This window comes from Populus alba, chromosome 19 (genome assembly GCF_005239225.2).
Source record: "Populus alba chromosome 19, ASM523922v2, whole genome shotgun sequence".
In the NCBI taxonomy this organism is placed as follows: Eukaryota; Viridiplantae; Streptophyta; class Magnoliopsida; order Malpighiales; family Salicaceae; genus Populus; species Populus alba.
Window position 1 is genome coordinate 10,814,784 of NC_133302.1, and position 137,928 is coordinate 10,952,711.

The 137,928-nt window shown below is 31.7% G+C and overlaps 10 protein-coding genes and 1 long non-coding RNA gene across 19 annotated transcripts; 5 read left to right on the top strand and 6 right to left on the bottom strand.

The window, feature by feature from the left end:
- The first annotated feature begins 23,489 nt into the window (after positions 1-23,489).
- On the top strand, positions 23,490-25,203 carry LOC118027798 (protein CDI-like). 3 transcript variants are annotated; one of them, XM_035031292.2, is made up of 2 exons: positions 23,490-23,725; positions 24,156-25,203. In XM_035031292.2, exon 2 carries the CDS (start codon positions 24,178-24,180, stop codon positions 24,937-24,939), a length of 762 nt encoding a protein of 253 aa, XP_034887183.1. In that variant the 5' UTR covers positions 23,490-23,725; positions 24,156-24,177; the 3' UTR covers positions 24,940-25,203. The 3 variants fall into 3 exon arrangements, with proteins under 3 accessions (XP_034887183.1, XP_034887184.1, XP_073262589.1); XM_035031293.2 differs by having other exon boundaries at positions 23,723-23,862; XM_073406488.1 differs by lacking the exon at positions 23,490-23,725 and having other exon boundaries at positions 23,732-25,203.
- Positions 25,204-25,332: 129 nt separating this feature from the next.
- Positions 25,333-28,355, bottom strand: LOC118027799 (uncharacterized). Its single transcript, XR_012168744.1, has 2 exons — positions 27,812-28,355; positions 25,333-26,830 (listed from the first exon to the last, which is right to left on the bottom strand). It is a non-coding gene; the product is annotated as an uncharacterized lncRNA (long non-coding RNA).
- Positions 28,356-30,228: 1,873 nt separating this feature from the next.
- Positions 30,229-33,018, bottom strand: LOC118027796 (uncharacterized). Of its 2 annotated transcripts, XM_035031290.2 has the most exons (7): positions 32,756-33,018; positions 32,438-32,653; positions 32,187-32,353; positions 31,514-31,566; positions 31,017-31,147; positions 30,823-30,891; positions 30,229-30,618 (listed from the first exon to the last, which is right to left on the bottom strand). In XM_035031290.2, the coding sequence occupies exons 1-7, from the start codon at positions 32,876-32,878 to the stop codon at positions 30,448-30,450; spliced, it is 930 nt and encodes a 309-aa protein (XP_034887181.1). In that variant the 5' UTR covers positions 32,879-33,018; the 3' UTR covers positions 30,229-30,447. The 2 variants fall into 2 exon arrangements, with proteins under 2 accessions (XP_034887181.1, XP_034887182.1); XM_035031291.2 differs by lacking the exon at positions 31,514-31,566 and having other exon boundaries at positions 31,017-31,098; positions 32,756-32,997.
- An 8,911-nt stretch (positions 33,019-41,929) lies between these two features.
- LOC118027795 (uncharacterized) lies at positions 41,930-46,074 on the top strand. Of its 2 annotated transcripts, none has more exons than XM_035031288.2 (4): positions 41,930-42,105; positions 43,672-43,906; positions 43,985-44,089; positions 45,192-46,074. In XM_035031288.2, exons 2-4 carry the CDS (start codon positions 43,723-43,725, stop codon positions 45,929-45,931), a joined length of 1,029 nt encoding a protein of 342 aa, XP_034887179.1. In that variant the 5' UTR covers positions 41,930-42,105; positions 43,672-43,722; the 3' UTR covers positions 45,932-46,074. The 2 variants fall into 2 exon arrangements, with proteins under 2 accessions (XP_034887179.1, XP_034887180.1); XM_035031289.2 differs by lacking the exon at positions 41,930-42,105 and adding an exon at positions 42,121-42,591.
- Positions 46,075-48,838: 2,764 nt separating this feature from the next.
- On the bottom strand, positions 48,839-52,665 carry LOC118027794 (uncharacterized). Its single transcript, XM_035031287.2, has 2 exons — positions 51,877-52,665; positions 48,839-49,805 (listed from the first exon to the last, which is right to left on the bottom strand). Exons 1-2 carry the CDS (start codon positions 52,452-52,454, stop codon positions 49,169-49,171), a joined length of 1,215 nt encoding a protein of 404 aa, XP_034887178.1. The 5' UTR covers positions 52,455-52,665; the 3' UTR covers positions 48,839-49,168.
- A 2,351-nt stretch (positions 52,666-55,016) lies between these two features.
- On the top strand, positions 55,017-56,014 carry LOC118027793 (uncharacterized). The gene is made up of 2 exons (XM_035031286.1): positions 55,017-55,263; positions 55,645-56,014. Exons 1-2 carry the CDS (start codon positions 55,092-55,094, stop codon positions 55,836-55,838), a joined length of 366 nt encoding a protein of 121 aa, XP_034887177.1. The 5' UTR covers positions 55,017-55,091; the 3' UTR covers positions 55,839-56,014.
- A 4,977-nt stretch (positions 56,015-60,991) lies between these two features.
- Positions 60,992-63,747, bottom strand: LOC118027792 (probable folate-biopterin transporter 7). The gene is made up of 2 exons (XM_035031285.2): positions 63,427-63,747; positions 60,992-62,427 (listed from the first exon to the last, which is right to left on the bottom strand). The coding sequence occupies exons 1-2, from the start codon at positions 63,701-63,703 to the stop codon at positions 61,367-61,369; spliced, it is 1,338 nt and encodes a 445-aa protein (XP_034887176.1). The 5' UTR covers positions 63,704-63,747; the 3' UTR covers positions 60,992-61,366.
- Positions 63,748-72,847: 9,100 nt separating this feature from the next.
- LOC118027791 (uncharacterized) lies at positions 72,848-77,883 on the top strand. Of its 4 annotated transcripts, none has more exons than XM_073406453.1 (3): positions 72,848-76,264; positions 76,881-77,186; positions 77,328-77,883. In XM_073406453.1, the coding sequence occupies exon 1, from the start codon at positions 73,047-73,049 to the stop codon at positions 76,119-76,121; it is 3,075 nt and encodes a 1,024-aa protein (XP_073262554.1). In that variant the 5' UTR covers positions 72,848-73,046; the 3' UTR covers positions 76,122-76,264; positions 76,881-77,186; positions 77,328-77,883. The 4 variants fall into 4 exon arrangements, with proteins under 4 accessions (XP_073262554.1, XP_034887174.1, XP_034887175.1 ...); XM_035031283.2 differs by lacking the exon at positions 77,328-77,883 and having other exon boundaries at positions 72,848-74,922; positions 74,995-76,264; positions 76,881-77,312; XM_035031284.2 differs by lacking the exon at positions 77,328-77,883 and having other exon boundaries at positions 72,848-73,364; positions 73,859-76,264; positions 76,881-77,312.
- Positions 77,884-85,579: 7,696 nt separating this feature from the next.
- On the bottom strand, positions 85,580-90,033 carry LOC118027790 (RNA polymerase sigma factor sigA). The gene is made up of 10 exons (XM_035031280.2): positions 89,816-90,033; positions 88,040-88,924; positions 87,479-87,677; positions 87,298-87,390; positions 86,826-86,954; positions 86,559-86,612; positions 86,403-86,480; positions 86,237-86,299; positions 86,044-86,156; positions 85,580-85,875 (listed from the first exon to the last, which is right to left on the bottom strand). Exons 2-10 carry the CDS (start codon positions 88,741-88,743, stop codon positions 85,767-85,769), a joined length of 1,542 nt encoding a protein of 513 aa, XP_034887171.1. The 5' UTR covers positions 88,744-88,924; positions 89,816-90,033; the 3' UTR covers positions 85,580-85,766.
- Positions 90,034-93,253: 3,220 nt separating this feature from the next.
- Positions 93,254-108,346, bottom strand: LOC118027787 (dual specificity protein kinase YAK1 homolog). Of its 2 annotated transcripts, XM_035031276.2 has the most exons (19): positions 107,925-108,346; positions 107,613-107,813; positions 102,469-102,668; positions 101,273-101,426; positions 101,070-101,179; positions 100,844-100,913; positions 100,675-100,757; positions 100,507-100,585; positions 100,381-100,421; positions 100,140-100,262; positions 98,391-98,541; positions 98,074-98,188; positions 97,892-97,974; positions 97,720-97,794; positions 97,090-97,164; positions 96,073-96,884; positions 94,729-94,881; positions 94,040-94,326; positions 93,254-93,956 (listed from the first exon to the last, which is right to left on the bottom strand). In XM_035031276.2, exons 2-19 carry the CDS (start codon positions 107,757-107,759, stop codon positions 93,886-93,888), a joined length of 2,829 nt encoding a protein of 942 aa, XP_034887167.1. In that variant the 5' UTR covers positions 107,760-107,813; positions 107,925-108,346; the 3' UTR covers positions 93,254-93,885. The 2 variants fall into 2 exon arrangements, with proteins under 2 accessions (XP_034887167.1, XP_034887169.1); XM_035031278.2 differs by having other exon boundaries at positions 96,073-96,836; positions 107,613-108,346.
- An 18,815-nt stretch (positions 108,347-127,161) lies between these two features.
- On the top strand, positions 127,162-128,918 carry LOC118027786 (benzyl alcohol O-benzoyltransferase). Its single transcript, XM_035031275.2, has 2 exons — positions 127,162-127,660; positions 127,802-128,918. Exons 1-2 carry the CDS (start codon positions 127,214-127,216, stop codon positions 128,735-128,737), a joined length of 1,383 nt encoding a protein of 460 aa, XP_034887166.1. The 5' UTR covers positions 127,162-127,213; the 3' UTR covers positions 128,738-128,918.
- The last annotated feature ends 9,010 nt before the right edge of the window (positions 128,919-137,928 follow it).

Sequence of the window (137,928 nt, forward strand, 5' to 3'; positions counted from 1 at the left end):
CTCGCCAAGAAGTTGTGTTAGTTAATATAATTATCTTTATTTATATTATTCTCATTATATTTCAATAAAAAGGATATTGACTTTCAGAGATAAATAATTTAAATTTAAATATTTTTCATTAAAATGGATGTTCATGTTAGTTTACAAATATTTTGACTAAGATTAATTCACGAGCCCTGAAATTAATAGCCATGTAAATCTTTAATGGTCCTGATAGAACTTCAACTCGTGATCATTGAAAAGTAAACTCAAAATTTATCTAATTAAATTATCTTTTATGGTTTAAAACTGATTATTATACATTACATAAAGTGGGTGGGTATTGATTATAAATTTTAAAAAAGAATTTCAAAATGGAATAACAAAAACAAAAGAGGAAGGAGAAACATAAAATAAAGTCTCACCAAACAAAATCCACCATCTCGATCTCATCATTTTTTCTCGCTAAAATCAAGAGTACTCCCAGAGAGGTCATATCTTTTTTTTTTCTTAAAGAGAAATTATATATAAATATAAGTAAAAGATTCCTCGAAACCCTTTATTATTTGTCCCCTCACCCACCTACTGCCACCCCTTTAATTAGCTGACAGCACCCTCACTTGATGGGCTGGATTGGAACTGGGTCCTTCGGGCCCAAGAAAAAGAATAAGAAGACAACCTGCCTGATGAGAAAACCTCTAATTCCTGGTGAACCACCCAGAAACGTACTGGATGTTTGCCGGAATGCAGGTGACATTCGCCATAAGGCCCCGATCGAATATTGGCAAACAAAAAGCTCATAAGGAGCTATGGGGTACATCAACTTTTCCTTTTTTTTTTTTTTTTAATGATTGTTTTATGAAATATTCTTTGTTTATTTTACACATAAAACTATAAAAATAATTTCAATAATTTTTTATTTAACTAATCAATTTAATAATTTTTTTCCTATAGAATCAATTTTAAATTTTAAAAATAGAATTTAATATCATAATTGTGATTTTCCATTTGAAAATTTTAGTTTCAAAAAAAAAAAAAAAAAAACAAAGAAGAGATTCTAAGGCTACTAGTGTTTTTTTCTCTTAAATAAAAAGGAGGAGTATGTTATTAGAATTTTTTTTTTGTTAACAATAAAGAGTTTCCGTCTTCAACCAACAATCAATGTTTTCACCTAGCTAAGATAGGCCATGATATCGTGTATTAAAATAGGGCGCGCAACACAAATTGATTGTTGTAATAATCTAATTTTAAACCCATCATATATATATCTTTTCAATAAATATAATTAATTTTAATACCTTTTTTATTTTCATCACTTTCATTTTGTTTTCGTGTCAAGTTAAATTAGAAATAATCAAAAGTAAATAAAAAAATAAATACAAATAATTAATTTTAACAAGTCGAGGATTAAGTTGAAAAAGGTAAAAAAATTTAAGAATGGAATTAGGGACTCAATTAAAAAAAATTGGTTTTAATTAAAAGAAGAATGCAATTAGGGACTCAATTGAAAAGAACTTTGGATTTAATTATAAGAACTGAAGGACCAGGAACTAAACTGGACAAGAAAGCCAAATCTAGGGGTCCAATCAATCTGTTTAGGGATTAAATTGACTGAAATGAAAGAAACTTTTAGCCTCTCCCAAAAAAAAAAAAAAAAAAAACAGCGTCGTTTTCAAAACTGAAACCTAAAAAGGGGGAGAAGAAGTAGACGGCGTCGTTTGCTAGGCTCTCTCAGAATTCTGGTTTAGAAAACGCGAAAAAATGGCTGGTGTGCTGGGATTTTTGGCTTCAATTTCCAGCCATGGTGGTTGCTTTTAAATATCTCAGCTGCAATTGTAACGTGTAACCTCGTGTTTTTCTGTCACAATTTAATCCCTAAAATCATGAAACCAGCAAAGAACATCAATCTGCAGCAGCCTTCTTGATTGATCTCCCAGCAAAGCAAAAACACATGGATTTTTTTATATTCACAGTACAATAACGTGTCGGTCTCTAGAAAAATTGTGAAACACGTGCGTTAACTTTGCTTTCTGAAAGATTGTAAGCAATTCCAATTACAGTATATCAATAACATTGTAATCTAAACTTCATTCCTTACATGCTTTCTACTTATATTTGATCATAGATTAATGTTTTTAATATTGTGAATAAGATCAGTTTCTATATATAACAAATTAAGCTTGTTAACTTTTATTTAACAAAATAAAAATGAAAAATAAGTTAAAAATAATACTATGTGATGAGCTTAATTGATCAGGTTTTGAATTTGTTTCCTAGAAGATTATTAGTTCGAGTCCCATAAATTTTAGGTTATTAGAGGTTTACATAGTTCATTAATTTCAAAACCTATAAAATTAATTGAGGTACGTACAAACTGATTCAAATATTTACATTAATTAAAATAATAATAATAATAATCTCAATCCATCATTGAGACTTTAAAAACACCTACTTGATTATGTGTGAGTTAAATTTCTCAAACCACTCTAAAATAATAATAATAATAATAACAACGCCTGCCTAAACTTCTTATGCATCTTTCTAGATGCAACCGCCTGCAATTCATATAATAAATTATCTGTCGGACAGTTATTGATAAATCAAACCCAACAAAAAAAAAAAAAGTTCATAAACAGTAAACAGTCTCTAGAGTATACCAAGTACACCGCCCGAAGGCAGCTGTCCAAGTCAAGGGGCTCCTGACAATGGCGAGGGCTTAGAAAATGACTCTGGAGCATTTTGGTAGAAGCGTCAGCAATATCATAAAGATGAGGTAACTAACGTTTTGAATTCAGATTTCCTGTCATAAAGATGGTCCATGCTAGAGATTTATACTCTAACAAATGGATTTAATTAGAAAATACAATCGTCTTGGCTAGCTATTAGAGTAGCCATATCGATGAATTGCCTCGATCGAACGTTATGTTTTTCCTTAACTGTTGTTGAACTGACTTCCCATATTCAAGATCATATCTCACAGAGCATCCAGTTTGCTAATGATAAATCTCTAATCGCTAAAAGTTTTCAAGTTTGGGAAAGCAAGAGGGGTACGTAGTCTGCTTAGATGGAGTAAAACTGCTAAAGCATTACGATTTTCAATGTGTAGATTTCATCGTTCATAACCAGAAGAAAAATCAGGAGGATATTATCAATAGAATTGCAGATGGATCATTGAAACTGTTGCTAGATAAGACGGTGCTTTTAGGTTCTTTTAAGCTGTTCTAGCCTTGAGCACCCGAACCATTCACCTAGAGGCCGCGCTTAATGCATATAACCTATTTGTCAATCGGTTGATTTCTTAGGGAAATTGCCAGACTCATTTCCCATTAGACGTCTATTTTTCTGAACTGAATTTAGGGCTTAGGCTAATAACTAACTAAGTTATCTTCTCATGATCCCCTGTTCTAGGTTGTAGAAAATCTCATATCATCTTCCCAATTCACTTAGAAAACGCAAAGAGATCTTATCATATAGGAGGAGACTGGTGTATGAGAAGGCCCGGAAAAGTATAATGTGACCCCTGAGAGGAGAAAATGCCTTTCCCCCATCTAGATGCTTAGCAACCTGCTCTATACCATATGATCTGAAAAACGTTGCGGGCTATATATTTATCACTGCCAAATGGAAAACCTAGATGAGTCGAATGCCACTCTCACTTGGCATGCCTTGCAAGAGAAGCAAAATTGGAAGAGCACAGCAGACTCTTAGCGAGGACCTGCAACCAAACGTTTGAGCATATTTTTTCGTTTCTCACGAATACCTTCTAATAAGTCTAACAAATATGACGCCCATGGGAATCTACCTTTGTGTACTGGGCTACTCTTGCCAGTTTCGCATTGCCTTTCCTAGGCCTGTGCTTCCTGTGGTAGGTGTATATGGTCAGATGCAGGCCTAGCTCCAGCTTAATATACTTTCACTTTTTTTTATCAGACATCTTTTTAATCTTAGGTTCTTGTGGGTTGTTTTGGTTTTTGTCTGACCTTGTGAGTGTAGTAAGTCCTCTCATGCATGACCTAAGTGCGCCTGGGCCTCTACAAAATCAAATGCCATAGCAAGAATTTAAAAGTTGGAAGAAAAATTCTAAGTTGTGAGGATTTATTTTCATAATCGTCAAAACCCATGATATCCTTTTGTTTTAGGGCGTTGGACATCTAGAGTAATGTTGTGATGATCCCTTGCAACCTCACCTGAAAGTTAAACTGCTTTTCTTCTGGATTGTTTGGATCAATTCTTTTTACATGTGTCGTATAATTCTGAAGTTTGAATTCAATCAGGGATCTTCCAGCAGTGCAGCTACATAAGCTGCTTAAGGATTGGGAAAAATATACACGCCGAATGACCCTCAGGTATGGTTACAATTTCGAAAAAGACATCACAAAATCCAAGGATTTCTTTAAAGCATTCATCTCATATATAATGACTCTTGTCTTGATTGTCATTGAGTAATGCGGAAAAAATCAGTTTCTGTTGCTTTGTTATAAAGCTTTTAGCATCTGGTAGAAACATGAGATTTTGGTTTGAACAGCCACCTTAATAAGCTTCTCGGAAACAAGTCCTCTGGAAGTGTTTTGGAGCATGTAAATACACATTTTATCTTGTAATAATATTAGGGCATGCACATTAATATCTTAGTGATTTCTGATAAAATATCCTCCGGTAGTTTAGAGGTTTTAAATATTAAGAATTGAAATAAAAATAGTTTGATAGTTAAGGTGTTTAGTAAAAGGAAGAATTAGTTTACCGTCTCGCTTGTGGAGTAGGTCAAAGTCATCGAGCTACATAAATTTCTTGTTTGTTTTTGTGTGATTAATTATACTTGTTTTTTATATATATTTTTCTACTTACTAATTGGTTTGATATTTTAAGATTGTTTCCGCTACAAACTAATATCAGAGCTTACCTAAATATCAATTGGTTTTCAAGTGACAATAAAATTAACATCGGCGGTAAAGTTTGATGTATAGAAATTTAATGGCAGGAAATGACTTTAATTTATGACGTATTAAGATGCTCACCTTGTTAGTTCAACAAGGTTTATTTAAGACACTAAAAGGTATAAATAGTTTGCCTATGGGGATGGATGATGAGGAGAAAGAAGATCTCATGGAATGGACACATAGTTCTATTCAGATTTGTTTGTCTAATGAGTTTCTAAGAGAGGTTGTTAAGGAGACTACAATTGCTAGATTGTGGATAAAGTTAGAAACTCTTTATATGACCAAATATATGATGAATTGATTGTGTCTGAAGCTTCAATTATATACTTTTCAAATGAAAAAAAAAAAAGGTAGGTCAATTAAAGACCATCTTGATGAATTCAATATAGTAATTTTAGATTTGTGAAATGTTGATGTTAAGGTTGAATATGAGGACTATTCTTAGATTTTATTGTGTTTGTTACCTTCATCTTATGATCATTTTATTGATACTTCGTTGTATAAAAAGGATAATCTTATTTCAAAAGATGTCAAATCTTTTTTACACTAAAGGGAGTTGAAAAAGCAAATGTCAAAAAGTGATAATAATGATCATATAGAGGGCTTGATAGTGAGAGGTTGAATAAATAATAAGGTTTTAGGCAGTGGAGGCTAGTCTAAATCAAAATTGAAGTCTAGAAAAATCAAATGTTGAATGTCATGAAGTATGGCACTTTAGGAAGAACTATCCTAAGCGGAAAGATAAAGGAAATCATTGATGTTGCAAGTGTTACTAGTGAAAGGAAAATTTCTAATGATGCTAAAAGTGTTATGGGTGTGTTTGTTGGTAACTCAGATGATTGGTGGATTCTTGCTTTGGTTTGCACATTTCATATTTGTTGTTGGTGTGAGTATAATTCAAATTAGAATCCACTACCAGAAATTCTCTTAAAACCAACAAAATCACCGACGGAATATTTCTGTCGGTATTTTTTCGGTCGTAATTACCGACCGAATTATGGACGGAAAGTTCAAAATTAATGAAAAAAGGGCGGGTAGCTGACGTGGAGGTTTTGGAGGGTGATTTTTCCGACAGAATCACCGACGGAATCAAAATGGGTGACCCGTACGTGTGATGGGACCGGTTCACCGTTCAAAATATGGACGGAATTGAAATGGCAGATCCGTACAAGGTGACGTGACCGGTGCACCGTCAAAAATACCGACGGAATCACCGAGGGATTTGAAAAGCAGGTCCGTGCGGTGACGTGTCAATTTCCCGTCAACATTACCGACGGAGTCGCCCGACGGTTTTATTCCGTCGGTAAGGCCGTCGGAAAAAGTAAATATATGGCCACTCTGCCGACACTCTCCTCCCCCATATCTCCTTCTTCTTCCTAATCCTAACTCTCCCCTTCTGCAAATAACTAGCCCCCCCGGCCCCCAAATAAAAATCTTGCTCATCTTAGCACAACAAGTTGTATTTATTGAAGTTTTGTGGTGACAGCATCCGTGTTCTGATTTACCAATGGATTTTATCAATTTTTGTAAGTAATTCTATCTATTTAAATTTTAACATTTAAATGTCAATTTTATTTTTTTTTAGTATATGTATTTTTGTTAGTAAATGTACGTGTTTTATTGTTATTTCTCAAACAAACTTGTAGTATATGAATGTATAATTTTATACCTGTTATGGTTTGTTTTAGATTTTATAAGATTGTATTTGTTTGTAAATTGTTAAAACTTTATGGAATTACCGAATTACATGTTTTGTTTTGAAATAATTAATAGCTTGCTTAATGAGTCATTTTTAAGTTTTATCAATGGTATTGCAGAGTGGTAATTTTTGTTAATTTATAAATATTAATTTGTATGGACGTTGATAAATGATAATGAATATTTAATATTTATGAGAAGTTGTGATTGATTTGTTGGATAATCTCGAGGTAAAGTAATATTTTTGCAAGTTTATTTACCTAACTTAGTTAATTAATACATGATGCCATCATAATTTTATAGAGGTTCGATAGAAGTCATGAATGATCGTTCATGGATGTATCTAGATTCACCCCAAGGATTGCGGAGGATGGATTATTGTAATGGGGTTTAAGGTTTTATTAATTTCGCAACATCTATTCCCAGAAATTTTACTAGAGGCGGTATTAAGTGTCCATGCAGGAAGTGTCAAAATAAAAAGTATCTGCATCTAGATGTTGTAATGATGCATCTTTTACACAAAGGATTTATGGAGGATTACCAGTGTTGGTATGCACATAGAGAGGTATTTGTTAGTAATAGGAGAATGGGAGAAACGGTGGTTGGGTCAACTTCTAGTGCTAGCAACGTGCATGAAGCAGCAAATGACAACACTAATCCTTACAGAAATATGGTTATGGATGCAATGAGAATGAATCAAGGTAATGTCAATCAATGTCCAATCGTAGAAGAAGAACCTAATACAGAGGCAACTAGGTTTTTTTATTTGTTGAAAGATTTTGACGAACCATTATGGGATGGCTGCACAAACCACAGTAAATTGTTGGGTTTCATCAATGGACTTCACATAGAAGTTCTTTTTCAGCTTGTTCCCTTCAGGTATAAAATGCTTCTTGCCCAATCAATAATTTTGTCATACCCGGCCTCACTTAGCGAAAAAGAATCTGACTTGATGGTGAACACCTGTGTCACGGTGGTTTAGGATACCAGAAAATTGACATGTGCCCTAACTTCTGCATGTTATACTACCTTGAAAATGCTGAGATGACTGAGTGCATGACATGCGGGCATTCTCGTTACAAACCCAGAACTGGCAAGGGAAAGACTCTAGTGGTGTACAAAAAACTTAGATATTTCCCGATCACACCTAGACTGCAGAGGTTATTCATGTCACGAAGGACTACTGAGCACATGACATGGCACCAAACACATGATGTTGTTGATGGTGTGATGGTGCATGCTTCTGACGGCGAAGCATGGAAACGCTTTAACAGTGTACATCCTGAATTTTCAGCTGAATCAAGGAATGTCCGTCTTGGGTTGTGTACAGATGGATTCAACCCATTTAGGTCATTTTTTGCTCTCTATTCTTGTTGGCTGGTCATACTCACATTTTATAACTTGCCACCGGGAATGTGTATGAGGCCGGAGTTCATGTTTTTATCTACTGTCATACCCGGTCCAAGCAACCCGGGGCGGAATATAGATGTTTGTCTTCGACCGTTGATTGATGAGTTGGCGCAGTTGTGGTCCTCCGGAGCTCTGACTTATGATATATTGAGGAAACAAAATTTCCTTATGAGGGCGCCTTTGATGTGGACTATCAATGATTTTCCAGCTTATGAAATGCTTTCTAGTTGAAGCACACATGGGAAACTCGCATGTCCATAATGCATGGAAAACAACAAGGCATTCACGCTAGCAAACAGAGGTAAAGCTTCTTTTTCTTACTGTCACTGTCGCTTCTTGCCACTTAATCACAGGTTCAGAAAGAACAGAAAAGATTTCTTTGTTGGCAGAGTTGAAAAAGATGTTGCATCCCCGCATCTTTCTGTTGGAAATACTTAATCACAAGTATTTTATATGTTTTTCTTAATTGGAAATACTTGAATTGTAATTCAATACAGGTACTTATTTAATCTCAAGAAAAAGGTTAAGAACAAGGCGCATGTAGAGGCTTTGATATCTGAGGCCTATATTGTTGAAGAGATCTCAACATTTATCTCGTACTATTTCGAACCTCATCTGAGAACAAGAATCAATCACATTCCACGGCATGATGATGGCGGTGAAGTGTCTTCTAGTGGGAACTTGTCAATATTCTCCAATACTGGACGATCCACACCTAAAAATGTCGTAAGAGGAAGATATTTGTCGAAAATAGAATTCAAACAAGCACACAACTATGTTCTATTTAACTGTGATGAGCTGAGACCATTTATTCAGTAAGTTTATATATGTGTAATACTAATTAAACTTTGTTAGTAAAATATTGGTAATTATATATTGTGAAATCATACACTCATTATCATTTGCAGGCAACATCGACAATATTTTCTCTCGAACAACTCGCAGTTGACCGACTCGCAGATCTTTCAATTATAAGATGAACAATTTGCCACATGGTTCAAAACACATGTAAGCACTTTCACAAACTCATTCTAACTTTTAAAATTATTGTACGTATGCATGCCATTACGAGATTCTCGTTCATTTACCGTTTATTAATGTACATTACATGTATACAAGGTTTATCAAATGGGAAGAAGTGCATCTAAGTCATTGTCTTCACTAAGCCTCGGGCCTAAAAGAAAAGTTAAGTGCTACAACGGGTATTTTGTCAATTGATATGTTTTCCATACTGAAGAATACGGGCAAGGAAGAAAGACATACAACTGCGGTGTTTGTGTTAAAGGATCCACAAGTAGTGAGTTAGAAGTTGATTACTATGGTAGATTAGAAGAGGTTGTCGAACTACAATATCATAACGAGCAAAATACAATGTTTTTATTCAAATGCTATTGGTATGACACGATGGACAGAGGAATCAGAGTTAATACGCACCATAGTCTGGTCGAAATCAACTCAAAAGCTAGACTCCGCAATATAAACGATGTCTTTGTTTTCGCAAAGCAATGTCAATAAGTTTATTACACATACACCCCTTCATTTAGAAAGGATTGATCAAGAGTTGATTGGTTGTCCGTTTTAAAAACGAAACCACGGGGTCATGTCGAGGTTGTTCAGGATGAGAATGAAGAAACAAATGTGCGGGATGAAGTCTTTTAAGTTAGTGAGATGGTTGAACCATATCGAGTTGCTCATTCAATTGAATTGGAAGACAATTCAAATTTTCGTGTTTCCGATGATAGTCTTGTTGATGTTGACGTAGAGGAGTTGAACGTTGTTTTGAGCTCTAGCGGACAAGCAAATGTCGATTAAGAAGATGATATCCATATTGAAGATTGCGATGAAGGTGATGAATATTCAATTGATGACGAAGAAGAAGATAATTCTGAGTAACTATCAAAATGAAGCCTTGTGTAAAACCCTTTTCTTCATGTAATTTACATTATGGATGATATATTTTGTAACATGAAATATATATTTATTGTTTAAGCACTGTTGCTATTGTTTTGTGCGATGGCCAGTTTATCATTGAATTTTTTGCAGGAAGATAAATAGAAAATACAAACACAACACCTCTTATACATTGAACAATCACTGACGTCCATACCGACGGATAGCCGTTCGTCGGCATCTCACAGAGAGTTCGAAAATAATTACACCGAAGTGCCACAATCACCGACGTTCATACCGATGACTTTATCGGAACGAAATGCCACATCACCGACGATCGGACAGCCTTCCGTCAGCATCTCACAGAGAGTTCGAAAATAATTACACTGAAGTGCCACAATCACTGACGTCCATACCGACAAACAGCCGTCCGTCGCCATCTCAAAGAGAGTTCGACAATAATTACACCAAAATGCCACAATCACCGTCGTCCATACTGATGATATTACCGAAAAAATGATATTACATCTAGTTCGACATAAATATTGATGGAATAGGTCCGTCGGTAAGTTGTCGGTGGCAAATTTTACCGAAAAAAATATCGACGGAATGTGCGAATTTCAAAGTGTGTGAATTGAATGCACCTCTGACCGTGTCAGATTACTGACGAAATCACCGATGGACCGCGAAAAATTTGGAGGGTAATTAAAAAATTCGGTGTGAAATTCAAAAATTACCGATGAATTTTTAGCACGTTACCGACAGATTTAATTTTAATAATAATAATTTTATATGTCCGTCGGTGAATCCATCGGTAAAACTGCAGTGTAAGTTCTTGCGGCCGCCCCTTCAGTTGATTTTTCTCCTCCTCCGTTTCTGTTCATTTTTCTTCCCCTCCGTTTCTAACGTTTCTCACCTTAGAATTTTGATTTTTTTTTCCTCTCAAATCTTCAAGCTTTGTTGAATCTCTAGCAAGCTTGGTTGTGAATCTTCATCACATTAAAATATATGTGTTTTTTTCTATTTCATTTTATTTTATTTTATTTTATTTTATTTTATTTTATTTATAGTTATTTTTATGCTTTTTATGGTTTTTGTTTTGTTGTATTTTTTTGTAATGTAAATAAATTTTTTGTTTCAACACATTATTAAGGTATGCATATTTCTTTCCCTAAAGTCTATAGTTTTTTTTTTTAATTTATTGAATATTTTTTATTGTTGTATTGGCATAATTGTTATTAGTTAATTTGTTGAATACTTGTTACTCTATTATTGCATGATTTGTGTTTATTTATTTTTATTGTTTTTAATTTTTAGTTTATAATTTTTTTTTAATTTATTGAATATATTTTATTGTTGTATTGGCATAATTATTGAATAATTTGTTGAATTATAATTGTTAATGTTGAATTTGCCTTAGAATTAGTAATTGGATATGTTGGAAATAATTAGTATAGATTGGGTCAATTGGTTGTGGCTATTGTTAATATTTGCAGGTTTGTGGATTTGGGTAGTATCCAAGTATAGGGGAGGTGCTGCCAAATTTTTTTTAACATTTGAATTGAATTATATAATTATTTATAAAAAATTGGTTAGATGCAGAGAATGAAAACCAGAGCTTCACGTACGGTAGCATCAAGTTCGTCTAGCAGCGACGAAGATATTTCCTTAGGTGCCTCTCAAGAAGAGGCACCTACACCACTTATGCCGTCAGCTGATGTTGCCTCTTTCAGCGATATTTCACATCGTAGAAGCGGCGTGCCTTCGCAGCGGAATCGATGGACCCACAAGTACGAGGCACAATGGAAGGACGATCATTCAATGTAAGTTTGTTAAGGTTTTAGTTTTTTTTTTTAAAAAAAAAACAAATTTAAAACAAATTTATGAAGTCACTATTTAATTAATTTCAATTCTTTTCAGGTTCACAAACATTGAGGCTGCCCGAGTAATATCATTGGCGTTTAAAGCGTCGATAGAGATTTCATTGTTTCAATGGAGTCAGATATCTAGGCATCCTGAATGGATGCCTCAAATCAATGCATGGTTTTCCAGATTTGAGGTTCGTGTTAATATATAATTTTCAGCTTATTTCTAATAAATTCTTAATATAATTGTAAATAAATTATTAACATTTTAAAAAATTATTTTTTATACACAGAATCGATTCTGCTGGAACGAGGAACATAACACTGTTGTGAGGAGGGTGTGGAAAAATCACGCGGCAATTAGGTAATATCGAAAACAATATAACTTTTTTTACAAAAAAGTTTATTTTTCGAAATGTAATTTTTGCTTGCGTTAAGTAGATTGCGTGATTTTTGGCACGAAACCCAAAAAAAGGCAAAAAAAACTGCGAGGGATAGGGGGTTCCAAGGCTGGAACGATGTTGCGATTTGAAGGGATTTCAAACTGATATACATCCCGGAGGATATATGGCCGCACTATCTTAAGCACGTGACGTCTGATCTGTTCACACGACGCTCACAGTCTGGTGCTGGCAACCGGAATCAGCCAATTCATAGCTCGGTGACAACGCACACCGGCGGCTCCGTTCCGTTTGCTGCACATGCGAAACGGATGGTAAGATTAATTTAAATGAAATATATCGTTCAATTAATTTGTTGTTAATAAATTTTTTTCTTTATAGGCTACGTCTCTTGGACGTGAGCCAAGCCCTATGGAGCTGTTTGTGGAGACGCACGTGCGGAGTCAAGATCGCCAAAAGGGGGTGTAACAGTTTGTTGACAGCCGTGCTCAACATTTTATGGTATGTTTGTTCAACTATTTTATTTTGTAAGTTATTATTATGTTTATTGAATTGAATATGATGATTACTTTTTTTTATTTTCAGAAGACCTATAATAATCGGTTGAGGGAGACATACGGGGACGATCTTTCGACCCATCCAGAATTCGATCCGGATTTGTGGATGGAGGCTGGATCGTTAGGTGGACCCAATAAAAATCGGGTTTACGGGTTCTCCACTATGGCCGACAACTTGCGGACGACCCGTACTGCTTCAACCGTTTGGAGCTCCCAATTAGTATCGAGCTCCCAATCTAAAGAGTTCGTGGCCTTGCAGCAAAAGTGCGACCACCTATCAGAGGTGTACACACAACTCAAAGAACAATACAGAGCAGATTCTGAACAACAAAGAGCGGCCTATGAAGAGCTTCATCAAATGGTCATAACATGGCACAGGTGGAACATGTGCACCCAATTCTTTTTAGCCGCATAACAGCCAGCCTCCTCCTCCTCCTCCTCCTTTATATTAATTTTTAATAAACATTATTTACATTTAAAATTTCATTTAATGTTTTTTTAAAACATTTTATTTTGTAATGAACATTATTTATCTTTCAGTTTTTGTTTTTAGATGCTTAATATAAATTTTATTTGCATAATTGGTTTTTATTACCATTAATTTATATCATTTTAAATTATGTATTCCAAATAATTATAAAAAAAAAAAATTACAAAGGGATTTACCGACGGAATAAATCCGTTGGCATTAGACAGTAGTCGCGACCATTACTGACAAATTTCCAGATGGATAAATTCGGTCGTTTTTTTCATGACTCACCAACAGATTTACTGACGGAATTATTCCGTCGGTATTATAACTTACCGACGAATTTACAAACGGTATGTTTTGTCGGTATTTCAATTATGCACTGACGGAAGAAAAAATCCATTGGTATGTTTGAAGCGGGAAACTTTTTTTTTGGCACACACATTTCCGTCTGTAAAACTGTCGGTAAATGGTTTTTTTTTTTTTTCCGACCGATATAGCGACGGAATGTGGAATCACCGATGAAAGGTAAGCCGCCAGAAGTATTCTGTCGGTAAGTTAGTCAGTAAATAATTTACCGACATACTCTCAATCACCCACCGACGGAATATTTACGTCGGTAAAACTGTGAATTCTGGTTGTGATCTATAACGATATTGTTAAGACACTAGAGGTTCAACATATTTTAGAGATGAAGAAGAATTTAATTTATTTTATTCTTCTTAATTCCTAAGGTTATGATTATTATATTAAAATTAGAGTTCTGAGGGTTTATAAGGGTGCTTTTGTCATGATAAAAAAGAAAAGCTTGTTAATAGCCTCCACCATCTTCATGGTTCTAGAATTATTGATTCGGTAGTGTATCATATGTTATTGATTCAGATAGTGCTTTTACTTAGTCATGAAAACTACGGTTGAGACATATGACTAAGATGAGGAAGGTACAGAAAAGCAAATGTAATTTGTTATGTGGTCAGAAAACATGTAAATTGGATTTCTTTTAGCATTGTTTTTATGGTAAACAATGTAGGGTTAAACTAGGTATGACTATTCATTATACCAAGGGTACTGTGGGTTATTTTTATTTTGACTGTTGGGATCCTTTTCTAATTATGTCAAAAGGTGGAGCATAATATCTATTGACTGCTCTATGAAGGTTTAGGTGTATTTTCTGAAAACAAAAAATAATGTGTTTGTTACCTTTAAATAGTGGAAAACCTTGATGGAGAAGCAAACTAGTAAAAAATCAAGCACTTAAGAGCTAATAATTATTTAGAATTATGCTAAAGTGAATTTAATGAGTTCTGTAAGAATGAAAGAATTGCTAGACATTGCATTTTCATGACTTGAACATTATGCATAAAAGTGTCTAATTAAAATGATTATGATCTGTAGAGATGATGGAACAGTAGAGTCAGCTAAAGATTAATTTGAATATGAAAGCATGTCAACACTTGAAGATGTTAGTGATATTGAATATGTTGTTAATAGTGAATCCTTGGTTATATAGAGATCTTTGAATGTTTAGGTTAGTAAAAAAGATGTTTAGCAATAAAGAAAGAATATCTTTCATACTAAATACCCTATAAAAAAATAAAATATGTAATATGATTATTAATAAATGTAGTTGTATTAATGTTGCTAACCTAATTTTGGTTAGAACGTTGAACTTGACTACTACTAAGCATTCTGCTAAGCTTCAATGATTAAATGAACATGGAGAAGCTAGGGTGACTAAAACAGTTTTAATTTCATTCTCAATAGGGAGATATAATGATGAAGTTTTGTATGATGTTGTTTCTATGCATGTTGCACACATATTGTTAGGGAAACATTGATAATTTGATAGGAAAGTTAAGCATAATGATTTTAAAAATAGGTATACACTAGAAAAGGATGAGATAACAAACATGCTTGCACCATTATTACTTAAACAAGTGTATGAAGATCAATTGAAGTCGAAGAAAGTAAAAAAAAGCAAACTAGGGTAAAATTTTGTCCATTAAAGAAAAGTTTTAAGGCTTCAACCAAAATAAATAGAAAAAGTAAAGGTTAGGTATGGAGAGAAGGAAGAAAGGGTGAGAAAAGAAGATTGTGTAGGAAAAGAGAAGAAACACTTAATTTTTATGCAAAACAAAATGATCTTACACATGCTTATTTTTCTATCATGCCTATGATCTTACTTTTTTATAAGGATGCATTCTTTAGCACTAATAAACTGGATTCATGTGTTCTTAGTGTTTGTGTTTTTTATTATTGGAATTTAAAGATGTATTTTTTTATGAAATTATAAGTGGATTGTCACATATAAGAGAAATAGTGTAAACCCTCTAAGCGGATGTTACAAATAGAACATCAAATTAACCTAGTAACAAATTGACATATTCCTAATAAACAAGTTTATACAAGTAGTTATGGGGAAACAAAGAAGTTTCAAAGGCAAGAGGAGGAGTTAATGTCAAAAGGGTACATTTGAGAGAGTGTGCGTCCATATGTTGTTTATGTACTTTTAGTACCTAAGAAATATAGTGCTTTAATAATGTGTTTTAATTGTAGAGCAGTCAATAACATAATAGTAAAGTATGATATGCTTGATAAATTGAATTGATCTTGTTTGTTTTTAAAAGTTAATCTTAAAAGTGGATATCATCATATTAGAATGAAAGAAAAATGATGAAAGAAAAGTTGCTTTTAAAACTAAATATATTTTGTGTGAGTGGTTAGTCACGTTTTTTGGACTTGCTAATGCTCCAAGTACTTTTATGAGATTGATGAACCATATATTGTGTACATTCATTGGTATGTTTGCAGTTGTTTATTTTAATGATAAAGTGATTTATTGTTAGGGATTAGATGAGCATATAGATCATTTAAGATAAGTAATTGATGTGTTTAGAAAGAAAAGTTTGTATGCTAAGCTAAAGAAGTGTAGTTGGTCCAATGACAATATTTAGGGTTAAAAGGTTTAGAAAGACTTTCAATAAATATAGGATGAGAGTGATCATGGTGTATAACTTTAGTTGTTCAAGTCAGGTTCTTGTTGGGTCAAGATGTAAAACAAATCAAGTCTAATTTTAGCATATATTAGGAGGTGTCCGATCATAAAATATTAAGGAGCAAAATGGAAAGCAAGAGAGAAAAAAGGAATTAAGATGATAGAAAATCCTACAAAAGAGGAAAAGACAAATAAATAGAAATTCAAATAATATTATAACAAATTGTAAAAGGGATTCTTATTCAAGGAGGAAATCATGTAAAACCATTTTTGTTTTGATTTTTCCTTATAGAAACCCTAACAATATAAATAATGGATATACACAAAGAAAAAAAAAATAAAAAACAAGAAGAATAAATCCCTAAGGAAATAAAATGAGGAGAAAACCTTACAAAACATAACATAATTAATAGGCAAAGAAAAGAAAAGAAAAAGAAAAAGAAACACTCATTGTCATAAAACCTAGTCAATTGTCCTTCTCGTCATCTCCCTTCATCATTAAATGCTATCAAACAACCATAACATTAGTGGTAGCAATAGAAGCCATTAAAACTCTATATCTACCATTTATTTTCTCTTCCTTCATCGACAACCACCATAGCACCTTCAACTTCAAAACTCAACCCCACTACAACCTAACCAACAAACCAAATAGATTGGCAGCCAACAACCTGAAACAACCCAACTATAAATCATATGATGCAAACCCAAATATTCATTTCTAAGAGTGAACTTACTCGAAATCACCACACATAGGCAGTTGAATAACCCCAAAAATCAACCCAAATCAAATTGAAGGTTGATTCTAGATTCTGAATAAATTTATGTTTATTTTTGGAATAATTGGTAACATTATTAATTTTTGTATATTGATGAATATTTGATGTAGTATGGGTTCTTGTTGTTGTGTGGCAACCCCAAGGCATGAGCCATCAGAGATTGATATTGTTTAAGGTGGAATAAGGACAGAAATTAATAACCTATGATGGGGTTGTGAGGATCAAGTTCAAGTTTTGTTAATCTAAGGTTTAATGGTTTGGTATCGGTGCAAAGATTTTATGCATATATGATTATGCTTGTATTTGCATATCAATTGTCTTTTATTTAAAAACTCAACCTAGGATCAGATGACCCATTGTTGGCTCCTATCCTTAAATGTTGACTATCAGATGTAAGAATTGGTTGAGAAACATTTATGTACTTTGTTGTGTCATTTTTATATTATTTTTTAATCCATAATGTGATGTATAAAGTTGTCTTTGATTTGAGAACTAAACATATGAATACCCATTATTAGCTCTTATCCTTGGATTTTAACTATAAGATATTTGAATGGGCAAACATACATGTTTCCATCAAACGTGTATTTTATTTTTATATGTGATGTATTAGTTGTTTTTTTTTATTCGAGAACTCAACTTAGGATTAGATTATCATTTTTTACTCTCATCCTTGGATGTTTACTATCGAGTATTTGAATTGGTGAATATCCATCTATAATCATGTTGATTTATGAAACATCTTCCTCGACACTACAAGTAAGTTAGGTTGGATCAACATGATCTCAATGGATCCATAGAGGCAAGTGGTGGATTTTAAGCCCATTTCAGGTCTAAACCCAAAACCAATCTCTTAATTTAGATAAGAAAAGAATTATAGGTAAGACATGTTTTTAGAAACAATATTTATTATTTTTTATTACTAAAATAACCTAGTAAAAAACTCTCAATTTAAAAATTATTCAACTAAGACATGTAAAAAATAATAATTATTATTATTATAGTTTTAAATCCCTACTTAAAGGATAATGATCTGAGGCAAAGCTCAGGTCATTGGTCAAGGCTCGGGTCACGAGTCAGGTTGACTCGGGTTAACCTAAGTCAGTATAAAAATAAAATTAATTATTATCATAGTTTTAAACTCGATTTAAGGGTTGAGCATTGACTCGAGTCAATATAAGAATAAAAATAGTTATTATCATAGTTTTAAAACTCAATTCGGGAGTTAACCTGGGGTAAGGCTTGAATCTCGTGTTATGAAGGTCAGCTCAGGATGACCTAGATCAATTTAAGAATAAAAAATATTATCATCATAGTTTTAAAACCCGATTCAGTGGTAAATCAAGGCAAGACCTAGGTCATAAGTTAACCTGAGTAATTATATGAGTTAATAGGAGTTAACCTGAGTTAATATATGAGTAAAAATTATTATTATAGTTTTAAAACTTGACTCAGGAGTTGACCCAAGGCAAGATTTAGGTCACTGATCAAGAGAGTTAATCTGGCTGACCCAAAAAAAATTAAAAATAATCAAATCAATTTTGTTTTGACCATTCTTTTTTAAAAAAAGTCAATGTTTTTTTTACCCATGCTTTATACTAAGTTGACCTGGGTTTTTAACCTTATCGAGTCGAGTTCATCCTTTCTCTATTTTTTTTAAAAAAACTTGGATGAGTCTAGTCCCGAATTAACTAGTCAAGTCAATCATAATTTTATAACTAAAGTTATTATAATACTATTAATTTTAACATTTAATATAAACTAAAATAAAAAATATAATATCTAATTATTTTTTAAAATATATAAGTTTGATAACAATATATATTAAATATAAAAAATTTTTTTATATTTTTTTATATCTTATTTATTCAGACCAAATAAAATATAAAAAATTATTATTTTATCTTATATATCATTATTAAATACAATTTTATTTTTATTTCTTTACTTATTTTTCTTGTCTCTAGTATCTGTAATGACTCTGTAACAGTACCTTACATAATTCCTGGCAAGAGATGCCCTGATTATGTGCAGAGGGTGGCCTGGCCTTTGTACTTTAAGTCAGTTGAAGGCCTTTTTCACTTTTAACCTAAAAGTAATATATGCAATGAATGTAATTATATATTTTCGTGTCAGCATACCTAAAGAATAATTTTATTTTATTACTTGTTCGCAATTTGTTTTTCTCTTGTAACCCCACGAAAATGCACAATCGTTGTGATTTTTGTTTCAGTATGCAAACTATTAGATTAAAAAAAAAAACTCACATGCTAATACTTGAGTTTAAAATTGTTTTGCATTAGTACCGTTTTGGTATTTTAGCATTGACCCAGGATAAGATAAATATTGTAGTTTTTATTTGAAAAAAAAACCTTTAATTTGTAACAAAGGGGTGTTTTATTATTTCACTTTCAAAAACACAAAAAAAAAAAACCTTATTATTCTTAAATTTTAAATCTTGATATATGGGGTCAAAAAGCATTTTCTTCATTGCATTATTAGTTTTTTTTTATTTATTTATTATAGGTTTACTTAAAGATAACTTAGCATTTTAATAAATGATTTTTTTTTAAAAAAAAAAATTGATGCATGCATTACATAAAATGGTTGCTCTGCGATATTCGAACGACTCATGTGGCTAATTTTAATGTTCAAAAACATGGTTCTGCGGCAATGTCAAATTTATCTCAATAGTTTCTCCATGAATTAGCGATACGTGTACTCAAAGGACTTTTTTTGACACTGACTACCAATTTATTTTCTTCTTTTCTCTCTCATTCTTTGTTTTTAAACTCTACCCTCCAATTCCTCAAATCAACTCTTCAATTTTTTTTTCCTTTTGATTTAGTCCTTGTTATTTTGATTATTGTTTGTTTTATATGAAATCATTTATAAAACTATTTTTCTTTTCAATTTCATCTTAATTCAATTTTTTTTTCATTTTTTAAATTTTGTCCATCAAATTTTTATTTTGATAAATTTTTTAAATTGATTTTCCCCCCAATTTCATACTTCAATAAAATCGGTTTGGGTTTAAGCTTCTATATTGAGCTCTTATCTAGAATTTCACCAATTTTGTTTTGAAAATTAACTCAGCTTTAAGAGATTCGTTTAGGTTTGTCTAGGTGTTTTTTTAATAATTTTTGTAAGCTAATATTTTTTCAATTACATCATTCAATATTTGTTTAATTGGAGATTGAGTTTTTTTTTTTTTATTTGATTTGTATGTCATTTGTTTTATTATTTTTTTATTTAACTGAGTTATCTTGAGTTTTTTTATTTGTCATTCTTTGTTAAATTTATTTTTTTTTAAAAAATTATTCTTGAATTAAATAGAATTAATTAATTGAATATAGATATGATATGCTCATTTCATGATGTGTTTGTTTTATGTGCTTTCAACGTCATTGCTCTAGTAGCATGTGCAGCTTCCTTTGGTGTTGTTGTGTATTCTTTTGCGGTGAAATTTGAACCATCTTTGTGAACTTTTCTAGTGGTAAGTAATGTCTACAGTGGAGTGACAATGATACCTTAATAAGTTTTTCTTTCTTCTCATTTCAAGTATGATGATGATAGCTTATTTTTTTTATAGTTATTTATTATTCGATGTTTTTTTAAGGATTCATCTATAGTCATTTTTTCATTTTCTTATTTTAACATCGGGTTTGTAGTGAATTGGACCTTTTTATTTATTTCATCTTCTTTTATATAAATCATGGCCTTGAAAAACATCACAATGTTTGGTTAGTGCTCAGTTTTATAATAGTCTATTTTTTCTATCATATTATTAAATAAAAAATTATTCTGAAAAAAATTTATTATAAATTAAGCTTCATGATTTATTTTGATTTACTTTGCAATTTTTGTTATAGTTAACAAAAGCCGAAGAGTCAAGATGCGGTTTTACTACAATTACTTGAAATGAGTTTGGATAACATCTTTTTTTTATTAGATATGACATCAACTATTCCTCAAGCAGCCAATTAGTTAACCATAGATATATTTTAATTAATGGTCATATAATCGATATATCAAATTATCGCTGCAAATCCTGAGATATTATTACAACGAATGATGAACAAAAATCTAGAGTTATGATTCTGAATTCTCTTGATTCATTCCCCTAGGAGGAATTGCCGCGATCTTAGAAAAACACACCAGCATTGAATTGGTGCTTTTTTTTTTGAGCATATGTTTTCTATCATATTATTAAATAAAAAATGATTAAAAAAGAAACATAATTATTTAAAATTAGACTTCATAATTTATTTCAATATGCTTTTATAAGATTATCGTAGTCTCAGAAAAAAGATCCTAGTATTGACTTGGTGCTTGATTTTGCAATTAATTTTATTTCATATAATTTAGGTTAAAAAAATTAAGTTATTAAAATCAGTGAAGTTCATGATTTATATTCACAAGTTTGATAAGTTAATCTAATTTGATCCAAGTTTGATGTACCATCATTTTAGTATTTTTTTTAAAAAAATATTATCTTGAAAATATATTTAAAATAAAAATATATTTTTATTAATATTTGAATTTCTTTTTATTTTTTAAGTTTACATTAGTCACGCTAAACAACTGCGGCGCATTTTAATTTGGAGCTCCAATGAAGATTCTGGATGAGCACGTGGTATAGCACGGAACACCGATCCACTAGATTTTATTATGCTGGATCAGAAACCATCAACTCCACGCATCGTATCTGTGGTGATTATTAATATATATATCATTTAAGAAAACCTCCTCTTTCCTATTTCCTTTGCACCAACAGTCACCATCACAGCTGTCTAAACCATTTATACGAAACGTGTACTGGTGTCGGTGGCCGACACGTGCTTCCCGTTTCCTGTCCTGCAGAAGGCAAGCGCCAGCTTTTAATTAAGGCCGACATCCTCGCTGCGTTGTCCGTTGGTCTTACTTGAGAATCTTCTCCCGTTAAGTGAGGCGCGATAGGCTAGTTTAGTAGTAGACTAGTTAAGTAGTGTACAGGACTAGAAAAAAACTGGAAAAAACAAAGAAAACTGGAAAAAAAAAATAATTAAAAAATTGAAATATAAAAAAATTGATTAAATTAATTGTTTAGATTGGTTTTGGTTTTATAAATTTAAAATAAAAAAAACCGAGCTAAAACAAGCCAAAACAAAGAAAAAAATTAAGCCAAAACCGATTGGTTTGAAACCGGAAAAAACCAAGTCAAAACAAAGCCAAACAAAAAAAACTAAGCCAAAACCGAAAAAACCGAGCTAAAAACCAATTTTTTTCTAAAAAACCAAAACCGAACCGAAACAAAAAAACCAAGCCAAAACAAAGCCAAACAAAAAAAACTAAGCCAAAACCAAAAAAACCGAGCTAAATTGGTTTGAACCAATTTTTTTCTAAAAACCAAACCGAACCGAAACTGTTTCGGTTCGGTTTTGTTTTTTTAGAAAAAAATTGGTTCTGGTTTCGGTTCGGTTTTGGTTTTTTAGAAAAAAATTTGATTTGGTTATTTTTTTAATAAAAACCGAACCGAACCGAAAATGATTATCTCTAATTGTGTTTGACACTGTTTTGAAAAAAAAATATTATTTTTTATTTTAAATTTATATATTTTTGATGTTTTCATATCATTTTGATATGTTAATATCAAAAATAATTTTTAAAAAATAAAAAATATTATTTTTAATATATTTTACTATACAACAAAAGTATGAGACTATGAGCTTATCATTATGCCTCCTTATTAATTTGGTAATGACATTTGTATCTCAAGGAAAAAAATGAATTACCCTTCTAATTAAGCTAAATGTTGTTGTGTGAGGGGAAAATGACAAATTTATATATGAATCCACAGTAAAGTAAATTAAGTGTGAATGCAATAAAAGTGTGATGACTTTTAGTTTTTTTTTTTTTTTTTTTAATGTCCATTACCGGAACGAGAGAATCAAAATGAAAATGAAGGAATTGGTTTGATATTTTTAATTCTAATGTTATGTTTAGAAAATTGATATAAAATTCAAATATTTAACTGCTATTTTTTAGATACAAAAAATAATGATTGTAAAATAATTTTATCAATGATGGTGATAATAAAAAAAATAAAAGTTATTATAATAGTAGTATTGATGGAGGAGAAGTAGATGGTAAAATAATTTTAATAATATCATAATACAAATTATATATTTTAAAAATTTAATGCCACCTCTATAAAAAGTTATGGTTGTAAAAGAAAAGTGAGACGGTGAAGGTAGAGGTAGCAGTAATATATCTATTTTTTTAAAAAAAAATATATCGTGGTTGTAATAGTAGAGATTAAAACAATAATAGTAATAAAAATAATTAATATATAATGAATAACAATAGCATATTATTTAAAAAACAAAACTATTCCTTTGTTAATTGAGAAAAAAAAACTATGTTTAATTTTCATTTTTGTTCCCACTTTTCTTTTCAACCAAACGGAATGGAACTCTCTTTCTCATTCCGTTCACTCGTTATTATTAGCCATAACTTGAGAAGTAAAAGATATAAAGTTAAAGTCAGAAAAGAAAACGAAAATTAAACATTTTCATCTCAAAATTAAATAATATATGCATTTCAGAAAACGGTGGGCTCTCCATAAATCTCCCTGTTTCTTGCTCACAGCCACCGCTTAATCTTAGACAGATTGAATATAAAGGAACTCGATTCCCTCTCACGTCCATTACAAACCCAGATCACGCTTTCTATTTAATTCTCTTCTCTTTTTCAAGATCTCCAGGTACTCTCAAATCTCTTGCTGGCCCAATGTATTTTGTTCTTCTTTCTTGAGACTTGTCTGTTAAACACGTCTCGTTCTGCTTGCTGAGATGATTACTTAATGACCTGGGTTCTCTGTTAATCACTGATTGACAAAATGTGGGTGATACAACTGAGCTCCAACAACTGAATTTTATTCTTGTTTCTATGATTTGATTTGACTTCTTTACCTATGGTTAATCCGGCCACCCTTTTGATAATTATAGACTAAAACCATACTCCTATTCTGTTTGTTTCCGAAGTGTAATCTGAGCAGATGAATTTTATCATGAACTGTTAGATTGGTGTTTTACACAGATCTGTGATTTGCCTGCCTGGTCTAAATAATTGTAATTGCTGCTATAAACTGTTTGCTTGTTTGTTTTGCACGTATCTGCGATCATGATTCACAGTTCAGAGCCAGCTAGAGTGACCATGACCGCGACCAATGGGGAGGTGCATCCAGTGACTTCCAACGGAGGCTTTACGAATGACAAGCCCTTCAAGATATTTGTGGGTTACGATCCATCTGAAGATGTTGCCTATGAGGTTTGTCGCCATTCTATTTTGAAACGATCCTCAATCCCCGTTGACATCACCCCCATTGTGCAATCAGAGCTTAGAACGAAAGGCCTGTATTGGCGTGAGAGAGGCCGGCTTGAGAGCACGGAGTTCTCTTTTACTCGTTTCTTGACCCCGCATTTGGCTAACTATGATGGTTGGGCAATGTTTGTTGATTGTGATTTCCTCTACTTAGCTGACATTAAGGAATTGAGGGATTTGATTGATGATAAGTATGCCATCATGTGTGTGCATCATGACTATGCTCCGAAAGAGACCACAAAAATGGACGGGGCGGTGCAAACTGTGTATCCAAGGAAGAACTGGTCTTCCATGGTGCTGTACAATTGTGGGCATCCGAAGAACAAGGTTCTGACGCCTGAGGTTGTAAGTACCCAAACTGGTGCTTTCCTTCATAGGTTTCAATGGCTTGAGGACGAAGAAATTGGTTCCATCCCATTTGTGTGGAATTTCCTGGAGGGTCATAACAAAGTTGTGGAGGGTGACACAACAACATTTCCTAAAGCAATACATTATACTCGTGGTGGCCCATGGTTCGAGGCTTGGAAGCATTGTGAGTTTGCAGAAATGTGGTTGAAGGAGAAGGATGAGTGCGTGAAGGAAGCAAATAAATAATTCAAAAGTAGATATCATTCATCAGCTGGAGTTGTTTTTTATTTATTTATTTTTAACAAAAATTAATGAGGAGGCCTATCTTCTTGTGCTCTGTTATTCTTACTTCATTTGTAATCTGTATTATCATATGCTACCATGTGTGTATTTCTTGGCAGCAGAGCTGGTACAAGTGCATCATCTGTCCTGAACTCCTCTTATATCAGGAACTGCTTTCCTATGTATTTATGAGCATTTTTTAAGAAAGTTCTAGTTTTTTTTTTCCAACTCTAGGGTTGAAGATCACCGTACACACTAGTTTCAATTCTTGGTGATATTGAACTCTCTGTATAATTTTGATCCATAACCACATTCAGCCATAGCTGGATCTTTGAAGCTCTAGACAAGGCAAAACGAGACATAAACAGTGGCAGTTAGCAATATAACCTTGGACAACAGCTAATGCAAGTACAAACAAAAGCAAACTACTGAAAGTTCCAGCTCTTGCAAAGAGAATCATATTTGGGATTTACATACAATAGCTTCCTGCAGAATTCTTGTTTCCTGAAAATCCAAGTCGAATAAAGCTGGAAATTCTATCAACAACGGGGCAAACAATCTTGTTCCTTTCCTTGCAATCTTGATACATAAAGGAGCACCATGAAGTTCTTAACAGAACAGATAACATCTCTGCCTTGATGATAACCACAGCAACGTGTGCTGCTCCGAATTGATCTTTATAAAACCATCTGCAGGAGGCAGCCATCTAGACAGCCCTTGATTGCAGGAAGCGGAAGTAAATGAGTTGAGCTTCTTGTTAGCTTCCTGGTAATATCAAGAGAGATTTGACACAGCAATCTCAAGAATGTCATTGTTATTTATGCACTTGTCCTGAAACACTCTTTGATTGCAGCAGTACCAGATTGCCCACAGGATTATAGAAATCCTTCCCATCACAGGAACCTCAAGTGAAAGAACTTTCCTTGAAAACAAGCTGAACACATCCATAAAAAGTGATGCAGATAAAAGCAAAGGATAACGGGGTTTGTTCCAAGTCAAAATTCTTAAAGATTAAGAACATTATAATTATGGAGAGACTCTTAAAAAAATCATTTTTTATTTATCTCACTTACCAAAAAGTTATTACAATTTTTTATACAGAAGAAAGTTAAAACCCCAATAATATTAAATAGAAAAAATAAATTAGAAAAACTATTATCTTCAAATAGGAAAAGAAATCAGAAAAGCATAATAATACAAAATAAAAAAAATATTAACAAAGAAAAATATCTATTTTTTTAAAAAACATCATCACACAAATAACTCATGATTTTACTTGAAAAACATTTTTCTTCTCCTTCTAAAGATTAACAATCATTGTGGCTGGCTTAACCTTTTTCATATAAATCCTATCATTACAGTAGGTTTGATTTCAAATCATAACCTCTACCGTTGCGACCGATTAATTTAAAAATCATTTTCCCTCTCCAAATAAATATTCCATTTGATAACATTATTCTATCCCAAATGCATATTTTATATGTATCATTTTCCTGTTCCGAAGATCCATCTTGAAAGCATATTTCATATGGTATTATTTTCACATTCATATAACATATTTGATTTTACTCATTGTTTCCATATTTGCATTATTTATCATTTTCATGCTCATATTTCATTTACTCATTATTTTTCATAATCATTCCTTACATTAACGTCATATTAACTTGCTCATCTTTATTTCTCAATCACTTATTTTCATTGATTTTTTACTTGTTTACTTTTCATCGATTCTTCATTTGTTTACTCACATCGTATTTATATTTTTATAATTAAACAAAAACACTCTTTAAAATAAAAGAAAGAGGGTGACGAATATCTACCTGGTACTCTTGTTGTGCTCCTGTTCGTCACCCTTATAATATTCAAGAAGGTATCTAAATTAGTATCCAAATTTATTCCAACCATTATCTCAACTACTCATTCACATCATTTTTCCACTTTCATAATAAAGTTCATGGATATGCCACTGTTGTTCACAAATTTCATTAATTTTTATTCATTTGATCATTGTTGCTTATCAATTCATTCATTTCCACAATCTCATTTAATGTCTAAGTATGTCAACTTTTTTCCATATTCAAATTCAATGTCCAAACATTTCATCAACTAATTCCATATTTCAATTTAATGTCTAAACATTACATGTAACCATTTTTCATAATATGATTCAATATCTACGCATTACATCAACCATTTACATAATCCTATTCAATATCTAACTATTTTATCAACTAAACCGAATGTTTGAACTTTTCGTCAATGAATTTCATTGTTTAAATATCTAAACTTTTTATCAATGAATTTTAATGTCTAAACTTTGAAAATCCATGTATACCATTTTATCAAACACTTGGGGGGCAATAACTCAACTTATAAAATTCATAGAAATTTCACAACTCATCCCTCCAAAACATATCGCAATGTTTTAGCACATCTCAATTTAATATACAATCATTATAACCAAGATTTTATATATGATTCCTCATTATAACACGTATTTTACACAAATTCATGCTCTAATTAACAATTTTATTATCAATTAATATTCACAAAACAACAACAACACAAAGGCATGCCCCAATTAACAATTTCATGATCAATTTATATTCTTGAAGCAATAACAACACAATACTACATCCTAATTAATAGTTTCTCCTTCGATTTCCAACTAACTTTATCATCCTCTTTTCTATACAACTAATTATAAATTTTAAGGCTTTTATTTTCCTTTACTAATTTAGGAAACAAAGATGAAATTAAAGGATAACTAAGACTTTTACTACATCTAATAAACTCAGTTTAATGGTTAATTGTAATGGAATTAAGAACAAACCTCTTACTTCTCTTTCTTTGAAACTTCCCTCACCAAAACACTCTACACTTTCATTTTCTCTCTAAGCACACACATGTTTGTATAGATTTTTAATATGATTATGAACCTCTCTCTGCCAACTATGCTATGAGTTTGGAAAAAAGAAAGAAAGAACAATCACAAGCTATTCTCCCTCTATTTTCTCTTCTTAAGGCTTAAAGGATAACTAAGCTTCCTATAACATATAATCAACTCAATTTAATGGTTAATTATAATGAAAAAGGTTTAGGAGATTTTTAGCTGGTGATTCGTGTGGATTACCATTAGAGATCAGATATATAGACAACTTGTGGGTTGAAATAACCCAGTTTTGAAGCAAATATTCAAAGTCGAAAAGAACATCTGATCTTTAAGTAATCTTCACATAAACTCTAAATAACTTTAGATCTGTATAACAGGATTTTTGAGACTCCTAAATTTTTTTTATATTTACAATTTTCACTCCATGTATGTGTTTCAAGAAACCTAACAAACTTTGAGAGGACAAAATGGTTGGTGAACTTGACATTGGTTGTGAATCCTTTTGAACCTTAGTACCTAAGTATCGACTCAACACTTTTATTGGTATATGTATATACCTAGTTATAAAAACAAGACCATCCTGGCGAGTCAATTTAGGATTTCGTTAACCTGGAGCTTGGATCGATCTGAGTTTTAAAAAATAAAGAAATGATTTGACCTACCCTAACTCGGTTAAAAATATAGGTTGACTTGATACCTACCGGACTTAGGTAAAAGCCAATCAAGAACCTTTAAAAAAAAAAAAAAACCTATTTAGGTCAAAATGATGTCGTTTTAAATAAAATAAGAGTCAACCTGGTTTGACCCTTTCAATTTATGACCAAAACCTTATCTTGGACCGACCTTTGAGTTAGATTTTAAAATTACGAGTATAAATGAAAATAAGATCAAAATAAAATACATTTGAAACAAACATTGTTAAAACTTCATAGTATTCTTTTGATTATCAAAAACATCTTTTTCCTATCACTTAAACTAGTTAGTTTACCCCGCGCTATATTGTGGATATGATTCCAATCTAATTTGTAATTAAAGACAAGAAGCATTCAAGAATTAAAAAAAATAGTGTTTGTATTTTTTTATAAAATAAATTAAAAAATATATAAACTGATATATCATATAAAAAGTTATTAACACTAGTTAAAGACTAAATTGGGAATTTAATCTTCATTTTAAGAAGCAAAAGATAGATGCTCATGTAAATATTTGTGTATTTTTTTTATTTTATTTATTTATTTGTATGACAGTAAAAATGAATATTCATAAGAAATACAATGACTTCAAATTTAGAGAAAAGCATATTTTTTAGTCAAAATTATCTTTTCTTGTTGTATATTTATATTTTGTTTTAAAAAATATCCTTTTTATTTATTTTATTGAATAAAACAATGAATGTAATTAAAATATAATTTCAAAATAAAATAAAATTATTGACTTGAAATAAGGAATAAAAAATGTATTTTTGTAATCCAAACTTCTTTTTCTTATTCATTGGTTTCCTTTTGTTTTACAAAACATATATTTTTCATTAAAAAATGTTTTTTTCTTAAATTAAACTTATCATAATATTAAAAAACAAAAAATATTTTTTAAAATAGCACAAACAACAAATATTTTTCAATCATTGAAAGTACCTCAAGTTGCTGGAAATTAAAATTCAAGTTCCTAAACTCTAAAAAATCCTAATTTGAACCTTGTTTTGACCCCAAAACATGACAAAAAAAACATCTTATAGACTTTTAAATCACTCATTTCTAACTACAAAACACATTTTAATTGTCCAAAACACTCAAAATCAAACCAAATTAAAAACAAAAATCTTGCTCTACTTGTTGTGAATAAGTGAATACAAAAGCCACCTAAGTTAAGTTTCTCTCTTATATACAACTTCAAAAACGCCAAAATTATTTGTTATTGGTTGCTATACTTTGCCATATGAGAGATTTCTCTCTTTTATCTAGACATTTATGGACTAAAATGCAAGAAAAATCTTAAGAACTAAATCATAAAAATCTTAAAGAACTAGGACCAAATATGAAAAAGTAAAACCCAAGGGACCAAATTGTACATTTTTTCTTGATCATTGATCTTTGATCTTTTATTTTTTGTTTTAGGTACAACCTCAAATTCATTATGTAAAATTGTGGAATATTCGGGCAGATGAGAACATGTAACAATAGATAAAAACATGTCAACATAATTCGCAAGGATATAATTGAAAAGAAATAAAGTTCAATAATCAAAGCAAAAAAGGATAAAAAATTCAAGGATCAATAAGAAAAACATTGGCTTTGCAACAGTGAAATAGAAGAGGAGCTGCAATTGATGAAGTGCATGAATTGTAAACACTGAAACAGTGAAAGGCCAAATATTTAGTTTTTTTTTTTTTTAATTGTAAATTGTAATTTTTACTTGATTTGACAGAAAAAATATATATATCCCAGGACATGAACTCTCTCTGGCAACACAAATACTAATGGCACATCTGATGTTTACGATAAAACAGACTGGACAGTAGAATTTGAGAGAGGAAAAAACAAAAGGAGATAAAATCTGGGTTATAATAAGCAACTGCCTCATTGAAGGCCATAAACAAGCAGTGCACCAACTGCACCAATGCCAGCCACTAGCCCAATGATGACTCCGATAGGAGGCAGTCCGCCACCGACTGCTCTTCCAGTATTCACATCATATCGTGCAAATCTCTTCTTTGGCGCTCTGCATTGTGGGCATACGTATGCTTCCGGCTGCAGAAACAAGAAGAAAAGAACAGATAAATTTGTGTACAAGCATTTATATTGACATGTTCTTATTCGGTCAAAATCTCTTCTTGCCAGAAATCTATTTTCTGCTATCTGTTTTACGCAATGTGCTATTGAATACGAAATTGATGTTTTAGGTGGAAAAAGAAAAATGTAAGATCTTTCTCTAAGCAAAGGGGACAAACGTGCCTGCTCATCAAAAGATTTCTGCAAGGTGTATATGAATCCACAATCAAGGCATATGTGAGTTGCTCTAGCCTGCAAAAAGCTTTACACCATTAGTGTTCATCGACAAGACAGTAAAAAGTAATTTCATACAATCAACACACTAAATTTGAAATGGAGGAATATATGGAATTGCACATAAAGAAAAAGAAGCATGCCTTTTGAGCCTCAGTCAGCTTCCTTCCAAAGCGGGGAGGAGCAGGACGCTTAGGCAGTCGTTTGACATCTACTTCTGCGCCTCTGTTTTGCAATAAAGATTGACCTTCTGTCACTTTTGAAACACATATAACTACAGCAAAATGACTTATGAGCTTATGCATGTTTTATTCCTGCCCTATTCCTATGCAAATAACATGTTTTAATTCTTGGTATTTTTGGAAAGGAGTTAAACAATCTGATCAAAGTTTAGTTTAAGAACTGGGACTTCGTTGCTGGACGTAGATTGCAAATCAGCATGTACCAGCCATATTACCACAATCTATCATTACAAGAGAAATTCTCTTACAGAATTCTCAGACTTACCGCTTGAAATCGATAAAACCTTATGGGAAAAAAGTCAGGGCGGAAAGCTCCCGAGTTGAAGCAAAAAAAAGAGAAGAAAAACACTCTTTATCGAAACTTGCTTTGCTAGTGCTTGGAAGTGGGATAAACATACCCTTAATAACAAAGACGTCGCTGGCTCTCTTCTCTTCACTCAGCCCTTGTATACTATATAGATAGATTAATACAATTATATGAAGAATGCAATCACTGCTTACGAGACAAACATGAGATATTTCATTCAGCACCAATCCAAACATCTAACAAAGACAAGTCTTAATTCTACAAACAGTAATCCCTATATATATTATATATAATTATCTTTCACTTTTTCTATATGCCATTGTCTATATCTACTTGCTTTCAATATTGTAATTGATCCCTCACCTGCTACTAGGAACTTCCTCACACAGAGACTGCAATTAATTTGATCCGTATTTTCTATAATATTTGTTTCATCAAACGTAGTTAATCCATCTTAGCTTACCTGTGCTACCTTTTTTTCTTTTTCCATATCATCAATCCAAACAACACTACCTTCTATGCTATATAATTTTTATGGTTACCAGTCCAGCTAACTGGAGTGAAAAAAAAAAAAAAAAAAAACACTGAAATTAAGGTAAACGAGTGCTTATTTTCTTGATTCCCACAAGTTAATTGATGAATCTTACATAAATTTTCTGTGATTTCTTTCTAAGTGTGAGATGTTTTGTTAGTTTTAAACCATCACTGATATGGAATACATGAATCATGTTAGCAAAAAACGAGGAGGAGTAAGGAAAGAATACCTGCTAACAACAAAATAAATAGAATCTGGCTTTGCTTGGATGGCAGTTTTAGTAAACCCCAGCTTATCAGCAGGCCAAAGTTCATCCCCGAAGAAGCTACTAGTGTAGAGCACCTGGTCCCCTGATTTTAGCCCTGCTTTGGCTGCATTCCCACCCCCCTCTACGCCCTAATTAATAATGTCAATTTCATGAGCAACAAAAAGAAAGACCAGAAACTCAAAAATATAGAATACAATTACAAGGAGACTCACAGTGATGACCACACCACCGCCAGACTTCTGACCCAAAGTGAGACCCAGTGGCTTATCAACCTCAACCTCAATCGTCTTCGCAGCCCCAGCCGTTCTGGCAGTGACCTGAAGCCCTGTTCTCACATTGATCAAAGTACTGCAGCTGCTGTTAGGCATGAAGATATCCGAGCAACCCCTTTTGCCATCTTGAAGTGACAGGCCTTGAAAGTTGCTTTTCTATTGAGAAAGAAAGAGATGAATTGTACTTAATCATCAATATTTTTCACTTACCAGTACAAACAAACACAAATCCAGATAAAAGGTTTGGGCAAAATTAACCTGGTAATGAGAGGAAATGAATGATTTCGTAGAGGTAGGTGTGGTAGTTTTAAGGGAGTGATTCTTGCTGAAGGTGGCAAAGCAAGAAGTGGAGGTGGTTCCTGCAACTACAGCCGCTGACATTGCTGGTGCCTCCTACCCAAAGAGCAAGCAAGAGGAGTACTGGTGTATGTGCAGGAGTCCTAGTTAGTAAAATTGGTTGCTCTTGTTGAAGCTCGTGGATAGAAAATTGCATAAGCTGATAGCCTTCTAGTGGCAGTGGTATTGGCACTTGGCATGTGTGGCCCTGGTGGGAGCTACAGGAGCGCCTTCACGACACGCGCCTATCGTTTATAAACCATGCAGCTTCACCATCACTGCAAGGAAGGGAAAGCACAATCATGTCCCTCATTTATGCCTTCGTATATTTATTTTTCGAGTAAACTATTCAGTTTTCTGCTTAAATCATGAGTTCTCTGATTGAGCTGAAACTTTTAACCAAGATAGTCAAATATATCAATAGACTCTAAGAAAAAAAGATTGAAAGTTCTGTTTTTTATATAAAAATAATCTTATAACTTTTCATAAAAAATCCAAAATTTCTTATTCAATCCCCACATAAATCATGTTAATTATCCTTAAAAAAACCCTTAAAATTTTCACTTTTATTTATTTATTAGGCTTATTACTGTTTCAAGACAACATCACTGATTTTTTTATTAGTGCTTGCACCATCACTCCTGTCTTTTTGTTGCATTATCTTTTCTTATAGTTTATTTTTTTATTACCTCATTTATTTCTTAGAATCATTTTCTCATTTTTTTCTTATTATTTTATTCATTAAAACGTATTACTAATTTTACTGTTATTATGAATTCTAAATTAAAATTCATTTTATGGAAATCATCCCCACCATTATATATCACAATTATTGTCATTATCTTAATTTATCTATTTTTTCTTATCCTGGTTTCTATTACTCTTTGAAATCTTATTATTTTTAGTACTATATTCTCCTCTTATTAAGAAATTTTATCCTTGGAATTTAAATCTTGGTTTATTCTTGGTATCAAGCTAAAGTTGTTTTATATCTATTTCACTCTCACTATTTCCTTTCAACCATGTTTCATATGTGTATCATTTCTTGTACACCCCATTGTCGGCCTTTAAAGTTTCATCTTTGTATTATTGAGAAATAATCCATATTGTACTATTATATGTGTACCTTTCATGATGCATAATTGTGTTACTAGAGATATCCACCATTTATGCACTAGTGTAATGTCATTATAGCCTTTACTCACACATTAATATGTTATCTAGCATAACTTCTATTTATCCATAACTTGTTGACAAAACAACTCATCTCATCTTTCTTTTTAGGGCCCTGGTAATGGAGCTAGCACCTATTAATATGTTATGTTTGGAAACTAGTTACCTAGTAATGGGTTATGTTGTGAAACTAGTATTCGGGTAATGAGGTTAGTGCCCGGTAGTAGTCTATGTTGCGGAAATAATTGCCTGGTAATGGGACTAGTACCCGAAAATAGGCTAGTGGCATCAATTTGTTTGTTGACTGGAATGTGTAAGTTGATTTAAATGGACTTGTGTGGAGTTAATATTGTCTAGATGACCAACTTGTCAGACTATTAATAAAATGTTGGGTGAAACCCAACTATTAAATAGTAGTTGTAAACTATTGAATTAAGTATTGAATTAATAAGAATTTTATAATTAAGTTCATGATATAGATTGTTAAATTGATTAATATATAACCTCTATGAAGGATGAAGACAGAAATTGTATCACTTAGGAGAATGCATGAGAATGTAGATAATTTAGCAAATTCAAATAGTAATAAAAAGGACGACTACTATGATAAGGAAGATGATGTTATCACATCAAAGACAACTTGGAGATAAAAAATGATTAAGTACATGATTGTGTTGGGAAGTCAAATAAAGTATAGAGTAGGGTTGTATTGTATGGATTTTTTTTGTATAGAAAAATTTATGATTAATGTGATAACATAATCAAGTAAATAAAAAAAACTAATTAAAATAACTTGGGGCTATTTAAGGACAATCTTATCTAGTTCTTGAAGAGGGAGGAACCGTTATAAAAATATATGACAAAAAAAAAAAAAAAAAACAAATGGACATAGGTCGCGGAAGAGAAGAAAGTAATGGTTGTTCAAAATTTTTAAAACATGAGTATACAAAGAAATATAAATGCAATGGACAACTAAGCTGAAAGGTGAAATAAATCTTGAATATGTTTTTACTCAATGGGGTGCAAATATGTTAATGATGGGATAATAGTGCTGATATTATATAACAAGTTAAAAAAGATAATAATACAACTGAAAACAAGTCAGCGTTAAATGACCAAGGGTATGAAGAACAAGAATTTTAAATTATTAAGTGTAAAACTTGAATCACAGAAAAATGTATGATATCATTTATGTTTGTAAAGGAATGAGTCTTAAAGGTATTTCTTTTTTATATGGATAATGTTTCTATTAACATGTAGGTAGAAAAAAACTTCTTTATTGGACGACATGCTAGGGATATATAAATATATATCTATATACAAATTTGGCGTGAAGGGTTCAAATAATGGATTGAACATAAATAAAGAAGTTGAGATCAAATTGTAAGGATTAAATCGCAAAAGTCTTGTATTCTGTGGAAAAAACATAATCCTAATTTTTGAATTCAAGGCTCAAGGAAGCTATTTTACGTGTTTAAATCTCTAGGGTGGTACAATTTAAATACCAAAACCAATATAATTTAATCACATTTCCAACTTAATTTTCTAATTATGGTTAGCCACTAAAATTTTTAATTTTTACATGATTGGCCTTCAATTTCTCTAATTGAATCCTTTCATGTAATACACATCATAATTAATCAATAATTAACACAAATTCATTATTCTCCTAACAAATCACATAAACCCTAAAATCCTAAAATTTGGTAATTTTCAATCTTTTAAACAATAACAAGAAAAGAAGTGGATTTAGTTGAAATAGATTACTTTATCGATGCTAATTAATCAAATTTGATAGCCTTTTAGAACAATTTCAACAATTTTCTTCCTTTCTTCCAATTCCAAACTTTCTCTCTCTGTACACCCAAACTTATCATCTCTTTCTATATAAGATTTTTTTATTTTGAGTTAGCTTCCCATAATAGAAATCACTAAAAACCCAATTTTAACACTAAAATTTGTGAGGAATTGAAGGAAAATGAAGAAAGAAGAGCACAATTTCATGCTTTCCTCTCTTTAATGTCGTCAATTTCTACTTGGAAAAATAAGAAGGAAGATTCTTGCTTTATTTATGAAATTGCCACTATTTAATTGTTCAATGTGTTACTCTTATCAAATATCTAATCGTTGGTACTTTTTGCATATTGATTAAATTTTTATTTCATTTAATTTTTAACGCTAACTAACTATTTTGCATATTTTACAAGTAAAGTATAACATTTTCTATATAAAATAACTTTTTTTACGGCTAACATTTTTGTTCCAAGTATTCATTAATCTAATATAAATAAATTAGATAAAAAAAGTATTTTGCATGAAAAAATGTAACCAACCTACAAAGAAATCTTATCATTCATTTTCAAAACTGTTGATTATTTAGGTAAAACTATGGAGAATTTTTAGTTTGTTCATCAAATATCCTGCACCATTTCCCTTAATAATGTTTTCTCTTGTTAATTGATTTTCTTTCTTAGAGAATTACTAAAAATTTATAATTTTTATTTTTCTAAAGATTGCATGTAGTATGTCCACTCATTCAAGGTATGGATGATTATAAGTATGTCTTGTTGTTCATTTTATTTCTAGCTCTATCTCTCTTAAATGTTGGCCTGATTTAGCTTTGTCTATCCATCCCCTTTGTTAATAATCGCTAACAAGGGTTGTTGTATAAGGGTATTAATATTTTCTTATTGTAACATAGATTGTGAGGCATATAATTGTCTAGCTGTAGGTTGTGGAAAAGGATAAAAGTTTTGTACACCTAGGTAATTGACATGTAGTTATCTTTATATTTGAGAAGCGACTGGCATATCAAGGGTTATCATGCCTAAGTTGGATTATGTTTGATATGTTAAAAATTACCTGTTATATATGGCATATTCATTCCAAACACACTTGCTAGAGTGCTTGTGGTTGTATAAATCTTTAAGATACATATCTTAAGTGTACAAGCCTTTGAATTACTAGGCCTATTTTGATGCAACTCTATGTATCTTATTCTACTTATTAAATTATTGATTGTGTGGTTCAATTGACCACTATGATATTATTGTGGTAGGCTATGTTTTTGTTGTGTTCATGATCTTAATGTAGAGTCTTCATATCATTATCAAAGAGATTTTTTAGGAGCAATATTGGCTAGTTGGTTAGAACTTACCATAGCTAGTCGTGACCATTGTACAATACCATTAGATTTATAAAAAAGGATATGCATCTGGTTGCATATGAAGCATGAATAAACCAATGTGCCCATCTATGATTAATGGTGTTGACGCTATTAAAATAAATAAAAATGTGAGGGACTGCATAGGGATATTAAAGGTGTGTCTTAAAGCAATTTTATTTTAAAATGGTGAATTAGATGATAAAGATCCATCTCTAGGAAAGTTGACAACTAGTTAATCCACTAAATTTTCAAGAGATTGTGGATTGCCAAGCTCTTCTTGGCCAAGAAGCTGGCCTCTCTCCATTATTTGTTCTACTTGTTCATCTAGTGCAGTAGTGACGAGTTTACTTTTATTTTTCTTTAAAGGTATAATTTTTGGTTTCTATAACAAAATTTTAATCTTCTCCCACTAAATGTGTTGATTTATGGATCAATTAGATATTCTTTTAATCAATATGCTACTAATTAATGATTTCTACCTTTTAAAAAGGAGAAATTACACAATAGGAACTTAATTTAAAAAAAAAAAAAAGGTAACAAACTAATGTAACTAGGTTTGCATAAATTTGAGATTTTAAATGGTTATATGGGGATTTACCCTAACATACTATATGAATAGCCTCATAGATACTTTTATAGACCGGTGAGACTTGTATAGGTCCAATAAAAGGTCTAGTCGTGCCAGACCATAATAATGACTTAAAATAGAGATAACAAGAGAACTAATCGTTGGATCAGGCTTAAGTTTTTACTGGAGATTCTACAAGGTATTTTCCTACAAAAAAACCACTTTATTGCTTATTCGACCATTAGATTTCCCAAAATTAGGCCTAAATGTTTGTGTGGTCCAATTTTGTTATTTTTCTTAGACATTTTTAGAGTTATTGTTTATTTTAGGATTTTGTGTTAATTTTCTTTATGAGTTAGGATTTTGATTTTGTTTCCTAGTCTAAGTCGATTTTCCTAGCCTCTAAAAGACATTGTAAACCTCTTTAGGAGGCAAACTTAATCAAATTGATATTTCAAAAATAAAATAGATTTTTAAGTTTCAACGTGTTTTTACCTTAATTTTGCCTAATTTCTATCTTTTTGAGCATGATGTTGTCTTATTGTGCTTCTGCTTGCATCACAACCTCATAAAATCAAGTAAAATGTATAGAACTAAGGATTTTAACCTTAAGAAAAAATGATCTGCTGCAAGTTGAACTCCAAAAGAAAAATGACAGACTAATAAAGAAAGAGAGAGGGAGATTGTAGGAATTAAAGTGTATGAACGGTTAATACTTCATAATAAGTTATGGTTCATTGAAAACTAGGATAATGTTTTTAAAATAATAATAGTTCATTGTCAGTTAAAAATGTCGACCAATTTGCAATGACACAACTAATCAGTTAACCAATTTGATCGACTGAATTAGATAGTACCAATTTCACTACTTCTCCTATCGATTAGTCGATTAGATCATTTGATAATCCTAAATTGTTAACCAGTTTATGCAACACATCATATATCAGTTTAGTTTTTTATATATCCACATTCAATTTCAAAATAGTATTAATGCTTAAAATCAACTGGTTATCAACAATCACTTGCACATTTCTTAAACAGTTTCCCAATTCTTGGTCCAATCATCTTAGATAATTTATTTTACCATAACATGATAACCACATGGTTTTCATCATCATCAACTCTTCATAATCAATCCTCTCAATAATCCAAAACAATATCATAATAGGCTATAAAGATATTACTAATAACCATACAAATTAAAAGTGTTTTTACTGATTAAGTACATACATTCAAAATTAAATTATTTAGGCTACATATCATCAAATGATAAGTTAAATTACATCTAATCCAAATTACTTGACGTAACCAATCATATAATGTACAAAGTCCATTACTTAAGGTTAAACAATAGTAATAATACAACTTTAAGCTACTACTTTCATAAAGTTCATGATGAACCTTAAGTCAAACAATAAACATTAAAATATATTTACTTATTAGTATAACATTAAAAGGCATATAATATTCAATTATTGTATAATTCTTTTTTTTTTGTTTTTTTCTAACTAAATCTTAAATTCAACTATTAATCATGTAATCAATGTCTTCAAAGTCAACTTAATCTCGACTGATCCCTTCTCGATATTCTTATTCTAACTTTCTCGAATATGAACCCAACTCGACTATTTGATCATAGATTCATTTATTTTTCAAGAATACCAATGAACCCAACTATCCTATTTAATTGTCTATAGATTCATCTATTTTTCATAAACATCAACTAGTTCAACCACCCTTCACGAATGCCTATAAATCCATCTACCTCATCTTTTTTTACCCTTTATACTATTAATATGAAAATACAATTTCATGTTTAAAGAATTTACAGTTACAAAATTTATGGAATTATTATAACAGTACAAAATACTGAGCACCTTTTTGGAGCTTGTAGATGCTTAGTTACTTTTGACTGCTACCTTTCCATTTTTATAACCTCTCCTGCATTAAGAGGACAATAATTATTATAACTCAATAATTTATTATCATAATTTTATTCATATTTTTACTCGGTTTCACATTATTAATCCAATTAAAAAGGTTTCACATCATTAATGCACTTTTGTAAGGTCTAAACCTTGCACATACTACAATCATGCTTATCTATTTCTATACAATAAGTAACTTTGCTTAAGTACGTAACCCAACATACAAGCCCTCACTTTCATACATCTAGAATCTCTTAATAGTCCAATATCTTTTATTTTTTAATTTCTTAACTTGACATTCTTGAGCTATCAAAATGGCCTTTAATTTTTCATGTATTATTTTCCTCAAATCTACTTAACTTCCATATCATTAGTTGCTGTCACTACATGTTTTTTCCTTTCATGTGCATTACCCATAATGACTTCCATCAAATTATCCTTAGGTTAACTAATACTCCATTAGACCATGTACACTTTTACTATCTATCATTCATCCATATAATGGGGTTTTGATAAACCTAGCCTCTACTCATATGGTTAATTAGATCAAACAATGCCAATCATTAGTTGTCATTGATGCTATTGGTTTCCACACCATGACAGACTAATCAAACAATGTTAGTCATTAGTAACCATTGATGTCATTAGTCTCCACACAATGACAAACTAATCAAACTATGTTTGTCATTAGTAACCATCAATGTTATTAGTCTCTACATAGTGCCAAACTAATCAAACAATGTTGATTATCAGTTACCACTAATACCAATAGTTTCCACACAGTGGAAGACTAATGAAACATCACTCTTAAACCTCTCATATCAAGTTCTCCACACGTTCTTGGTAACATACCCAACAAATCATCCCACTTCAACCAAAATTTTATTCATTATAACAACTTATATATTCTACTAGGTTACCCTAACCCAAAACCTATCATTTTCACCTTATTCTTTATCCAATACCTTTTTATATTTACACTTATATAATTTCTTTGTCTTGAATTCAGACATAAATCACTATATTGCATTTTTATTATCCATTTTGAATGTCATACGTAACCATTCTTCTTTATATACCTACTTTTACAACGAAGTATTGCAATACTACCCGTTCAAAATGCCTAAATTTGATTACCAGGTATGGCATTTTTTTTTTAAAATCTAATGCTTATATTATGAATGCATAATTTCACTTTGTCATGTATGCATGCATTTCAATTCTATGAATCAATACTTTTTTTCAATTCCACTTACATACCTTATCTATACCATTTCAGTTACAACCTTTATCATCATGTTTTGACTTTTCACATTAAAAACCCATGCAAGTATTTCCTTCCAATAACTCGTATCACATCTAACATATACTTTGCATTTCCTAATATTCATTAACTTGTTCTTCTCACAAAACAATTATTTCATTATTCAGAAATAACACTATAATAAATAATAACTACTCAAATGATATTTTAAATTTTTGAGATTTAAGGTGTTGGACACCTACATAAAGCTTAAGTATGTCTCGGTGCTCCAATTTGTTCTTTAACTCTAGCAGCCTCTCAAGTATCAAGATTACAATCCATCATAAGCACATCAATATGACCCAGAAATCTTATTTTCAATCTCATTTAACTCATGTTTATAAATCAATAGCAAAGTAACTCATAGAATTTAATGTTCACCCTTACTTTTCAAATATTATAATCATCTTTAAGGGTCCAAATCTACTATTTACTTAAGGTATGTTCCTTTATTCATATAATAATACATAACCAAAAATTAAAATACATCAGCTAAATATTGATGCACCGAATCCAACTGATTTCTATACTTAACATACCCCTCTTTTCTTAGATATATAAGTTCATTAACCTTATTATTTTTACCCAAGTTATATCACTATGTAACTTTGGTTGTTAACACATTTTTAGTTAGTACGATGATTCCTTATCATTTTTTTTTATCTTGTATTAATAGAAAAAAATTAACATATATGTTTTTAAAGCATTTATTTCAATTTTATCGTTCTAAATTCATTTTAATTGGTTTGAATTCAATTTTTAATACAATTTAAAACAATGAATAGTATGGAAACTCATTTCCCTACTTTTATCCTCATGTGACCTAATCTTGTCAAGTTTCCCCACCTTTGGACTTCCAATTTATTTATAACTTACCAACATTAACACCCTCGTGTACACTTTAACAACATATTTTATTTAACATATTTTAACAATTTTACAATTCCTTTTTTGTCTTTTTTGGTTGTGTGTGCGTTCATGTGAGGTCAGGTATTTTAGTGTTGGCGTTACATTTTAGTGGAGAGGGTAACAAAAAAACAAAAACAGTGTGAAATGGTAAAAGATGTTAAAAAGGGCGGTTTCAACGGATTCTTAAGAGAAATGAGTAAACCCTAATCTGTTTGATTGAATGAGGTTTGTTTTGTTTTGTGTTTTCAGTTTGCGATTATCGATTTTGTAATGTAACGGATTGATTGCCTCTTATTTCTTTTCATTTGTTTTTCTTTTGGGTTTAAGAATGAAGTGTCTACTTGCCTTTGTTATTAATTAAGGTGCTGATGCTCCTAATTTTATTTGGATTGAGATGGGTTTATCGCATATCAAGCCTATTTTTTGAAAATGAAGTTTCCGTCTTTCTTCAGTAATATTTACTATTGCCCTGTGTATGAAGCCGACAGATATGTTGTCTAACTTCTCTCCGTTTAATCATGTCATATTTGTTGGTTTTAATAATTTTTTTTTTTTTTAAGAATGTAATAAAAGTGATAGACTGCTTTTGCATTTGTTGTGTTAGTATTTCGCATCAGAAATCTGATGCTTGGGATGTCAACCTGGGTGCTCAAATGTCAATAGCTCATGGTGCTGTGAATGTCATTTGCTTGTTTTCGTAGCCAGTTAAAGGTAATCCAATCTTATGAATAAGGTCTTAACTCTAATTTTTGAAGTGAATACCAGTAGGGTTTTTAAGAACATCTAGCTGTATGTTAGATTATGTCAATCTTGCATGTCAAGAGCAGATTGCGTGGTACATTAGGAGATGAGGGATGTTTTGGGACAAGTTAGGTTGAGGGATGTTAGGGAATTGGCATTTGAAATATGAAGGAAAAATGTCCTGTTGGAAATAGATAAGATAGACCATAGATGATGCAGATGAATATTTGCAAAGTTTGGAGTGTTGTTAACAATTATGAGGTAAAACATATGCAAGCCTTAGCATGCCATTCCTGTTTTTTTCTTCTTCTATTTTCTCCTCCTCCATTGGCACACAAGAGGCTTTTGTTATGTGCTGCATGGTCTTTTCATGCTGCAAGTGTGAAAATTCTTTGTTCCTGGTGAGGATTGGCTTAAGGTAAGGATGGTCCTATCCAGGTTATACTGTTTTCTAAAACAATGTAAATATGAGTATTCATATGGATTTGGCTTTTGGTAGTTGGAAAATGTTCTAGCTTGTCAGGAACTTGATGTGTTTAATGTGTAGCAATTTGTAAGCAGTAGGTCAGTATGTATGCTCCATTTACTTGTGTATTATTGTGTGTTTGGTACTTTGACAGAAACATGTGTCACAGTTTAAAGCATTAGTTGAGAACTTTCCAGCATGAGATGAAAATAAATAAATAAACAAACATTTAATATGTTTGGAACTGTTTATGTGGTTGGATTTTTGGAGGCCCATGTATGTGGATATGTGCTTTATAGGCTAGTGCTGATGGCATGGCATTTAACATAGCATTGATCGTATTGAACTACTATTAACATTTAATTTATGGACATCTTGTCGTTGTTATATTTGATTTGTGCTTCTCATATTGCTTTAATTGAATTACACATGCACAAGCATGCGCGTTTACATATGTTTTTAATGTTGTATGGCACGTGTATATAGGAAATGCTGAAACCTAGTAATCTTGTTGCTTCTTGATGTGATTTCTCCTATCATGTTTGTTTATTTACCAATGGAATTTTGATGCATTGTTAATGTAGGTTGTATTTGGATGATCCAGCGTGATCTCAAGCTTCTTAGTTGCTCTTAAAATGAAACCACGAGCTAATGGGACTTCTAGAGGTCAGAAGGCACAGAATTTTCAGGGAGAGGGACGAAATTGGATTCTTATTGCAGGTGGTGCCTTGTTAAGTACATTGTCAATTCGCCTTGGTTACAAGCTCAAGCAGACACTGGACTCAAGGCAACAGGCAAATGCTAGCAATAGTCTGAAAGGTGTTGTACTGTTTATAGCATCAGCTAGATTCCTTTAATATGAACTTGGCCATAACTTTTGAAGTTTGAACAATACAGGGAATATGAAATCATCTGACAGGAGGAGGTCACCACATTGCAATATGCATTCAAACATGTATTCCTTCACACAAGATGATGATGGTTGCTACAACTGCATTCCAGGTATGACAATTCTTCTTGTTCAAGCTGCCAAAGGGTTAAAGAGAACGTATATTGATACTTCAATTCAAATGTTTGCTAGTTTTTGTTTGGTTTGCTTGTTTTTGGGATATCTTGTGATGTAGGCACTATTTGTTTTTGCAGTGCAAAAATGCTTTTGAAAAAAATTGAATTTTTTTTTTGCTTCAAGTTAATTTTCTTTGGTGCTCTTAAATCGTTTTGATATGCTGATGTCAAAAATTATATATATAAAAAAAACATTATTTTGTTGCATTTTCAAGCAAAAAACATTTTGAAAAAGTAACCACCACAATATCAAACAGGCTCGTAGATTCTGGTAGTTGGTTAGTTGTAGTTGCATAATGACATTGCATTGCATTACATCTGCATTTCAAATTCCTTCAGCTTCTGGATATATGTTCATTGTTTACTTGCCTTGGACTGTGGAACAGGGGAGGGATTGTGAGATAGTAATGTTGCTATTAGATGAGAGGAAATGATGAACAGTAAACTGTCTGTTTTTGGGCGTGCATCATTGTAGTTCATATCCTATGTGGACATGATGGACATATCCTACCTTCTTCTCTGTTGGACTGACACTTGTTTGTCTAGCATTTCTTTTCCGTTTCCTGTACAAATAGGGATAAGGCGCAAAATATTTGTATCATGGTCAATGCTTCTCTTCCTATAAATTTGACATGTATTCCCCCCTAAATTTGCAATGCTTTCTTGCGACCCATCTTTTGTGATTTTCTTTTTAGTATGAGGGAAAGATGAATAAACATTGTACATCAGTCCTTAGAAAATTGACAGTAGATTGGAATAGGGGATCAAGGCATTTGCAGATATGAAATATCTGCCCAAAAAATATAGATCCATCTTTTTCATGTCACAGATCCAGAGACAAGAAGTGCCTTATGCAGAACAGTGTAAAATAGATCACTTTTCCTTACCCAGCTAGTTTGGGTTTTGAGACATAGTTAAGTTGTTACATTGAGTATTTTTTTTTTTTTGACAATCATATAATATGTTACTGTATAATGGTATTCATGTTATCAGAAGACTTTTTCCCTGGATTTTATATGTGAATTTGGGTTTGGAACAGGGAATGAAGGCATTGCAGATATGAAGCATCAGTCCAATGACCAGATGCTGTCTGGATCCGATGTTGGTCTACCTTTGGTGACAGTTCCTGCTGCAGAATTCACCAAGGAGAATGGTGTTATGTGGGTATCATCTCCTGATCGCCTTGAGTTGCCACCAAAGCCATTCCACAATTCAAACGGCTCTGACTCACCTTGTGTCTCAGAATCTGGTTCTGACATCTTCAGCAAACGAGAAGTTATACAGAAGCTGAGGCAGCAATTGAAGAGGAGAGACGACATGATACTGGAGATGCAGGATCAGATTCTGGAATTACAGAATTCACTCAATGCTCAGCTGACACTTGCTTCAAATTTGCAATCACAGATCAATGCAGCTAACAGGGATTTGTTTGATTCTGAAAGGGAAATCCAGAGGCTGAGGAAGGCAATTGCTGATCACTGTGTGAAACATGTGGGCGTCAATGACAAACCATCAGCAAACACAACATGGCCATCTGAGGCAAGAAATGGCCATGCAAATGGATATCTTGATGGAGACAGCAATTTTGAGTCGTTGGAAAACGGAAGGGGAGATGTCGAGAGGATTGAGAAGCTGAAGAGAGAAGTAGGTGAGTTGAAGGAAGTGATAGAAGGGAAAGAGTACTTGTTGCAGAGCTACAAGGAGCAGAAGTCAGAGCTTTCCATGAAGATTATGGAATTGCAGCACAGATTGGATTCACAGCTCCCTCATATTTTGTAGGCATTGGTAGGATGTGTATTCTTGTTTGTTTCCTCGTTCTTTTCTTTGATTCTACTTCTACATTCTGAATTTTGGGAGAAGCTTCCTTTTTCTCCTTTCTTTCCAGAATTTCTTTCATAACTTAGTTTAGAAGTTTTGATGCATTTTACGTGTTTGTTCAAAAGTGCGCTTGTTGGAGATGAGAGAGAGAGAAAGAGAGAGAGAGAGAGAGAGAGAGAGCTAAGAAAATTTTATGGATATCGTCTAGACAAGACTTTTCTATACAATTCCTTTAGTTTCTCCTCCATGTTGCTCCTATCATTCTAACCAGTTCTTATACTATGTCTCAATCTCCATTACTGGGTGAGTTTTCAATCACTGCAACTGCTCCTCCTCCTTCTCTAGTTACCCCTCAAGTGCCAAAGCTAGAACCCATTATTCATCTTTACATTGATCACTTAAACCTGTGGTTGTTCCTCCTCTAGCTCACGAAGAAGAACCCCTCAGAGTTTGCTAATTGGCCACTAACTATTCTCAAGCCAACCTGTACATGATCCTGGAAGAAATTTTAACTTCATGCTCATCAACTAGTGACTGTAGTAAAGACACGATTATTAAGTAGTGCAGGAAATGGACACCAATGAAACAACCAAAAAAATATATATAGATGAAGCATTGGATCCTCAAGGGAAAATATATTGCAGGAAATAAATGAAAACAATAAAAGAAAGCAATAAAGAACCTTATGAGGGAAAAAGAAAGGTATATAAATGTGTTGAAAATAAATATGTGAGGCAGGCCATAATTTATAGTAGATTTGGCTCTATTTATATTGTTAGAAAGTTTGAATTCTATTTACATATGTAATTCTAATCCTATATATAAATATTGGTATTAAATAGTGAGGTTTATTGAATCTTAGTACAAGCTAAATTCTCTTTTAATGGATACACGTGTGAATTAGTTACTTTTTTAGGACTCTTATATTGAATAAAGATTATATCTCTTTGGCTGTGTGTGCATTCAAACTAGTCAATCATAGACTACCTAGTTTTATTTATAATGTTATTGTGGTAAATTGCTTTATTATATTCTTCATTTCTAACTAGATGACCTTTAAATTAGCATCAAACAAGTTTATATTACTAATAAAATAACATTATTTCAAGAGAAGATATTAGTGGTTGACTAAAGTTTGGCTACACTGGTTGTGACCATTTAACTACACCATTAATCACTAAAAAATGATATGAATGAAGTTATGTTGAAGGTCTAGGAGTGTTATCATACATTCTAAAAAGCTAGTAAAGGCAATGATGTTGAAAATGGTGGAAGAGTCACTAAATATAGAGCCATTCATGACACACTTAATAAAAGCTATTCAATTGGTTCCTATACTGGTGAGTGGTTGTCTGATTCTTCATAGCCATAAGATTAACCTTTATATGCATATTCTAGCTATTACTCAATCATAATAATGACATTTTTATGAGATTGATTTTTATATATGATTACTAAGTTGTTATGGTGCTAACAAATTAATCATATTAGGCATGGAAATCTGTTAATCTAATAAATAATCTTGATGATTAATCACATGTTAATTTGTTGATTAATCATTGATTCATTAACAAATAGCATATTGAATCATTAATCAATATGCTATTTGTTCTTTGCTCCTTCCTTTTAAGCAAGGAAAAACTACTATTAACAACTTAATCTTAAGAGGCATTCAACTTCATAAATTAAATGGAATGTAGGGTTCTTACCATGACTTTAATAGGTTAATAAAAAGAGAAAGGTAATGTTAAGGATCAAACTAGATTAAAACATAAAGAAAATTGAAAGAAAATAAATAAATATATAGAAATTATATATAATTCAAAAATTTACATTATAAATCCTAATATAATCTATATTCCTACCGGTATATTTTTTTTTAGCAGTTATATGAATTCTAATTAATTTGTAAAAGATTTATTAAATTCATGTAATTAAATAAAAAATCAAGTCCTATTCAATCTTATCGTAAATAAGATTTGACTTCATATGATTGACTAGAAGATCAAGTCTTATTCTAAATAAAACTTGGTCTTATAACTGATCATAACGAACTCGTATTTTTATAATCGATTGCTTCATAATCTTTTTAGTAGACTATATTTTTTCTGGGCAATGGTTAATTCTACTAGTTGATGGTTGATTCTAATTTTATTTTTCATGTTTAGTTGAAAATATATAGTGAATAACTATTATTCATATTTAATCGATACATGGATAGCATTTAGAAACATTCAGGAGCAATTATAACTCTTGCAAGCACATATGAAAAAAAAAAACTTTTGAAAAAGTTGATCATTAGAGCCACGAAGAGCTATACTCGTAAGGTCGAGTGTTTCCAACCTCAAAATGTTTTGTGGAGACATCAAATTCATGCCATATGTCATACATGTGTATGATTAAAGATCACAAACAACAGTCAACCTATCACTATTTGGCTGTAAGGTTGAGAGCACAATCAAGTCACTTCTATTATTTAATTTTGTTATCGAGCATTGTTCATATTATTTTAGTGGAATTTTAGCTTTCATCAAGGTTTGTTTTTATATTAATTAATTGTATATTTCTCCTCTCGTCTAGTCTTCAACCTTTTCCTTCTCTCCTTTTCTTTCTCCTTTTCAATTCATTGCTGCCCGGCATCAAACCGATGTCAAAAAGCAACAAAGCGTCCTTTACACTAATCATTCCACACAAGCAGGGAACCACCCGTCTCTGTCTATACATGTTTCATTCAGACACTTTAAAATCAGTCCTGTTTCATCAGAGCACTCTTTAAACTACACTGGAAGTTTTCATATCCCATAATTCCCCTTTAAACGTCGAATGACATATCTGCAATAACCAAGGACAAGAAAAGGAACATGGAAATAAACAGAAACACCAATCTTTTCCATAAGAATCACTGAAATTATTGGGAACGTTTAGAATCAGCCTAGCATGGAAATAGTGTTGCCCCGTAAATATACACGAGGGTACTTCGAGGTGATTCTTACAAGTGCTTTGAACAGGCTTGCCTTACAAGGCCACGGAAGAACATTAGCATTCAGAAATTACAACATTGTATTTTACCCAGCTGCCTTGGAGCTGGATATAGTTTCCAGAAAGAGAATCACAAACCAGGTGTCATGCAGTCATTCTCATCCCATGACGATAGAAACCGACTATCAGCATTCTTTCCAGCCAATACTTCTGCATGGTTCATCTAGTGTTTAGATCAAATTCTCCCACTTCTCTCCACTCACTGTGTACTGCTGTGTTCCCATTTTCAGTTTCTTCATCATTCAAGAAATCTTCAGAAGGCTCTTTCTCATCTCTCGGAGCATTGCCTCCCCACCCATTCATCATCTCATCTGGGTTAACACCATGCTCCTGCTCTCCCATGTCATGACCAATGGGAACACTGTTGCCTTGCGATCCGAGTGCACTTGCCCTTATCGGGGCCCGAGACATCATTTCAGCATGAGCATGTGATTCTGCCTGAGCTTGCTCGGCCTGAAACATAGCCGCCATTCTCAACTGAGCCTCCCGACTGGCCTTCTCCCTGGCATCCATTTCAGCTTTCAAATTGAGCAAAAGTCGCTTCTCCTCTTGGAGGAGAGCCTGTTCAATCATCAATCTCTCTTCAGATCGGAATTCCCCCAAGGAACGCTTGCGAGTTATTATGTTGAAGGCTAAGGCCTGCTTCTCAAATGTGCCTGTGAACTCAGCAACTTTAGCAGCAATGTTATGATCCCACTGCTGCGAACGAGATGGCATCTGACCTGTTGTGTCTAAATCAAGGATTCTATCATCCTCCTCTGCCTCATAGTCTGCTACTACATGGTAAGGCAGTAATCTGCATATGTTGTGCAAGGGGAAAGATGAAATGAATGCAGAAATTTTGAAAGCCATGGTGGTAATTATTCATTCAATTAGTGGTGCTGAACTGTACTACTACAACCCGCAATTAAAGTCAGTGGAGTCTAGGAGAAGTGCCATCTACAAGTAATGGAAGGCTCCCATAACTTCCTTAATTCTTTTCCCTTTTGATTGAAAAAAGAAAACATTAAATTTCATCAATTTGCCAAACAAAAATTTAGAAATCACAATGTTAATCCTTGAATCAGAGTGCTTACTAACTTATCTTTGAGGCTAACACTCAACCGAATCTAATTTCTCACAAGGAAAGATAGAAGTGAAAGACTAGAAGTTTGCAGGTGTACATGTTTCATCAGACAAGGAAACTATTGGCACTCCTTTTCCATTTGTTGACTCAAATAATTTAGAATAACAGAAATTTCACATCATAAAAAAGAGTGCTGGAATAGCATAAATAAGAAGGTTCCAAGGGGGTTAACACCCATATATTGAGTCAAAAAAACTATCTACCAAAAACGCCTAACATGTATTAGGTAAAAAATCATGAAGATCAATATATCAACAAAAACTGGTGTGTATTATGAACTGTCTTCTCCTGCAAATCCCCTCCCCCTCACTTGATTTTAAGTTTTAATGAACTAAACCTGTATATGGTTGGCAGCTCAAGGAGCCAGGGATTGAAGCAATTCAACTAGATACCCCAAGGTAAATACATCAATACAAATATAAAACGCAAAGTTCACTCATGCCAACCACTTAGTATTGCCTTACAAAAAAAATGCTCACGACTTTGTAATGCCAAAAGAGTGCAAAGCAACAGCTGCTATATAAGAGGAAAATCAAAGGATGTAGGTGGATTCCACTAACTACAAATAAAAAAAGATGACCAATTTTTGTTGTAGATAATAAAATATATCCCCTGGTTTGAGAAAAGGTCGTCAAATATATATATAACTACAGGATAGCAGATGTTCTGTGCATAGAACAGGTTGAGGAAGCAACACATCACCATGTGAGATTTCTTATATTGAATTTCTGTAATTTACAGAGTATATGCAAACATACATTTGATGTATTTTGTTTTTGCATTTTTTTTCGTTGTGCATAAATGAAGGTTGGGAGGGAGTGTTAGGAAGCACATCGTTGTGTACTGTTTATAAGTTACTATAAACATACATGAATTATAGAATCATTTAAGAACCTCTAGAGAAAACATAAGATACTAGCAAAAAGAGTTGTTTTATATAATCTAGAGAAACTTTCTTTGGATTCCTACAAGATAAAATTGGAAAATCATTTCTATTTCGACATTTCCCTTGGTTTATTCCCAATCCATCTCATCAAATTCATATCAAATACATGCCATTTGGCAAATACATTAATCCAAACAGCATAAATAACAATTATTCTTATATCTAATTCTATCTTCAAGTTGTTGGGAAATCGTGATGAAGAATTACATCTCTTTCTATGCCACATGTAATGAAATGTGAATGCGCAAATAGCATCCCTGATCATCAGGATGAAAGCGCCACATGGCAACTCCCATCAATTTGTTCCGTCTATGCATATAAAGTCTATCAATTTCTAAGCAATCGTATAATCAAGTACTGATCTCCGACAAAAACATTTGTATCTTTGAACAATCAAACCAAATAACAATTCTCACATTACCACACAAAATGGTAATCTAGGCGATCATGGTCAAATAATGCAGGTTCTCTACTGCATCATGCCACATAAAATGTGATCAAACTCTAATGCTTTCAACTTAACTATTTGCAGTGCAGCAAAATCCAACCCAAAAATCAACTGCACCATTACTGCATATTAAAATGTTATCAATCCCAATCTCAATCTCATTACACGTCACAATTACGCAAAAAAGTCACAGTATCACCAAAAAGCGCATAAATAAATAAATTCCCACATTCCACAACAGCCAGACAGAAAATGAAATACCCACATGCAAAACACACACATAAATGAAAATTTGAGTTGTATACAAAACAAAAAACGAGAGAGGGAATACAAAAAGAAAGAAAAACCTCTCGCAGGCATCTTCAAGAGAAGCGAATGGCCTCTTGAAATCTGGATGACAAACACGCCAAGCATCCTGGTAAGCCATTTGGATCTCCACCTGGTTCACCTGAGGCCGAATCCCCTTTTGCTGCTGCTGCTGCTGCTGCTGCGGCTGCGGCTGCGGCTGCGGCTGCGGCTGCTGCTGCTGTTGCGGCTTCTGTGAATGCTGCGCATTTTGCCCCAAATTGGAACCTTGCTGCTGATGCTGCTGCAAATTAGGGTTGGGGTTGGGGTTGGGGTTGGGGTTAGGGTTAGGGTTAGGGTTTTGTTGTTGAAGAGTGTGTGGGCGATGAATAGATGGTGGACGCAAGTGGGCATCAATATTCGATGGGAATCGAGAAATAGCAGCAGCTTGTTGTTGTTGTTGGGCTTGTTTTGTTAATTGCTGTAACAAGAGGAATTGTTGTTGTTGTTGATGTTGCTGCTGCTGCTGCTGCTGCTGCTGATGGTGTTGTTGCTGCTGCTGCTGCTGTTGTAAAAGCAATTGTTGTTGCTGCTGTTGCTGCTGCTGCTGCTGCTGTTGCTGATGATGATGATGATCCATTTCTGTTTCTTTCTTTTTTTTTCTGTCTCTCTAGAGCTGGAGTTCCGTTACTTTGCTTGTCTTTTTTTTATATCTTATTAACGACTACTGAGTCGATAGAGATGGAGGGGAGGGGAGGGGTATAGATTTCCTCATCTAGTGTTTTTAGATTATGAACATGGCCAATACTCTTGCAAAATGTTAATCTAACCAAAACTCTTTCATTTTTTTTTTATATTTTTTTAAATCTCCACCATTGGATTTCTCTGAATCCACTTCTGCTTTCCACTCATTCAATAAATATTCTTGATTTTGATTTCTTGTAGACTTTATTTTGTTTTATCTTTTATTGAAAACTAAAAAAATTTATAAATATTGCCACATCTAGACATCGCAGCGACCGATTAAAAATTATTACTTGATTAAAAAAAAATATTATCTTGTTTTTTTAGGAAAAAATATCTTATTTAAAAAGTCGACATCTAGTATTATGGTCACTAGAAACCATGACTGATCAACAGAGATTCTATGGTACGGGACTGGTTAAGCAAAAAGAAAAATATTATCACCTCTTAAACATCATGCCTGAGACAGGCTGCATTGTTGATTTTATCATAAATTACTAACATTTTGTTGGTTTATGTTATGATGGTTTGCGTGTAATATTTATAACTCTAGCACCAGTAAATATTCAACTATGAATACTTCCAACTATAGTGTTGGTAAATATTACATAGTTATAAAAAAGAAAAATCAAATCAATATTTTTTATTTTTGGCTCTGCATCATTGAACAAACAAATACAAAATAAATTTATTTTTACGCATACACATTTTTTTTATGTAACTAAATAAGATACAATAAAATTAATCTGAATTAGTATTATTATTCCTAACTCTATGTCAATAAATAAAAAAAATAAAATTATATTTATATTTTTTTTATTTATACCTGCATAAATTTTTATTATTTTTTTGGATTAGGCCCAACTCAATTTATATAAACTGAACTTAACCTAGCCTAGCCCAATTACTGATCCAATCCAGTGACCTGCCTGAGCAAACTAACACCCTTGCGCTAATCCACGCATGTTACTATACTGTACAAGAGAATTAATATTCACTTGCACAATGTGCTGCTGATTAACTGAAACCAAGCAAAAGGCAGCGAAAGAAGCTTACCTGGTTGGCCGGAGGCGACGAAGACGATGGCAAAGGTCCTTCTGTGTAATTGAACCATGCTTGGTGTCTGTTGGCCTTATTCCGTCTGTTGCTAATGACTCGGAGCAGAAACTGATCTGCCGGAGGCGATAAAGACGACAGCGAAGTTGATGTTGGTGTCTGTGTTTTCTGCTTGCGTTTTCCTTTCTTTATGCTCACTTTTCTCTTATTTTGTTTTCTTAATTCTTGAGATGAACGAACTAAGAAGGTAATGTTTTCTCAGTAGATTATCGTCAATAATGTTTTTTTTTTTTTTCTTTCCCTTGATATTCATGTTGACCATTTAAAATTTTAAAATAGTCCACTTAATTGCTCGTATTTAATGTCAATTCTCATTTTTTTTTTTTATTTTTAGTTCCTTTTATAATTATTGTTTTTAATTTTATTCTTTAATCTAAGTTTTTTTTATTTTTTATTTCTTTAATTTTCATCCTAATTCTTTTTATTTCTTAATTGTTTTCTTGCCTCTTTTGTAAACTTTCAATTGTTTTTAATTTTCATTTTTTGATAAAAATAATAATTAATATGTTGTTTTCTTAATTTAGTCCTCATTATTTTGATGATTTTTTCTTTTAAATATCTTTTGAATTTAAGTTTTTTTTTTAATGTAACCCTTCAATCCAAAATTATTCATCTTCTTATTTGTTTTTTCTTTAAAGTTAATCCTAATTCTTTTTATTGCTATATTTTTTGGTCTTTTGTATAATTAGTTTTTTTTAAATTTCATCATTTATCATTTGATTTATTAAAAATTAGGTTTTATTATTTTTTTTAAGTTTGGTGTTTTTGATTTAATGGTTCCAAGTTACAAGTTTTATAAGCTAACATAGGTTGATTTTTTTTTACTTATTTTCTTTTTCAATCTCAAAATTGATTCTTTTACATAATAGGTTTAATGGTTTTATTTGTATTTTTTTTTATTGGATTATCTAGATGTTTATAATCTGACTTATGAGTTTAACAAGTTAACTCGGGTGAAGCTCACTTTCAATATAAATTTATTTGGTTCATTTTTTTTTTAAAAAATTTAATTTTTTTTAACTTTCTATATTTGGTTCATTATAATTAAACTTTTTAATTTATTTTGATGTAGTTTTCATGGTTTTATCACAATCCTACACTTTAGATCACTAATTTCATAAGTTAACAATTATTATTTCAGATAGATTTAATATGTAATTATCTCAATATTTTAAAAAAAAATATTATTCAATATATCACTATTTAAATATTTAAAAAATATTTTAATCATTACATATCAAAAATTTATTTTTTTAATATCTTTATATTTTTTTAAGCTGAAAAAATAAATAAATGGACCCGCACCGTTGCGTAGCTAGTTTTGATAAATAAAATTTAATTAACTCTCCTCTCCTCTCTCTCTCTCTCTCATTAGAAACAGAAACAGAAAGTCGAAATTTGATATTTTGGGAGAGAGATGGCAACATCATCAAGCAACATGAAGGGTTTCTACAGGCAAAAGAAGAACAAGAGTGGTATCAGAAAACCCACATCTACCAATAAATCGTCCCTTATTCACGCGGCCACTCTTGGCTCTGATATTACCCAACCAACAGCCTTGGTTTCCCATGACTCTCCTGATCTCAAAGGTTTCTGTTTCTTGTATCCTCTCCTTTTTTGTTCCTTTTCTTTTTTTACTTGTAATTTGCTAGTGTTTGTTCGATAGTTGACGCTTCTGGGATTTTTTTTCTCCCTTTACTGTCTGTTTTTCTTTAAAGAATAAAAATACTGGAAAATTTCTTCATCGCATGACAAGAAACATAAGTCTTTGCTGTTTTAATTACTTATTCTTCTTTTATTGTACTCAAATTGGAAAATTGTATCTGGGTCTATTCTTCAGTGTGGTAAAATTCATTGTAAAATATCGGCATTGGTTAATTGAAACTGTGTTACCTGTGTATGTATATGTATATTCTGTGTATTTATAAGCTGTAACTTATTGTGTTTTCTTGGTGTTTTGTGTTTAACAGATGATTATGACAAACATGAGGATGTGTTGAGGCAATTTGACATGAACATGGCATATGGACCGTGCCTTGGGATGTCTCGGCTTGCACGTTGGGAGCGTGCTCAACGTTTAGGTCTAAACCCACCGAAAGAAATCGAAGGACTGTTGAAAGGCGAAAAGGTTCGATCAGAATGCTTGTGGGATGGTTGCATTTAGAAGTTACTAATACTAATATTATGCTTTGGTTGTATCATCGTAAGCTAATTTGTGACTTTTAAGTTGTGCTTTTTAACTTACTGTGTTCTGTTCAGCCTCTGGCTGTGCTGTCAGTCTCTGTTAATATTCACTTGTGAGCTTTGCTCATCTTAATCAAAAACTTTTATGGACGTAAATGTTGTGTCGCTGAAATTTGAGCTGCAGCCATGTGTGGAGTATTATGGCTTCTGGCGGGTGAGCGAACATGGAGTGTTTTTTAATCATAACTATGTGGTTGATTATTCTGCTCTAGCATATCGAAGAGTGCATTCTGATTTGAATTTAATAAAAAACTGGATATTTTTCTATATTTCTTTTTGTTTTAATTTGGAATATCATGGTTGAATTCTGTTGTTTTTATATAGGAAGAGACCTTAGGGACTTGTCAGCGTGCTCCTAACTTGTTGGAAGTTGAAACAGTTTAGCCAGTACGACAAATGATCAGGTTTTCCTTTTGATTGTTGAATGGATTATTTGCAAGCAATGTTTTGCAATTATGTAATTGTTGATGAGATATTTCAGCATTTTCAGAGTGTTTTCACACACACACACACACACACAAGTATAGATCTTAGTGTATGATGGATTTTGTCTATTGACATGCTAGCAGTGGTAAAACTGGGTTCTCAAGATGTTCATGAGTTGTTGATATCTGAAGAACTGACATGCTTAAGATCAATTATCTATAAGCGATAATCTTGGCTATTGGTTCCAATCGTGTGACAATAGATAGAATTCACAGGCATAAGAGAACATCTTGTGGGATTAGGACAAGATATCCCCAGTTCTTGGCCTCTGTTTTCAGTCTTTTCCCCTTTTCTTGAGAACCGTTTGCCCAGGAAACGATTGTAGTGTAGTTTTAGGAAGCGTTTAGTTTTAGGAAGCGTTTGGGAACGCGGTGCAAACCGTGTTCCTATCAAATTTGTTTTTTTATTTTTTACTAAAATTTAATGCGATTTGTATTTTTTGGATCGTTTTGATATGTTAATATCAAAAATAATTTTAAAAAAATAAAAAAATATCATTGACATGTATTTTAGCACGAAAAATTACTCTGCACATCAGGATATACTTCTTAAGGCCCTTCGATCTGTTCTCGACTTCCCCCATTTCGAACAATCTCTATATTAGAAAATTGCCTTACATTTTCCCCTTATTTAAGTTGTTTGGTTACCGGAGAAAATTGTGCCTGCCTGCCTGACATTGAATGCTCTCTCTATTCGAAACTGAAACAATCCTCTTGATAACCAAAAGATGACGGCTACATTAATTAGATAAAACTAGCTGTTTAGGAATTTTTTTTCTATAAAAAAATTGTATGTGCACACTTTTCAATGTGTATTTTTATATTAAAAATTATAAGTGTAAATGTAGAAGTTTATGTATATATATAATTAAATAAATAAATAATTGTGTGATAAAAAAAATTAAAAATAAAATCATAACAATAAATAAATGAAGATAAAAATAGAAAATTAATAAACATATATCAAGATATTTAATATTGCATTATAGGTTTTTTACTCGGTTATGTTGAATAACTTTGTTTATCAAAATTAAATTTTCATTCAATCAGATGATAATAGACATAGATACACATGAAATTGATTGAATAAAATAAAAAAAAAATTATGTAAGGTTACACATAATACAAATATTATCCAAAAATAAATATTTTATTATTTATATAAAACATAAAAAAATTCATAAATGAATTAGAATAATCTCTTCAAAAATTAAATGCATATAAAATAATTAAAAAATAATCATAATTTAAAAGAGGCTATATAAATAAAATAAAAAAGAGGAGTATTAATTTAATTATAAATAAAAAATAATTTTTAAAAAAAACAGACAAAAAATTCATTAATTTAAAAAAATAGTAAAAAAGATTATATATGAAAAAAAAAATGATCAAACAATGCTGGGCATGGTAAGCTAGGCCAGTCTATTTGGCCCATTTTGTTAGGGCCCCTGTGCTGTCCTTTTTTTTTTTTTTTTTAATTGTTGATAGGATGGATGGCATGATCAATTTAGAAAAAAAAAATATTAATTTAAAAAATAATAAAAATGATTTAGAAAAAAAAAAAAAAAGGATAAGGCAATGTTGGCATGTTGGCCTATTTTATATAACACAAAGAAAAAATCATAAATGATTTAGAATAATTTCTTCAAAAATTAAATACATACAAAATAACTAAAAATTAATCATAAGTTAAAAGAGGTTATATAAACAAAATAAAAAAAGAGAAGTATTAATTTAATTATAAATAAAAAATAATTTTGAAAAAAACAGACAAAAAATTATTAATTTAAAAAAATAGTAAAAAAAAAGGGGTCAAATAATGCTGGGCTTGGTAAGCTAGGTCAATCTATTTGGCCTATTTTGTTAGGGCCCGTGCTTCATCCTTTTTATTATTATTATTGTAGATAGGATGGATGGCATGATCAATTTAGAAGAAAAAAAAAGGCATTAATTTAACAAAATAATAATTTAGAAAAAAAAAAGAAAAAAGATGAGGCAATGTTGGCATGTTGGCTTATTTTATAAAAAACATAAAGAAAAAAATCATGAATGAATTAGAATAATCTCTTCAAAAATTAAATACATACAAAATAACTAAAAATTAATCATAAGTTAAAAGAGGCTATATAAACAAAATAAAAAAGAGGAGTATTAATTTAATTATAAATAAAAAATAATTTTGAAAAAAAATCATTAATTTAAAAATATAGTAATAACACATAATATAGAAGAAAAAAAAAAGGGGTCAAATGATGCTGGGCTTGGTAAGCTAGGCCAGTCTATAGTGGCCCATTTTGTTAGGCCCCCTTGCTTCATTGTTATTTTTTATTTATTTATTATTGTAGATAGGATGGATGGCATGATAAATTTAGAAAAAATAAAAAAAATTAATTTAAAAAATAAAAAAAAATGATTTAGAAAAAAGAAAAAGAAAAAGATGAGGCAATGTTGGCATGTTTTATATAAAACATAAATAAAAAATCATAAATGAATTAGAATAATCTCTTCAAAAATTAAATACATACAAAATAACTTAAAATTAATTGTGAGTTAAAAGAGGCTATATAAATAAAATAAAAAAGAGGAGTATTAATTTAATTATAAATAAAAAAAATTTGAAAAAAACAAACAAAAAAATTATTAATTTAAAAAAAAAAAAAATATAGAAAAAGAAGGTCAGACGATGCTGAGCTTGATAAGCTAGGTTAGTTTATTTGGCCCATTTTGTTAGAGCCCCTTGCTTCATTCTTTTTTTTTTTTTTTGTGAAGGTAGGATGGATGGCATGATCAATTTTGGGGAAAAAAAGCATTAATTTAAAAAATAAAAAAAAATGATTTAGAAAAAGAAAAAGAAAAAGATGAGGCAATGTTGGCATGTTGGCCTATTTTATATAAAACATGAAGAAAAAAATCATAAATGAATTAGAATAATCTCTTCAAAAATTAAATACATACAAAATAACTTAAAATTAATTGTTAGTTAAAAGAGACTATATAAACAAAATAAAAAAGAGGATTATTAATTTAATTATAAATAAAAAATAATTTTGAAAAAAACAAACAAAAAATAATTAATTTAAAAAATAGTAAAAACAATAATATAAAAAAAAGGGTCAAGACGATGCTGGGCTTTGTAAGCTAGGCAATAAATATTTTTGCCCATTTTGTTAGGGCCCCCTGCTTGGTCTTTTTTGTTTTTTTTTTTTTTTTTTTTTGTAGATTAGGATGGATAGCATGATGAATTTAGGGGAAAAAAAAAAGCATTAATTTAAACAAGAATAAAAAATGATTTTAAAAAAAGGAAAATGATGAGGCAATGTTGGCATGTTGGCCTATTCTATAAAAAAACATAAAGAAAAAATCATAAATAGATTAGAATAATCTCTTAAAAATTACATACATACAAAATAACTTAAAATTAATTGTCAATTAAAAGAGATTATATAAAAAAAAATAAAAAAGAGGAGTATTAATTTAATTATAAATAAAAATAATTTAAAAAAAACAGACAAAAAAATCATTAATTTAAAAAATAGTAAAATAAAATAATATAGAAAAAAAAAGATTAAACAATGCTGGGCTTGGTAAGCTAGGGCAGTCTATTTGACTCATTTTATTAGGGCCCGTGCTTCGTCTTTTTTGTTTTTGTAGATAGGATGGATGGCATGATCAATTTAGGAGAAAAAAAAAGCATTAATTTAAAAAAAAAAAATGATTTAGAATAAAAAAAAAAAAGAAAAAGAAAAAGAAAAAGATGAGGCAATGTTGGCATGCTGGCCTATTTTATTAAGTTAGGACACACGGCTTCTCATCTAGCCCAATTTATTTTTTAAAAAAATTAAATTAGACAACTTATCACTCACTGAGGTGAGGATACGTTATCTGATTTTACCCAAATTCTAGTAATTATAGTGCCTAGTAAATTAAATTTGAATGTTTTTTTAACACAAAAACCCATTTTCTAACCCATTTTTTACCAAAAAATATATAAAAAATACCATAGATCTTGATAAACTTATTATCTTGGAATCTACCTTTCATTTAATTATATGATACTAAAAATATATATTCACAAGAAAGAGAAAGAATAAAATTAAAGATACAAAAAAAAATTATTAGATTTAATTTTAAATCTATGATAAAAAAAATTTAAAAAAAAAAAAAAGGCTAGTGGCCAACCTTTAAAAAAAAAATTTAATAACTAAATTGAAAAAAAGAAGTTCAAAAGGGATAAAAAAAAAATAAATCAAAACACGGTTGCGGTCAATAATGTTTTTTAGTGTATCCACAAGGTTTTCATAATGCCTATCAGGTTTTTTCTTAATCATTACAGCTTTTATGATTTTTTTTTTCCTGATTACTGACTTGTTTTTTCAATAAAGCATGATGCTAACAAAAAAAAAAACCATTTTTGTTTTCAAATTACAAAAAAAAAAAAAATTGTTTGACTATTATTTTTCCTCCATAATTTTATTGTTATCTTTCCTGCATATACTTATTTTTATTATTTTATAATTAAATAAAAAAATTAATTTAAAAAAGCAAAATTATTAACTCAAGTCATGATAAAATCACTAGGTGAACCAGGTCACAAAAAGATTAACTCTCATTCAGTTTATTTTGAAACCCGTTCAAGGTTAGAGGAGAAACCTGTTCAAGGTTAGGGGTAGGGTTGACAGCTTACATGTTGATCTGCTGGAGCAGGCCGGTCATAATAACACTAACAAAAACATTCTCCGCAGATGCTCGTGGCTTTCCACCCATGAGAACACGAATGAGCCGCTAATAATTGAATTACATGTATGAGAAGAGATCCATCAACACAGCGTCAGAGCATGTAGCTTTCAAGATATCATACGAAATTCTTGCAAGGCTGCAACGACCACTGCGTATACCAAACATGGTAGGAAATAAGGAATCAAGAACTCTCTAGAAAATCAATTGAATCGTCGAAACTACAATTCTACTCGTTTTTGCTCCTGCTTTCCGGCTTCTTATCACCGGGAATGCAAGATGACCAGTAAATCGGCAAGAGTGTGCAGACTGCCTGTATCAGAAGGGCACAAGGAAATCCTGAAAAATCACTGCCAGTTACTCCAACAAATGATGAGAGTGCAACTCCAAGGTATCCACTCACTATGAATGAAAGGGCAGTAGCAGAAGCCACAAGCGCCATCAGGGATCCTTCACATCCCGAAGGGCAGAGCTGTGCTATTAAAATATTGAATGGCAGCATCTTGAAGAAGAATAGAACCTCCAAGAGGCCAGAGAAGACTATAACATATAACAAATCTGGCACTCCCATGCTCCGATAAACTCCCTTCACAAACAGCACATCAGACAGCATGAATGCTGCCATCACTCCCTGCATGCCCGCAATTAATTTCTTCGATGGAACTGACTTTAAAAAACGATTGTAGATGACACTCCATAGCAGCATTGCTGCCTGGCCAAAAACCTTAGAGATCCCCAATAAAGATGAATTGATGTTCAGATATTGTGTTTGGTAAAAGAACATGGTTCCTGTTAGTGATGGAATTATAGCATTTGATGCTGCCAACCATGTTATTGAGTAAGCAATCTCAGGTTTCTGTAATGCAACTGAGAGCTGTGAAAGCTGTTTTCTGATTCCAACTCTCGATGAACTTTTGGGGAGGTTGAGTGAGCTTTCACGGACAGTTATAATAATAAACAATTGCACAGCAACAGCAAGGCTGAAAAAGAGGAACATAGCTTGGGGACCATAAATGTTAATGGCAATACCACCAAGCAGGTTTCCAAGGACACCACCAGCAGAGGAAGCAATCCAGACAAATGATTGGAGCTCACCTGAGGAATATGACTGGGAATTTTTAGGGGGCGAAGTGGGCTGCTTTCCTATCTCTGCAACAATGGCATCATTTGCAACCTCAGCTATTGAAGCACCAAGATTGCTAAGGAGGAGACATAGGCTCAAGGTGACGATTGAGATGCCTGATGGAGAGAGGATTGCTATGGCTAGCCATGAAACTGCTTGCAAGAAAGCTGCAATAACAGATGTGCAAACTTGTTATGGAGTAATTTTGAGTTATATCACAAAAGAGATAAAAGACCATGCATATTTGTACAGACTACAGAATCATGTCCTCAGTTCACCATGGTACCAAACTTTTTCCTTGCAGGCAACTTAGTACACAAGATTTAAGCTCCAATTCACTATTTCTCTATTTTAAAAGCTATCTTTATCAAACAATATATAACTTGTTCCATGAGCAAAAGTGCAAGGATAACATTATCGTGAAGGAGACAGCTGGGATAATTTTAATAGATAAACATGCTTAGCAGGAATATTACAGGCTAACACAATTTGAAGAAGCAATGAGAGAATTCCCCTGAAAGTCAAAAACAAATTCAAGTAGTATTATCCTACATCACTGTTAGATACTCTACTAATTTAGAACTTCAAGAAACACCAGAAAGGATTGTTTATTGAAACTTAAGAAGCACCTGTTCTCTGCTTGTCTGCCCTTACTGACAAGAAACGTAGTTAAAAGTCATAAGATCAAACCCTCTTTATCAAGGGATATAGAACTTATCCGATGAGTGAAAAACACCGGATAAAATCATCATGACAGCAGTTCCGGGACAAAAAAACAAGAACAAAGAGAACACACACACAAAAAAGAAGAAGAAGTAAATTTGCTCATTAAATTGTAAGAAAAAAACTACTATTGAAACTAATTGTAGAAAAGCAAACTCATAAAACCAACAACATCCCAGATAAATCATAGCATTAAAACTCCGAAAACCTATATTTCCTTTAACATAATAATAAATCCTTCATCGAAAGACTCAAACTCTAATATATCTTTTATCAGATCAAGAAAGGGCTAAAAGAATCATTGCATCCCTGCTGCCTATACTATGATCTCTGGAAATAAATAAAATCAAATCAAACAAGAGAAACAAAACTCAATTAAACTACTCAATGAGCAAGAAAAGAAGAAAAGCTTGAGGTAAGGTAGTTGTGATGATTTCACTTACCACCGATGGCAATATAAGGAATGCGGTGCTGGCCAGAAATGTAAACAGCATCAGAAACGACACCATAGAAAGGTTTACCAACCATGGGAAGATTAGCAGAGTTTTGAAGGAGCTGGAGAGTAGAAGGGTCCACATGAAGCCCATCTTTCAAAAAGAAGTTAACAGCCATCCATGGTAAACACCTGAGCCCTTGTATCCAGAACCCCAACCCCAGTATTCTCCTTGTCGGGTTCGGGTCCGAATTACCTGATGGAGGAGGAGGAGGAGAAGACACCATCTCTCTCTCTCTCTCTCTCTCTGTAGGCTTTGAGTGCTTTCTTTTCTTTTCTTACAATTTTTCCATGGGATTTATAATTTTATATACACGAAGGGGTTTGAGAAACGGACACGTGTGAGGGTGCCTGTCTTTTTAATTACTTTATTTTATTATCTTAACGAATATTAATATAATTTATTATACATGAAAAGAGAAGGGATTGTTTCGAGTATATTAAAATTACATGGCTCATAATTGGATGGTTGAGCCTGGGTTGAGCCTGGGTTTGCTTTCTAATATATACAAGTTTGAATTTTTTTAAAATTATTAAAAATTTATATAATGATTAATTTTAGAATTTATAAAATTAATTAATATATGCGTAAGCTAACCCGTATATTCACATTAATAAAAAAAATTCATTTATGGTCGTGCTTTTCTTATGAATATAACAAAGGTGGAAAATGATCGTCCATGAATTATAGTTTTGAAATCCGGCCCGGCCCAATGGCTAAAACCAGGTTGAGTTGAAAAAAAAAATAGAGGAATGAAGAATCTAGCATGACTCGGCAACCTGATTAACTTGACAAGATTAACTTGACAAGACTTAGTTAATGTGATATGTTGATTTTTTTTTTACTAAAATAATATTATTTTAATTGAAAAAAATAACTCGAGCAATTCGGTTAAAACTCGAGATCCCAGCTTTGGAACGGCCGGCTACTGAGCCCATTCCGAAAACTATGGCATGGATGAAGACACTTGCTTATCTGACAGATTTATTAAGAATTACTTTTTATGACTATGAAATAGATTATGCAAAAGGTGAGATAGAGCAGCACTTTTTTTCTTTTTCTTTTTCTTTTTTCCGGTGCCCTAGCCAAGTTTTTCTTGGCTTCTGTCTTAAGCAATTTAAAGATGCATCGTGGAAGGTTTGGAATTATGTAAAATGATAAGAAAAGAAAAAGGTGAAATTAAACTCCCTTATTAATTATTAAAATTCTCTAGATTAATTAGCATTTCAATCTCCATCCATTAAGCTCATAAGAGGAAATTTCAAATCCAACTTCCTTCCTTTTTATTAATTAAAATTCTCTAGATTAATGATTTGAAGTTATATTTTCTTATTTGTGTATGTATGTATGTATATAACTAGTTGTTTTATAGCTATTGTTATTTTTTTGACAGCTAAAATGATCATTTAGTTTAGATTAGTCAAGTTAATTAATTGACTGGTTCCTGCAAATTTCTAAGTGTTCATCTCTGATGAACAAGCAGTTAACTGGTTCACTTGGTATGACAAAATGATCAACTGATTCAACTTAAAATCCAGTTTTAAGCCTGGTGAATTTTGAACCGACTAAATACATATCAATCCTATAATGCATGCAATGTAAAGTATATGAATTCATTTTAATTCCTACTATCAAGTAAGATATAAATATTTACATAATCAATACTAAAATGAATCATAAAGAACTAAGTCTTCACTTGCTTTGTATTTTATATCTTGTACTTGCTGATTTATTTCCTTATTTAATTCTTAATGGTTGTTGATGATCTTCATATAAACCTATTTAAATTTAACCTCAATCAAACATATCATTAGTCCATTTTTATTTAATTATTATAATCAAAATAAATAAATATTAATATGTAACTCAAAGATTAACGATGTCTCCCTATTTTATGATGACAATTCATGTATATATATATAGATATAAAAAGATTAATCTCCCTTTATATTTTGCAACATAGTCCCTTAAAGACTTTAACAATTAACAATAATCTATACATGTATGTTTCTCCCTTTTAATTATATAATCATGTTTATATTTATTTTCACAAATACTTCAATTATCTCCCTTTTTGTTATTAACAAAAAGTAATAGAGAAGGAAGGATAAACCATAAGCTATGAAATAAAATATAAAAACATGCTATAATTTTCAAAATGTAATATACATTACAATTAGGAAAAAAAATACAAAAATATAAAAACATAAAATCATGAAAATATAAAAATACTTTTGGTACTATCTTATAGGATGATGGATATCAAAAGAGTAGATTTGTCATCATGGTCTTAATATCCTTTAAGTCATCATCCACTCTTGATTAACTATGATTTTTGCTTGAAAGTCTCGAATATGGCTCACATTCATCTCAATTTGAGCTATGTAATCTTCCATCCTAGATCTCCATGAACTAATATCAACATCTTTAAAAGAAAAGGTTGTAGATGGCATCTCAAACATATCAATAAATTTATTATCACCATCGACATTTTGTTATTCTTCCTCATCATGTTTTTTTTCAATATGAGCATCAACTTGGTCATTAGAAACCCATAAAAAATTATTGAATAAAAAAACAAATATTCTAGTGAACAATTAATTCAAATTTGAGCCATAAAAAAATTATGCTTTTTATAACCATGTTTGACTTATGCATGAATATTTTTTACAACTTCGAAGAAACTTATGCTCTGACCAATAACATGGCAGAAGTCGTAACTAGTTATGGACTAATTCAATAAAAATCTTACAACATATCATTTAATTTGTTGGCATTATCAATAAAAAGTAAAGTTGCAAGACTTCTAATTTAGGGTTGGTAACTTAATGAATACCAAAAAATAATAGATGACTTGTAAATAAACTCATAAAAAAATTCAAACAATTAATGGAATGATTAAAATAAATTTAGCAAAAACACATACTTAAAATAACCTTTCCTTAGAAATGATACAATAAAGGTGATTTTTATCCTTCCATGAGCATAATCAACCCCTTAGATCTCTGAAACTATTATATATTTTAGATATTTAGTCTTTTTAAAGAACTAGATGATGACTCCATTTTCTATATTTTCCTTTAAGTTTTTGAGGTTTTATATTTATGTCGGGTGCGATAAAGGATATTAAAATGACAAAATCAAAAAGTCAAACAAACAAATTGCTTACCTAAGGTTTTCTCGATTTTTCAAGAGGAATGAATCTTAGAAGGATGACAAGCTAAAAAAGACAAGATGAATGATGTAATAACATAAATTATAGTTATGAAGAAATGGTAGGCTAAAATCGAGCATGCTTATCTGGAGTTCTTTCGCTAGGCTTTTTACTTGGCTTTCTAGTTAGGCATTTCAAGAGCTTCCTCTTTCTATTTTGGATAGAAGTTTCTTCATTAAAAAATAACTTAGCAACCATCTATTTCAACAAAATGTTGAAGATAATATTAGTCAAATACAATATGAAAAAGCCTAATTAGTGACCAACTAATAGTTTAAAGTCTCTCACCCCACAACAACTTAATCATATATATGCATCATCGTGATAATTAGTTTCCAGATTGAGATCATCGAAATATTGGTGGAAAAATAAATAAATTCTTATTTTTTATTAGTAAAAAAAAAATAAAGTCATCATTTATTATTTTGGTTACTAAAAATCCTAATTGATCTTAAAATTTGGATAAGAAAACTAGTTGTATATAGGGATGACGTATCACTCCTAATATATCTTATCTAAAATAAATTGCACTGTTTATTTGTCTGATACAAAATAAAATACTATTGTGTTTTTCTAACTATTTGTTTATTTAAAGATTAAAGTCGGTTCACACCAATAGAGTGGATCATAGCTTTAAGGGTCAAGTCTAACCATTTAAGAGTTAAAACATAAAAATAAAAAAAAAATTATTTTTTTATTCAATATCAAGAAAACATCTTACATATAAATTTATAATATTGGATATTAAAAGAAAAAAAAATACATTTTTGGCGTTTGTAAAATATAGGTCAAATTCTACTTTAATAAACTAATTATTAAATTCAATTTGCATACAAAATAAAACCTATTTTTCTTGAATTTTTAGTATTTAAAAAAATGCTAAGTTATGCCATATGTGTGTGTTTTGTGTGTGCAAATATGATTTTTATTTTTAGAGACTTGGCCATATGTAAAAATTAAAATATTTAAATGTAGTTTTGAAAGAAGATTTTGTTATTTTTTGTCATATTTAAATAATAAGAAAAAAACTAGTTTTTCTAATACCGGAAAAACGCCTCGTATGTATGTCATAATTTCAAATATTAAATATAAGAGAATAGAAAAATATGAGGGACTAAAAAAATTGCAAAATGACCCTTAATAATAATAATGATGACGATGATGATGATGATAATGCTTTCTCTCCTCTCTCAAATAAATAATTGAAAAAACAAGATAGATGATGTTTTGTACCAAAATTTAATTTTTTGAAAAATTAAAAAACTGAAAAGTTGTCATTTAAAAAGTAAGAGGACCAAAGTGATTTTTCACTCTATTTTTTAGATTATCTCCCATTTACTTTGTTTTTTTAACTTTGAATCTAGCACTTTTTTTTTTTTTAATAAATATGCTTAAATGAAACATTAATTTAAGCCTACAAAGCTATAATTAAAAAAAATGAGGGATAAAAAAAAATAAAGAACTATTAGAATCCACAATACTATATGTTTAGATGAATTGTGAGGTGGTGAACAACATTTTTACCACATTTTTTAAATTAATCTTTTAGAATACAGAGATAGAATGACAAAATTATTCTTGGAGAGAGAGAGAGGGAGCAATATGACTCCTTTTTAGGCCAATTCAATAATAAAATGGAGTGAAATAATTGATGCAAGTAGAGGGACTTCTTTAGCTTTTTAACCCATTTGAAAAAGATTATCTTTCTTGAGAAACCGATGTCCCAACAACGGCTTCTTTCAGGTAGTGTTTGGGGCTGTGTTTCTACCTGTGTTTTGCAAAATTTTAAATTTTTTTTTTTTAGCTAAAATTGAGTGTAGTTTGTACTTTTTGGATCGTTTTGATGTGCTTATGTTAAAAATGCTTTTTAAAAAATGAAAAAACATCATTGGCATATATTTCGGCACGAAAAGCTATTTGAAAAGCAATCGCTACCACACTGCCAAACACGCTCTTAAAATACTTCCAACAGATTTCTATATAAATAGAAAACTTAAACATGTTTTTTTAATCATAGAAAAGAATAAACTCCTTTTTAAATAGATTCTGTATTTAGCCAAGTTAAGAATTAATTTATAATTTAGCATGAGATTTCAATAATTATTTTCTTTTAAATAAAATTTTGAAAAACAAATATGTTCTCCAAATTGGAAGGAAATTCTGGGAACTAGGATTCTTCAAAATGAAATTGAAAAAAATTGGATAGGCTTTTAAGGTTTTTCTTTGTCTACGAACCTCTAATTACCGTAGATGAGTGTTAGGAATTGGAGGTAAGGGTTTTATTTTATTTTTTTTCAAAAAAGATTTAGTGATTATTTTACACTTTAGACATATGCAAGTTATTGCTAGCTAGTTAATTCCAGTTCGGGTCGGATGAAAAGTTTTTTACACAAAATAAAAAAGAACTTTGTAAGTGTTTTCAATGCATTTTGCATCAAAAACTTATGAACTATTAACTGAAAACTTGATGTATTTATTTATTAAAATAAATTAAAAATTATATATATCAATAAATATTAAAAAGAGTTATTGATATTAACTAAATATCAATTTGAGAACCTGAAAAATAATAGATATTTCCTTAAAAAAATTATTTAATTATATGAGAATTAATTGTTTTTTTGTAAGAAAAGTAATTATTTAAATCTCATTGATTTGCTAGTATAATTCTTCCACTTCTATTTTTTTTTTCTACAAGGAAATACAATTCTTTTCTTGTTCATTCTTTATTTAATAAAAATCATAAAGCAATTAGAATAAATATAAATTGTTTTTGATGATTTGAAATACAAGGTATGAAATACATTTCTTTTATCTTATCAACGCATTCCATTTGTTACTTGGCATTTTGTTTTGCTAGAATATTTACTTTTTAGATAAATTATAATAGTTTTGACATAATTGTATTAAAAAATATATAAAAATAATACACGGTCCATGCATTTTTGTCTAAATTGCATTTTTATCTAAATTTTTTTATTGTGTCACCAGCAGAAAGATCTTCTGGCTCAGCCCCTTACTTGGTTTAGATTTCAAATTAAATTAGGTAAAAATTGATTTGATATAAATTAATTAACCTAACAGATCCAAACACGACTTTGTTAAAACCCAACTTGATTTCTAAAGAAAAAAAACATTTAAAACGACATTGTTTTAACCCCCCCAACACACACACACACATATATTTTTTGAAACAACAATTTTTTGGATTGACTTGACTTAACTCATCAATCCTAGGACTTAGACATAAACTAGATCGGGTTTAATAATTTTTTTATTTAATTATATGATAATAAAAATTAATATGCATGGGAAAGACACCAAATAAAATTTTAGGAAACAAAATCATTGTGAAGAACCCTAAAAAAATGCATTTGCTAATGTTTTAAAAGGAATGTTATAAGTTTATTAAAAAACAAACAAAAAAATAATTTCTTAATTTATTATAATGAATTGCAATTAAAATGAAAATAAAAAGGTGGCACCTAGGCTTGGATGGGTCAACATGTTTGGCCCCTAAAAAAAAAAGTCAAATGTGGAGATCTAAAGGCAAGACCCACGTGCCTAGACATCATTTGTTTTCTTTTTATAATGAAAATACTGACATGTTATCTACTTATTTTTTTTTTTTAAAAAAAACAGGTGACATGTTGTTTGCACTTGACACGTCTCCCAGCAGTTCATTTTTGGCCACCTAAAAATTGGGTTCCACCATCTTGGTTTTTTTTTTAAAAAAAACCATTTTCAATTTTTTTACACTTTAAAACACTTATGAAACACTTATAAATCCTAATTAAACTTATTTCGAGCCTTAAAATAACTTTTAATATGTAAAAAACCCAAAATCAACCCTTAATGGAAAAACATTTCAAGTCCTAATCTAGTTTTTTCGATGATATTAGTGGTAATAAAAACTTTTAATATAACTTATTTTGTTAAATGAAACTTATTAATATTAAAATCATTTTTTTTTGTTATTAAAAAGTGGACAACCAGTAATTTTCTCCCTTCTCATTTGTTTTCCAATATAACTTTCTCTTTTCTTTGTTAAACTTGAGGACTAAGAAGCGAATACAATTAAGTTTCGAACCAAAACACAAATGTGTCGAACTAAATGAACCAAAAGTGAAATTTGTAGAACTCTAGAGGCTAAAGTTGCTAAAAAGGCTCCCATGAACAATGATGAAAAAAATACTCTCTATTTTGGTCTCACTGTAAATTTTGGTCCTTTTATTTTTTTTAAACAATAAATTGATTTCTTTCTTGTAAAATCGAGCATCAACTTAATATTAAGATTTTTTTTTGATATCACAATAACCTAATAGAAAATAAATCAAAATAAAATATCAAATTCAATTCCTAATCAACACAATATAAAAAAATAAAATTAAAAAGAAAAAAATCATGACCAAGTAGAAAAAGAATCAAGGGACAAGTAGAAGAAAAAAAAGAAAAGGAAACACTATTACAATACATAATATTTCCCCTCACACGCTACACATCCACAGTAAAAAATGCCACACTAATCGGTTTCTTTTAACAAGATATGAAAATCCACCATACTTTCAATGAATGTTCCAAGTTTGAATCACATAAAATTAAAAATGATTTACTGGAAGATATCCACAAAATCGAAGTGGAAAAATTTTGTTCAGTATTCTAAGTGACCAAATAAATAAATAATCCACGCGAGGACATGCATAACATTTACTTGACTTGATGTTCTCAGTTGAGAGAAGAAATTTAAAGATTGTAACTAGTTAAGTTTTGAATTTGATTTTTAAAAAGTATTAATTTAAATATTATAAATTTTAGGAATTATTAAAAATTTATAAAATTATTATTTTTAAAGTCTCAGAAAATTAGTTGAGGTGGACATAAATTAATCAGAAAACCTATAATTAAAAAAATAAAAAAGTTCGGAGCAGGGATCTCGCAATTGTGTTAGAATTTGCTATCTTCTTTATTGCAATCAACCGTTAGTCTAAGTTGAAAATAATTCATCGGTATCTAAGATAGGATTCAATGGATAAAAATAAATAATAAGATGGAAATGGATACACCGCCAGTCTAAAAAGTTGAAAATAATCCACACAGAGGATTAGAAGAACTGTTGTAGTGGTAGTAGTGGAACACTTTTGAAACTGCTAGGACAGAAATTTGGTTCACCAATAAAAAATTATGAAAAAAATGATTAGCACAGTAAATTAAAAGTTTTTTTAGAATAATAATTCTATTTGAAAAAATTAAAAAAAAACAACATATTTTCACGATATTGTATTTTATAATAATAACATTTTATGTGGAAAAAGTATGATAATTTAATATATAACTTTACTATGCTCAATTGGTCGACTGATTAATCTAGTTATATGAATTAGTTAAATATTTTACATAAAAACAATAATTTTATAATTTTTTTCTTCTAAATATATTTTATGAGTGTCAAAGATATAGTTGAGCTTGCGATAACGAATGATTTTTAAAAGTAAGGTGTGAGTCTTCTATAACTAGATAATGATTTGTCTTATATGAATTACATAAATGACCTAACAAATGCATTTATGGATCAGTGATACAGATTTAGACACAAGAAAATGTTTGGTTGTGTTAGACTAGAATAATAAATAATAATAAAAAAATTTAATCTAATTGTTGGATTGTATTCAAATTTTTAATTTTTACAGAAATTTTCAGAAACTATTTTTTTTTTTCCCCTAAAAGTAACGATTTCAAATTTCTACTTTGATCATCAGATATTTAGATTTGAAAAGTATAACCTTGTTGTTCTAGTTTTGGTTGTTTTGTGATTTTATATTTTTATAATTTTTAAATTAATTGATCAATTTAACTGATTATTATAACTAATTGGCCGGTATTATAAACTAATTGGCCGGTTAGTTTAAGTTTAAATGATATTATAAGTATGAATTATAAACTATGATATTATTTAAAATTTTATTATAATTTATAAAAATAATATTTAATTAATATTACAATTCAGAAATGTAATATTTAATTAAATATTACAGTTAAGAATTTTAATATTTAAAACTCCTCTAATATTTTGCCAATTTTTTTTTTCTAATTCAGTAATTCACTATATATATATATATATATATATTTTTTTTTTTTAAATGCTACTTGCATAATTTATCGAAATTTTTAACGCTGTCGTCTTCGATAACCAGTCCCTCCCTCCCGACTCCATCAAGTTCTTCCTCACAGTCACAGTCAAACTCAAATAGGGAGACATGAAAGCTTTCTGACACAACAACTAAGCAAACACTCAAAGCCTTTCACTTTTCATAAATATCCTCAAAGAAAACGAATACAAGTAGATTGTTCTTCAATTATGATGAACCATCTCAAGTACTATCAAACAAGGGCTTTCCTTTCAAGATCTTTCACTTTCTCATCAACCAAACACCCAAAACCTCTCTCAAAAATCCTTCCTTTTCACCATTTTCACACAAATTCCATCTTACCAACTAAAACCCATCTTTATGCTTCTTTTTTCTGCACTCTTATACACCTTTATTTGACTTGTGGCAGACTTTCCAAAGCAACAGACACTTTCTATGACATGATAAGAACTCACCATATTGTTCCCACTCTACCCTTATGGAACCGCCTTATTTACCAGTTCAATGCCACTGGCTTGGTTTCTCAGGTATGGGACCTTTACTCTGAGATGTTATCTTGTGGGGTTTTGCCTAATATTTTCACTCATAACATATTGGTACATGCTTGGTGCAAAATGGGTCATTTGAGTTTGGCTTTAGATTTGATTAGAAATGTTGATATTGATGTTGATACTGTAACATATAATACTGCTATTTGGGGGTTTTGTCAACAAGGTTTGGCTAATCAGGGTTTTGGGTTTTTGTCAATAATGGTAAAGAAAGATACATTCTTTGATTCTTTCACTTGTAATATATTGGTTAAAGGGTTCTGTAGAATTGGGTCGGTTAAATATGGAGAGTGGGTTATGGATAATTTGGTTAATGGTGGGATTTGTAAGGATGCTGTCGGTTTTAATACATTGATCGATGGATATTGCAAAGTTGGTGAAATAAGTTATGCATTTGAGTTGATGGAAAGAATGAGGAACCAAGGTGTGTTTCCTGATATTGTTACTTATAATACTTTGATCAATGGGTGCAGCAAAAGAGGTGATTTTGACAGAGCCAAGAGTCTGATTGATGAGATTTTGGGGTTTAGGAAGAAAAAAGATTGTGGTTTCAGAAAGATTGATGATATGAACGATGATGATGGTACACCGAATTTGGAACCTAATCTCGTTACATACACCACACTTATAAGTGCTTACAGCAAGCAGCATGGGCTCAGCCAAGCACTTTCTCTGTATGAAGAAATGATTGCGGATGGATTCTTGCCTGATGTTGTTACATATAGTTCCATTATAAATGGCCTTTGCAAACGTGGGATGTTGACAGAAGCAAAGGCGCTTTTGAGGGAGATGGACAAGATGAGTGTGAATCCCAATCATGTTGTTTATGCTATTCTAGTTGATTCATTATTTAAAGCAGGGAGTGCTTGGGAATCTTTTCTCTATCAAAGTCAAATGATAGTCTGTGGAGTTTCCTTTGATTTGGTGGTGTGCACCACATTGATTGATGGGCTTTTTAAGGCTGGTAAATCTGATGAGGCTGAGGCCATGTTTTGCTCACTTGCAAAGCTAAATTGTATTCCAAATAACATTACCTATACAGCAATGATCGATGGATACTGCAAGTTGGGAGACATGGATGGTGCAGAATCTCTGTTGCGAGAAATGGAGAGGAAACAGGTTGTTCCAAATGTCATCACATATTCTTCTATAATAAATGGCTATACAAAGAAAGGAATGCTTGATGTAGCTGTTCGTATTATGAAAAAGATGCTGGACCAAAATATCATGCCAAATGCTTATATATATGCAACATTAATAGATGGCCATTTTAAGGCTGGTAAACAAGATGCTGCTGTTGATCTCTATAATGAAATGAAATTGAATGGATTGGAGGAAAACAGTTTTATAGTTGATGTCTTTGTTAACAACTTGAAAAGGGGCAGAAAGATGGATGAAGCTGAGGGATTATGTAAATATATGATGTCAAAGGGCTTGTTGCTTGACCGAGTTAACTACACATCTCTGATGGATGGTTTCTTCAAGACAGGAAAGGAGTCAGCTGCATTCACCATGGCTGAAAAAATGGCAGAGACAGGTATAAAATTTGATGTTGTTGCATATAATGTGCTAATTAACGGTCTCTTGAGGCTTGGCAAATATGATGCAGAATCTGTTTATTCTGGAATAAGAGAGTTGGGTTTGGCTCCTGATCGTGCTACATATAACACCATGATTAATGCATATTGCAAGCAGGGGAAACTGGAAAATGCCATTAAGCTTTGGAATGAGATGAAGGGTCATTCAGTAATGCCAAATTCAATTACTTGTAATATTCTGGTAGGAGGGCTTTCTAAAGCTGGTGAGACTGAAAGAGCCATAAATGTGTTGAATGAAATGTTGCTCTGGGGAATTCGCCCTACCATAACCATTCATAGAGCTCTACTGAATGCATGCTCAAAATGCGAAAGGGCTGACACAATTTTGCAAATGCATAAGCGACTTGTTGGGATGGGACTTAAAGTTAATCGAGAAGTTTATAACAGCCTTATCACGGTTTTATGTGGGCTAGGGATGACTAAAAGAGCAACTTTAGTATTAAACAACATGACTAAAGAGGGAATTTCAGCAGATACCGTCACTTATAATGCCCTCATACATGGACATTTTAAAAGCAGTCACATCGAGAAGGCTCTTGCCATATACACTCAGATGTTAAATGAAGGAGTTTCTCCTGGTATCAGAACTTACAATCTCCTTTTGGGTGGTCTCTTAGCAGCAGGTTTGATGAGCAAGGCACATGAAATACTTAGTAAAATGAAGGAAAGTGGCCTAGATCCGGATGCTTCTCTATACAATACTCTAATCTCTGGCCATGGTAAGATTGGTAATAAGAAGGAAGCTATAAAATTTTACTGTGAAATGGTTACTAAAGGCCTTGTTCCCAAGACTAGCACCTATAATGTGCTTATTGAAGATTTTGCCAAGGTAGGAAAGATGGATCAGGCTAGAGAACTTCTGAATGAGATGCAAGTGAGAAGGGTGCCCCCTAATTCTTCCACTTACGACATACTAATATGTGGCTGGTGCAATTTATCAAAACAACCAGAACTGGATAGGATATCAAAGAAGACATACAGGACTGAAGCAAGAACCTTATTCACAGAGATGAATGAGAAGGGGTTTGTGCCATGTGAAAATACTCTAGCTTGTATCAGCTCTACCTTTGCTAGACCTGGAATGGTGGTTGATGCTAAGAATATGTTGAAGGACATGTACAAAAGAAAACAAAGTTAGTACAGGGGTGAAACTAAAAGACAGGAAAGGCCATGTTCTGTGATAGCCAGCCTTTGCAATACCACTTAACATATTTAGCACTGCCGCTATTGCAACACTTCATTATGAATTGCTTGCACATAAATCTTCAGATAAAATAACTGGTATTGGCTTCTCATTGTAACTTGTAGCTATTTCAGTTTACATGATTAAAGCCTGCCTTTTGCAACTGGGTTGTGGTAATGACCATGAGCAATAGTCTTTTTACCTTTTCTTTTCTTTTCTGGGTGAAGACCAAAGATGAATAAAAGGTGTTAAGGATCTGATTCTTTTTCTTAATTTTCATAAGTTGACTTGTTTTGCTAATTTGCAAGAACTTTGGATAAATGAATCAAAAGTAAATTATAACAACCATTGCATGAGAAAAGAATGAGCTTTCTTTTATGTGTCTTCCATTCTCAGGACATCATAATTTATTTTGATAGATTGTTAATTCTGGCCTTTTGTGTTTTCTTTTCCCTTCATGCCTACGAAATCAGTTCTTTTTTTAGAATATCTGATACAATGTTCAACAAAATTGTAGTTCTTTATTGATTTTCCACCTTCTCATGCTTTGGCTTCGTGTTTTTACGAAGTCATTAATGGTGGTTCTGATAAATCGTATGCAGTGTAATTTGTCTCTGTCAGTCAATCAATTCTCATGGACACGCTTTTGATAATATATCATTTAAACTATGGCTTGCGCTTTATGATTCAGTGATATTATTCTTGAAATTGCAGAATTGCTATGCTAATCTCTTAGTTCATGGCACCTGAAGACATAGTGCTGACAGAAAGGCATTAACACTACCAGTTTGCACTTGAAAGCAAACAAAGTTCTGAAATGGGGACATACTTGTTCTATGCGAGGGTGATGGATGAGCTACACCATCATGCTATGAATGGACGATGGGTGCTTCGCTAGATGATGAGACCATCTGGGTGGATCTCTCTGTGCAGCTTCCAGCTGACAAAGGATGATTGTATTGTTAAATATTTATATTAGCCAGAGCAGCATGCCTAACTGATAGCATGATGATGTCAAAGGTAAAAAAGAAACAAACATCTGTTGTTCAATTTGGTTTCTGTGTGATTCTGAAAGTGGAATGTGATAGTGCATCTGAGATATGATACTTTAGTGCCATAATCTTATTTAATTATTCTTCTGTACAATCTCTCCTTTTTCAGGCTGATGCTCTTCTTGCTAAAGACTCTTTCTGCAATTTTTTGAGTCATTTGAACGTGAATGTTTAACTTGTAGTTATTTTTAACCTACAAGGATTCATCTGGTAACTAGTAAATAGGATTTATTACATAGGAAGACCTAAAAATATTACTAGACTCCATTTCATATCACTTGCAAAAGTTTAGCCTATGCCTTTAAGGATGCAAAATAATAAAACGCGATTCATTTGTGAAATTAAAGAAAACCTGATTAAAATACACCAACTACAGTCCAGGTTCTGACCCAGATAAACATGATTAAATGATTTGATGCAATAAGGCTAGCTAAAATATTGCTGCCTCTTTGTGGTCATGGCAGTTTTATGCAAGACATGGGAATTGTGCTGTTAACTGCTACTTGTACCCTTCCCTGCTGAGTGAATAGCTGAAAAGAATGATCTGTTTTCATCGGGCACTCGTTGTTGGCTTTGTACATGCAAGATCGCAACATTGGTGAACAAAATGTTACCGGACCTGTTAAGTGATGATACGGGTTCAAAGAGAAGAAGAAGAAGAAAATGATTCACGGTTTGAGCTACGCCCGTGAGCTTGATTTGACCTGGTTAAACCAAGCTAATATTGGGTTTTGCTTGACTTTTTTGGACTTGATTTGACCTCAGATAGATTCTTTTTAGGCTTGGTCTAACCATGGTCAAACCTAACTCAACATGGGGTTTGGTTTGACTTTTTTTATGCTCAGAGCCTCATAGTTTGACCTTGATAAAATTAAATCCAATCTAGCCCACATTGAGCTCTATTTAATTTAATAATTGAATCTTTTTTTTTCTCTTTTCTTTTATTTTTTCTCTAATTTATTATTATTTATATCGACTACTCATAATCAAGGAGGATATATATTATATAAACTACACTTTTATCTACACTTTACTAACACCATTCAATTATTACAGCCTAAAGCATATGCATGAAGAGCTATGTCCATCTCAATTATCTATTGAGCTGTTCTCTAGATATATATATATATATATATATATATATATATATATATATATATATTTTGAAGTAAGCTATATAAACAAGGTAAAAAAAAAAAAATGAATCTTCTAATTCATTACAATATATCTATAATTATTCTCTTTGTATATTTCTTATAAAAATACCCTTTAAACACCACACTGACTTAGCCATCAAAGCATTATTTTGCAAGTAACACCCATGTATTTAGCCTAGTATTATTTGTGAAGGAGTCTAGGTCCCGATAAAATTTTTATGAGCTTCATCAATTATGTTGTCTACGAGAAACTAAACAAAAGAATGTCATGTTGTATAAACTATACCTTTATCTAAACTTCACATATGCCATTCAACTATTATAGCATAAAGCATTTATATGAAGAGCTACGCCTGTCTTAGCTATATATGAGCTATTCTTGATATTTGTTTCCAGAGATAAGCTATATAAACAAGGTAAAATGAAAAGAAATGGATGAATTTTCTCATTTACAACTATATATCTACAATTACTCTTTTTATATATAAAAAACACCCCTTCAAACACCACATTGATTTAGCCATCAAAATAATTTTGCAAGTAACACCCACATATTTAGCCCAATATTATACATGAAGAGAGTCGAGGTCTAAACAAAGTTTTTCTAATCTTCTTCAATGGCACCACATATGAGAAACTGAACAAAAGCTTTTGTTCATTTTATGTGTTGATCTTTCTCATTCACTTGATTCTAAAGATTTTATGGTGGATAACACAGAAGCCTTAAGAGGAAGGGTCATTGACCTCCCAACATCTTCATCATCTTCTTATATGAATTTCCATCGACTTGTTTAACAAATGATGACACTTACTGAGACTGTGTTAGCTACCCAATGATATCATGTCGTGTTTGTCGGCATTAGCTGCTAATGATTTTATTGCACCTGCTGTATAATCATATTTTATTTGCATTTACAAGTTTTGTTTCTTGCAGTGTAATAGATATGTAAATACACAACTAGCTATTACATTTATGAATATGACTATCTCAGTGTATTATTTGTTATACAATGGCCAAGATATCTTGTGGCGAAATCCCTGCAAAAGATAAGTCATAATACTTAGTATCAAACAAATGTTTAAGGAAATGGCCTTACCAGGCTACAAATCTTTAAAAAAGTTCTTAACATCAGAATGTAAATAAATAAAAGTGTAGCAGAAATGCAAATGGAGTACTCATAAAGCCGAGCCCTCTAAATCTGTATGTGGCTTTTGTGGTAATGTATCTTTCATAGTACTTATTGAGGAAAACTCTCTCGTATTCTATGAATCGAAGCTAATAGATGCAGGGAGAAATTAAAAAGGCCATCTTGCATAAAGAGATTTTTGCTGAAATGGTGCGTCGAGAACCAAGCGTAAAAAGGAACAAAAACAAAATGCTGATAGGACAGTGGGACATGCTACGCAACAATCCAATCTTTTTTTTTTCTTGCAACACTTGATTCGCCGTCGACAACATCAATAGGCAAGAAAGTTCCTCATTAATTACTATTTTTATGCTAGCTATTATCCAAATCTTTTTGATGCAAAAAAAGAAAAAAAAGAAAGAAAAGGTCATGATAGCCTTTAGATAGCAAGCATAAACAACCAATAAAATTGGCAGGAGGCACACTGGACAGAAAAACAAATGACAGCAGATGAAGGCCTGCAAAATCAGAGGGTGAAAAAAAGAGAAGATCAAATGAATCTAACTTAAAACAACTAAGTTAGAGGGCATGCATTTTCTCACCGCACAAAATACAATTCATGTTGCTGAGCAAGTTTGTAGCACATCTAAATTTCTTTCATGAAAAAACAAAGAGAGAAAAACCGGGACACGACGGACAAAATACCTCTCTTTTTTTTTTCATTGAACAAAGAAATCATGAACCAAATAAAAAATCATCTCCAAAAAAATCAAATTATGGTGCATGCAAGAGAAAATCCTATGCTCAAACCTCACAATCCATTTCTAAAAGCACTATTTATGTTCAAACCCAAAGCTTAATTATTATTTTTTCCACTTCATTAGGCACAATGTGCAACTACTTGTCTAGCTCTTCATCCATAGACAAAAAAGAAACGAAAAAGAACATGTGCATTTGCAATAGATGAGCCATAAATGAAATCATTTGTAAGCAATTGTCTTAAAGCAACATTACCAAATTTTGTTCAAAATATCTGTTATCCTTTTTTAAGAGTAAAATTCTAATATTTTACAACCAAATTCATATCTTACATCTTATATTATAACCAAATCATGCTTTTCTCGAGGTTAAATTGTACTGGGAGATTTTTTTTCGCTGTTATAGTTTGATTTTCTTCTACCATGTTTATCCTTGGTCATTGTTCCAAATCTCAAGCTGTCAAGTGCCAAGCATTTGGTAGAGCATATCGCCATCTTTTTCTCATCCATCAAAAGATGAAAAAGAAAACACAAAACTAAATCACTTTCTAGGGAGGCTGATAAGTGGTCAAATCTTATATGTAAGGGTAAGACATGCTTCTGTTCAAAACTCTGCCAATTAATTATTAAAAGAATAATGCACAACAAATGGAAGCAGCGACAACGTACGTGCTCTCTAATGGAGACAAAAGCATATAACATTTTTTTTGTATATAAGAAGGGAAAGGCATAAAAAAACAATGAAAGAAAAGTCATGCAACAAATAGGAAGTTCCATGACAAAAAAGTAACAGGAATGGCCAAAAGGTTATGCAAGAGACAAGCATCGTTTCAGCGCAGATTATAACACAGGAATGGCCAAAAGCAACCAATTGAATGCACAAAGGTAAGCAAGTCAAGACATAAACAACAGTATGCAAAGTCAGACCAAAGAAATTCAGGACATAACAGGAAAAAGAGAGAAAAACAGTGCACTAATAGTCCAACATAGCTTATGAGAGCAGTAACACCAAAGCAATTCACAAACCAGTGTGCACAAATGCAACAAATCACAGACAATATATGCATGATACATGGGACGTGTGAGTGTGGGTATAAATAGAAAGGTTTAACAAACAAGAACAACATAGAATCCAAAATCCATAGACTCTAAAAACAAAAATCTCATAAAGCACAAAGACAACTATACAAAATAGGACAAAACCTTTTTCTGGAAACCCCAATAACCCAATCCTATAAAGCATAACAAACCAAGATAAAAGTAAATAAATAATAATAGAATCAATGGAACCCAAACAAAAACTAACGCAACACTGCGACAACAACTAAAGAATTATAACGACCTAGAGAAGCAAGTAATGTCATGCAACAAAAGAGACAGTCAAAATCAAATGCACACTTAAACAACCATCTCGCTCTAATAATATGTTTGGTTTGTGATAGCTTTTGCTGTTGGCAATTTGAAAAAAATGGATTTATAAAAATAACTTTTAGTTGTGGGTTAGTTGGATTAAAATGTGTTTGGTTAAAAATATTGTTGAAATTATGATTGGATAAAAAGCAATTTAGAAATGTTTGATTAAAATTGCAGTGGAAAATGATGTTACTAGTAAAATGACTAAAAAGAACATGTATTAATTTCTTAGTTTACAATTACATTAATATGCATTAAATTATTTATACATCATATATACAATAATGCAACAATACAATTCAATTTTTAGTTGTCCCATTAAAATAGTTGCAATCTCATCACAAGCATAATCCATTCGAGAAGGCCTTTGTTATCCATGATTTTGCAAATGTGGAATATATTAAGAAATATCTTTGTAAATATTAGTAATATCTTTACTTGTCCAAAATTAGTGCAAGTCATATCCCATTAATTTTGGATCATGGTTTCAAAGCCTTATGATAGAAAGTTAAGGCCTGTGTATATATGTTGTACAATTTGACCTTAAGATACAAGAAACCATTCAACCATTTATTTTCTTAAAATGGTATCAGAGCAACACCCTGATATTTACAACATATATACACAACCTTAACTTTCTATCAATCCTACTATTAAGGCTTTGAAACCGTGATCCAAATTAGCGGGATATGACCTGCATAAATAGGGGTATTAAAGTCTTTTTAAGTATTCAAACACAATAAAATGACAACTTCGTCCGCAAAACCAAAAAAATTAAATCATGCTACTACGGTATTTTTGGTTTTTTTACTGTAATATTTTTTGTTATTGTTGATTTCATGAAGGGCAATGTGATTTTTTTGCATAAATTAAATGTTATCTAAATAGAAAAAAAAAAAGTGAAGACGAGCGTGGCATAATTGTTGATGCGTGGGAGGCCCTTGTATACTTCAGGGAATGCTTGCAATGCCTCCTAGCTGCCAAAAATACCCTTCTCGATGGTGCTATGCATATTGATGGTGGTGGGGTAGTTTGTTATTGGTAAAATTGTGTTTTTTTCTTTTCTCTTTTTTCTCTAAAAAATTATAGTTTGACCCTCTTTGTTTAGGGACATTTTCTCCTTCAAATCTCCAATAATTTGCCCATCAAATAAAAATGATCACTAAAGCTGTTGTAGCCATATAAAAACAACTTCGAACTTTGTTACTCCCTCAATGAATGACATATTAGCTAGCTTCATTTATGCACCATCGAGTTCATGTAAAAATCTTTAGTTTCCTGAAGGAATATGATATAATGACATGTAGAAAAATAGGCATAAAAACCATCATACTCCCACCTTGTATAGGATCTACTCTCGCTGGGAAGAGCGTTCTCAAACTGCATGCACAACATATGATTTCTAAAAATCCAGATGTAAGGTATCAGCAAGTCCTAACCATAAAAGTGGCTATCATCATCAGTCTCCCTCTGAATCTAACTCACATACTCTTTAGTGAAAAAGACTCCAAGATGAGATCAAGACAATTAATATTGCTCCTATAATATAGAGATTCTCCACTTTAAAAATGAGTGTTAGAAACTCATCTCTCCATGACTCATCTCTTCATGGATCTTATGTTTATAAAGATGAATTTAGACAATTATGATGGACTTATAAACCCAAAAGAAAACATATAAAACATTCAAAATAATAATGAATATTGCTCTTGTAAAGTGGGTGATTCTTCACTTTGAAAACTGGTATAGAAACACTCATCTCTCCAATGATAACATGTTTATAAAGATTAGCTTAGAAAACTACGATGGACTTATAGGCCTAAAACTTACATATACATAATGTACCCTACAAGATAAAAATAGTATGTTTATATTAGATAGGATAGTCATATCCTTAGCACTCCTTATTATGGCTAAAATAGCTTTTAAGTATATGTTAAAAGGGAAGTTATGGAAAGGAATCCTTAGAAATTTCTCTTCTATGCTATCTAGTTATAATTTAAGGGATGATTGAACAATATTAAATTCATAGAAATAGACAGTTGTTCATACTCGGACTCACTACAAAACTCCACATATATTTTTTTTTTCTCTTTTATCATAAAGGGGTAATCCTCATTCCTCTCTTGGGATTCTCATAATTCCTTGTATATGTGGCCTAGCATGAAAGGTCATAAAAAAACTTTTCTTCCTTTAGCCAAAGCTATTGTCATATTTAAATCAGCCTTAGTTGGCTTCTTAGATCTAAAGCATATCAAAAACCTATATATCCAGTATGAAAGGAAAGCCATATGTTATTTTTAAGAAGGAAAGTTCATTTATTTCTTTTTCCTCTTTATTGAAAGACTATATTAATGGGTATCTAGTGCTAAGTTCTCAAATTGACTCGTTAAATTTGCATGGAGGCACAAAACTCTTCACCTGTTAGGTATAAGTCTTCTATTTAGATAACATTAAAAATATTATGACGTTCTAATTCTTCACCAAAATGCTCCTCGGTTTCATCTAACCAGTGACATATTTGGATTGATTTCTTTCACATATTAAGATTGACATGATCTAAAAGGAAGAGACCATTTTCTTCATTGTTTATTTTCTCTTGGTATGGCCCTAAGCACTTCATAAACATGCCTTTTGGAGATGTAAATAATTGTCCAATTGATATTGGAAATAAAACTTGTGTAATTTTGAAAAAGAAAGAGAAGGGATAATTTTAATTAAGAAGGCTTGTTGAAATTAGAGGTCATTTAAGAAAGTTGAGGATTTTTTTTCTCTAGAAATTTCTAATTTTTTACAAAAGAAAAATTAGGTATTTTGAAAAGTTTTGTAAGGAAAGTATTTAGGGGTTTTATTAAGGATATGAAATAACCAATGAATTGATTATATATTAGCTTTACATTTCTTGTAATAGTCCAAAAGCCAAGAATATTTAGTTTTGAAATGGTTTAAGTGGCTGACATTTCAACATGTTTGACATTACAAGTATTGACACATTATTCGTGGTTGATTTTAATAAAAGGTAAGTCAATCTTCACTCATTTGTTTTAAAATCAAGAAATGTGAGTGGACATTGTTGCACTAAAAAAATCCATGTGTCGACTAAATAAAAAAAATAGATATTAACTACTAAACATGGAAATGAAGGCTGAAATTGATCATTAATAGTAAAATCAAACAGGCTTAGAAAGAGTTCAAATCGATCAAGGATGATATAAAATAATCAATTAAGAAAGATAAGAATAGATCGATCAATAACTAGAAGTCATGACCGACCATGAAAAGACAATCAATCATAGATATAAGAGTTCACTTGTTTGGTTAGAAAACCATGTTATTCTTGATAGAAGCCTTCAATAGACTACATTGGTGGGTATTACAAATTAGTTAGAAAACATGTGATTGTTAAGAAAGTAATGTGCTGATAAAAAAAAAATAATTACCTTAAAATTCATTTATAACCTCTTGATATGCCATAAACAATTTATATATGGTTAGGGATTGTAGTTAAAGTTTTGCTAGTTCCAAAGCATAGACTCTTGTATTAATCTATATATGCTAATGATCTATACATGTGTGTATTATTTTTATTTATTTTGAGTTATATTATTTGAACATCTAAGACAAGCCATCAAGAACTATTTATTTAAGACTATAATAACTGGATTTATATTCATGAAAGACCAACAAATTTGAGTTCATGTTAATAAAGCTTCAAAATGTCATATTTTCTTAAAGACCCCGCAATCCTTCTTAAAGCAAGACAGAAGCAAGCTTCCATGTATTCAAAATCTCTATTTCTCTGTATGTTACACTAAAAAAGGGTAAAAACCATTCAAATATATCTTATATGAGATAAGCTTCAAGCTTCATATCTATTTATAAAGGAAATTCATAAAAGAAAAGAAAGATTGGAATGCTTAGGGCAGCTGTAATTTGATAAAACCTCCTGCTCCAGCTTAGAAGCTCTTGATCAGTACAGAAGTTGAGGGTTATATGCACAACTGTACTTGCGATTTATAAAAAAGTATGAAATGGAAGATAGATTTCTCCTTTCTGTATATATACAAACAATCCATTGAATCACACACAAAACTTAATGTTTGACTAACATGGCCTCCGTATTCCTCTTCCTCGCGGCATGTTTTAGTTTCTCTAATGCAACAAGTCCGACTTGCCTAACTCTTTCTCGAGACAACCCCATGCTGAAAAAGATTGCACAAATCAACAATCTGTAAGTTCAAGGTATATGGACAATAAAATGAAACCAAGAATTTTTTACTCTGCTTCTAATATATATATATATATATAATCACAACATCAGAAAGTATGTATATATAATCATTCTACTGCTTAATATATATTTGACTCACCGCTTGCTAATGTCCTCCCATGTAAGGCATTCCTGATCTAAACCATGGTAAAGACGTATGATCTCCTTTTCTCGTTCTTGAAGAGCAGAATCAATAAGCTTGTTTACTTCCTCCTGTCAGTACATCACTCAACAAATTAATCTTTTTTTGTCTTACATATATACACAAATTCTTGTTTTCTTGTCATCTTTACCTTCAGTGCCCACTCATCCACTCCATGCCACGGGTTGTTCTCAGGGCGATTATCTGCAATGTACTTCAAAAAAACAGAGAGAAAGAAGGAAAATGAGTCATAAAAAGGACACTTGAACTATAATTTACCCAAAGGATTCGCAGAACCAGAGTTGAGCTTCACTTACACTATGGTGTGTTTCTCCTGGAAGACCATTCAAAGAGGGGAATGCTTCCCTGTCAAGCGAGAAGACCTTACTAATAGCCTGCATATGATTACATTGTTGATTAACATAAAGCTAGAGCATTAGGCGATAGAACTGGTGGATTCATAAATCTAGTACCTCGGTAGCATTCCTAACTTTCCTTTGGGACATATTCAAGCTTTCTGCAATTCTCTGAAAATAGCAAAAGCAATAAGAAGATAGTTAAGGGCAATATTGCTGATACATAATGAAACAATAATAAAACAAGAACCATCTCATCATCAAAGGAAAAGAGATTTAAGAATGTTCGTTCGTATATGGTTTACTTAATGGAAACTTGAATCTGAGGATATATCGAGAAACCAGATTGCTGTTATTTCGGACCAGGTAGAACAATGTACTTACATCAATTGATGGAGTTACTCCTTTCTCTTCCAGTCTAATCTTTGCATTCCGGATCAGGCCCAACCTTTCATGTAAATGATTAGGCAATCTTAAGGTTCTTGAATTATCAACTAAAGCTCTTGAGACACCCTGTGTCCCAATAAAGATGAAAAAAACGCATTAGTTTTGTAGTATCTATCACTCTTGACGTCATGGCCTTATAACCATAGCAAGAATAACACACATGGATTTCAGGTAGGAGACCACCCCAAACTCATTTTTCTGTTTAGGGTTGCTTTGGGAAAAAACAGAAGTGCCATGAATGCTAAACTTGACAAGAAGATGTGTTTTCAGATAAAGGTTACTAGAATGTCATGGTGCAGAAGACTTGTGTGGTTATCTGTTGTAGGAAATGCTTAGAACTGCTGGTGGTAATATCTGCTGTTCCAGTATATGAAGTTGTTTACAATCTGAAGGGAAAAATCAGCCTTACCTGACGAATCCACCAATAAACATAAGTTGAGATTTTGAACCCTTTGGAAGAATCAAATTTCTCGATACCTCGCAGTAGTCCAATCAAACCTCCCTGCATGGGAAACATTGCATGTCACAAATCTATCCTTTGATTCATGGATATCAGCCTTTAATACTTGAAATGATGCGAAGAAAGTAACCTGAACAAGGTCAGCCATTTCAGCACCCATGTTATCATATTTTTGAGCAATAGACATAACTAGACGAACATTGCTCATTGCTAGTTTCTCTCTTGCCAGAGAACATTGAATCAATTTTGACTGTAAGTCAGCACGAGAAATCCTCAAGGAATCTGCAATTTGTTCATCTGAGGGCTCACAACCTAATCTCTCCTTTAGCCTGAAATTTCCAAATTCGAATAGATAGATTATACAGCAATCCAATGAAACAAATGCAACATATGGATTACATGCTTTAAAAAGATGTTGAGTGTTTAGCACATTAAAGAAATTAAATCATGATTTCTCTTCACATAAAACTGTCCCAAGTTTTGAGAACATGAAGCAAGGTGGAAGTGAAAAGGAAAGAAAAACTTCTTGCTATCCACACCGTAGCCCTCAATTACATCTGCCTCTGTCACTTTCAAAATCTTACTCGAAAAAAATGCAGTAGAGATACTTATCATAGAATCACCAAGATGCGCAAACAAACAACTTCACTGAACTGCAAGACTTCTCTTATCATTATTAATGTATTCTAACCTGGACTTGTGGTCCTCAAAGGAAAGACCAGCTCTAATTATCCTTGACAAGCGCACAACTTCTGTATGGGGGAGCACCTCATCACTCACTACACCCTTCACATAACCTTTCAAACGATTCTGCAGCAGATCTGGACTAATAACTGATCTTAGAAACTTAAAATCACTACTTTGTGACATAAATTTACTTTGGTTCTGATTTTTTCTCCTGTTATTCACCCTTCGTTGTCTAGCAGACACCCCAGAACAAGTGACAGGTATCTTCTTGTTATTTTTTTTACTTGTCGAGTCACTTGAGTTTGTCCTCTCAAAAGAAAGATTCCATTGCTTTTCTAGCATAGACTTCTGCAGCAAAAGGAGAGCTTCTACCGAATAGTCGAGAGTAGAGCTCTCTTCTTCAAAGTCATCAAATGTCTTGAACCATGTTGCCACATTTGAAGAAGCAGAAGCAGAAGCAGAAGCAGTATCCACATGTTCTTTAAGGGCTTTAATGGAATGTGAATTTCGATTGGATGAAGGGAAGCTGGGACCATAGTTCGATGACTTTTTTGCAACTACTCCATTCTTTGTTGTAGCGGTTGGATAGTAGGTAATCCCATGATCATTGACATTGGAAAGCTTTTCTGTGAGGTCTGAATAGTAAAAGGAGGAACTCAAGAGCCTCTTTCCTGTGCTAAGTCCAATAACTGCAGCTGTGGCCATCATATATATGGATAAATTTCAGAATTGTACAATAATCATCACAAGCTTTCAGAAAATTGATGATATCAAGTCTGCTGCTCTTCAAGCGTACTCAATTCACCAGGCTAGGTGCATGTAGATGTTCTATAGGATAAATCGCCCTAAGCTCAATTTGGTAGCCTTCTGGAATTAAAATCAAGGAAAACTGGAAAAAACAGAAAACAAACATTAGGCTCCTCAATATGTTAAAAACATTAAATATATGTTTGGCAGGATGTCATACAAAGTAATCGAAAGATAATAATGATCCTCACTGCATCATGCTCCATGACAGTTTTTACCAAATTTGTCTAAGTTCATCATATTCAAAGCTAACCAAAACAAACAAACAAATAAAGAAGTTCCAGTTCAAGCAGACCCAGGGAACCAAAAAAAGAAAAGGTGTATTGAGAATTTTATACAACAGATATATACTGCACAGGAGTATCAGGTCACACCCATGAATATGCATAGGATTAGCATCTTGCAACCAAGTGAATACAGCTAGAGAGTTCAACTTTGAATATCTGAAAATATCAATCTACAATCCTAAATGAAATGAAAAAACAGATGAGTTAAGAACATAGATCCCTAACTACGAAACCAAATATGATTGTATTCAAGTCTTAAAACCGTAGTTTAGTCTTCTTTACCACATGAAAAACAGTTGAGCTATTGCCAAGCCTGAAACAGCTACATGTTATAGGCATATACGATGCCTCTTACATTAACTTAGACCAACACTCCAAGTGTTATAGCAGAAGCTAGCCCCATCTTATTTGCGGAGTGAATGATCACAGATGGTGTAAACCATTGCTGTTATTTTTCATGTTCATTATATTTTCCGATCCTGAGTTATGCGAGTTCTACTCTGTATATATTTTGTCTGTGTTATTTGGCCAGAAGAACAAGAACATGAACGATGAGTGAAAAGAATGAAACAAGGAGACAACCTCAAACCGATTTAAGTTGAAAGAAAAACATGAGAAAATTAAGAGAGTTGAGAATTCGGTGACAATAGAGAAATGCTGTGGAGGATTCAAGAGCTGCTGCATACCTGAAGTGGTTAGGAAAGCAAAAGGTGATGGAGAACAAGTGAGGATTCCGAAGTTAGCAATGAACAGGAACTACCTTACTACTTCTACTTTGAATGCATGACATGTTTGTTTATGTTTCTCTTACAAATTTATCTGGTTGTGATAATCTTACCACTGCTACTATTTCAGCAGAGAAAATGGAGGGTTTAGGGTGTAAGGGTAGGAGATATGGGAAGGAGGGTTGCCATTGGCTACAGCAGATATTGGGTCCCATGTTCGAGTGGTGCAGAGACCGCCAGTTTTCTTTTAATCCTCTTGACATAATAATAATAATATAATTGCATTGGGATTTCACACTTGGCAGCCACACACCACCTAAAAAAATAAAATATGACCACAAGAACAATCGACAGTTGTGGGCCAAAGCCCATTGAGCCCATTCTTTACCCTCTCTTATCACGTTGTTACGATTTTTTTATATTTTTTTTTCTGGAATGGTCTGAATTGAGGATTTTTTTTCTTCTTCTTTTTGGTTTCTAGCCATGTCCAAGAGATATCATTTTTTACTTCAAAAAATCAAAAAGATATGTACAGGATTCTAAGAGAATCTTACACAAAATCTTCCAAATAAATAAATATGGAATGTTACTTGTAAAAACAAATACTTACACTTTTTGCAAGTCCATTTCATATGTAATTTATATTCAATTGATAATTTTTATATTTAAAATAAAATACTTAAGTTATAGAATTAAATTTAATTATATTGTTTAAAATACATGTAGAAATGAATTGAATTAATAAACTGGAACTATTTTACCGCTAAATTATTTCTTTTTTCCTTATCAGTAAGGTTGAAATCATCTCTTGCTCACAACCACACATTTTAGAGATGGATTCCTCTTGCATGCCATCAAAATTTCTGCTTGCAGTAGAATATCAATGAGGATGGAGACGTTTTAGAAAGAAATGAGAGTTAGAAAAGGAGAAGGGAAGAGACATGTTGAAAAAAAAACAAAACAAAACAGAGAGATATGTGTTATTAAAGTATTTTTAAAATATTATTTTTAATATAAATACAATAAAATGTCCTTTTGAATTTGTTTTTGGCTATTTTTTAACAATTATATTCAATTTAAAATTTAAATTACTATCCTCCTCCAACTAAACTAGCAAATCAAATGTATAACTTGATCATTCAAAGACACATCCAACCCATCTAACCTTAAAAGATATAGCTTAAATATTCAAATTCTATATTTGTTTTTTAGAAATGATCAGTTCAACATCATAAACTTTAAGGGTATTGAAAACTAAACTGATAACTAACTTTAAGATCTTGAAAAATTCAAGATATATATAAATTAATTTAGATATTCATAATTATATATAAAAAAAAAAAAAAAAAAAATCCCAGCTATGACGCAAGAAACATAGAGTACCCGTGCGGGGCTAATGTCAGAAAGAGTATTATATCACAAGCACTAGAGATCAAGCTAATAGATTACAGTCATCCCTCCATCTACTGTTTTCAATAGAGAACTCCTTACTCTCCGTGCCACTACAAACCCAATAAGAAACTTGTTCTTAATATATATTTTTTTAAAAATAAAATACATTCTCTTTGGGAAAGAAAATGAATTCCTAGATATTACATCGAGTTTTGGTCAAGTAAAACAAAGCCTGGACGTCATCTTATATTAAAAATCCAATATACACCAACAATGGCAAACTGTTTACTGCCAGTGAGCTGGAGATCATAAAATACTCTAATAATAAAAAAAAAAAAAAAAAGAGGTGGGATAATAAGATACCGCGGGTCAATTATTTTTTACATTTAAAAAAAAATTAAAATCTAAAAGTGTTAGATCTTTTTATAAAGTTATACCCAATAATCTTAGGTTTGGTTGCAACGCCTAACCCAAGAGTAATATCTATAATATTAATAATAACATTAAACTTGCATGACTCAAATTTAAGTGGGAATTTGGTTGCAAGATCATGTCATAAAAGTGTGATAATTAAATAGATTAATTTAAAAAAAAAACCAACAGAAAGAAAAAAATTAATGAAGAAAAGGAAAAAAAATATGAATTAACTGAGTTAACCCTTTAAATCAAGTTAACCCGTCAAACCTTAGATTCACATCATAAAAGTTTGATAACTAAATAGGAAAAAACAAATTAATGGGTTAACCTAGAATTAACCGAGCTAACTCGTCAAACCAGGTTAACCCGTCAAACCCGGAATCCGTATCATGAAAGTTTGATAACTAAATAAAAAAAATATTTAATATTAACAATTTAAATTAAAAAAAATTAATTAAATAAAAAAACAAAAAGCATCAGCCTTTTTCACTGTGGACTGCACGGTGCAGTCCATAGTCAAAAGCATTAAAAAAAAAAAAAACTAAAGGCATAAGCTGAAAACTACATAGAAAAAAATTAATATTTATAAACTAAATTAATTAAAAAAAAACCTCTAAGAAGTAACAAAAAAAAAAAAACTAAATAGAAAGAAATTTAACATAACAAACTAAGATTAAATAAAAAAAAATAATTAAAAAGAGAAAAAAACAAAAAAAAAATTTCAGGTCAACTCGTCAAACTAAGGTAACCCATTAAACCGGGATCGTGTCATGAATGTCTAATAACTAAATAAAAAAAAATGAATATTAACAAACTAAACTAAACAAAAAAAATAAATTAAAAAGAAAAAAAAATTAGGTTAACTCGTCAAATCATGTTAACCCGTTTAAATTCAAGATTTGTGTTATGAAAGTTTAATAACTAAATAAAAAATTTAACATTAACAAACTAAATGTTTTAGAAAGAAATGAGTTAGAAAAAGGAAAAGGGAAGAGACATGTTGAAAAAAAAAGAAGAGAGATATATGTTATTAAAATATTTTTGAAATATTATTTTTAACATCAATATCATAAAATGTCCCTTTGAATTTGTTTTTGGGTATTTTTTTAACAATTAAATTCAAATTAATACCCTCTTCCAAGCAAGTCAAAGAAGTACATGTATAACTTGCTCATTGGAAGACGCACATCCAACCCATCTAACTTAAAGGATATAGTTTAAATATTCAGATTTTATATTTGTTTTTTTAAAGATAATCAATAATTACTAACTTCAAGACCTTAAAAAATTAATTAAAATATATACGAACTAATTCAAACACTCATAATTACTAAAAATATAAGAGCAGCTGTGCCGCAAGAAACATAGAGCACCCGTGCGGGGCTAATTACATCACAAGCACCAGAGATCAAGCTAATAGATGACAGTCATCCCTCCATCTACTGTTTTCAATAGATAACAATTTACTCTCCGTGCCACTACAAACCCAATAAGAAACTTGTACTTAATTTTTTTTTTTTTATTATTTTAAATACATACTCTTTGGGAAAGAAAATGAATTCCTAGATATTACATCGAGTTTTGGTCAAGTAAAACAAAGCCTGAGCATCATCTTATATTAAAAATCCAATATACACCAACAATGGCAAACTGTTTACTGCCAGTGAGCTGGAAATCATAAAATACTCTAATAAAAAAAAAAAAAAACAAGAGGTGGGATAAGAAAAAAATGACAAACCACCAACTTCATATTACAACAGCCTACAACAATTCAAGTAAATGAAACTCAATTTACACTTGGAACAAGAACAGTAAATAGGTAACTATGTGACCTATGCAATGCTCCAGTCATCACACTTGACGTCAGACTCCCAGCTGAATTCTGCCTAGAAGCTGAAGTTGAACTTCAATGATAAGTTTAATTCTTCACATACATAAAATGCAATCACAAGTAAAATACGTAAATTTGAAAACCTGAGATAGGGGGGTGTATCATGGCCACGGAATTGTTGGAACCAAGAAAAATAAAGATTGCATGTCTAATGATCAGAGTAGAAAAAACCACAATCATGAATTATATTCTATGCAAGCACAATGAATGAGCATGTCTCGGATGAGGGTTTTCAAAGCAACAGCCCACCAAGCATGTGACCAATTGTGCACAACTTTCTTCCAACGCTCCATGACAAAACAATCGCAGGGAGAGTTTAGGTGATACAGAACTAGGCAATCCTTCCAAGATCTTTTCTTCCTCGGGATGGTGACGGGATGCTATTGAAATTGGCCCTACGCCCTACAAAACATTTCCAATAACAGTTAATACATTTCAATTCATGCAGCTCTAGCGAAGAGCTAAGCATAACAGTCAGGAAGTACCCCATGGCATGCTGTTGCTCAATGAACTACTTCCTGGGGAACGTTGCCCCCCTGAACTGAAGCTGGAAGAGGGGGGCTGGACCTTAATAGGATTCCATTCACTACCCCGAACAGCGAGCCTTCCATGACTGAACCGCTGTCCTAAACGGCTTGGAGAATTTTGTGAGACATGAGGTGTAAAATAAGAAGGCTTTGAAATTGAACGGCCATATCCAGCATGAAAATCATGAGCTGAAGGAGGGCTGCCCACGTCAACATGTGAAAATGCATGAATAGGCCCTTTTTGTCTGACATAATCATAATACAACCACAAAAGAATCAAGAATAAGAAAATATTTAAAATTAAAAAATAACACCCACTAATCCCTCGAAAAACTAAAAGAAAAATGAAAAATAAGACAGAAAACATGAAGCAACAATGTCAACATTCTCATAATCTATGCTAATCAATGAAGTTTCACAGAAACACTCGGTCAGTTGACAGTTTTGATATTTGAATTTGGTTCACTTGAATCGTGAAAGTTCTTGTTGCCCATTTGTTTGCACCATATTTTATTCATGCTAGGTGCCACCAATTGCACAATAGTTAACTAATAATAATGGTAATCATGACTTGAAGTTGGTAATAAAATTCAGGCAGCCATGTGATTTGGGAGAAAGTTTGTGCTTTTTACCAACACAAATCATACCTTTGGTTTAACGAACTTGAGCTCGCATTTGAAGCACGGTTGGATCTTCCAACACCTACCATTGGATCACCAGAACCAAGATGCATGCTATTGCTAAACTCAGAGCTTAAGAAACTCGTATCTGAACCATCCTCTTGCAGAAGAAGTTCATCACTGGAGTATGAATAACAGATGCCATACTAAAAGATTAAGCACGCACATGGTATAAAATACAGGTAGATACTATTTTAAATCGCTACCCCATCCATATTTAGAAAAGAGAAGCAGCCAATGAATGTAAAATTTGCAAAAACAACTACTATCTGACAATTTTTTATGCTTTTTAAATATGCTTATTACTTGACAAAATACAAAATAACCTTCTACTTTTCATATGTAAATTTTATATCAGCATATTGTAATTTAGACATGTTTTATTTCTTCATCTTTTTTTTAATGTTTATTCTTTAACAGCAGATTTTACCCAAAATCTTTTTTGCAACAATTATAGTGATAGACACCAACAAAAGCCAAGTGTACTGTCAAAACAAATTGTAAGCAAGGTATTTATTGAAACGTCAATAACTGATTATGAAAACTAATAATAAGTCAATATGCTTTCAGCTTCATACCATTCAAACCTCAAATTAAGCAAATATAATCACATAATGAAGGAAAAGACAGCTTAAAAAGTCAGCACTGGCTTACTCTTAAACGAGTCTAATTCTGAAATGTGGATGAGAATAAGCCTATCAGAACAGGATGAAGTCAAATATGTGACCTAATCCAAACACAGACAAACAGGCACCAATAGCCAAAACAAAAAACAAAGAATAACCGAGGCGGTTTGCTGCATGGGGCTAATAAAAATTCCGAGGGTGAACTGCTAGTATTAGCTATCTAAGGTTAACAGCTTAAGTAAACCCCAAGGTTCCATTTAATGAGAAGACTTCTAGCTAACAGTAATTATGTTAAAAGAAAAGGAAAGGGAGAACCACAAATTTTGTTTTCATCTAGCAGCTTATGTAGTGTGACTATCTCATAAAACCAACAGCAGAAATCATAGTCACATCTTGCTAAATCACATGATACTGATTGAAATTTTAAGAACATGTCAACACATACAAGTTCTTATTTATCATTTTAACTCAATAAACTCTCTTTTCAAAAAGAAAAAAAAAATTCATAATCATTGGATGGATCAGCTACTCTTTTTTATGCTAAGTTCTATAAAATAATGAAAATATGTTCCTTCCAAAGTTAAATTTGTTTGCAAATATAAGTGAAGGAAAAATGCAAGGTATCAATTTAATCTAAAAGAAAAAATGATACAAATTAACAATATAAAAAATTGTCATTTGTTACCTGTAATTAGGATCCCAATCCCCTGGATCTGGCAATGAAAGGTTAGTCTCGGGCTTATCATGAATAGGCCCTGCACTTTGAGGGCATTTCATATTAGCAACAGGCTTCAACGGGCCTGGAATGCTCTGAATGGCTGAGGGACATGCTGTACTTCCACAGCCTCCTTGTTGCTGCATCCAGTTTGACTGCCAATGTGCGGGTGAACTACCAGGTACTGGAGGATTTCCCTCAGCTTGGTTAGAGCAAGCACCATCAGTTGATTGTCCTTGCCAATTTGACAAAGATGTAGACTCCTGAGATTGAGAACTTCCAGAATACCCCCAACGTTTTCTTCTATTGAACTGTGTAGCTGCAGCCATTTTTCCTAAAGGTGATCCATGACTGCAGCTTCTTGCAGGGGAAGTTGGACCATAATGTCCAGGAGAACCAGCTGAAGCTTGACAGTAGGAACTTGGTGGAGTAAACTGTGAGGGACTGGTTCCAAGGGGCAGTGGAGCAAAATTTCCTGCTGATGGACTCATACCAAGACCATTTCCATGTGAATATTGAATAAACCTCCATCTTGCATCTGGACTATTTCCAAGCATTGACAGACCAGCCTGTGGATGCATGTTCATGCCAGATGGAGCAACTGGTGAATAATATGCAAACATATTACTGCCATCTCCATAGCTTCCATAGCTGCTTCCAAGGCAAATACCATCATTATAGCTACCATGGCTTCCAACACTACCATAACTAGCACCATGACCATATGGAACTGCCTGGAAATGAGGGCTATTATGCAAGGAAACTCTGGTCCTTCCAGGATTCTTCATAAAAAATACCAAAAGTGATGGTCATAATTTTTTCCAATTCTCTTCCTATTACCCATTTTTTCCATGTTTGCAGTGAGGTAAGGTATCCTCTTTCTTTCTTTCTTTCTTTTTTATGTTTCTTGAAGGAGTTGTGGAGGAATGTGTTCAACCCTTACTAGTTTAAAAATAATGGAAAATCCAAAAAGGAAGATGAGCTTACATTAGGAGAGAGACCAGCAGCGAACCAATGCCCTCCACCTGGGTGATGATCTACCTTAATATTTTGGGCAACAGGCTACAACAATAGAGAGATACGAGTATAATTTTAAACGAAAAACACTCATTAAATGTGCCTCAACTCCAAAAGAACATATTAGTCCAACATATCATGCTTTAATTACATATGTTCAATTAAGGCAATATGGACACACATGCAGGCAATAAAATACACATTTTTATGCAGTAATATTTCTTCTTCCTACTGTGTAAAGTAATTTCCTGGCTCATTACATGAGAGATGTTTGTGAACAGGAACCAACTACTTAAAACAGGGAGATAGTTCTCTTGAACTTCATAATTATTTATAAAACAGAAACACAAAAGAGCTCTAAGTAAAAGTATGTTCCAACTATATGGATTGGATGGGGCAAAACCAGGCAATAAATGGACGCTGTAAATTAGTTATACAACTAATCCAGAAGAATGATAAGCTGAAATCAAATATAGATTTTGAAAACTCCTTTGCACGGCCATCCCTGTATTAGAAGATACTCTTTTAAGGAAGATCACAATCTTGCAGTATGACCCTGAATTAAAGCTTGGCTAGCCAATTTAATAAGCTCATACTTACCATACGAGGGGTCTCTGGAGGAGGCTTGAATGGGCACATGAAAGGTTCCCCAGTTACAAAAGGGTGTTTTGACGCCTGCACATAAATGAGTCGTAAATCCATTATCTAAAAGTAAAAATTTATAAGTAATTTTTGACAGAAATTCCTCAAAACAAGGAAAAAGTTAAATTACCTGAAAAGGGGACCATCGTTTTGCAGGATCGAACTCAACAAGTCCCCTCAAGAAATCAATCAAAGCTAATCGAATTTGACTTTCTGTCATGAGGTAAACAACAACAATCAGCAGCTTCTAGAAATGATAGCAACATATTGTCCAAATTTCTTATAACTAGATTCTTGGGATATAAGAATAACCTTTCTTAATATCTTCCTCAGGCAAATTTTTTCTGTAAGGATAGTTTGTTACAATTGCCTCAAGGTTCATATGATGGAAATACTCCTTCCCAATCGATGGTTTTTTCAGCTCTATCTGGAAAGAACAATGAAATCTTCACAATGAGGAAGATAATAAAATGCAGGGAGCAAAAGAGAAGAAAAAAACCCTTGTCCATTGATATTTGATATTAGCACTTCAGGAAAGAATTAAATAGAAGCCTGTTCACTTATGAAGCTCTTTACTTTTTCTTCTATTAATTGATTTTCCACCTCCAAATATACAACAGAACACTTACAGATTCATATTCTTCCACTTTTAATGCTTGGTATGCACTTCTTCCTCCCAAGGAAACTTCGCCATTCTCTAAATTATGAACACTCCCAATGCACTTGAAGAACTTTCTTGCATTCTTTGCCTCTTTTAGAACATAATCAGGGGGTTGTCCTCTACAACATACATCATTTCAACCAGCAATAAGCTATTCTTCAAAACAATAGTGAAAACAATTAATAAACAACAAATTGAAGCATAAAATACCACCCTGCTAGATCCAGTGCTCTTCCAAGCATTAACAAATCACACACAAAATAGATCAATTCCCAATCACATACGAGGCAAACCCCCCCAGCCCACCCCACCCCACCCCCCAATGCATGCTTTTGATCTTTCATGAATTAGTTTAAGATGAGTCATAACTTCAAAAATGCAAGTACAAAACATACATGTGGAAGTATGCTTTTTCGAAATAATGTACCCGTGCACATGTCAATTTTGACTGAGTTGATGATAAAAATGGACCTATACTAATTGCATGAGCCCACTAGTTAACTTGCTCAGGAGTTGTTTATCATACTTACAGATGTTACTATATGTCAAACTCTCATAAAGGTCGGTTTAATCAAATTGCAAATCATAAATTCAACTCCGATAAATGAATTTAAGGAGCTCTCAAAGGACACATGAAAGGGTTCCACTAAAAACTTTAAAACAATAACTAATAGCAGAAGCAGCCAAATTAAAAAATAAAAAGGGCTTAACAAACCAATATATCAGCCATCCAAGGCACAGGCCCTGGAAGAAACAGATAAGCTGGCTCAAGAATGAAAAAAATGTCCAAAACAAGCCTTAAATAACTGATAGCAAACCTTTCCCTTTTTTTCCTTCTCATAGACCCTCTTACATGCTGAATCATTGAGAAATTAATGGAATTTCAAGTTTCATTTTTATGATCCTAGTGGAAGTACATAGAGATGCAGATATTCAGGCCCCCCAAATCCTCTATGCTGTATAGTAGAAATTTTCCTTGGGTTTTTCTACGAGTTCCATTCTATTTTTGCCTTGTGGTAATTATATTCTGTCTGTGCCACTGAAGAGCTAGCTAATTATATTTTAAAAGTTACTGCACTGACTTCTTGACTGAGCCTTAAACTTAATTCAACTGATCATGTCCAACAAATATACCATTAAAGGCCATTCTGAAACAATATTGTCTATAGAGATTGGTCCAGCAAAGCATTTCACATGCTGATAACAACCACAAAACCAAAAGATTGGTGCACCCACAGGAAAGAGTACAACTCGTACCTGCTTAAAACATAAGATGAAAAAGGTTGATAACAACCCACATATGGTCCCACTAAAAAGGAGTTGAGAGTTTGATCGAAGTTAGGTCGGCCAATTATTCATCCCACAAGGAGATCCTAAAGATAGTCCGAAGCTTACCCTTCAATTTGCATGAAGTGGCTGTTATCAAGAGCCAAACATGCACCCTTCTGGTTGTAAGGGTGCCACTGCACCAATCAAAGGTCCCTTACAGCATGAAGAAATATGATTTTTTTTTTTTTTTGTTTATGCTCATATACTGTTATTTGTCCAGTGGACCTATCATAATCATGTTGTTGTTATAGTTTAATGGCTGTTTGTTTTGTATCTCAAGAAAACACAAACAAAACAGAAAGGACATCAAATCCATATTCTTAAACAGCATGCTTGATAAACTTGCAAATATATTTCAGGCCCAATTGCTGATAGAGACCAGACTTACCCGAGTATTTCAATCATTCTCCTCAAGAGATCAAATTCTGAAGCACCAGGAAAAAGTGGCAATCCTAGAAACAGTTCTGCAACTATGCACCCGAAGGACCACATGTCAATAGCTGTAGAATATCTAGGATGCATTAAGGTCCCAGCAAAAACCCCATGACTCTAGGATGAAGCATGAGCATATACAGATGATAAAATATAATAAAAAAATTCATGAAGCTATAATTTATCAAAAAGGATACTGATAACCTAGAAGAACCTCAGGAGATCTATAGTAACGGCTCTGTGGAACAAACAGAAATGTCATCATAAGTACTTTACAAGTTGATAGAAACAAAATGAAAACATGGACTAGACATAAAGATAACCTGAATGTAGGAGTAAACAGTGCGATCTTCCATGCATGCTGATCCAAAGTCAATTATTTTAATCTCTGCTGGTTTCACACTGTTTCTCAAGATAGAAAAAACTTCATTTGAATAGAAATAAAACTTGATATAGGTTTGAAACAAAACAAATCGTGAATAATAATTTACCTTGTGCACAGAAGAATGTTTTCTGGCTTCAGATCACAATGGATTATCCCAGCATCTTTTAATAGAGCCAATCCACGTAAAATCTTTTTATGAACACATTAAGCAAGAAATAAGAACAAAATAAACTCAGATATAATGCAACATGGCAACAATTTTAAAGTTGCCATACCTGCTTAGAGAACAATTGGACAATGCTCAATGATAACCCCCTAAATTGATTTATCTTGATAAGCTCATACCTGAAAACTTTAAAAGTCAAGTATATGCTGCTAAAAAGAAATAAAACAATAAATTCACATGACCAAGAATTCACAGAAAAGGTAGGTCAGAGAAAAAGCAACTTTTCCAACAAATGATACTGCGCACTAAATGTAACTAAGTAGCCATTAACTTACAGATTTGTGTCAAGAAGTTCAAAACAGATGCATAAGTGCCGCTGGTATACAAAGTAATCATAAATACGAACAATGTGATGCTTATCATCAGGATCATACTTCTTGTTTAACTGGGTTAGGAAACAGTTGTGTAAACAGAGAAATGTCAATACTGATATCACAGGAAGGGTGTGCCACAAAGAGTTGAAGAGCTTTTTAATTACCGTTGTCAAGATAGATACTTCAACCAGAGCTTGCTGATAGTAAGCTGGTTGATTTTTTATTATCTTCAGAGCAACAAAACTGTTAGTTTCTGCAACCCAGCATTTGGCAACCTGCCCAAAAGTCCCATGACCAAGAACATCTTTGACTATGTATCTGCAGATATGATGTGATCAACGAGTCATGGATATCATATTTACTACCATGCAATCAAAATTTGTGGGCTTTTGTTCTTGTCACTTACTGAATGGAACTTCAAAAGAAGGAAAGAAAACACACAGTGAAAGTAAATATTCTATCATATTTTCAAAGACTGGAGCATTTCATTCATATTGGAAGAAGATAAACCTAAGGATTTAATGAATGTGTTAAATTTGGTACTTTCTTTGGATTGTCTAGAATCCATTTAGATTTTAGAATTTCTATCAAACTGCATCTTTCTTTCCTTCTTTCTTTCTTTTCTGAATTAGATTTTGCTAACTCAAACTTATTATATTGTGGGTGTCAATCTAACATGAAATGCACAAGGCTCACAATGATTCAGAGAAGTAATTTTGTAGTGGGAGAAAAAAACTGAAAATATAACAGTCCAATGTACCTCGGATATTCTGTCCTCTGAAAGGTCTCTCGATCAAAATAATTTAATTCAACTGCCAGGATTTTTATTATTAAGATTCTGATTCTGATTCCTCTAGCTGGTATAAAAGAAAAGAAAATTCTTCTTTTTTTTTGGGTGAAAATTCAAAGAAAAAACAGTTTCGTTATAAACACATATGGATGCACAAAATCGCCTCAAATTTTGAAAAAATAATAATCACGGCATTCACAGAGGGGGGGGGGGCTAAATACATGAACAGACATTGTACTCTTTGAATCTAATAATTGCAGAGAATGCTTCATTGGAACAACTAGTTGGAATTGAAACTAGAATTTGTTTAATCAAGATCCCAACTCAGTGGAAATGGAATAAAAGCTGTTTATTTTTACAAAGATGTCAAACAGAGGATATTTAGCAAAAGATGTGTGTTAGTCAAGGATTCGAGGCAACAAGGGACTTTATGAGCATTATTTTCAATCAAACACCAATTCACTCAAAACATGATGCATAGCCTTTTCTTTTCAAAATCAAGTACAAAAAAGAAAAATGAGTTCCAGAAAAATAAATGCAGAGGAATAAAAACAACAGACATAACCAAACCTTCTCTGTGTGTCTAAATTGATCAAAGCAAAGTTCACAGTCAGAATAAGATCTGAGTTCACATTATCACGGCCATCATTGAGGACTCCAGCCGATGGGCTGGTCAAATATCGTTTTGGATTTAATTCTTCTGAATATTTGAATTGTGGATTGCATGTTTGATACGTTTCGACTATGTCTTTGGTTAGTCTGGCAACCAACTGCACCATTAAAAGCTTACAGTCAGCACAAAGATGCCTCGAATAATTTCAAAGTACTCTTCTCAAAACAAAATTTAGTTAATAAAATGATGATGATGCTCACTTAGCCATGCTAGAAAATAAAATGGCAGTTCAAACAGAATCTTGAAAGAAGATCATTAGTCAAAAGGTGAGAGATAAGACAGCAGTAGCATCATAACATGCATCCCTATAGCCAATGTTAACCAAAAATAATGTGTCCTTAACCAGATCACACTGGCACTTCAGATGCTAATATGATGTCTGACTAATATCAGACAAGTTCATGAGATCCCAAATACACTATTATATGTTATCTTTCCAAGGGTAGTAAATTTGGAGGCTTACTCTTAAAGTTCTCTGGTTTAATTTGGCACTGTACCCTTTAGTAGGCATCCATACAAGAGAGTTGCATATTTTAAGTGTCACACATGGAAAAAGATAAATCAGTTCTTATTAGTAGTGCTCTTTCTTCAATTATGTCGTTGTTTCCTTGCTCTATTGTGCATAGACTTCAAGTGATCCAAAAAGAAGGTTCATATAAAGACAAATAGGGAATTGATCATGAACTTCTAATAGTGGATTGTGGCAAACACCCTTTCAAAGTAAGCAGTTCAGGATTATTAATTATTTTTTTTTTGTGCTTTATTATTATAATTATTATTTTCATTTGTATGAAACCAGCATTTTGGGGATTAAATAAGGAGTTTAACAAAAGTCCTGCTAGATAAACAGTTGTGAGTTCATTGTGAAGAAAATAGTATCCGCAAAGATAATTGATGTCAGCTCCTCTTAACTTTTGAGACCGAAATCCTTATAATTTTCAAGCTTCTAGGGAGATAACATAGTTAGGTACTCAAACTTCAAGGAGAGTGTTATGAAACAAGACTTTTAATAGGATTAAGTGGGCAGTTTAGCTTCTTTTTTTTTCATTTTTATGAAACCAGCAGTTTAGGGATTAAATCAAGATTTTAACAAATTACTGCTAGGTAAATAGTTGAAGTTCATTGTGAAGTGAAATAGTATCAGCAATGTTAATTGGTGTTGGATATAAAGAGGATCACAGGTGTGGATAACTATAGAAACTAAGGAATTTTCATGCAACCAGTATTTGGAAGATTATAAGAATTTAGATATATGTTAGGAGTTCTTCTCATGGTTTTGATGCAGAAAAGAACTTTATCGTATTTTTTTGCTGGAGGATCAGTTCCTCTGAACTCTTGAGACCAAAATCTCCAAATTTTCAAGCTTCTTCAAAGTCAAGATTGTTCAGACACTCATACCTAAAATAAACATGTTATGAAGCATGGCTATTGATAAGAGATCAAATTGATGGCCCTATTTTTATCTTTGTTTTGTGATAGTAAAGCTCTATCAAGTGTATAATTCAATTCAATTCAACCCAATAGAACAGAACATTTTGAAATTGATACGCCTTTTGATCAAGGAAAAACTAGATAACGGTACAATATGTGACATAGAACAATTATCACAGGAATTTATGGAGCAGATTGACAAAGCCAAGCCTGAAAAGAAGTCCGCAAAGAAACCCGAAAGCATCTTATATAAAACCTGAACTTACAATTTTCTTGTTTTAATTATTATCCAAGTTAATTTTGGATTTTAATTATTTGTTTCCTAATTAGTTTAGGACATTTAATTTAATTAATATTTTACTATTTAGAAATCCTAATGCTCAATGGATTCTATTAGTTATGAAAGTTTTAATTGAAATCCTTTTCTATAAAGGATTTTAGTACAAATACAAACAAGGATGTCTAATTTATTTTATGAAGAAAAGGATTATTATTCAAATTAAAAAAAAAAAAAAAAAGTACCAGAGGATTTTCTCTAAATTTCTCTACAATTTGGTCTATAACCTTAGGGCTTGAGAATCCTAGTTTTATCTTCATTGTACGTTGCGTCTATATGTGTTCCCCTTATAGAGTAACAAATAAAATAGCCAATATCTTTACCAATTGGGCATAATACTAAACGCCTTTGTTCTATACATTGCTTGCAAGATAGGCATCAGAGATGTCACATCCCATTTTTAACTCCTATTTTAAATCAACTTCTTAAAATTCCAAAATCCCAAAAATAAGCAATATTCACACAATTTCTAGTTTTCCAAGGTTTAATTCATTGTAGTAAATAAAATAAAAATGTGTTAAAATAATAGCAAAAAAGAAAATGAAAAAAAAAAAAAACTAAGAGAGAAGAAAAAAGAACAGAAGAAAATGAGGTCTTGTAGGCAAGTAAGCAAGTCACGAGACACAGGCCTAAAAAGATTGTACAAGCCCAAAAACCAAAGACAGAAAGAAAAGCTCACCGCCAAAATCTAGTGCATAATACCCTTATCCAAACACTATTCCCTACTATCATTGCAACCAAATAGTTAACTAAAAATAAGGAGCAACTAAACACACTCAAACTGATAAACACTAAAGGTTCCCCCAAAGCCCTTAAGCATCGCTATGTAAGCAATCTATTCCCATACCTACCTTGCAAGCAATCTACAAAATGAAAGCTTTTACTACTACGTCCCTTGGTAAATATGTTAGCTATTTTTCTTTGTTAGCTATTTTTCTTTTTAACTTTACAGAGGGAATACCGATGTACTCTCATTTAGTTTTTCCTAGATAAAATGCTTTTCAGTTTCGATGTTGATAGATTGGATAGTGAGAGAGTTGAACTCTGAATTTGGGAATGATGACGCCACTAATCAATAACCTAATAAGAAAATAGTGTTCCCAATAAATCTCTTATCAAGGCTCATGAAAGCATAGGTGTAAAGTGGAAGGGACTCCAAGAGAGAGCTACACCCTCCTAGCTTTCTTCTTTTGCATAGGGAGGCAGCTTGGGGTATGATTTTAACTATGGATAATCTTCAAATGACAGAAGTTTCAGTTAATGTTTTTTTGTTCAAAACAGTTGCTGAATCTAATCAATCATTTACTTGCGTGGACAAGGAGTTCATAACAAGAATGAAGTTGTGGATTTGTCTTGGTCATAATTAGTGCAGGACAAGGAGTTAAAATTTTGGGAGAGGATTTCACTATTATTTGAGACTATAAAGCACTAAGAATCTTTAGTCTTTTCCATATGTAATGAAAGAACAAAGCATTCAAGGTAGAAGAATCTTGCTCCTCTCGGTGGATGCTCTTTTCTTTTCTTTTTTACTTTTTGGGTTAAGACTACATCACTAGCCTACAGGGAGTCTCATTTCTTAGACTTCATTTAATAATTTTTCAGGAGCACGGTAATAGCTTGTATTCCCATCCTTTTCTAATTAACCAAATGGTGGTAACACTACCCTTTTGGTGTCTACATTCACAGATTTATTTATTTATTTTTACTTTTAAGAGAGCAAGATGACTCGTATACACATCTGCAAAAGACTAATTCTCTATATTTAGACATCTAATTGAAAAGGCACAATAAACAATGTCCATCAAAGAGCAATTAGTACACCACCAGGTGTTCAGTACAGTTTCCTGCCATCACATATTTTTCAGAATTAAATTTTTGCAATCCACTCATACTTTTAGGCCAAACACAGAAAAAAACTCTCTAAGAAAAACTTGCAAGTAGTTGATGAGCACAAAGGAAATCATGGGATGACAAACAAAGTCAATGGGAAGAGATTGAATTTTCCTAATAAATCCACTTCGTGTATGGCTTTTGCACTAAACCAATTAGGAGTGCAGGATAGTGCTTCTTGACATTTGTAGAAAATTGTAAGTGGTCAGTTATCGAATGTTTTAACCCAAATAAGCCACTTTAAAGGAGCATGCATAGCAATCCTTGTAATAATAAATCAGTATTTTCACCTCTCTTTTATTTCCCTAAATACAACTTAAAATTGACTAGGTAATGAAGCGTGGAAATCTAAGTTGCTCAACATCAGTATCATAGAAATATTAGCAGATATGAGGCATGTAAACTAGAAGCTCCAAGAATTCCAATATAATAACTCAAAGGCATAACCCTTGGCTCCATCTTTAATCATCACGGTCAATCTTCCGCATTCTTTCTAAAAAAAATAAGGGTGGATCAGAGTCTCCCTGTCATCACAAGAGCTAAGAACAGAGAAATATTGACATGATCATACAGTTTTACATGGTTAAAATTAAAAGGGTTGCAAGGGATACTCCAATTTGGTAACACTAGCAAATTTCACAAAGGAATGCTTCAACAATACGTGTCCTAGACAAAGTCAATAGAAAGGATTCCCCTCAAAAGGCAGGATAAGGATCTTCTAAGCTCTAACATCTACATTGTAACCATCAATCCCTAGCATACACTTTCCATCATTAATCCAAAGAGGCTTGCAACTCGCAAGCTTTAGCAGTTTCAGGTCAAGAACATTGTCTTTATCATAACTCTTCTTTGGAGATTATATTATTATGTTATTCTTTGAATGGAGAATACTAATACGGAAATCAGAATAATTTTTTAGGTTTTTCAGGAATATCATATCATATCACGACCCCTAAAAGCCTACACCCTTTCAACCATAAGCATTGTAAGGAAGATATTCTTGTAATTCTATATAGAGCTTTCTTTCTTATTCATTTTTTCCATAAATTAGAAAAACAAACATCTGCCTTTTAATTAATAATCTCATGGACAACACAAACAGATTCCATGCACAGCTGCCATCACACCTTCACAAGATTCTGTTTTTATTTTATAATTTCAAATGCAAAAAAGAAGGCAGTTAGATACATCTCAATTTAATACATGTACACTAGTGTACCGACCTATCACTCACTCTATACAAAACCTAAATTTTTTACTTCCATCAAACCCAAAATGCTCATAATTCAACATGCAAGCTAAAACCCACATAAAACAACAACAAAATGAATCCAATCATCAACACAAACCAGAAAGACAAAAGCAAACGAATAGAAGACTTACAGGACTTCTTACGACAACACGCAAAGTTTGTCCCTTGTTGGCAGGTTCACTCTCCTGCCTGTATTGTCCAAATGCCAGCTGCCTCGGCCGCCACGGAACCGATGGCCCATCCAATTCCTGGGCCTCATTCGGACTGACCCCATCCATTGACTCCACAACAATACCTAAAACTCCCAGTAATCAAACTTCTATACCCAATTTCTTCATACCAGAACGAAACAAAAAGAACCCAGAATTAGATTGATGATCAGCAATCAAACCATCAAATTTGAGAATCAAATTGAGGTTCGTTTGAGAAGTTCAAGAAACTACCAGACGATTCTAATCCCATTATCTCTCATTCACTCAAAAGAGAGTCAAGAATCAAAAGATTGCGTCGTTACTTGATCCATTGAAGAGATCAAGAATTCACGAAAAAGATTTCTAGAGATTATTGATATTATCACTATGGATTCTTAATAAATATGTAGAAGAAAACCATGCAAAGATTGAAAAAAGAAAAGAAAAAACAAAGAGAAATAGTGTAAAATACGAAAAGGAGGCAAAACTAAATATGAAGAAGATAAGTTAGTGTTTTATATATATATTTTTAATTATGTAATAATAAGAACTAAAGAGATTAATGGATGAATGGAGACAGGATTGGGCTGATAGAGGGAGTATAGATAGAGAGATAGAGAGAGAGAGAGAGAGAGAGAGAGAGAGAGAGATTCCTTGTTCGTTTGTTTGTTTTTACAGTGTAATAGCAAAAATGGTTTTGTTGCAAAAGATGACGAGAGCTTTCCTTTTTTCTGTTCTAAGAAAAAGATTTTTGTTTGTTTTAAGGAGTCAAACGACCGCAAGCATAAATAAAAATAAATTGTATTTACTTTCATCTTTATTGCCAAAATTTTCAATGGACCCTTTTTAAAAATAAAAATAAATTGAGAAAAAATTTAATAAAATAATATTTTAATATATAGTATAATTAAAAAAATTAAAAAAAAAAACATCTAAGGATTTTACATTATCTTAAGAAAAACTTTATTTCCATCCACAAAGTCTTTATATATATATATATATAGTTTTATTCTTTTACATTTAAATCCTAAATTTTAATTATTTTACATTTTAGCTCTTAAATTTCAAATTATTAAAAAAAAAATCACAAAAAATAAAGAGACATAAAAGAAAAGTGATCGATTAATAACATTCTGATCACAAAAAACAAAAAAATACTAATTTTAGTATCAATAAATTTATTTTAGTGAGATGAGACATCTTGTAAAATAAATAAATTATAATTTAAGAAATTTTTTAGTCAATTTAAATTTGAATATTTTAACTAATTAACAAGTATTTTAAGATTAAATAAGTTTAATGAAGTCTTAGAGTATTTTTTTAATGTTTTTATATGAAAAAAAAATTAAAATATATTTTTAAGGAGTCAGTCCTAACTTTCAACCATATTTTAATCCTTGAGATCTTAATTAAATATTTGCAATGCAAATAATATGTCATTTATTATGTTTTTATTAATTCATGTTAAAAAAAAAAAACAAAAAAGAGCCAGATAAGTGGGCATAACTTTTTTCTATTGGACCTAAGTGTCTGGCTCTTTATATAGCACTTTAATCCTTAAAAACAGAACTTTTTTTATTTTAGATTTTCATTAAAACTTACTAGGAATAAGTTATTCAATTTTTTAAATTAGCTTTTAGATTATTATTATTTTATATATATATATATATATATGATATGCAAAGAAAAATAGTTAAAATATTTTCATTAATAATGAAGATAAAATTCCGTTCATGTTATTTTTAATAAATTCTTTCCATGATTATATCACATTAATTAATTTTTTTGTCCATCAATAACATACAAAATATGGAGTCAGTAAAATTTTTTGTTACTTTTGAGATCGCATTAAAATTTTATTTAAAAACAATGTTTTTAATTAAAAAAAATATATTAATAAGGCAATAGAATTTAAATGGAAGATATAAATTTTTCCTACTTAATCAAATTTTTATGAACCTTTATTTTAATTGTCGTTGTTTTATATTTTAAAAATATTGTTAATAAAAAAGGTTTTATTCAAACAAAAAATTATACATGTATAAAAAAAGAATAATTTATCCAACAAAATATATTTTCTTCATCCAAAATTTAGATCGTTGTGCTACATCCAAATATCTTTTTAAATTGTAAGAGAACTAAATAAAAAGAAATTCTGAAACTGGTTTGCTTGGCGTAGAAGCATAACTAGTCCATTACTATATTATTACTGCTACTTCTATTTCTATTTCTATTTCTATTTCTTTTTGTTTATATTTCTTACTTGTTTATTTTTCTGCGAGCATGCTTTCAATTAATGTTTCAATTATATTTATATCCAATTACTCCCCACGTCAGATTTATTCATATTCATATTTTGGATATTTACAAACGTTTTTGAAAATAATATAATACTTTCATATGAGATTTCATATGATAGAGACTTCATTCAACTTAAGTTGATTTGAATCGGGATTGTTTGGGAATATAATTATTTTTGCGGTTAGTTTTTAAAGTGTTTTTTATTTGAAAATATATCAAAATAATAATTTTTTTATTTTTTAAAAATTATTTTTGATATTAGTACATCAAAATAATCTAAAAACACCAAAAAATATTAATTTAAAATACAAAAATAAAATCAATTTATTTAAAAAAAAAATTTTGAAACATAAAAATAAACAAGGTTAGTAAAAAACAAATTTATATTAAGATAACCTTCTTTAAAACATTTTAATAGTGCTTTCACACGAGAATCCAAATAAAAAATCAGAGCACATGAAACCATCCTTTTGTTTTACTGTCAAGATTTATATTAGTTAATAAAAAATCCCAATGCAAATAAAAAAAAAAAACATATTGAGAATAATCCAAATGAAGCCTCTAGCAGTCCAGAACTTGCAACTCAGCAATGGTGATATGCAAAGACGACCAATCAAATACCTACCTGTAAGAAAAAAATAATCTTCGTCACAAGTATGGTTATCAAAAATCTCAATTAAACTATTAATTTTCTTATTCTTATTCTCACAAATAAAATCATGTTTTTTTTCCTCCAAATAAGGAATTTGTGTTTGTTAGAATAACTTATTTTGGAAATATTGATTTGTGGTCAAATAATTTAATGTGTTGTTTGGGTGTTAGTAGTCAAATTGATGATTAAAATGTCTTTAGTTTGTGTTGGTTTCTAAAAATTCATAAATGGAGTGAAAATAATAAATTTAAAAATTTATAGGAGTCCTAAGGATGTTGTTAAACCATCTAGAATCGTTTAAAGTTTGAGTGAAGATTACTTGAAAATACATTATTTTTTCTAAGATTTGATAAAATATTTAGGTTAGGTTATCGTAAATCATAAACTGTCTAATTATCTGGTCTCTAACAATAATCAATACAAACCTAATCATCAAATTGTTAGTATACATGCCATGTAGCTAATTAATTAGTTACACGTGACACTGACTTTATTCATGAAAATATATTTATTATTAATAAAGACTTTATTTATCTTTAATATACATTTAAGATTACTAGTCTAGAGTAAAGATAAAGTTCATAGAACAAAAATATCTTGCAAATGAAAATATAAAGTGGTTATAAATATAAGATTTCTATTGCATCAAAGGATTATTTTTAATTGTTTTATAATCGATGCTCTATTAAGTCTAAATAGTAATTAAAGTTGTTAAAACTCGTATATATTATGTTCTTTCATTTTAAAAAGAAAGTAGTTATTTTTATAAGTTAAGGTGTGAGGCATATTAAAAACTAATATATAGGTACTTGTTAGATGACAAGTCCACTAAATTAACATGTATAAAATTTTTATATAGAGAGATCATATGTGTATAGAAAGATTTACGTAATAATTATATAAGTTATCCTTAAACTTGAGATTATTAAGTTATCTTATTTACAAAATATTATGCTTTGATATTAACTATACATTGTCTTAACTAAAGGTAACAACAAGAAGTAGGTTTTGGATATAACATTAACTATATAAAGCTATTTAAGTAATTAAGAGATGATTCATTACCATAAGTAAATTAGAAAAAAAAATATTATATATGTTCTTGAATAGTATTAGTTATGAAATTATTATGTAAGATGGAATGAGATTTGGAAAGAGTTTCAAATTTTATTTAAATAATAAATGACTATAGTATTGAGAATAAATATGATTTGACAAAGTAGACACACTCCATGTTTAAATGTCTAAATCGGAATATTATTGATGAAATGATTATAATTATATTGAGAAATTGATCACTCAAAGGTTAAGTCAAACTACATTTGGCTTTCCTGATATTTGAGGGATCATGACACGTTACTTGGTAGTGCCTTTGATTTTCATATATAAATCAATTTGATTGTTAAATTGATAATAAATGAAATATTTAATTTATTTACTCTTATTTTATTTAGGATTATAATTTAAATTTGAGCTAACATGTTAGAAACCTAATACGTCATACACGTTAAGAAATTATTAGTTAGAAATAAAAATGAGATAATTAATCATATGGAAATTAATTGTTTTAGAAATTGAGGACTGTAATGTAATTTATATATGAGATTATAATTCTAGACCTTGAAAAATCAATTAGGCAATTGATTGCATAAATTTTTAAAAATATTATGAAATAATATATATGATATTATTTCAGGGGACAAAGTGATATTTTGTCATTTATAGGGTTATTGGAGTTTTTCTATAAATAAAATGTTATGTCTCATATTTTTCTGGTAACCTAGTAATATAAGATTTGATGTTATCAAATGCACTTGAAAAAAAAAAAAAAAAAAGAGCTACTTTTTCTTCAATGAACTTTCGTACTTAGCCTTCAAATAAAGGTCTAAAGAATACTAATTCCCTTATGCATCCTTAGCCATAATCTATATCTTGATGTCACACATACACACATATATAGATAGAAATGTACTTTTTTTTTTCCATATATCATATACCCCATGCTCATCCAATTAAATATAATTATTTGGCTAATGAATAACATGTAGTTTAAATAGGCTTAACATAGGACGTGAAGAGATCATGTTGATTTGTTATGTATGATCACATGTGTAATAACTCATTTTGTACCATTTACATTTTCAAAATTACATCAAATATCATAAAGTTTATTGATTATTGCACTTTCCCTTCCATATTTGAAAAAAAAAAAAACATTATACATATTATTGTTAATGTAGTTATCACACTTTTACATATCAAGTTAGGAACACCCGATCTCTGTCAATAAGAAAGTTTAAAAATATTACATGTTCGCTATTATATTGGTTTAATATCCAAAATGCCTTTGTAAGTGAAATATTACAAGTCTAACACCACCTTTGTCCTTTCTTTCCTCCCTCTCATTCTTCTTGGAAGCAAAATCACTTTCTTTCTCTATAAAAATGGTATTTATAAAGAAAATTAAGGTTGGATCAAGGTTCTAAAAGAAGAAACCCACCTATTGTTCTAGGTAACGTCGTGGAAAATATAACTCAAATCCATATATCCTAAAGGAACAACGAGTATTGAAATCCGGTCATTTTATTAGCATTATATGCGCTCACACCTTTATACTTCTTCTAAAATAAGATTGCATTAAAATCACCAATAATTAATAGATTAATATTGGAGGAGCTAAACAAAATATTCCACATGTTTGCTATAACTAAAGCCTTATATTCTACTTGTTTGATTGTTGTCATCGTAGGGACAATGTATTCTCCATCTCATTAGATAATTTATAGATTATTATTTAGGGGCTGAAAATTTTAAATTCCATTGCATTTATGCCCTCAATACATTATAATGGTATTAGAGCCTTTTTATGATTCTTTTCTTTTGAATCTATAAATATCTAGATCTAATTAGATTTATTTAATAGTTAAATAATTATGTTAATTTTTTGTTTTTAATAATAGAAAAGTGTTCTCAAAGTTTTTAGAAAGTAAAAGTTTAATTAATCTAAATTAAAACTCAAGGTTGTGATATGAAGAGTTTAAAGGTATGCCAAGGCTGTCAAAAGTTGTAATTGAGCTATGACACTAGGCCATACAATTGTTGCATGGACCATGAAATTTAGGCCATTATACAATCAATAAATGATTTGAAGTGTAACGACTTGGCTTTTTCAATGCCAAAATCGATGGAGATTTTTTTTTATATAAATCGTCAGGTTCTGGATGTTTTCACCATATCATTCTATAGATTTATAATTGCATTCTATTCATTAAGAAGGCACAATCCATGTAGGATAACGTAAATGAACATTCACATAAAACTGATTCTCAATACACATGCCCATAATATTATATTTTCATACTCATAGGTTTACATTACATCATATTGACATACTTATAAATTCACATTCTTGTTCTAGTCTCGTTATCATCACAAGTTCATACAAGAGTGCTGAACGACAAGTTACACAACTAGTACTTTCATTATCCTGGCCTCATGTAATTTCATAATATAACATCCTCATAAGAAGAATACCACATACGTATATTCATGCATGTCATATCTACATGTTTGCACATACAAATGTGTGTCCCATTTCAATTTCTCATTACAAGTCTTTACAAAAGGGGTTAGACAACTAATTGAAACTCATATCACCTGTAACATACGAATATAAATTCTTTTCAAAATATATAAGCCACGAAACGGATTTCCTTAAGCTCCATGTTGGTATGATGTCCCTGTTACAGCATAAGATAATTGCAAGCATTATAGGCAATTTAAGAAAACATAGTAAAACAATATTAACGTTACATTTCATTCATGTACCAAAAGAGCATAATTCTTTCATTTCTCCTTACTTATGTAAATGCCACCCTTAATAATTCATCAACTATTAAGGCTAATTACAATACTCAAACCCGATCATCCATCTCGAATACTGTTAACCAAACTAATGTTATTCTATATTTAAAGCATAACAATCGTATTTCTTTTATATACTTGGTATATACAGAACATAGTGCACATGAACGTATCAATTCTTGAAACTAACATCTCGGTCATCCTCTTAGAATGCCATTAGCCAAAGATAATCGTTTATCCATCCTAGTCATCCATTTACGATGTCATTAGCTGAAGCTAATCATTTATCCATCACAGTTATCCACTTAGGATGTCATTAGCCAAAGCTAATCCTTTATCATCCCGGTCATCCACTTAGGTTGCCATTAGGTGAAGCTACTTTTTTTGTTCATCCCGATCAACAATTTAGGATGCCATTAGCTGAAGCTATTCATTTATCATTCTCGGACATCCACTTTAGATGCCACTAGCCGAAGCTAATCATTTGTTCATCCCGGTCATCCATTTAGGATACCATTAGTCGAAGCTAATCATTTATTATTCTCGGTCATCCATTTAGGATGCCAATAGTCATAGCTAATCATTTATCAATCTTGGTCATCCACTTAGGTTGTCATTAGTCGAAGCTAATCATTTGTTCATCCCGATCATCCACTTAAGATGCCATTAGCTGAAGCTAATCATTTATCAATCCCAGTTATCCACTTAAGATACCATTAACTGTAGCTAATAATTAACCAATCAAACATTCCAGAGATAGTTTATGAAATCACTATAACATGATACTATATCCTTTGAAGAATTGTGAACATAATAGCTTTATTATTTTTAATGTGTTATCTTTTTTATTTCTTATTAATGTTATGTATATAGGTTTTTAACGAGGTGATGCAGAGGGTTAAATATGGGTTTTGTGTTTAAATCTGTTTATTTTGTGGGATGTAATATCTTTTGCTTTATATGTAATTTGTATTCTATGTAGATTTTAATAATGTATCCTAAAAATACTTGCTTTTGGTATTTATACATTTAGAAAGTATGAGTAAGGAACTGATATTAGTGAACTATTCGAAAAGAATACTTAGTAATTATAATCATGCATGTTTAAAAGATGGATGCATGTTAATGTAATAATTAGTTTAATATGAACCCTTTGAGTTTATATTTGTTTGTAGTTAATGTTTTATTTGTTGATGATGTAAGGTTGAGAAAGCACAATGAAGTATGGTTATGTGAAATATTGTATGATGAGATGGGATATGAACCAGGATGGTTGGATTGAAGTGGAAGATTTGAGTATTGTGATTGAATGAAGACTAGTCAATAACTTGGCAACAGAAAAAAAACAAAGGAAACTCTACCAAATTTTTTTTTTTTAAATCTCATAATCTTAGACATATTATTCAATACTTGACATTAGTAAAGAAATGTTTAATATTTCATGACATTATAATTTGAGGCTGTTACATTTTGGTATCAAAGTCACACGGTAAGAAGCCAAGGCTGAATCGTCACCAATGAGGGATGAGTGTTTAGTTGAGACAGGAGATAGAGGATTAGAGGGAGATCCTTTAGTAGATATAACATCTTTTGTACCAGCTTTGTCGGTGCAATTTGGACAAGGAGAGTCATTAGGACTTCGAGATGACCGGAGGATATTTGATGGAGATGGGCAGGGGACTCGGCCTCCACCATATCTAAATCCAACTTGTTTTGCATAGTTGATTCGTGTAGTGATGACAAAGATGTTGGGACCATTGAGTACTACCCCTAGGGATATTGTGATCATTTTAATTTGATGGGTAAATAATTTGAGGGAATTAGGTTGTGAAACATTTATGGAGAGGAGGATGCTGAGATAATTGGGTGATGGTTATGAAAAATAGAAAGGTCCATGGATCAAATAGCAGTATTAGCAGAGCTTTGAGTGGATTGTGCTACTCGGCTATTATTAAACAAAGCTCAGACATAATGGGATATTGTTAAAAAGAGATAGACTGTTGAGACGCTTAGATGGAGGGATTTCAGGATAGAGTTTAAGAACCAGTGTTATTCTCGTCAGCATCGAAAGATCAAGGAATATGAGGTTTTGGCTCTTACATAGGGAGATATGACAATATTGGAATATGAGAGGCAGTTTCAGGACCTCTTTATGTTTGCTTTTGTTTATTTGCTGACTAAACAACATTAGATCGAGAGACTTCGAGATTGACTCTGACAGGAGCTGAGGATGGGATTGGCTACTTTACAGTCTTCAACAATAAAAGATTTTATAGTGGCTACTCAGTCTCTAGAGATTGTGGTAGCTGCAGGGTAGCAGGAAGGTGATGAACAGGGTACTATAAGGAGAGAAAAGTGTAAAGAGCCTTCATCATTTATAGGAAAACCTTTTTTTCCAAAAAAAAAAAAAAGGAAAAGAAGGACATTTTGGTTAGTTCTGAAAGAAAGGAGGAAGTCTTGGATCAAGGGGTACATCGAGTATACCTGTGCAGAGCTCACAGGGAGGGCGGTCACGCCCACAAACTAGTTTACTAGGAGGAGTCGTAGAGGGCTTCAAGATGACTACTTATCTCTTGTGTGTGAGATGCGAGCGTAGACATCCTGGAGATTGTTCGGCTACATCTGACAGATGTTATATATGCAGAAAAGAACATAGATCGAGGGATTTTCCCTATCTAGATGCTGCATGTTATCATTGTGGAGAGCCTGAGCATCGTAGGAAAGAGTGTCCTTAGAGGGCTATGGGGCAAGCACAGAGACAAGGTTTTTCAGTACAGAGTCAGCTGTAGTCTGTGACCATGGACAGGCAAGGTAGACCTGCACAGTCTGGGAATAGTGTTGTTCAAGGCCGACCTTAAGTACAAAGAGGAGAGGCTTGAGGGAGAGTTTTTCATATTACCGAGGAAGATATGCGAGCTACCATTGATGTTGTTGCCGATACTTTACTATTAGAATCTCAACATGTATATACATTGATTGATCCTGGTGCTACCCATTTCTTTGTAGCTAGAAAATGGGAAGATAAATTGAAAGTGCAACCTAGGAATTTATAGTGCGATCACTGACACGACCAAAAGATTGATGTCTTCTCCCATGTGTAGGAGCGTCGAAGTAATAAATAACCTGACAAGATCGGGGTCGAACCACAGGGAGGTTACTTGTATAAACTACAAATAAAAAAATAGATAATAACAGAAAAAGAGTTGAAGAGAGCTTTGAGATGTGTTATTGATATGAGGATTCAACAATGATAAAAAAAAAAAATGTCAAGGTTAGAGAATCCACTAATGATATTTCAAACAAGTATAGTATAAACTCTTTTACTCAACTGGAAACCACACACCAAGGACGTTCCAATTTGATGATTTGTCATTAATAACTCATTATAAATTGTTATGATCATATTAATTATCTTATTTAAGTAACACCAAAATTTTAAATATTGTTAGGAATTCATGATATTAACTTATGTTAACAACAAATCAAATTCCTTTCATAGCACATGTGTAGGTTATACCATACGGTTGGGCTATGGAAGCGCCAAGCATTTGTTATACCAAGTGTTACATAACACGAATCTAGATTAACCAGTTATGTCCCAATGACTGAACAGTATTTCAGTTTGGACTGAATCAACATCTCTTTTCTAAGCTTAGCCTTCTTTTTGTCTTCTCAATTTCAGTAGTTAAACTCATCAATCAATCCATTGATTTATGTGATATGCATGTATTTAAGATGAACATTTACCATAAATTAAAGGTATCTTATATTATTAGATATGTTATTATAAAACATGCTCTAGCTAAGGAGTTATTGATATTTCAAGTGCAAAATGATGATATAAAACTTTGATAAAAATGCATTTTTAAGTACTAATTAATCACCTACCCATCTCACCATTGCAGATTACTAGTACATGCACAACACTAATGTTATCATGACGCTTACCTTATATTAGAAATTTTCGGCACTTACTTTATCTCATGAATTGATAATGCAATGCCTATATAAACAACTTGTTTTACAGGTTGCCCATGCAGTATATGTAGTTATTTTCCATTATTACTCTTGCATAATATATTTACCACTCCACTCTAGGCAATTTCATCTAATCTAAAGTATATAAATACCTAGGATGACCATGTAACAACACATAGGTTATAATACAATAACACATACAAGAATCGCAACATACTAATAAAATTAATTTTAAGAAAGAAGAAATATAGCAAAGAAAAAGTGTGTGATTGGAGTTAATTTCTAAGCCTTCCTCTATTAAAATATCCTTTGGCATATAGTACATAATAGAATTAACAAAAAAATAACAAGAGTTATGTGATCTGTGGCATGATCCAATAATTACTAAACCACGTTGCTGCCCACCTTGCAGTAATGCAACCACTACATGTTCCTGTAGCTTAATTTGTGGCATGATCCCACGTTCTTATACATATCTCCTAGGCATGATCTTCTAGCCACGTTTTTGTGCATATCATTCTCGCCTACTTAGGAATCCTTGTCCTTAAGGATGAAAGAAGGATAAGACTTGGTGAAACACCACTTATTCTCTTAGGTCGCATCTTCTACAGGAGCTCCTTTCCACTTGAATAGAATTTTATATTTAGGCCGATAATTTCCATTCTGAACAACACGGCGATCTAAGATAGCTTTAGGCTCTAGAATGAAAGTAGAGGTATTTGAAACCAGGAGGAGCTGGGTTGAGGATGGAGTAACTAGCTCATGATGCCGCCACAACAAACTGACATGAAACATATTATGAATTTGGGAACTTAGGAGCAACAATAATTTATAAGCCACTAGACCGACTCTTCCAATAACTAATAAGGACAAAAAAAACATAGAGATAGTTTTTGAGATGCGCAGAATGCCATAGAAGACTGTCTGTAAGGCTATAATTTTAAATACACATAACCCCCCATATTGAATGAGATGTCACGTCGGTGTTGATCTGCCTGACACTTCATGCAATTTTGAGCCAATAGGAGATTATGTCATAATTCCTTTAAAATGGCATTGCGATCACGTAAGCACTTATCCATTACTTGGATGCAAGAAGTACCTGGAACATACATCAACAAAGTTGGGGGTGGAGTTCTATAAATAGCTTCAAAGGGGGTCGTTTTGGTGGAGAAGTGAGTAGAGGTGTTGTAACTGTATTTTGCCCATGGGATCCATTCAAACCACTTTCTGTGCTGGTTGCCAGCAAAGTAGCTCCAAGGTTCGGTTCATAAAGTTAATTTAGCCATCAGACTGGGGATGATAGTTTGAGCTCATGCATAGTTAAATGCCTTGTAATTGGAATAAGGCCTACCAAAAAGAATTTAGAAACACCCTATCATGATCACTAACAATGGATGTTAGAATTCTATGCCAACGAACCATGTTGGTGACAAAAGCCTTAGCCATAATTGCAATAGTAAAAAGGTGTTTTAATGCAGCGAAATGAGCATACTTTGTCAAATGATCAACAACAACCATGATAACAAAATACCCATTGGAAGATGGCAGGCCTTCAATAAAATCCATCGAAATAATAGTCCATATTTTTGTATAAATTGGTAAAGGTTAAAGTAAGCCTGTTGATTTCATGCAGTCATTTTTTAATCTTTGGCAAACATCACATTTTTTTAAGTACTCCTTGACCATCCCACACATTCTAAACTAGAGAAAACTCTGCTTAATACGGGAAAGAGTTTTATGATATCCAAAATAGCCACCAATCAGAGAGGAATGACTATAGGCCTTATTTGGAATGAAGAGTGAAACAGGATTCAAGTAAACCTTGCCTTTCTTAAACCACACACCATCTCATAGGTGCGGTGATTGATTGAGTGGAAGACCTGTTTTTGTAGTATATTTTCATAAAAAGGATACTTGTGGACCTTCTTTTGAAGCAAGGACCACCAATCTATCAAGGGTAATGAAATGAATAAGAACTAAAATTCAACTACACGGGATAAGGAATCTGCACCTTAATATATTTAATTTTGTAATCGTAACCAAACAACTTTGGCCCCTATTATATCTATGCAGGAGTAATAATTCGTTGTTCCAACAAATACTTAAGACTCTTTTGGTCTGTGCGAACAGTAAATGATCTACCCAGCAAGTAGGGAAGCCATTTCTTAATAGCTTTGACAATGGCCAACATCTCTTTCTTGTAGGTGGACAATGCCAATGCTGACCCTTTTAATACTTCATTGAAATATGCCATTGGTTGATTATTCTAGGTAAGAATTGCACCAAGATCGATTCCACTTGCATCACATTCCACCACAAAGTGTTGGGAGAAGCCTGGAATTGCACCTTTCTTTGAGTTGTTTGAAGGCCCTTTCTACTGCCTTTGTCCAATAAAAGCCATCTTTGTTCAAAAGTTGTGTTAGAGGGGCTGTTATACCTTCAAAATGACAGATAAAATTCCGATAATATCCAACTAAACTGAGGAAGCCATGCATTCCTTTTACTATTTTTGGTTTTGGTCAATCCAACATAATTTGTATTTTTATTGGATCAACTGATACATCTTGTTCAAAGATTTGATGCCCTAAGCAATCCACTTGTAAAATGTTGAAATGACATTTTTCTTCTTTTGCAAATAAAGAGTTAGTGGACAAGATGTGTAGTACAATTTGCAAATATATAAGGTGGTCTTTCCATGATTTTGAATGCGCAAGGATATCATAAAAAAACACCAAGATAAACTTTCGAAGATGAGGACAGAAGAGCTCGTTCATGAGGCTTTGAAATGTTGCTAGCGTATTGGTGAGGCCAAATGACATCACTACAAACTTGTAATGACTTTCGTGAGTGTGAAAAGCTATTTTAGGAATGTTTTCCTCTCGTACTCTTATTTAATGGTAACCCGACCACAAATCCAATTTGGAGTAAATTTTTTATCCATGGAGCTCATCTAATAATTCATCAATCACAAGAATATGATACTTATCTTTGATTGTGATATCATTCAAAGCACGATAATCTACACAAAATCTCCAGGCTCTAGGGAAAAAGAATGGACTATTGCTTGGCCTTATCAATCTAGTCTACAACAACTCTTGCACCATTCTTTAAATCTTGATTTTTTGATAATATAGATATCTTAAGGCCTGACACTTATTGGTCCAGTTTGTGACTGTAGTGGAATCTGGTGGTCATGTGTTTGTTAAGGTGGTAAACCAGTAGGGGCTGCAAATACTAAAGAATATTTAGCCAAGAGTGAGCTTATTTCAAGCGAGTAAGAAGGTGACTAGGTATTGCTTTCAATTGGTATTATTTGAAGAACAATCCAATGCCTTGTAATCCATAGAGCTCCTTATCAGACAAGATTGTGATGCTCATTAGTCTAATTTTATAAAAAGTATGAAAGACGCCTTCTTCTTTGAAAGACATGGTTAACTGTTTATAATCCATCTCTATAGGACCAAGAGTTTCCAGCCATTACACTTGTGAAAACCCACTAAATTATAATCTGAGTAAAATAAATAAAATACTGAATAGATTAAATAAAAGGATTTTAGGTATTGAAATTGGATACAATAGAATAAAATATAAGATGCTATGGTGTGAATTAAGTAAAAAGAAGAGTTGAGTGACAAAAAATAGAAATGAGAAGAAATGGGGGCCAATGTGTAAATAGGTAAAAGTTAGATTATAAATACTTCATTTTTTTTTCTCTTTAGCTGTGAGCTTGAAACAAAGAGAGGGGGAAGAATTATGTGATTTTTCTACTTAAATTCTTATTGATTGCACTAATTAAAGTGAGTAATTATAGTGATTAGCTTAATTAAACGTTGATTTTAATGTGGTGAGTGCATTGGAGGAAGGATTTCAAGCTAGGGTTTGAAGAGAGAGAAGAAGAAAACTTGATTTTCTTGCATTCTTTCCTTAAATCCTTATCAAAGTAAGGTAAATAACATGCTCCAAATGATTAATTCCTTTAATTTTATGTTTGATGAAGGATTATGCAAAATTATGATTATGTGAAGTTGTGGATTTATGTTATAATTTATAGAAATAATGCAAATTATGTTTGAACTATGTTAGAAAGCATGAATTATGATTGGGTAAGTGTTTAATTTTAAATAAAAGAAACAAAAATTAATTTTCCCCATTTTAATTGAATATTTATCCAAAAGAGGAATAATTTAGGGGATTTGAGGTTAAATACAATTGCTTGGAAATTATGGGAAGATGAAAGTTTATAAGTGTTATTATATGAATAGAGTAAGAATTTTTCAAAGAGAAAATAAAAATCTTCACTACCTTCCCTAGGTTGTTTTTGGCCAAATGGAGAAGAAAAATTAGAGAATGAAGTTTAAATGATATTATTGAGGAGTTTTACTAAATTGAAGACAATTGATGTTCATGGGTTAAATTGAATAGGGAATTTTGTTATAAAATAAGTAAATGATTCAAAAAGAGGGGTTTTATCCTCCTTGAATTAAAAGTCAATTAAACTTAATTAAGGGTGTTGGATTTAATCAAATAATATGTAATGGGTATTAGAATTTTACCGGTTCAAATGAATGAATAATAACAAAGTAAATTTTGTTGGTACAGGGGAGGCTGTAGGACCTAATCAACAACAAGGGACCTCTTCACGCACACAGACACGGGGTAGGTGTTCGACACCTTGGAGTAATTAATTAGTTTTTATTTTATTTTATTTTTTATTATAGAAGGATTTTATAGATTGTAAACTCTAGTGCTGGTTAATGGAAATAATATCCTGGTGAATGGGCAAACCTTGAAAAATTATTTCCTGGTTACTCGAAATAATACCCTAGTGAATGGGCAGTTACTAGAAATAATGTACTAATGAATGGGCAAGCCTTGAAGATCATTTCCTGATTTCTGGAATTTATGCCTGGTTGAATGGCCATGTTAAGAAAATTAATTTACAAATTTATGGGATAATCACTCGATGTAAAACTTTGAAGTTAAATATGCTGGTTTGTGGGAGACACTTTTGATATTTTTATTTTAATAGATTTATCCTTATGTCTAGAAGAGAGTTTATGAAATTAGAAATTTCAAAAAAGAAAATAAGACAATTAATTCTATGATATTAAAGTCACTTTCATGTATAGGAATAATTCATCCTTAATCAATTACTTATTGAAATGTACAATTGTTTTACTCATGTTTATTGCGATTAGGTACATCGCACCCTCGATCTGGAAAGTAAATGCTTGGATAAATAATTTTGTTATGTAATTAATGTAATTGGAAAAAAAAACTAATATTTTGTTGTAATATATTTCTATATCTAAAATTGTAATGTTTAACTTATTATCTTGTGTATGATGTAATTTATAATGTTATTATTATTAAATTGAATTATGGTTGGTTGTATGTATATTTGAGCACAAACACTTACAAAAAAAAGAAGAAGGAGACAATGCATGTTAAGCATTTATTAGTTTTATTATAGTGTCCTATAAAGAATAGAATTAAGATATTGAAATATGTTTGAGTTTTTGTTGTCCAAATGATGGGAAGAATATTGTGATTGTTGTTACAAGTTGAGAAATGATTGAGTCGATAACTTGGTATCTAAAAAATACAAAGAAAACTCTGCCGAAATTTCAAGAGAATATATATATATATATATATATATATATATATATATATATATATATATATATATATATATATATATTGAGTCTACAAGTTGAAACTGTTACAACACTCCTAACACTAATTGGCATGCTGTAACAGGTAAGATGTGGAAATCAACGGTGATTGGATATCCTTCTATATTGATTGTGAGTGCCCAACATTGTCCAACACAGTCTATCTTCTCTCGGTTAGCCACCATAACTTGAAATTTCTTTTCCTGGTTTACTAACAACTCAAACTTAGAAACAATAACTTCATTAATAAAATAATGAGTGCTGCCACCATCTATTAGCAACATTACCTTCTTGTTCTTCAACTGGCCTATGACACACACAGTTTATGGATAGTCGGTTCCTCTTATGGTGTGGAAAGAAATCTCAAGTATAACTTCATTCTCCACTGATTTGAGTTGGCCATTTTTAGTGTCCTCACTACATATTATAGGAGAATCCCAAATCATAAACAATTGTGGCCGTTAGTAACAGTGTCCTGGAATAAACTTTTCATCGCAATAGTAGCATAAGCCCTTCTCTCTTCGCTCTCGTGCCTCTTGATTAGTAATTCTGCGAAAAGATGCTGGTGGGGTGTTGGAATTAGTATTTATTCTTTGACCTTGTGGTAGCCCCAACACTCCAGCCGTGGGGTTGGTTGATGCCTTTACTATCATTAAGGATGGTACTGAGGTTGGTACCGACCGTATTGGGAGAAAGACTCTCTTGTGCTACTATTTCCTTTCCCCAATCAATCTCGCCACTCCAATGGCATCTGCCAAGGTATGGGGTTGTTTGATTTTAACATCCAAACGAATCTCATCTTGAAGTTCTGTAATAAAACAACCAATTAAAAAAAATTCTGGCAAGCCATCAACTTGATGTGAGAGTCTCTCAAAAGCCTCTTGATATGCTGCCACTATTGTGTTTTGTTTAAGACTAGTCAAGGCTTCTGATGGGTCCTCATAGTCTGTTAGACTGAATCATTGTTGTATATCCTTGGTAAACTTATCTCATGTTAGTGGTCCACGGAACTTGGTCAACCACCTATGCCACTGTAAGCAATGCCCTCTAGATGGAAAGAGGCTAGTTGAACCTGTTGGTTTGGCACAATATTTTGAAATTCAAAATATTGTTCTGCCTTGTAAATCCATCAAGTTGGATCTTCTCCATTAAATTTTGGAAAGAATAACTTGAGATTGTGGTGTTGATGGTTATTAATAGGGTGAGGGTGAGTTGGTTGTTAGTGTGAAGACTCTTCATTAGCAAAGGGGTTAATTTCAGGAGAGTTAGTGTTGAGGTTATGGGTAGTACGAAAAGCTTGAAGGTCTATCAATATCACTTGTAAGGTAGCATTAACCTAATCAAAGCTCGACTCGTTTCAAACTAGGGTTTCATTGATTTCATTGCGAAACTTCGCGTTTGATTTGCCAGAAATATCTATGGTCGAAACCAAGAAAACCAAGAATAACCTAGCTTTAATACCACTGATATAATTAATTTTAAGGAACAAATTTTAAGGAAAAGAAATATAACAGGGAAGAAGAAGTTTGTGAGTAGAGTTAATTTTTAAGCCTTCCTCTATTAAAATATCATTTGGCATTTATAGCCACACACTTCATAACATAATTAACAAACAAAAAAAATCCTCCAAAATCCATTGCACAAATAGTAAAAGATACCAAAATTTAAATTTAATGTTTTTCCAAATTGTATCTGGTACCGAGTTATATGAGGCAATGGTCTGAAAATTATTAATATATACCATGTATAAAATGGGACCTGACTAGTTTGTAACTTGCGGATATATATATATACACCTTCTCCTTTTCTAACCCCTTAATTAATATAATAATATTCAAGAAATTAATGAGATGCAAGAAAATTACAAAACGGTCACATCACAATGGTTGTTAAGATTCAAACAAACTGGCGGGGTCCATGTAGTGGTCTTTAGAAGCTGCTAAAGTTTCTTGGTGGAAATTTCCATGTAATTATCGAGAAGGAAAATAAATAAATAAATAAAGAGACGAAGAGAAACAAGAGCCACAATTTCTTCGTCATCTTTTTCCATTAGTGCGTGGACCATGTACTCTTTTTCTCAGTGAAATCTTCACCAACCGTCGTGTTGCAGGCTGCTTGGAAAGATACTTTGTCCTCTTTTTCCGTCAATATTTGGAGTTGACCGGAAACTTCCCAGGAAATTGGTTTCGGAAGTCAAGAAAGTAGGTGGTGATCTCGAAGAACCCTCCCCACAGTAAACTGGCTCTGAGAATATATTTATTTTAAATTAATGCGAACACGAACCGTCCACAATCCGTGAAGGGCCGGCAAAAGAATCCAATTTGGATGAGTACTGCGACTGTTAGTTACCACCGGTAGCAGCTTTGATCGGCAAGTACAGATCCATGAAGGGCCCGTCATCTTGGTGAAAGAACAGATATCATAAAGATGGAGTCCGCTCGATATGATTTTTCTAGTTTTCCCTCGTCTTTTCCCATTATCAACTTGGATAATATGACTAGATATTAATAAATAAGAATTATAAGATAGAATTGGTAATTGTAAATTCTGCAAATTATTTTACCTTAGATTTTAACTTTTAAATTAAAAAAAATTGTTAACAAAAGCTTTTGATTCTATGATTCTAACTTATACTTCATAAAAAAAAAAAAAAAAGTTGTTGTGAATCAGCTTTTGCCAAACATGCTTCTTAAGTTGACATTTTAGCAATTACAGTATTCATTATAACTATGTAATAAGAGAGGACGGTCCACTTTCTATTATAAGATAAAATCGCATGGACAATCCACTAAAAAGTAAATGATACTACGCTTGGAACCTAACTAACTTTGATCTGATTGGCCCTAGCAAGGCATTACTAGTAAGATTCTTCAAGTAAATTCCGAGTCATTTATGAAGTGAAAGCAGTACTTAAGCTAGATTCTTACATAAATGATAGAATAGACAGCAAATATATCCACACTACAACAACCAAGTACCTGTCCCATTTGCTTTCTGTCTTCCTTATATATTCCCTTGTTAGTTCCCATCATTTCTCATTCCATTCTCTTCTCTTCTGTTCTACAATAATGGCATCATCACCCACCTCTCTGGTGTTCAAAGTTCACAGACGTGAACCAGAGCTTATCAAGCCTTCCAAGCCCACCCCTCATGAGTTCAAGCTATTATCTGACATCGATGATCAAGAAGGTCTTCGATTCCACATTCCAGTTATGCAATTTTATCGCAACAATCCCTCTATGCAAGGGAAAGATCCCGTCAAAATTATTAGAGAGGCACTTGCCAAAACATTAGTGTTCTACTACCCGTTTGCTGGTAGACTCAGGGAAGGGCCTGACCGCAAGCTCATGGTGGAATGTACCGGTGAGGGTATCTTGTTCATAGAAGCTGATGCTGATGTTACACTTGAGCAATTCGGCGATGCGCTTCAACCACCTTTCCCCTGCTTGGAGGAGCTCCTCTTTGATGTCCCTGGGTCTGGCGGGGTGTTGAACTGCCCTTTGTTGCTTATTCAGGTTATTGATTTCCTTGCTATGAGTTTCCACACCTTCATATGCACAATTTGTGATCACGCTAAAAGCATCTACAATGCGAAACGCATAGGTGGATGTATAACTGGTGTCTAACATATATATTAATGTACAAATATTTGGCAGGTGACGCGCCTCAAGTGTGGTGGTTTTCTGTTTGCCCTCCGCCTGAACCATACCATGAGTGATGCCGCAGGCCTAGTCCAATTCATGGCAGCAGTGGGTGAGATGGCACGGGGAGCCAATGCGCCCTCCGTCCCAGCTGTGTGGGAAAGACAAGTTCTCAATGCTAGTAACCCTCCACGAGTTACATGCACACACCGTGAGTACGAGGAGGTAGCTGACACCAAGGGTACCATTATTCCACTTGATGATATGGCTCATCGTTCCTTCTTCTTTGGCCCTTCAGAAATGTCTGCTCTTCGAAAATTTGTCCCGCCTCACCTTAGCCATTGTTCTTCTTTCGAAATTCTAACAGCATGTCTTTGGAAATGTCGGACCATTGCCCTCCAACCAGATCCCACGGAGGAGATGCGCATAATATGCATTGTCAATGCTCGTGATAAATTTAACCCTCCATTGCCAAGAGGATACTATGGTAATGGCTTTGCTTTTCCGGTAGCAGTGGCAACTGCAGGAGAACTCTCAAAAAATCCATTTGGATACGCCTTAGAATTGGTGAGAAAGGCCAAGGCTGACGTGACTGAGGAATACATGCGATCAGTATCATCTTTGATGGTGATGAAGGGGAGGCCTCACTTTACAGTGGTAAGGGCATACCTGGTATCGGACCTGAGACGTGCAGGATTCGAAGAGGTAGATTTTGGATGGGGTAATGCTATATACGGTGGCGCTGCCAAGGGTGGGGTTGGCGCCATCCCTGGAGTTGCAAGTTTTTATATCCCATTTACAAACAAGAACGGAGAAAATGGGGTTGTGGTCCCATTTTGCTTGCCGGCTCCTGCCATGGAAAGATTTGTCAAGGAGCTTGACGGCATGTTGAAGGTCGACCAGCCAGTTAGCGCGCAAACTAAGTCCAAATTTATTGTATCTTCCCTATAAGTTGATTTGCTTACCCTTTCTTTCCAGAAGCTAAAATGTCAGTCTTCGCTACATGTGTAATAAGGTTAAAATGGTGCGAGTGAGAGTGCTGATGAAAAGGCCAGAAAAAATAAGGTTAAAATGGTGGTGATGAACATGTTTATGTGTTTGTTTGAAATTCTCTTCAAAAGATTTCTGTCAATTTAGCAAGTGCTTCGACTATGAATCATTATATATATATATATATATATATTACTTGTTTATACCATTCTGAGATAATTAACATGCATGATGATGATTTAGATGCAACCTTACTGTTTGATCAAATTAATAAGAACTGAACAAAAACAAATTTAAAAGCGAAGGGGAATGATACAAAAACATATCTTTTTTATATTTTGTTGATTATTTCTTCCTTTCTTCATCTAATTTTATGAGATTTCGATTGTATTAATAGAAAAAGGAGCAACAATCTTCTAAAAGAGATCGTTTTGTAGGTCCCCTTGAATTTCTATTATTGTTCACTTTGACCACTGAGATTCTTTTCAGTCCTTTATGATCTTTCCATGATTTTGTGCACTCGAATATTTTTCAACAATCGGGTGCGCATGAACTTTTGGATCTTTACCATTCATAGGTTTGAGCTGCCAGGCCTATCAACGCTTGGCTTCATATACATATAAATATTGATTGATTTTATTTTATTTTATATAAACTGACTAATACCCTCTTTCTCATTTATTTTTATTATTTTTACTTTGTACTTTTTATGTTTAACTTTTAGTTGATACCTTCTCTTCAGTTTTTTTTAAGAAAAATATTTAGTTTATCTTTTTCTTAAAGAGTAATTAATCTTTTTTATTGCTTTGTGAATTGTATAATGCTTCAAAAGTATTATTGTAATTTATCTTTATATTTTTCATGTTATATTTTTTTAAAAATAAATTATATTTACATGATGTATTTATGAAAAAATTATTTATTCTTGATAACCAGCTTTAAGATAAAATAAATAAAAAAATAAAAATGACAATTAGAATTAAATATTTGCATATGGGTTAAATTTTTTTACTAGAGAAATTAACTTTTTACTTTTATATTTAATTATAATTAATATTTTTTTAATTTATCAACTGATATATTTTATTAATTTATTTTATTTGACATTGACAAATCTTTTTGTTTCTCGATTAAAAGAAACATTGTAGTATAAACTAAAAAAAAAGGTGATTTTTCTATTCATTATTATTCACACAAACTCATTGTCACTATAGATTTCAACAATAAGTTTTTTTTTTTTTTTAAAAAATCAATATAATCATCAAACTTTTATTTTACATAATTGAGCTTAAATTATCACATAGTTGCATATTTCTTTTTGGAAGGGAGAGTTAAGTTGAAAAATAAAGCACTAAAGTGAAAAGACAAGCAAAATAGAAGGCGATTTTGAAATTTGTTTGAAAAGTTCATTTTAGTCCTTCATCTCTTTTAGCTATTAAGTAATTAGTCCCTCTAATTTTTTTTTTAAAAAATACTTTTCAATATAATTAGTTAACAACTAGTTATGTGACCGGTGTTCTATTGCGATTCATATATTTTTATTTTCTATTAAAAAAATTGTATATACTATTTTTTTCGATGCATTTTTGTAGCTAAAAATATTTTTCAAATACAAATAAAAAAGTTTATGCATACATGTAATAAAAAAAATCGAGAACTATGTGTGCTAATAAATTAAAAAAATCATTAACGCTAACTAAAAATAAAGCTAAAACAATAGAGAGACAAATGTTGATGAAAATATTTAATCTTGCAAGATGAGACATTTACCTAGTTGTATTTGTTAAATCTTGTTAATCACATAAGATTTTATCCAATCAAATAATAATATAAATAGACACACACACTAAATTATTCAAATAAAATAAAAGAAAAAAAAATATTATGTAAGGCTACACATATTGGAAAAATTATATAAATTTTTTTTCTTCTTTTTATTTTAAAAAATAAAGTTCAACTATATATATATATATATATATATATATATATATATATATATATATATATCAATCAAACAAATCAATTCAAAAATTAAACAAAATTTTTTAAAAAAATCTATATCTACAAAATATTAAATAAGAAGATTTTAAAACTATCACAAATGAGTGATATTAATTGAAATATAAATTTAAAAATTATTTAAAAAAAAAGACATCTTAAAAAAAGGTATCAATAAAAAAAGAAAAATTTAAAAAAAATAATATCGCTAATATTATGACTGAACTTGTCAAACCTTTGATCTGGGTCATGGACTCAAATAGATTAAATATTTTTTTCTCTTAAATTCATTTTGCCTAATTTTTCCAAAAATCCAACCACTATGTTGGCTGAAAAATTTGGCTAGAAGGTTCTTTGACTCAAAAATTCATTTTTAAACCTTTTCTTTATCTAAAACCTACAGAAAACACCCTAGGAGTTATGATAAACTAATCCATGGCCTTTAAAAACACAAAATTAACCCAAAACCAAAAATATTCTCGAGCTCAGATTTGTTTCTCCTCTCTCAAGCAAATCATTTTGATGGCCTAAATTGACATTAACGATATTTTTTTTTCTCTATGCTAGAATTTGGTGATCTCTCTCCTCTCTCAATCCAAGAGTTAAAAAAATAATAAAAATAAACTTTTATATCAAAATAAAAATAATAAAATATTGAGGTTTCGATCATTTATAGTTTCTAATGTACTAGGACCAAATCAAATTTTTGTATTAACTTTGAAACCATTACCCATTTATGGCGCCTCACTAGCAGATTTAACAATTTTATTGATGAGAATTTCCATTGGTATTTGCACTCAAAGTTCATCGGTAAGTATTTTATCGACGGGCTCAGGGACAAAAATAATTTGTTGACAAAACTCTCATTGATAATTTTTGGTTTGTCGATGAGTTCATCAATAGTAAATTTACTGATGGATTTATGAAAAAAGCATGCTAAAAAATTTACTGTATAACTGACAGAATATCATATGCAATTTCATCAGTGTTTTTATTTCTCCATCAGTATATCTATTTGTAAATATGACATATCACTGATGACATACCATCTGTAATTCCATCGAAGAGTTAACAGTAGTAGTGACATTTGTAGTAATTTTTTTCCAACTCTCTGTAATATACCTAATTTGGATTGAGATTTGAATGGGTTGAAGGATCATCCTTGTATCTCTCATTCAAATGGCTCTTATATATATCCTGAAAAGAAAAAATGAATTCATCAAATTGAAGGAAATTATAACTTAATAAAAAAAATAGTTGAAAACCAACATACCACAAAGTGCTGAGCTCGGCTATCGATGAATTGCTACATCTTTTTTTGGTGGTTATCACTCTAAACATAAGTTTCAACAAAAAGTTCTATCTGGCTTGGCTCACGTCCAAGCACCATAACTTGCAAGATAAAAATGTTGTGAGTTAAATATATTTATATAAAAAAATAACAAATAAAAAATAGAAGTAATAAAAAAAATCCTACCATTCACTTTGCATCCGAAAGAAACAGAATAGAGCCGATGGTATGTTTGGTAACAGAACCATGAACATGCCTATGTCGGTTCTCTATACCAAACTATGATCGTTGAGTGAAACACATAGGCGTCACATGCTGAATATAGTCCACCAATACAGCCTCTGAGATATATGACAGTCTGAAATCCTTCCAAACCGCCATGTCATTCTAGGCTTCCAGCTCGCTTTCTCTCACATGTTTTTTTTGCTTTCTTTTACACATTATACCAAAAATCATGAAACCTATATGTTACCAATAAATTTTTTGTTAGTAAATAAAAAATGAAATTTTAATATTTGGAATAAAAAAATTATCTTGATTTCGATCCTACCTGGTTGCAGCATGATTCTCCCAAACCTTCCTTGCAATATTATCATGAGCTCTCTCCCATTCAAATTTTTCCTTACAATAAAAATTTATAAAAACAAAATTCAATAATTTAAATAAACCAACCAAATTCACATAATAAAAAAAATACCTATGTTGATACTGATCTTAAACTTTGAAAACAATGCATCAACCTACAATTTCCATTCAGGATGTTTGAAAACCTAAAATTACATTCATTAAATAAAATTATTTTTTAAAAAATTTACTAAACATGTCATAGTGAAAGTAGGAAAATCATTATTACATTGAAAGGTTGTACTTGTGGGTAAATAGATCTTGCTATAAAAGGACCCCCCCTCGACGTTATGAAATCGCACTCAATGACCCTGCGTCATGAGTTGATGTATGTGCCTCAGATGCCTGTTCTTGATCAGCACCTAATGACTCATGGCCGCCAGCATTGCTGCTAGAAGAACCAACAACGATTCTGTCCTCACAACATGCAATAGATTTTCCTGTGGCATCTTCACAAATTAACAGGAAAAAAATTAAATGATTTCCATTTTTTTTTTAAATCAACAGCACCTCTCCTATATGGGGGGCTACCAAAAAAATTTAAACCTGCAAATATACAATAAATATACCACAAATCGGTTGATTTTATTCAATTTTTTCCAACAAATTAGAGTAATTCAATTTTGCTAAAAAATGTCATTTTTTAAGTGGTAATATATTTAATCCTAAATTTAGAAAAACCCAACCTAAATTAACAAAAAATAAAAATAATAATTAAAATTAATCTTACACATATAATTGAAATTGAAAAATAAAATTGGAAAAATGACTAAAATTATTAAAAATAATGAAAAACAATTATTTTAATAACAAATATAATTCAACACAAAATTGAACAAAAATAATGCAAAATAATAATAATAATAATAAAGAAGTCAAAGAAATGAAAAATTCTTACCTTTAAGGCGTATTTAGTATCGGTAGAGAATTAAAAAAAAAACAAAATAAATGTAAAAGGGATTGTTAAAAAAAAACCCACAAATAGAAAAATAAGGAGAAAAATGAAGTAACAACTCAGGTCATGAAAAAAATAAGATTGAAGGAGAAGAGAGAAAAAGAGAGAGGGGATTAAAGAAAAAGAATGAAGAAGATGAAGCCCTGTTTGTTGTGGTCATGCTCTTTTATATTAGGTTTTATCAATGGAATTCCCGACAAAGTAGTAAATATTAATATCTTTAAATTTTTTATTGGTGATGCCATTTGTAAAGTCAAAGTAAAACTTTCAATTCACATAAATTTTTTTAGAAACCCCTTCAAATATTACTGGTGGCTTTTTATTTCATCGATAAAAGAGTCAATAGTTAAAAAAACATTAATTACCAGTGCCATGCAATTCTCATTTTGTCAAGGAACAAGTACCATGATCAGAAAAAGACATTAATTGTTAGTGCATTGGAATTCTCATTTCATCGGGATTACATTAGTAAAAAAAAAAAAAAAAGCATTAGTTATCATCGTCTTAGGAAGTGAAGAGTGCCTTAAAAAGTGAACAATTCTCATCGCCACTGAAATATACTGATGGAAACATTCTATCGGTATATCCATGTGTAATTAACACAATGAATAATACCAAGGAGAAAGGAAACAATTCTCATCACCACTGCAATATACCGACAAAATTTTTTTGTTAGTATATTCATGTGTAATTAATACCATGAACAACTCCAGGGAGAAGGGGAACAATTTCCATCATCATTTGAATATATTAACGAAAACATTCCACTAGTATATCAACGTGTAATTAACACCATGAACAATGTTACGGAGAAGAGGAACAATTCTCATTGCCACTGGAATATACCAACTAATACATTCCATCGGTATTTTCATCGATGTAAAATAATGTCTGATGCTAGATTGTATCTATATTCCTTATCTATCAATCCTGCAAATACTTAAATTCACAATTGCATGCACAACACAATATCACTTGTTCACATCACAATAATAAAATAAATATTTTCTTGTCATTCAATAATATATTAACATTATTGTCAGTACATTGAAGTGAATTTTGTTCATAAATATTACATTATATTTGATGGTATTACAAATTCGTGTTGTGCAATTTATTCAAAATTGTTTTCTTCTTATCAATTGACTCACTTTCATCTACATCACAATCTTCTATGTTGATTTCATCAATATTATCATCTTCATCAACTTGTGGATGTCCGTTGGAGCTCAAAACATTATTCAATTTCTTAATGTCAACATCAACAAAAATATTATCGGTGATGTGAAAATTTGAATTTTCTTTGAAGTCATTAGATGGAGGAACTTGATATGAATCAATTAACTCATCAAGTTGAAATACATTATCTTCAATAGTTAAATCATCATTCACATCCTGAACAACTTCGACACGACTTTTAGGTTTGGTATTCACTATGGATAACCAATCAACTCTTGAACTATCTTTTCTAAAAAAATGAGTGTATGTGTAATAAACTTGTTGGCATTATTTGATAAAAATAAAGACATCGTTAATGTTACTGGGTCTAGCCTTTAAATTAATTTTGACTAAATCATGATAGGGATTTACTCCTATTTTTTTGTCAATGGTGTCATACCAATAACATTTGAATAAGAAAACTATATTATGTTTGCTATAATATTGTAGTGCAATTACCTATTGTAACTTCTTATAGTAATCAACTTCAAACTCATTAGAAGTCGATCCCTTAACATAAACTCCAATATTATATATCTTTCTACCATTCTCATATCCTTCAGTATAAAATACATATTCATTGACGAAATTCTCGTTGTAGCACTTCACCTTTCTTTCAAGACCCAGATTTAGTAAGGAAAAAGTGACAACCATAAATAATTAACGAGAAATGTGTAATGAAATTAAGTATCCCGCGAGATAAGAATAATTAAATAGTACTTACATTTGTTTTGAACCATGTGAAAAATTATTCATCTTGTAATCGAAAGTTTTGGGATTCAGTTAGTTGTGAATCTTGGGACAATAAATATTGATAATGCTACCTACAAGGTAGTTTTTGTTAGTCAGGCTTTGTTTTATATTTTAGTTTAAGTTCATATTTATCCTTTATAGTAATAATTTAAGTTTCTTAATTAAGTACAACTAGATCATAAAAAACCAAGTTTGCTCAACAAAATTAAAGATAAAAATTATTCACCAAGGAAAAGTGTGGTCTATTTTAGGTTTGATAGCTTCCTAAGTTAAATTGATGCTATAAAGAACAATTAAAGCCTTTTTCCTCATGGACTTTTGTTGCGTAAAAATTGACAATGTAGTGTTTGTTGATTCTTAAACAAATATGCATTTTTCCTCATGGAACTTGAAAAGGTAAATGTGGTGTTGAAAGAGTTTCAAGATAATTGTCATCCTAAGCTCCTTGATTCCATCGTACCATAGATTTTGAGCTACATTTAAGCTCATTTTTACTCTTTACATATGATAAGGAAGATAAATGTGGTCCTAGTTTACTAGATTATTAATAGTGTTTATTCCTTTCCATCCCCCTCGGTTATTTATTATTCATGATCACAATCCTAAAATGTTTGTAGGTCTTCTTCACGTGTCTCCTCACACTACAATATTTAAGTCGGTTGAGTCTTTTGCATGTAAATTTTATAATTTGCATGTTGATATCATAAAAAAAAATCAAGTAATTAATGAACAATACAAACTTCAATCTAATTTATATAAATATCATGATGTATTTAATATTGGAGATTATTTCATGGTATATATTAAACCTAAATGGTGTCTTTTTAAAACCAATAAGAAATCATAGATGAGGAATGTTAGACCATTGAAAGTGTTATAAACGATTGAATCAAATACTTGTATCATTAACCTGCTATCAAACTTTGGTATTCGCTTTACTTTTAATATAAAAGATATAATTATATATAAAAGACAACAACATATCCTTGATGATCCTCTTAAACCTTTACCATATTACTTTTATCATCAACACAAAAGGAACATATTAATCAATTTTTTATGCACAAATTGTTTTTACTAAAGATGATGAGATTTAACGGATCCTAGTTTCTGAGCAATGCGATTTGATTAGAACTATACTTTGATTACTAGATATTGATATTTGAGAGCATTATCAAAGCCACTAAAAGCTATACTAGATGAGGTTGACTTTTTCCAACTCGGGAGAGTTGGTGGGTAAACATACTCAAGACACAAATGCACATACATATATGGTCAGACAATGGAGGATATAACTCGTCACTTTTTAGTTGTGAGATTGACCACTTTTAAACCAGCTTGTTATTGGATTTTTATTATTAAGTTTAATTTAAGTTATTTTGTTGGACATATGAGCCTAGTTGTTGATTCTGATTAAGGTTTTTTATATATATATATATATATATATATATATATATATGATTTATTATAGATTTCTGTTCTCTTCCCCCAATTTTTCCTTTCATTTCTTGAGCTTTTAGATTTTCTTTCTCTATTAATATATATATATATATATATATTTCTCTTCAAATCTTATTTATCTCGCATGATCACCCACTATTAATTACTTGAGTTGAACTGTACTGGAATTTAAATGTAATTAAGAATCAGTACAGCTGCAAATTACGAAAGGTTAATTAATAACAAAGAAGTATATGTGCTCTAGTGATTTTTTAACGCGAGAGAGTTCATTGATCGAAGCTTGCATAATAGTTTGCCTTCGATTGAATGTGCACTGTTTGCCTCTATTAAATCGCCAGTGGGAGCATATGTTCATAGTGATTAATTTTCGTTGCTATAGGTGCATTAGCGCGCTTCATTGCTGGTAATATATATTTCCTTTTTGCTCTCTTGATCATCCATGTGCTAGGCATGCAGGCTAAGATAGGTGGAAGAGCACTGACTAAAGAGTGGATTATGCCTTAAAAAACAGATTCAAAAATCAAAAACAAGTGATTTAGAGTTAAGAGTCCTGATACTTCAAATGAATGGCACGAACTTAGGCATTCATGTCATGAGTAAACCCAACAAGGGTAGAAGACTTCAGGTAAAACATATCCAGTTGTAAACTGGAGGTAGTTTTCTGGATTTTGTCAGGGTTACAGAAATATTCTCAAGAGCTTTTTATCACTAAGTACAGAAGGCTAAGAATAGGGAGTTATGATCATCAGACAATTACTAACAGGAACAAGTTTGCAACAGATCTTCCATGAGCAGATTCACAGCAAGCAGGAACATTTTTTCATATTTCATGGTGCTGTGCATTTGAGAAAT

Bases quoted from the DNA above. Each gene is read 5' to 3' on its own strand.
- LOC118027798 (XM_073406488.1), top strand. From the start codon at position 24,145: ATGATTCACAGTTCAGAGCCAGCTAGAGTGACCATGACCGCGACCAAT.
- LOC118027796 (XM_035031290.2), bottom strand. From the start codon at position 32,878: ATGTCAGCGGCTGTAGTTGCAGGAACCACCTCCACTTCTTGCTTTGCC. The intron at 31,148-31,513 runs GTATGTTTATCC...ATTTTGCTGTAG, and splicing joins CGACGTCTTTGTTATTAAGG to TTATATGTGTTTCAAAAGTG. The intron at 30,619-30,822 runs GCACGTTTGTCC...TTGTTTCTGCAG, and splicing joins AGAAATCTTTTGATGAGCAG to CCGGAAGCATACGTATGCCC.
- LOC118027795 (XM_035031288.2), top strand. From the start codon at position 43,723: ATGAAACCACGAGCTAATGGGACTTCTAGAGGTCAGAAGGCACAGAAT. The intron at 43,907-43,984 runs GTGTTGTACTGT...TGAACAATACAG, and splicing joins TGCTAGCAATAGTCTGAAAG to GGAATATGAAATCATCTGAC. The intron at 44,090-45,191 runs GTATGACAATTC...GGTTTGGAACAG, and splicing joins TTGCTACAACTGCATTCCAG to GGAATGAAGGCATTGCAGAT.
- LOC118027794 (XM_035031287.2), bottom strand. From the start codon at position 52,454: ATGGATCATCATCATCATCAGCAACAGCAGCAGCAGCAGCAGCAACAG. The intron at 49,806-51,876 runs GTTTTTCTTTCT...CAACATATGCAG, and splicing joins CTTGAAGATGCCTGCGAGAG to ATTACTGCCTTACCATGTAG.
- LOC118027793 (XM_035031286.1), top strand. From the start codon at position 55,092: ATGGCAACATCATCAAGCAACATGAAGGGTTTCTACAGGCAAAAGAAG. The intron at 55,264-55,644 runs GTTTCTGTTTCT...TGTGTTTAACAG, and splicing joins TGACTCTCCTGATCTCAAAG to ATGATTATGACAAACATGAG.
- LOC118027792 (XM_035031285.2), bottom strand. From the start codon at position 63,703: ATGGTGTCTTCTCCTCCTCCTCCTCCATCAGGTAATTCGGACCCGAAC. The intron at 62,428-63,426 runs GTAAGTGAAATC...CTGTTATTGCAG, and splicing joins TCCTTATATTGCCATCGGTG to CTTTCTTGCAAGCAGTTTCA.
- LOC118027791 (XM_073406453.1), top strand. From the start codon at position 73,047: ATGATGAACCATCTCAAGTACTATCAAACAAGGGCTTTCCTTTCAAGA.
- LOC118027790 (XM_035031280.2), bottom strand. From the start codon at position 88,743: ATGATGGCCACAGCTGCAGTTATTGGACTTAGCACAGGAAAGAGGCTC. The intron at 87,391-87,478 runs GTTACTTTCTTC...TTTCCCATGCAG, and splicing joins AAATGGCTGACCTTGTTCAG to GGAGGTTTGATTGGACTACT. The intron at 86,300-86,402 runs GTAAGTGAAGCT...GTTTTTTTGAAG, and splicing joins CAGGAGAAACACACCATAGT to TACATTGCAGATAATCGCCC.
- LOC118027787 (XM_035031276.2), bottom strand. From the start codon at position 107,759: ATGGATGGGGTCAGTCCGAATGAGGCCCAGGAATTGGATGGGCCATCG. The intron at 100,586-100,674 runs GTAAATTATTAT...CTTGAGAAACAG, and splicing joins AACATTCTTCTGTGCACAAG to TGTGAAACCAGCAGAGATTA. The intron at 98,542-100,139 runs GTAAGTCTGGTC...TGTATGTTGTAG, and splicing joins AGAATGATTGAAATACTCGG to AGGACAACCCCCTGATTATG.
- LOC118027786 (XM_035031275.2), top strand. From the start codon at position 127,214: ATGGCATCATCACCCACCTCTCTGGTGTTCAAAGTTCACAGACGTGAA. The intron at 127,661-127,801 runs GTTATTGATTTC...AATATTTGGCAG, and splicing joins GCCCTTTGTTGCTTATTCAG to GTGACGCGCCTCAAGTGTGG.